The sequence below is a fragment of the Bombina bombina genome, chromosome 6 (genome assembly GCF_027579735.1).
Source record: "Bombina bombina isolate aBomBom1 chromosome 6, aBomBom1.pri, whole genome shotgun sequence".
Lineage (NCBI taxonomy): Eukaryota > Metazoa > Chordata > Amphibia > Anura > Bombinatoridae > Bombina > Bombina bombina.
In genome coordinates this window covers 532542268-532686446 of record NC_069504.1, presented here as the reverse complement: position 1 = coordinate 532686446, position 144179 = coordinate 532542268, and the positions used below count along the sequence as shown (strand labels likewise).

At 39.3% G+C, this 144179-nt stretch overlaps 2 protein-coding genes across 3 annotated transcripts in view; one reads left to right on the top strand and one right to left on the bottom strand.

Annotated features, from left to right (window-relative positions):
- Positions 1–41316: 41316 nt before the first annotated feature.
- COPS2 (COP9 signalosome subunit 2) lies at positions 41317–101153 on the bottom strand. 2 transcript variants are annotated; one of them, XM_053717455.1, is made up of 13 exons: positions 101044–101153; positions 96041–96154; positions 95006–95083; positions 93867–93992; positions 82258–82347; positions 81910–81987; positions 81007–81181; positions 65144–65322; positions 65009–65061; positions 64754–64851; positions 57928–58010; positions 42672–42730; positions 41317–42103 (listed from the first exon to the last, which is right to left on the bottom strand). In XM_053717455.1, exons 1-13 carry the CDS (start codon positions 101095–101097, stop codon positions 41959–41961), a joined length of 1332 nt encoding a protein of 443 aa, XP_053573430.1. In that variant the 5' UTR covers positions 101098–101153; the 3' UTR covers positions 41317–41958. The 2 variants fall into 2 exon arrangements, with proteins under 2 accessions (XP_053573430.1, XP_053573431.1); XM_053717456.1 differs by having other exon boundaries at positions 82258–82332.
- Positions 101154–104627: 3474 nt separating this feature from the next.
- The window catches only part of GALK2 (galactokinase 2), a 672315-nt gene continuing 632763 nt past the window's right edge, over positions 104628–144179 (top strand). Inside the window, 1 exon segment of the mRNA XM_053717454.1 lies at positions 104628–104785. Within this exon segment, the coding sequence (XP_053573429.1) occupies positions 104730–104785 (56 nt within the window). The 5' untranslated portion in view covers positions 104628–104729.

Here is a 144179-nt window from a genome sequence, read left to right as displayed (position 1 = left end):
CCTGTAGTGATGAAAAACTGTCTAAATGCATTCACATAAGAGGCTGCATTCAAGGTTTAAGAAATTAGCATATGAGCCTACCTAGGTTTAGCTTTCAACTAAGAATACCAAGAGAACAAAGCAAAATTGGCGATAAAAGTAAATTGGAAAGTTGTATAAAAGCACATGCCTTATTTGAATCATAAATGTTTATTTTTGGACTTGACTGTCCCTTTAAGGGTTTATTCTTCAACTGTAACGTCTCCTTCAAAACATCATCAAGAAAGCCAACTGCTAAGAAGTTGTGACAGAAATTGAGATATAATAAGAGCGCCAAGAGCCTGAAGTATGATAACAGGCAACAGACAATAATGTAAAAAACATAATTTATGCTTACCTGATAAATTTATTTCTCTTGTAGTGTATCCAGTCCACGGATCATCCATTACTTATGGGATATATTCTCCTTCCCAACATTTAGTTGCAAGAGTCCACCCACAGCAAAGCTGCTATATAGCTCCTCCCCTAACTGCCATTACCAGTCATTCTCTTGCAAGTCTCAACATAGATAGGAGGTCGTGAGAGTCTGTGGTTTTTTATACTTAGTTTATTTCTTCAATCAAAAGTTTGTTATTTTTAAATGGCACCGGAGTGTGCTGTTTATCTCAGGCAGTATTTGGAAGAAGAATCTGCCTGCGTTTTTTTCTATGATCTTAGCAGACGTAACTAAGATCCAGTTGCTGTTCTCGACCGAAAACATGCAGAGAAAGGAAAACCATAGGGTGCAGTGGTGACTGTAGTTTAATGGAAAAATTACCTGCCTTAAAGTGACAGGGCGGGCCGTGGACTGGATACACTACAAGAGAAATAAATTTATCAGGTAAGCATAAATTATGTTTTCTCTTGTTAAGTGTATCCAGTCCACGGATCATCCATTACTTATGGGATACCAATACCAAAGCTAAAGTACACGGATGATGGGAGGGACAAGGCAGGTACTTAAACGGAAGTTACCACTGCCTGTAAAAAACCCTTTCTCCCAAAAATAGCCTCCGAAGAAGCAAGGTATCAAATTTGTTAAATTTGAAAAAGTATGAAACGCAGACCAAGACTCCGTCTTGTAATCTGTTCAACAGAAGCCACATTTAAAAAAAGGCCCAAGTGAAAACCACAGCTCTAGTAGAATGAGCTGTAATCCCTTGAGGAGGCTGCTGTCCAGCAGTCTCATAAGCTAAATGAATTATGCTTTTTAACCAAAAAGACAGAGAGGTTGCTGAAGTCCTTTGACCTCTCCTCTGTCCAGAATAGACAACAAACAAGGTGAATGTTTGATGAAAATCTGTAGTAGCTTGTAAGTAAAACTTTAAAACACGAACCACGTCCAAATTGTGTAATAGACGTTCCTTCTTTGAAGAAGGATTAGGATACAAGAATGGAACAACAATCTCTTGAGTGATATTCTTGTTAGATACCACCTTAGGTAAAAACCCAGGTTGGTACACAGGACTACCTTATCCGTACGGAGAACCAGATAAGGAGAATCACATTGCAACGCAGATAACTCGGAGACTCTATGAGCCGAGGAAATAGCTACCAAAAAGGAACTTTCCAAGATAGAAGTTTGATATCTATGGAATGAAAAGGTTCAAATGGAACTCCTTGACGAACCTTAAGAACCAGCTTTAAGCTCCATGGCGGAGCAACATTTTTAACCACAGGCTTGGTTCTAACCAAAGCCTGACCAAATGCCTGAACGTCTAGAATACCTGCCAGACGCTTGTGCAAAAGAATAGACAGAGTAGAAATCTGTCCTTTTAAAGAACTAGCTGACAACCCTTTTCTCAAAATCATCTTGGAGAAAAGATAATATCCTGGGAATCCAGACTTTACTCCATGAGTAACCCTTGGATTCATAACAATAAGATATTTACACCATATCTTATGTTAAATTTTCCTAGAGACAGGCTTTTATGCCTGTATTAAGGTATCAATTACTGACTCGGAGAAGCCATGCTTTGATAACATCAAGCGTTCTGTCTCCAGGCAGTCCATCTCAGATTAGTTATATTTAGATGGTTGAAAAGACCCTGAGGTAGAGGGTCCTGTCTCAGAAGCAGAGACCGTGGTGGAAAGGATGACATGTCCACCAGATCTGCATACCAGGTCCTGCGTGGCCACGCAGGCGCTGTCAAAAGCACCAAAGCACTCTCCTGCTTGATCTTGTGCAAACCCCTCCGGAGGGAATTTCCACTCCCCCGGATGAAAAGTCTGACGACTTAGAAAATCTGCCTCCCAGTTCTCAACACCTGGGATAGGGATAGCTTTTAGACAAGAGTGAGTCTCTGTCCAGTGAATTATTTTAAGACTTCTAACATTGCTAGGGAACTTCTGTTCCCCCTTGATGGTTGATGTAAGCCACAGTCGTGATATTGTCCGACTGAAATATGATGTACCTCAGAGTTGCTAAATGAGGCCAAGTCTGAAGAGCATGGAATATCGCTCCCAGTTCAAGAATATTCATTAGAAGGAGGGTCTCCTCCTGAGTCCACTATCCCTGATCCTTCAGGGAGTTCCAGACTGTATCCCAACCTAAAAGGCTGGCATCTGTTGTAACAATTGTCCCATCTGACCTGCGGAAGGTCATACCCTTGGACAGATGGACCCGAGATAGTCACCAGAGAAGAGAATCTCTGGTTTCTTGGTCCGGATTTAACAGGAGAACAAATCTGTGTAATCCCCGTTCCTCTGGCTGAGCATGCATAGTTGCAGTGGTCTGAAATGTAGGCGTGCAAACGGTACTATGTCCCTTGCCGCTACCATTAAGCCGATTACATTCATGTACTGAGCCACCAAAGGGCGCGGATGGAATGAAGAACACGGCAGAAATTTAGAAACTTTGACAACCTGGACTCCGTCAGGTAAATTTTAATTTCTACAAAATCTATCAGAATCCCTAGGAGGGAAACCCTTGATATTGGGGATAGAGAACTCTTTCCTTGTTCACTTTCCACCCATGCAATCTCAGAAATGCCAGTACTACGTCCGTATGAGACTTGGCAACTTGGATGTTTGACGCCTGTATCAGGATGTCGTCTAAATAAGGGGCCACTTCAATGCCCCGCGGCCTAAGGACCGCCAAAGTGACCCCAGAACCTCCATAAAGATTCTAGAGGCTGTAGTTAACCCAAAGGAAAGAGCTACAAACTGGTAATGCCTGTCTAGAAAGGCAAACCTGAAAAACCGATGGTGATCTTTATGCATCGTAATGTGAGGATAAGCATCCTTCAAATCCATTGTAGTCCTCTATTGACTCTCCTGGATCATAGTTAAGATGGTACGAATAGTTTCCATCTTAAATGATAGAATTCTAAAGAATTTGTTTAAGATCTTTTAGATCCAAAATAGGTCTGAAGGTTTCCTTTCCTTGGGAACCACAAACCGATTTGAGGAAAACTGTGTCCCTGTTCCTCTATTGGAACTGAATGGGTCACGTACACAATGCAAGAATGTCTCTTTCTTTATCTGGTTTGCAGATAAATGTGAAAGGCAAAAACTCCCCTTTTTTGGGGGGGAAAGCTTTGAAATCCAGAAGATATCTCTGGGGTATAATTTCCAATGCCCAGGGATCCTGGGCATCTCTTGCCCACGCCTGGGCGAAGAATGAAGTCTGCCCCCTATAGGATCCGTTACCAGATAGGGGTCCGTTCCTCATGCTGTTTTAGAGGCAGCAGCAGGCTCCTTGACCTGCTTATCTTTGTTCCAGGTCCGGTTGTCTCCAGACCGCCTTGGACTGAGCAAAAGTTCCCTCTTATTTTGCCTTAGAGGAAGTTGATGCCACACCTGCCTTGAATTTTCGAAAGGCACGAAAATTAGGCCTTTTTTGTCCCTTGATTTGGACCTGTCCTGAGGAAGGGCGTGATCTTTTCCTCCAGTGATATAAGTAATAATCTCCTTCAAACTAGGCCTGAATAGGGTCTGCCCCTTGAAGGGAAGTTAAGTAGCTTATTTATTAAAGTCACGACAGCTGACCATGATATAAGCCATAGCACTCTGCGCGCCAGTATAGTAAAAAACAGAATTCTTAGCCGTTAGTCTAGTCAAAGGAACAAAGGCATCAGAAAACAAAGGAATTGGCTAGCTTAAGTGCTCTAAGCTTGTCAAATATATTCATCCAATGGAGCCTGTAAAGCCTCATCAAGAGACTCAAACCAGAACGCCGCAGCAGCAGTGACAGGAGCAATGCGTGCAAGGGGCTGCAGGATAAAACCTTGTTGAATAAACATTTTTTTATCCATTGGATCTAAAAAAGCACAACAGTCCTCGCCAGAGGTAGTGGTACGCTTAGCTAGAGTAGAAACTCTTCTCTCCACCTTAGGAACTGTCTGCCATAAGTCCCGTGTGGTGGCAACTATTAGAAAACATTCTTCTAAAAAATAGGAGGGGAAGAGAACGGCACACCTGGTCTATCCCATTCCTTATGAAAAATTTTAGTAAACCTCTTTAGGTATTGGAAAAACATAAGTACACACCGACACTGCATATTATTTATCCAGTCTACACAATTTCTCTGGCACTGCGATTGTACACATTCATTCAGAGCAGCTAAAGCCTCCCTGAGCAACAAGTGGAGGATCTCAAGCATAAATTTTAAATGTAGAAATATCAGAATCAGGTTAAATCATCTTCCCTGAGTCACAAATATCACCCACAGACTAAGCATATTGTGAGGTAGTATCAGACATGGTTCTTAAAGCGTCTGTATGCTCTGTATCTACCCCCAGAGCTGTTTTGCTTTCCTTTAATTTCAGGTAGTCTGACTAATACTGCTGCCAGTGTATTATACACAACCTTTGCCATGTCTTGTAAAATAAACGCTATGGGCGCCATTGATATACTTGGCGCCATTTGAGCGTGAGTCCCTGGAGCGGGAGTCAAAGGGTCTGACACGTGGGGAGAGTTAGTCAGCATAACTTCCCCCTCGACAGAATCCTCTGGTAAAATAAACGCTATGGGTGCCCTTGATGTACTTGGCGCCATTTGAGCGTGAGTCCCTAAAGCGGGAGTCAAAGGGTCTGACACGTGGGGAGAGTTAGTCGGCATAACTTCCCCCTCGACAGAATCCTCTGGTGATAATGTTTTTAAATACAAAAAATGATCTTTATTGTTTAACATGAAATCAGTACATCTGGTACACATTCTAAAATGGGGTTCCACCATGGCTTTAAACATAATAAACACAGAGCCTCCTCTATGTTAGACATGTTAGAACTAATAAAGAGACTAGTAAGCTTGGAAAACACTTTAAATCAAGTTAACAAGCAAATATAACAAACGTTACTGTGCCTTTAAGAGAAACAAATTTTGTCAAAATTTGAAAAACAGTGAAAAAAGGCAGTAAATCAAACGAAATTTTTACAGTACATGTAATAAGTTAACAGAGCATTGCACCCACTTGCAAATGGATGATTAACCCCTTAATGCAAAAAACAGATAAAAAAAAAACAAACAAAAAAACGAAATTTTTTTAAACAGACACAACAAAACTGCCACAGCTGAGCTGTGGATTACCTTCCCTATAACTGTTTCTATGCAAAATTTAAGCCAGCCATGTTGAAAAATTAGGCCCCAATAAGTTTTATCACCAAACATATGTTAAAAAACGATTAAACATGCCAGCAAACGTTTTAAAACACATTCTTATAAGAGTATGTATGTCTATTAATAAGCCTGATCCAGTCGCTATCACTGCATTTAAGGCTTTACTTACATTACTTCGGTATCAGCAGTATTTTCTTAGTCAATTCCAGTCCTTAGAAAAATATATTACTGCACATACCTTAGCATATATCTCTATCAATCAGCCTGGTACCAGTCGCTTTCACTGCATTTAAAGGCTGTACTTACATTACTTCGGTATCAGCAGTATTTTCTTAGTCAATTCCATTCCTTAGAAAAATATTTTACTGCACATACCTTATTTGCAGGAAAACCTGCACGCCATTCCCCCTCTGAAGTACCTTACTCCTCAGAATGTGTGAGAACAGCAACTGGATCTTAGTTACGTCTGCTAAGATCATAGAAAAAACGCAGGCAGATTCTTCTTCCAAATACTGCCTGAGATAAACAGCACACTCCGGTGCCATTTAAAAATAACAAACTTTTGATTGAAGAAATAAACTAAGTATAAAAAACCACAGACTCTCACGACCTCCTATCTATGTTGAGACTTGCAAGAGAATGACTGGTAATGGCAGTTAGGGGAGGAGCTATATAGCAGCTTTGCTGTGGGTGGACTCTTGCAACTTCCTGTTGGGAAGGAGAATATATCCCATAAGTAATGGATGATCCGTGGACTGGATACACTTAACAAGAGAAATAAATTGTTACATTCTATAATATTAAAGGCCAAGTGTGTTTGTCCAAAGCGGTCATGCACAGTAGAGTACCCTTCGTCCTATAAAAGACAAAGAAGAGGTGCTCTGGTGCAGAAAATCCTAGGATATGTGAGGGTAATAGAAGAGAACAATGACTCAATACTCACAAGTGTATTTGCACATGCAGTGGTGTGGTCTAATTTTTTTCTGTCATATGCGCAGTAGAGATAGCACAAGGACAAACACACCTGGCCTTAGAGTCTACCTGAACTGCTGCGGCACGGTGACGGTGGGTGGAAGTGGGTGTGGCCGGGCGCGTTCACACGTGAGAGGGGGAGAGAGCAAAAAAAAAAAAAAAAAAGATGGGAAAGAGCTAAAAGGGAGGGTAAGAGAGAGCAAGAGAGGGGAAAGAGCAAAATAGAGGGAAAGAGAGAGAGCAAAATAGAGAGGGAAAGAGAGAGAGCAAAATAGAGAGGGAAAGAGAGAGCAAAAGAGGGATGGAGACAAAGCAAAAGAGAGAGGGGAGAGAGACAAAGCAAAAGAGAGAGGGGAGAGAGACAAAGCAAAAGAGAGAGGGGAGAGAGACAAAGCAAAAGAGAGAGGGGAGAGAGACAAAGCAAAAGAGAGAGGGGAGAGAGACAAAGCAAAAGAGAGAGGGGAGAGAGACAAAGCAAAAGAGAGGGGAGAGAGACAAAGCAAAAGAGAGGGGAGAGAGACAGAGCAAAAGAGGGGAGAGAGACAAAACAAAAGAGAGAGGGGAGAGAGACAAAACAAAAGAGAGAGGGGAGAGAGACAAAACAAAAGAGAGAGGGGAGAGAGACAAAACAAAAGAGAGGGGAGAGAGACAAAGCAAAAGAGAGGGGAGAGAGACAAAGCAAAAGAGAGGGGAGAGAGACAGACGGAGCAAAAGAGAGGGGAGAGAGACAGACGGAGCAAAAGAGAGGGGAGACAGACGGAGCAAAAGAGAGGGGAGACAGACGGAGCAAAAGAGAGGGGAGACAGACGGAGCAAAAGAGAGGGGAGACAGACGGAGCAAAAGAGAGGGGAGACAGACGGAGCAAAAGAGAGGGGAGAGAGCGCAAAAGAGAGGTGGGAGAGAGAGCGCAGCAAAAGAGGGGAAAGAGGAAAAGAGGGGGGAGAGTGAGCAAAAGAGAGGGGGGAGAGAGCAAAAGAGAGGTGGAGTGAGAGAGCGCAAAAGAGAGGGAGAGAGAGAGAGCAAGGGGTGGGACAGATGTACTGCAAAAAATGGCCCGAGTGAACGGGCTTTAGGACTAGTTTGTTATAAATAACTAAAAATTACCTAAAATGATGCTGAGTTAAAACAAATGTCTATAGGAGATAATAAATAAGCCAATAGTCCCAATGTCTAGTGAGTACAAAAATCCAAGTACTAAAAGTGCGAATCCTTGACTGTGAAATCCTAAAGTTTATCCTGGAAGATAATCCTCCATGTGACTCCTAAAGATATCCTGAGAGCGGTGTGAAAGTGTCTCCAAAAACATAAAATAATATGTATCCAAAAACATAAAATATATATGTCCCGGGGGGCGTGTCTAACCATCGGCCAAGATGGCTGCTTTATAGTTTTGGCTGATAGCAAGGGGAGATAAAACCACTGTTTGTCTCTCTTTTTGCCGCAAATTCAGGATTTTTCTAAGGACACATTGTAGGTGAATACTTGTGGAGCCGATTTACACTATTTTTCTACTAGTTCTCAGCCTTGCAGCCTGATATAGATGTGGTGCGCAGTGGAGGCCTGATCACGGTCTGGAGCCATATCTACCCCCCCAGTACTCTGAATAATTCAGAACATCCAGTCATTAGCACTGAAGTAAGAAAACTTAAGGAAAGTTAAAATATTTGATAATCCTGAAAAAATGTGTGTAACGATTACTAAATTGCACAAAGGCAGAAGCAACCTGGGATATTGTGTCACAAAGCCTCCGCTAATGTTAATTTCCAGCATGGCGATAAATGTTGAACTGATTTTGGAAGAGTTAAGACTCACTATGGTGGAGCAGTTCAACGGTTTCATCAGAGATGTAGAAGCATTACTCACTCCGCTGCCAGATACCATTCTAGGCGCTGAGACAATATCGGCTACATCTGAGGGATCTCCAGAACTGTCCGCACTAACGGAAGAGGCTTCTCTGGACTCTGAGATAAGGGAAAAGGCTGCCACATCTGCTAATAACTACGCTTTGGAGCTCATGCTCAAGCTTTATAAAAGGGATTACACCAGGGATGCGACGCTGATATATTCCCCAGAGACAAAGGCAGGACGGATGGAATACTCACTCCGGCCTTTTAACAGCGCTAAGACCTCTACCACATGGGAACTACAACTTTTTATTGAGCATGCCGACCAATGTGTGAATAACCCTAAAGGGCTGGGGTACTTCTTGGAGCCTTCACACTACGTATATTACTGCAAGGAGAAGTCCAATTTAGCTCATCACAACCGACTCCCCAGATTAGGAGTGGGATAAGCCCCGCTGCAGACGAAGCCGGTTCCTGTAGGTACTGTAGGATCGAGCTATTTCCCACAGATATCGAGGGAATTGACCACTTGCCCTGAGTTAGAACATGAGTGCACTGATGGGGTAGCGAGTTCTACTCTTGAAGACATATAACCAGAAAGGCACAGCTCAAGTTAAAACTATTTACGGTACAGAAACACTATGGCCATCTGGGTAACTATTGCTTCTCCCTGGCTAGAATAACTTTTACCCTAAGGTCGTCACCCTGAGCCTGATATTCCGTGGACTAGCTTTTGATATGCCAATTATTTTTCTGTTTTGTTCTTATAATGTATATGGGGTCTGCATATCTTTAATTTAATTGGATTGCCCTTATCTTCACATGCCTAGGTCATTATATAACACCCCTATCATGGTTTAGAATCTAGTTAGGAATGTATGGTTCCATGTTTAATAGGTATTAGTATAAAATGGAAGTTGTCAGATACATTTGTTGTGCGCCCTTTTTCCCCTTCCTTTCAGAATTGCAGGCTAGCATGGTAGATATATCTGATTTTGACGGCCACCTTTTATGTAGTTACTGAGTCATTTTACTTGTTTGTACTATCTCTGCTAAAACATAGGAACACTAACTGACTTTTACCAATTATAACAACATTTCACTATCTTGCCCAGCTTAACTCAGGGCCAACCCTATATTACGATGATATGGTGTGAGGAAGTTTATTAAGGGGGTTTACTTCACTTGCCCTAATGTAAGTAATGGCACATAATTATTTTTATTCAACAGACCTCTGTTTATAAGATAGCTATGCAGCCAAAGGTGTAGGGCTAGGTTGCCAAAGCATGGTAAAGAAAAGTTATAGTATATCCCATTCCTATTTGCCTATAATCAGACTACTTATTAAACTCCATGCTCCTGAGCATCTCACGTTAAATGCCATAGCACCCAAAACATATTTATAAAGATTGCCCTGAGTTAGAGATCCCTCTTCTCATATGTCAATGTCTGTATATTTCTCCGCCAATAACCTGGGCTGACTTATACCATATTATTGTAGTGTAGTTTATAGCAGACCATTATTATGTCCCTCTTGCGCTCTGCTTCTCTTAGTGGATAATTATTTTTGTGTGTTTATAAGATGTGTCTTTTTCAGGCATACTTTACAAATTAGAACTATATACTACTCCTATAATTGATGTTATTAGCACATTAAAGGTCCAAAAGAGGCCTGATATTAATGTTACCCTCCTGCTACCCTTTATAATTTACACGTCAGAGGTCCAATAGCGGCCTCATTTATGTCAAGGAGGTAGAAAACTGAGGATTTTAATTTATTTTACACTTTACCATGCAAGCGGTATTTTTGCATTGTATCTCATTCTTATTTGCATGCTCTGTCTAGGTTTTCGTGCTATTATTGAGAAACATGTTATTGCAGATAATGTAACCTGATTCTGCGCCTGTAAATTTATTTTTTCTTTTTCCTCAATAAAAAGTGTTAAAATAATAAAAAAAAAAATATATATATGTCCAAAAAAAAAGAATTTATGCTTACCTGATAAATTACTTTCTCCAACGGTGTGTCCGGTCCACAGCGTCATCCATTACTTGTGGGAAATATTCTCCCCCACAGGGAAAGGCAAGGAGAGCACACAGCAAGAGCTGTCCATATAGCTCCCCCTCTGGCTCCGCCCCCCAGTCATTCGACCGACGGTTAGGAGAAAAAGGAGAAACTATAGGGTGCCGTGGTGACTGTAGTGTATAAAGAAAAAAATTTTTCAACCCGATTAGGAAACCAGGGCGGGCCGTGGACCGGACATACCGTTGGAGAAAGTAATTTATCAGGTAAGCATAAATTCTGTTTTCTCCAACATTGGTGTGTCCGGTCCACGGCGTCATCCATTACTTGTGGGAACCAATACCAAAGCTTTAGGACACGGATGACGGGAGGGAGCAAATCAGGTTACCTAAATGGAAGGCACCACGGCTTGCAAAACCTTTCTCCCAAAAATAGCCTCCGAAGAAGCATAAGTATCAAATTTGTAGAATTTGGCAAAAGTGTGCAGAGAGGACCAAGTCGCTGCCTTACATATCTGATCAACTGAAGCCTCGTTCTTGTAGGCCCAAGTGGAAGCCACAGCCCTAGTAAAGTGAGCTGTGATTCGGTCAGGAGGTTGCCGTCCGGCAGTCTCATAAGCCAATCGAATAATGCTTTTCAGCCAGAAAGAGAGAGAGGTAGCAGTAGCTTTTTGACCTCTCCTCTTACCAGAGTAAACGACAAACAAAACATAATTTATGCTTACCTGATACATTTATTTATCTTGTAGTGTATCCAGTCCACGGATCATCCATTACATATGGGATATATTCTCCTTCCCAACAGGAAGCTGCAAGAGTCCACCCACAGCAAAGCTGCTATATAGCTCCTCCCCTAACTGCCATTACCAGTCATTCGACCGAAAACATGCAGAGAAAGGAAAACCATAGGGTGCAGTGGTGACTGTAGTTTAATGGAAAAATTACCTGCCTTAAAGTGACAGGGCGGGCCGTGGACTGGATACACTACAAGAGAAATAAATTTATCAGGTAAGCATAAATTATGTTTTCTCTTGTTAAGTGTATCCAGTCCACGGATCATCCATTACTTATGGGATACCAATACCAAAGCTAAAGTACACGGATGATGGGAGGGACAAGGCAGGTACTTAAACGGAAGTTACCACTGCCTGTAAAAAACCCTTTCTCCCAAAAATAGCCTCCGAAGAAGCAAGGTATCAAATTTGTTAAATTTGAAAAAGTATGAAACGCAGACCAAGACTCCGTCTTGTAATCTGTTCAACAGAAGCCACATTTAAAAAAGGCCCAAGTGAAAACCACAGCTCTAGTAGAATGAGCTGTAATCCCTTCAGGAGGCTGCTGTCCAGCAGTCTCATAAGCTAAATGAATTATGCTTTTAACCAAAAAGACAGAGAGGTTGCTGAAGTCCTTTGACCTCTCCTCTGTCCAGAATAGACAACAAACAAGGTGAATGTTTGATGAAAATCTGTAGTAGCTTGTAAGTAAAACTTTAAAACACGAACCACGTCCAAATTGTGTAATAGACGTTCCTTCTTTGAAGAAGGATTAGGATACAAGAATGGAACAACAATCTCTTGAGTGATATTCTTGTTAGATACCACCTTAGGTAAAAACCCAGGTTGGTACACAGGACTACCTTATTCGTACGGAGAACCAGATAAGGAGAATCACATTGCAACGCAGATAACTCGGAGACTCTATGAGCCGAGGAAATAGCTACCAAAAAGGAACTTTCCAAGATAGAAGTTTGATATCTATGGAATGAAAAGGTTCAAATGGAACTCCTTGAAGAACCTTAAGAACCAGCTTTAAGCTCCATGGCGGAGCAACATTTTTAACCACAGGCTTGGTTCTAACCAAAGCCTGACCAAATGCCTGAACGTCTAGAATACCTGCCAGACGCTTGGGCAAAAGAATAGACAGAGTAGAAATCTGTCCTTTTAAAGAACTAGCTGACAACCCTTTTCTCAAAATCATCTTGGAGAAAAGATAATATCCTGGGAATCCAGACTTTACTCCATGAGTAACCCTTGGATTCATAACAATAAGATATTTACACCATATCTTATGTTAAATTTTATGCCTGTATTAAGGTATCAATTACTGACTCGGAGAAGCCATGCTTTGATAACATCAAGCGTTCTGTCTCCAGGCAGTCCATCTCAGATTAGTTATATTTAGATGGTTGAAAAGACCCTGAGGTAGAGGGTCCTGTCTCAGAAGCAGAGACCGTGGTGGAAAGGATGACATGTCCACCAGATCTGCATACCAGGTCCTGCGTGGCCACGCAGGCGCTGTCAAAAGCACCAAAGCACTCTCCTGCTTGATCTTGTGCAAACCCCCTCCGGAGGGAATTCCCACTCCCCCGGATGAAAAGTCTGACGACTTAGAAAATCTGCCTCCCAGTTCTCAACACCTGGGATAGGGATAGCTTTTAGACAAGAGTGAGTCTCTGTCCAGTGAATTATTTTAAGACTTCTAACATTGCTAGGGAACTTCTGTTCCCCCTTGATGGTTGATATAAGCCACAGTCGTGATATTGTCCGACTGAAATATGATGTACCTCAGAGTTGCTAACTGAGGCCAAGTCTGAAAAGCATGGAATATCGCTCCCAGTTCCAGAATATTCATTAGAAGGAGGGTCTCCTCCTGAGTCCACTATCCCTGAGCCTTCAGGGAGTTCCAGACTGTATCCCAACCTAAAAGGCTGGCATCTGTTGTAACAATTGTCCCATCTGACCTGCGAAGGTCATACCCTTGGACAGATGGACCCGAGATAGTCACCAGAGAAGAGAATCTCTGGTTTCTTGGTCCGGATTTAACAGGAGAACAAATCTGTGTAATCCCCGTTCCTCTGGCTGAGCATGCATAGTTGCAGTGGTCTGAAATGTAGGCGTGCAAACGGTACTATGTCCCTTGCCGCTACCATTAAGCCGATTACATTCATGTACTGAGCCACCAAAGGGCGCGGATGGAATGAAGAACACGGCAGAAATTTAGAAACTTTGACAACCTGGACTCCGTCAGGTAAATTTTAATTTCTACAAAATCTATCAGAATCCCTAGGAGGGAAACCCTTGATATTGGGGATAGAGAACTCTTTCCTTGTTCACTTTCCACCCATGCGATCTCAGAAATGCCAGTACTACGTCCGTATGAGACTTGGCAACTTGGATGTTTGACGCCTGTATCAGGATGTCGTCTAAATAAGGGGCCACTTCTATGCCCCGCGGCCTAAGGACCGCCAAAGTGACCCCAGAACCTCCATAAAGATTCTAGAGGCTGTAGTTAACCCAAAGGAAAGAGCTACAAACTGGTAATGCCTGTCTAGAAAGGCAAACCTGAAAAACCGATGGTGATCTTTATGCATCGTAATGTGAGGATAAGCATCCTTCAAATCCATTGTAGTCCTCTATTGACTCTCCTGGATCATAGTTAAGATGGTACGAATAGTTTCCATCTTAAATGATAGAATTCTAAAGAATTTGTTTAAGATCTTTTAGATCCAAAATAGGTCTGAAGGTTTCCTTTCCTTGGGAACCACAAACCGATTTGAGGAAAACTGTGTCCCTGTTCCTCTATTGGAACTGAATGGGTCACGTACACAATGCAAGAATGTCTCTTTCTTTATCTGGTTTGCAGATAAATGTGAAAGGCAAAAACTCCCCTTTTTTGGGGGGAAAGCTTTGAAATCCAGAAGATATCTCTGGGGTATAATTTCCAATGCCCAGGGATCCTGGGCATCTCTTGCCCACGCCTGGGCGAAGAATGAAGTCTGCCCCCTATAGGATCCGTTACCAGATAGGGGTCCGTTCCTCATGCTGTTTTAGAGGCAGCAGCAGGCTCCTTGACCTGCTTATCTTTGTTCCAGGTCCGGTTGTCTCCAGACCGCCTTGGACTGAGCAAATGTTCCCTCTTATTTTGCCTTAGAGGAAGTTGATGCCACACCTGCCTTGAATTTTCGAAAGGCACGAAAATTAGGCCTTTTTTGTCCCTTGATTTGGACCTGTCCTGAGGAAGGGCGTGATCTTTTCCTCCAGTGATATAAGTAATAATCTCCTTCAAACTAGGCCTGAATAGGGTCTGCCCCTTGAAGGGAAGTTAAGTAGCTTATTTATTAAAGTCACGACAGCTGACCATGATATAAGCCATAGCGCTCTGCGCGCCAGTATAGTAAAAAACAGAATTCTTAGCCGTTAGTCTAGTCAAAGGAACAAAGGCATCAGAAAACAAAGGAATTGGCTAGCTTAAGTGCTCTAAGCTTGTCAAATATATTCATCCAATGGAGCCTGTAAAGCCTCATCAAGAGACTCAAACCAGAACGCCGCAGCAGCAGTGACAGGAGCAATGCGTGCAAGGGGCTGCAGGATAAAACCTTGTTGAATAAACATTTTTTATCCATTGGATCTAAAAAAGCACAACAGTCCTCGCCAGAGGTAGTGGTACGCTTAGCTAGAGTAGAAACTCTTCTCTCCACCTTAGGAACTGTCTGCCATAAGTCCCGTGTGGTGGCAACTATTAGAAAACATTCTTCTAAAAAATAGGAGGGGAAGAGAACGGCACACCTGGTCTATCCCATTCCTTATGAAAAATTTTAGTAAACCTCTTTAGGTATTGGAAAAACATAAGTACACACCGACACTGCATATTATTTATCCAGTCTACACAATTTCTCTGGCACTGCGATTGTACACATTCATTCAGAGCAGCTAAAGCCTCCCTGAGCAACAAGTGGAGGTTCTCAAGCATAAATTTTAAATGTAGAAATATCAGAATCAGGTTAAATCATCTTCCCTGAGTCACAAATATCACCCACAGACTAAGCATATTGTGAGGTAGTATCAGACATGGTTCTTAAAGCGTCTGTATGCTCTGTATCTACCCCCAGAGCTGTTTTGCTTTCCTTTAATTTCAGGTAGTCTGACTAATACTGCTGCCAGTGTATTATACACAACCTTTGCCATGTCTTGTAAAATAAACGCTATGGGCGCCATTGATATACTTGGCGCCATTTGAGCGTGAGTCCCTGGAGCGGGAGTCAAAGGGTCTGACACGTGGGGAGAGTTAGTCGGCATAACTTCCCCCTCGACAGAATCCTCAGGTAAAATAAACGCTATGGGTGCCCTTGATGTACTTGGCGCCATTTGAGCGTGAGTCCCTAAAGCGGGAGTCAAAGGGTCTGACACGTGGGGAGAGTTAGTCGGCATAACTTCCCCCTCGACAGAATCCTCTGGTGATAATGTTTTTAAATACAAAAAATGATCTTTATTGTTTAACATGAAATCAGTACATCTGGTACACATTCTAAAATGGGGTTCCACCATGGCTTTAAACATAATAAACACAGAGCCTCCTCTATGTTAGACATGTTAGAACTAATAAAGAGACTAGTAAGCTTGGAAAACACTTTAAATCAAGTTAACAAGCAAATATAACAAACGTTACTGTGCCTTTAAGAGAAACAAATTTTGTCAAAATTTGAAAAACAGTGAAAAAAGGCAGTAAATCAAACGAAATTTTTACAGTACATGTAATAAGTTAACAGAGCATTGCACCCACTTGCAAATGGATGATTAACCCCTTAATGCAAAAAACAGATAAAAAAAAAACAAACAAAAAAACAAACAAAAAAACGACATTTTTTTAAACAGACACAACAAAACTGCCACAGCTGAGCTGTGGATTACCTTCCCTATAACTGTTTCTATGCAAAATTTAAGCCAGCCATGTTGAAAAATTAGGCCCCAATAAGTTTTATCACCAAACATATGTTAAAAAACGATTAAACATGCCAGCAAACGTTTTAAAACACATTCTTATAAGAGTATGTATGTCTATTAATAAGCCTGATCCAGTCGCTATCACTGCATTTAAGGCTTTACTTACATTACTTCGGTATCAGCAGTATTTTCTTAGTCAATTCCATTCCTTAGAAAAATATATTACTGCACATACCTTAGCATATATCTCTATCAATCAGCCTGGTACCAGTCGCTTTCACTGCATTTAAAGGCTGTACTTACATTACTTCGGTATCAGCAGTATTTTCTTAGTCAATTCCATTCCTTAGAAAAATATTTTACTGCACATACCTTATTTGCAGGAAAACCTGCACGCCATTCCCCCTCTGAAGTACCTTACTCCTCAGAATGTGTGAGAACAGCAACTGGATCTTAGTTAAGTCTGCTAAGATCATAGAAAAAACGCAGGCAGATTCTTCTTCCAAATACTGCCTGAGATAAACAGCACACTCCGGTGCCATTTAAAAATAACAAACTTTTGATTGAAGAAATAAACTAAGTATAAAAAACCACAGACTCTCACGACCTCCTATCTATGTTGAGACTTGCAAGAGAATGACTGGTAATGGCAGTTAGGGGAGGAGCTATATAGCAGCTTTGCTGTGGGTGGACTCTTGCAACTTCCTGTTGGGAAGGAGAATATATCCCATAAGTAATGGATGATCCGTGGACTGGATACACTTAACAAGAGAAATAAATTGTTACATTCTATAATATTAAAGGCCAAGTGTGTTTGTCCAAAGCGGTCATGCACAGTAGAGTACCCTTCGTCCTATAAAAGACAAAGAAGAGGTGCTCTGGTGCAGAAAATCCTAGGATATGTGAGGGTAATAGAAGAGAACAATGACTCAATACTCACAAGTGTATTTGCACATGCAGTGGTGTGGTCTAATTTTTTTCTGTCATATGCGCAGTAGAGATAGCACAAGGACAAACACACCTGGCCTTAGAGTCTACCTGAACTGCTGCGGCACGGTGACGGTGGGTGGAAGTGGGTGTGGCCGGGCGCGTTCACACGTGAGAGGGGGAGAGAGCAAAAAAAAAAAAAAAAGAGATGGGAAAGAGCTAAAAGGGAGGGTAAGAGAGAGCAAGAGAGGGGAAAGAGCAAAAGAGAGAGAGCAAAATAGAGAGGGAAAGAGAGAGCAAAAGAGGGATGGAGACAAAGCAAAAGAGAGAGGGGAGAGAGACAAAGCAAAAGAGAGAGGGGAGAGAGACAAAGCAAAAGAGAGAGGGGAGAGAGACAAAGCAAAAGAGAGAGGGGAGAGAGACAAAACAAAAGAGAGAGGGGAGAGAGACAAAGCAAAAGAGAGAGGGGAGAGAGACAAAGCAAAAGAGAGAGGGGAGAGAGACAAAGCAAAAGAGAGAGGGGAGAGAGACAAAGCAAAAGAGAGAGGGGAGAGAGACAAAGCAAAAGAGAGAGGGGAGAGAGACAAAGCAAAAGAGAGGGGAGAGAGACAGAGCAAAAGAGGGGAGAGAGACAAAACAAAAGAGAGGGGGGAGAGAGACAAAACAAAAGAGAGAGGGGAGAGAGACAAAACAAAAGAGAGGGGAGAGAGACAAAGCAAAAGAGAGGGGAGAGAGACAAAGCAAAAGAGAGGGGAGAGAGACAAAGCAAAAGAGAGGGGAGAGAGACAGACGGAGCAAAAGAGAGGGGAGACAGACGGAGCAAAAGAGAGGGGAGACAGACGGAGCAAAAGAGAGGGGAGACAGACGGAGCAAAAGAGAGGGGAGAGAGCGCAAAAGAGAGGTGGGAGAGAGAGCGCAGCAAAAGAGGGGAAAGAGGAAAAGAGGGGGGAGAGTGAGCAAAAGAGAGGGGGGAGAGAGCAAAAGAGAGGTGGAGTGAGAGAGCGCAAAAGAGAGGGAGAGAGAGAGAGCAAGGGGTGGGACAGATGTACTGCAAAAAATGGCCCGAGTGAACGGGCTTTAGGACTAGTTTGTTATAAATAACTAAAAATTACCTAAAATGATGCTGAGTTAAAACAAATGTCTATAGGAGATAATAAATAAGCCAATAGTCCCAATGTCTAGTGAGTACAAAAATCCAAGTACTAAAAGTGCGAATCCTTGACTGTGAAATCCTAAAGTTTATCCTGGAAGATAATCCTCCATGTGACTCCTAAAGATATCCTGAGAGCGGTGTGAAAGTGTCTCCAAAAACATAAAATAATATGTATCCAAAAACATAAAATATATATGTCCCGGGGGGCGTGTCTAACCATCGGCCAAGATGGCTGCTTTATAGTTTTGGCTGATAGCAAGGGGAGATAAAACCACTGTTTGTCTCTCTTTTTGCCGCAAATTCAGGATTTTTCTAAGGACACATTGTAGGTGAATACTTGTGGAGCCGATTTACACTATTTTTCTACTAGTTCTCAGCCTTGCAGCCTGATATAGATGTGGTGCGCAGTGGAGGCCTGATCACGGTCTGGAGCCATATCTACCCCCCCAGTACTCTGAATAATTCAGAACATCCAGTCATTAGCACTGAAGTAAGAAAACTTAAGGAAAGTTAAAATATTTGATAATCCTGAAAAAATGTGTGTAACGATTACTAAATTGCACAAAGGCAGAAGCAACCTGGGATATTGTGTCACAAAGCCTCCGCTAATGTTAATTTCCAGCATGGCGATAAATGTTGAACTGATCAACGGTTCAACGGTTTCATCAGAGATGTAGAAGCATTACTCACTCCGCTGCCAGATACCATTCTAGGCGCTGAGACAATATCGGCTACATCTGAGGGATCTCCAGAACTGTCCGCACTAACGGAAGAGGCTTCTCTGGACTCTGAGATAAGGGAAAAGGCTGCCACATCTGCTAATAACTACGCTTTGGAGCTCATGCTCAAGCTTTATAAAAGGGATTACACCAGGGATGCGACGCTGATATATTCCCCAGAGACAAAGGCAGGACGGATGGAATACTCACTCCGGCCTTTTAACAGCGCTAAGACCTCTACCACATGGGAACTACAACTTTTTATTGAGCATGCCGACCAATGTGTGAATAACCCTAAAGGGCTGGGGTACTTCTTGGAGCCTTCACACTACGTATATTACTGCAAGGAGAAGTCCAATTTAGCTCATCACAACCGACTCCCCAGATTAGGAGTGGGATAAGCCCCGCTGCAGACGAAGCCGGTTCCTGTAGGTACTGTAGGATCGAGCTATTTCCCACAGATATCGAGGGAATTGACCACTTGCCCTGAGTTAGAACATGAGTGCACTGATGGGGTAGCGAGTTCTACTCTTGAAGACATATAACCAGAAAGGCACAGCTCAAGTTAAAACTATTTACGGTACAGAAACACTATGGCCATCTGGGTAACTATTGCTTCTCCCTGGCTAGAATAACTTTTACCCTAAGGTCGTCACCCTGAGCCTGATATTCCGTGGACTAGCTTTTGATATGCCAATTATTTTTCTGTTTTGTTCTTATAATGTATATGGGGTCTGCATATCTTTAATTTAATTGGATTGCCCTTATCTTCACATGCCTAGGTCATTATATAACACCCCTATCATGGTTTAGAATCTAGTTAGGAATGTATGGTTCCATGTTTAATAGGTATTAGTATAAAATGGAAGTTGTCAGATACATTTGTTGTGCGCCCTTTTTCCCCTTCCTTTCAGAATTGCAGGCTAGCATGGTAGATATATCTGATTTTGACGGCCACCTTTTATGTAGTTACTGAGTCATTTTACTTGTTTGTACTATCTCTGCTAAAACATAGGAACACTAACTGACTTTTACCAATTATAACAACATTTCACTATCTTGCCCAGCTTAACTCAGGGCCAACCCTATATTACGATGATATGGTGTGAGGAAGTTTATTAAGGGGGTTTACTTCACTTGCCCTAATGTAAGTAATGGCACATAATTATTTTTATTCAACAGACCTCTGTTTATAAGATAGCTATGCAGCCAAAGGTGTAGGGCTAGGTTGCCAAAGCATGGTAAAGAAAAGTTATAGTATATCCCATTCCTATTTGCCTATAATCAGACTACTTATTAAACTCCATGCTCCTGAGCATCTCACGTTAAATGCCATAGCACCCAAAACATATTTATAAAGATTGCCCTGAGTTAGAGATCCCTCTTCTCATATGTCAATGTCTGTATATTTCTCCGCCAATAACCTGGGCTGACTTATACCATATTATTGTAGTGTAGTTTATAGCAGACCATTATTATGTCCCTCTTGCGCTCTGCTTCTCTTAGTGGATAATTATTTTTGTGTGTTTATAAGATGTGTCTTTTTCAGGCATACTTTACAAATTAGAACTATATACTACTCCTATAATTGATGTTATTAGCACATTAAAGGTCCAAAAGAGGCCTGATATTAATGTTACCCTCCTGCTACCCTTTATAATTTACACGTCAGAGGTCCAATAGCGGCCTCATTTATGTCAAGGAGGTAGAAAACTGAGGATTTTAATTTATTTTACACTTTACCATGCAAGCGGTATTTTTGCATTGTATCTCATTCTTATTTGCATGCTCTGTCTAGGTTTTCGTGCTATTATTGAGAAACATGTTATTGCAGATAATGTAACCTGATTCTGCGCCTGTAAATTTATTTTTTATTTTTCCTCAATAAAAAGTGTTAAAATAATAAAAAAAATATATATATATATGTCCCAAAAAAACAGAATTTATGCTTACCTGATAAATTACTTTCTCCAACGGTGTGTCCGGTCCACAGCGTCATCCATTACTTGTGGGAAATATTCTCCCCCACAGGGAAAGGCAAGGAGAGCACACAGCAAGAGCTGTCCATATAGCTCCCCCTCTGGCTCCGCCCCCCAGTCATTCGACCGACGGTTAGGAGAAAAAGGAGAAACTATAGGGTGCCGTGGTGACTGTAGTGTATAAAGAAAAAAATTTTTCAACCAGATTAGGAAACCAGGGCGGGCCGTGGACCGGACATACCGTTGGAGAAAGTAATTTATCAGGTAAGCATAAATTCTGTTTTCTCCAACATTGGTGTGTCCGGTCCACGGCGTCATCCATTACTTGTGGGAACCAATACCAAAGCTTTAGGACACAGATGAAGGGAGGGAGCAAATCAGGTTACCTAAATGGAAGGCACCACGGCTTGCAAAACCTTTCTCCCAAAAATAGCCTCCGAAGAAGCATAAGTATCAAATTTGTAGAATTTGGCAAAAGTGTGCAGAGAGGACCAAGTCGCTGCCTTACATATCTGATCAACAGAAGCCTCGTTCTTGTAGGCCCAAGTGGAAGCCACAGCCCTAGTAAAGTGAGCTGTGATTCGGTCAGGAGGTTGCCGTCCGGCAGTCTCATAAGCCAATCGAATAATGCTTTTCAGCCAGAAAGAGAGAGAGGTAGCAGTAGCTTTTTGACCTCTCCTCTTACCAGAGTAAACGACAAACAAAACATAATTTATGCTTACCTGATACATTTATTTCTCTTGTAGTGTATCCAGTCCACGGATCATCCATTACATATGGGATATATTCTCCTTCCCAACAGGAAGCTGCAAGAGTCCACCCACAGCAAAGCTGCTATATAGCTCCTCCCCTAACTGCCATTACCAGTCATTCGACCGAAAACATGCAGAGAAAGGAAAACCATAGGGTGCAGTGGTGACTGTAGTTTAATGGAAAAATTACCTGCCTTAAAGTGACAGGGCGGGCCGTGGACTGGATACACTACAAGAGAAATAAATTTATCAGGTAAGCATAAATTATGTTTTCTCTTGTTAAGTGTATCCAGTCCACGGATCATCCATTACTTATGGGATACCAATACCAAAGCTAAAGTACACGGATGATGGGAGGGACAAGGCAGGTACTTAAACGGAAGTTACCACTGCCTGTAAAAAACCCTTTCTCCCAAAAATAGCCTCCGAAGAAGCAAGGTATCAAATTTGTTAAATTTGAAAAAGTATGAAACGCAGACCAAGACTCCGTCTTGTAATCTGTTCAACAGAAGCCACATTTAAAAAAGGCCCAAGTGAAAACCACAGCTCTAGTAGAATGAGCTGTAATCCCTTCAGGAGGCTGCTGTCCAGCAGTCTCATAAGCTAAATGAATTATGCTTTTAACCAAAAAGACAGAGAGGTTGCTGAAGTCCTTTGACCTCTCCTCTGTCCAGAATAGACAACAAACAAGGTGAATGTTTGATGAAAATCTGTAGTAGCTTGTAAGTAAAACTTTAAAACACGAACCACGTCCAAATTGTGTAATAGACGTTCCTTCTTTGAAGAAGGATTAGGATACAAGAATGGAACAACAATCTCTTGAGTGATATTCTTGTTAGATACCACCTTAGGTAAAAACCCAGGTTGGTACACAGGACTACCTTATTCGTACGGAGAACCAGATAAGGAGAATCACATTGCAACGCAGATAACTCAGAGACTCTATGAGCCGAGGAAATAGCTACCAAAAAGGAACTTTCCAAGATAGAAGTTTGATATCTATGGAATGAAAAGGTTCAAATGGAACTCCTTGAAGAACCTTAAGAACCAGCTTTAAGCTCCATGGCGGAGCAACATTTTTAACCACAGGCTTGGTTCTAACCAAAGCCTGACCAAATGCCTGAACGTCTAGAATACCTGCCAGACGCTTGGGCAAAAGAATAGACAGAGTAGAAATCTGTCCTTTTAAAGAACTAGCTGACAACCCTTTTCTCAAAATCATCTTGGAGAAAAGATAATATCCTGGGAATCCAGACTTTACTCCATGAGTAACCCTTGGATTCATAACAATAAGATATTTACACCATATCTTATGTTAAATTTTCCTAGAGACAGGCTTTTATGCCTGTATTAAGGTATCAATTACTGACTCGGAGAAGCCATGCTTTGATAACATCAAGCGTTCTGTCTCCAGGCAGTCCATCTCAGATTAGTTATATTTAGATGGTTGAAAAGACCCTGAGGTAGAGGGTCCTGTCTCAGAAGCAGAGACCGTGGTGGAAAGGATGACATGTCCACCAGATCTGCATACCAGGTCCTGCGTGGCCACGCAGGCGCTGTCAAAAGCACCAAAGCACTCTCCTGCTTGATCTTGTGCAAACCCCCTCCGGAGGGAATTCCCACTCCCCCGGATGAAAAGTCTGACGACTTAGAAAATCTGCCTCCCAGTTCTCAACACCTGGGATAGGGATAGCTTTTAGACAAGAGTGAGTCTCTGTCCAGTGAATTATTTTAAGACTTCTAACATTGCTAGGGAACTTCTGTTCCCCCTTGATGGTTGATGTAAGCCACAGTCGTGATATTGTCCGACTGAAATATGATGTACCTCAGAGTTGCTAACTGAGGCCAAGTCTGAAAAGCATGGAATATCGCTCCCAGTTCCAGAATATTCATTAGAAGGAGGGTCTCCTCCTGAGTCCACTATCCCTGAGCCTTCAGGGAGTTCCAGACTGTATCCCAACCTAAAAGGCTGGAATCTGTTGTAACAATTGTCCCATCTGACCTGCGAAGGTCATACCCTTGGACAGATGGACACGAGATAGTCACCAGAGAAGAGAATCTCTGGTTTCTTGGTCCGGATTTAACAGGAGAACAAATCTGTGTAATCCCCGTTCCTCTGGCTGAGCATGCATAGTTGCAGTGGTCTGAAATGTAGGCGTGCAAACGGTACTATGTCCCTTGCCGCTACCATTAAGCCGATTACATTCATGTACTGAGCCACCAAAGGGCGCGGATGGAATGAAGAACACGGCAGAAATTTAGAAACTTTGACAACCTGGACTCCGTCAGGTAAATTTTAATTTCTACAAAATCTATCAGAATCCCTAGGAGGGAAACCCTTGATATTGGGGATAGAGAACTCTTTCCTTGTTCACTTTCCACCCATGCGATCTCAGAAATGCCAGTACTACGTCCGTATGAGACTTGGCAACTTGGATGTTTGACGCCTGTATCAGGATGTCGTCTAAATAAGGGGCCACTTCTATGCCCCGCGGCCTAAGGACCGCCAAAGTGACCCCAGAACCTCCATAAAGATTCTAGAGGCTGTAGTTAACCCAAAGGAAAGAGCTACAAACTGGTAATGCCTGTCTAGAAAGGCAAACCTGAAAAACCGATGGTGATCTTTATGCATCGTAATGTGAGGATAAGCATCCTTCAAATCCATTGTAGTCCTCTATTGACTCTCCTGGATCATAGTTAAGATGGTACGAATAGTTTCCATCTTAAATGATAGAATTCTAAAGAATTTGTTTAAGATCTTTTAGATCCAAAATAGGTCTGAAGGTTTCCTTTCCTTGGGAACCACAAACCGATTTGAGGAAAACTGTGTCCCTGTTCCTCTATTGGAACTGAATGGGTCACGTACACAATGCAAGAATGTCTCTTTCTTTATCTGGTTTGCAGATAAATGTGAAAGGCAAAAACTCCCCTTTTTTGGGGGGGAAAGCTTTGAAATCCAGAAGATATCTCTGGGGTATAATTTCCAATGCCCAGGGATCCTGGGCATCTCTTGCCCACGCCTGGGCGAAGAATGAAGTCTGCCCCCTATAGGATCCGTTACCAGATAGGGGTCCGTTCCTCATGCTGTTTTAGAGGCAGCAGCAGGCTCCTTGACCTGCTTATCTTTGTTCCAGGTCCAGTTGTCTCCAGACCGCCTTGGACTGAGCAAAAGTTCCCTCTTATTTTGCCTTAGAGGAAGTTGATGCCACACCTGCCTTGAATTTTCGAAAGGCACGAAAATTAGGCCTTTTTTGTCCCTTGATTTGGACCTGTCCTGAGGAAGGGCGTGATCTTTTCCTCCAGTGATATAAGTAATAATCTCCTTCAAACTAGGCCTGAATAGGGTCTGCCCCTTGAAGGGAAGTTAAGTAGCTTATTTATTAAAGTCACGACAGCTGACCATGATATAAGCCATAGCGCTCTGCGCGCCAGTATAGTAAAAAACAGAATTCTTAGCCGTTAGTCTAGTCAAAGGAACAAAGGCATCAGAAAACAAAGGAATTGGCTAGCTTAAGTGCTCTAAGCTTGTCAAATATATTCATCCAATGGAGCCTGTAAAGCCTCATCAAGAGACTCAAACCAGAACGCCGCAGCAGCAGTGACAGGAGCAATGCGTGCAAGGGGCTGCAGGATAAAACCTTGTTGAATAAACATTTTTTATCCATTGGATCTAAAAAAGCACAACAGTCCTCGCCAGAGGTAGTGGTACGCTTCGCTAGAGTAGAAACTCTTCTCTCCACCTTAGGAACTGTCTGCCATAAGTCCCGTGTGGTGGCAACTATTAGAAAACATTCTTCTAAAAAATAGGAGGGGAAGAGAACGGCACACCTGGTCTATCCCATTCCTTATGAAAAATTTTAGTAAACCTCTTTAGGTATTGGAAAAACATAAGTACACACCGACACTGCATATTATTTATCCAGTCTACACAATTTCTCTGGCACTGCGATTGTACACATTCATTCAGAGCAGCTAAAGCCTCCCTGAGCAACAAGTGGAGGTTCTCAAGCATAAATTTTAAATGTAGAAATATCAGAATCAGGTTAAATCATCTTCCCTGAGTCACAAATATCACCCACAGACTAAGCATATTGTGAGGTAGTATCAGACATGGTTCTTAAAGCGTCTGTATGCTCTGTATCTACCCCCAGAGCTGTTTTGCTTTCCTTTAATTTCAGGTAGTCTGACTAATACTGCTGCCAGTGTATTATACACAACCTTTGCCATGTCTTGTAAAATAAACGCTATGGGCGCCATTGATATACTTGGCGCCATTTGAGCGCGAGTCCCTGGAGCGGGATTCAAAGGGTCTGACACGTGGGGAGAGTTAGTCGGCATAACTTCCCCCTCGACAGAATCCTCTGGTAAAATAAACGCTATGGGTGCCCTTGATGTACTTGGCGCCATTTGAGCGTGAGTCCCTAAAGCGGGAGTCAAAGGGTCTGACACGTGGGGAGAGTTAGTCGGCATAACTTCCCCCTCGACAGAATCCTCTGGTGATAATGTTTTTAAATACAAAAAATGATCTTTATTGTTTAACATGAAATCAGTACATCTGGTACACATTCTAAAATGGGGTTCCACCATGGCTTTAAACATAATAAACACAGAGCCTCCTCTATGTTAGACATGTTAGAACTAATAAAGAGACTAGTAAGCTTGGAAAACACTTTAAATCAAGTTAACAAGCAAATATAACAAACGTTACTGTGCCTTTAAGAGAAACAAATTTTGTCAAAATTTGAAAAACAGTGAAAAAAGGCAGAAAATCAAACGAAATTTTTACAGTACATGTAATAAGTTAACAGAGCATTGCACCCACTTGCAAATGGATGATTAACCCCTTAATGCAAAAAACAGATTAAAAAAAAAAAAACGACATTTTTTTAAACAGACACAACAAAACTGCCACAGCTGAGCTGTGGATTACCTTCCCTATAACTGTTTCTATGCAAAATTTAAGCCAGCCATGTGGAAAAATTAGGCCCCAATAAGTTTTATCACCAAACATATGTTAAAAAACGATTAAACATGCCAGCAAACGTTTTAAAACACATTCTTATAAGAGTATGTATGTCTATTAATAAGCCTGATCCAGTCGCTATCACTGCATTTAAGGCTTTACTTACATTACTTCGGTATCAGCAGTATTTTCTTAGTCAATTCCATTCCTTAGAAAAATATATTACTGCACATACCTTAGCATATATCTCTATCAATCAGCCTGGTACCAGTCGCTTTCACTGCATTTAAAGGCTGTACTTACATTACTTCGGTATCAGCAGTATTTTCTTAGTCAATTCCATTCCTTAGAAAAATATTTTACTGCACATACCTTATTTGCAGGAAAACCTGCACGCCATTCCCCCTCTGAAGTACCTTACTCCTCAGAATGTGTGAGAACAGCAACTGGATCTTAGTTACGTCTGCTAAGATCATAGAAAAAAGGCAGGCAGATTCTTCTTCCAAATACTGCCTGAGATAAACAGCACACTCCGGTGCCATTTAAAAATAACAAACTTTTGATTGAAGAAATAAACTAAGTATAAAAAACCACAGACTCTCACGACCTCCTATCTATGTCGAGACTTGCAAGAGAATGACTGGTAATGGCAGTTAGGGGAGGAGCTATATAGCAGCTTTGCTGTGGGTGGACTCTTGCAGCTTCCTGTTGGGAAGGAGAATATATCCCATAAGTAATGGATGATCCGTGGACTGGATACACTTAACAAGAGAAAGATGAGGTTTGTCTAAAATCTTTTGTTGCTTCTAAGTAGAACTTTAAAGCACAAACATCATCTAAATTGTGTAATAAACGTTCCTTCTTTGAAACTGGATTCGGACACAGAGAAGGAACAACTATTTCCTGGTTAATATTCTTGTTGGAAACAACTTTTGGAAGAAAACCAGGCTTAGTATGCAAAACAACCTTATCTGAATGGAAAACCAGATAGGGTGGATTACATTGCAAAGCAGATAATTCAGAAACTCTTCTAGCAGAAGAAATAGCAACCAAAACAGAACTTTCCAAGATAATAACTTAATATCTATGGAATGTAAAGGTTCAAACGGAACCCCTTGAAGAACTGAAAGAACTAAATTTAGACTCCAAGGAGGAGTCATGGGTCTGTAAACAGGCTTGATTCTAACCAAAGCCTGAACAAAAGCTTGTACATCTGGCACAGCTGCCAGTCGTTTGTGTAACAAGACAGATAAAGCAGAAATCTGTCCTTTTAGAGATCTAGCTGACAACCCTTTATCCAAACCTTCTTGGAGAAAGGAGAGAATCTTTGGAATTTTAATCTTACTCCAGGAGAATCCCTTGGATTCCCACCAGCAGATATATTTTTTCCAAATTTTATGGTAAATCTTTCTAGTCACAGGTTTTCTGGCTTGGACCAGAGTATCTATCACAGAATTCGAAAACCCACGCTTGGATAAAATCAAGCGTTCAATTTCCAAGCAGTCAGCTGCAGAGAAACTAGATTTGGATGTTCGAATGGACCTTGTACTAGAAGATCCTGTCTCAAAAGGTAGCTTCCATGTTGGAGCCGATGACATATTCACCAGGTCTGCATACCAAGTCCTGCGTGGCCACGCAGGAGCTATCAGAATCACAGAGGCCTTCTCCTGTTTGATCCTGGCTATGAGCCTGGGAAGGAGAGGAAACGGTGGAAACACATACGCTAGGTTGAACGACCAAGGCGCCACTAATGCATCCACTAGAGTCACCTTGGGATCCCTGGATCTGGACCCGTAGCAAGGAATCTTGAAGTTCTGACGGGACGCCATTAGATCCATGTCTGGAATGCCCCATAATTGGGTTAACTGAGCAAAGAGCTCCAGGTGGAGTTCCCACTCCCCCGGATGGAAAGTCTGACGACTCAAATAGTCCGCCTCCCAGTTGTCTACTCCTGGGATGTGAATAGCAGATAGATGGCAGGAGTGATTCTCTGCCCATTGGATAATCTTGGTTACTTCCTTCATCGCTAGGGAACTCTTTGTTCCCCCCTGATGATTGATGTACGCAACAGTCGTTATGTTGTCCGACTGAAATCTTATGAACCTGGCTTCCGCTAGCTGAGGCCAAGCCAGGAGCGCATAGAATATTGCTCTTAGTTCCAAAATGTTTATCGGGAGAAGCGACTCTTCCCGAGACCATAGGCCCTGAGCTTTCAGGGAGTCCCAGACCGCGCCCCACCCCAAGAGGCTGGCGTCGGTCGTGACGATGACCCACTCCGGTCTGCAGAAACTCATTCCCTGAGACAGGTGATCCTGGGTCAACCACCAGAGAAGTGAGTCCCTGGTTACCTGGTCTACTTGAATTTGGGGAGACAAGTCTGTATAGTCCCCATTCCACTGATTGAGCATGCACAGCTGTAATGGTCTTAGATGAAATCGAGCAAAAGGAACCACGTCCATTGCTGCGACCATTAGTCCTATTACTTCCATGCACTGAGCTATGGAGGGTTGAGGAATAGAATGAAGAACTCGACAAACGTTTAGAAGCTTTAGCTTTCTGACTTCTGTCAGGAAGATCTTCATTTCCACAGAATCTATTATTGTTCCCAGAAAAGGAACCCTTGTGGACGGTGACAGTGAACTCTTTTCTATGTTCACCTTCCACCCATGAGATCTGAGAAAAGCCAACACAATGTCTGCGTGGGCCCTTGCTTTGGAAAGAGACGACGCTTGGATTAGGATGTCGTCTAGATAAGGTGCTACAGCGATGCCCCTCGGCCTTAGGACCGCTAGAAGGGACCCTAGCACCTTTGTGAAAATTCTGGGAGCGGTGGCTAAACCGAATGGAAGAGCCACGAACTGGTAATGTTTGTCCAGAAAGGCGAACCTCAGGAACTGATGATGAGTTTTGTGGATTGGAATATGCAGATACGCATCCTTTAGATCCACGGTAGTCAAATATTCACCCTGCTGGATTGTCGGCAAGATTGTCCGAATGGTTTCCATTTTGAAGGATGGAACTCTGAGGAACTTGTTTAATATCGTTAAAGCCAGAATTGGCCTGAAAGTTCCCTCTTTTTTGGGAACCACAAACAGGTTTGAGTAAAAACCTAGACCTTGTTCCCCGGAGGGGACTGGGTTTATCACTCCCATCTTTGATAGGTCTCTTACACAATGTAAGAATGCCTGTTTCTTTATCTGGTCTGAAGATAAGCGAGACAGGTGGAACCTTCCCCTTGGAGAAGTCCCTTGAACTCTAGCAGGTATCCCTTGGAGACTATCTCTAGTGCCCAGGGATCCGGAACATCTCTTGCCCAAGCCTGAGCGAAGAGAGATAGTCTGCCCCCTACCAGATCCGGTCCCGGATCGGGGCTACCCCTTCATGCTGTCTTAGTAGCAGCAGCAGGTTTCTTGGTCTGTTTACCCTTGTTCCAGCCTTGCATGGGCTTCCAAGCGGGTTTGGGCTGGGCCGCGTTACCTTCTTGTCTAGCGGCAGTGGAGTTATTAGCCGGTCCGTTCCTGAAATTGTGAAAGGAACGAAAATTAGACTTGTTCTTAGCCTTAAAAGGCCTATCCTGTGGGAGGGCATGGCCCTTACCCCCAGTGATGTCTGAAATAATTTCCTTCAATTCCGGCCCAAAAAGGGTCTTACCCTTGAAAGGAATATTAAGTAACTTAGTCTTGGACGACACATCTGCCGACCAGGATTTCAGCCAAAACGCCCTCCGCGCTACTATAGCAAAACCTGAGTTTTTCGCCGCCAATTTCGTTATTTGAAAGGCGGCATCCAATATAAAGGAATTAGCTAATTTTAATGCGTGAATTCTGTCCATGACTTCTTCATAGGAAGTCTCTTTCTGGAGCGACCTTTCTAGTTCCTCGAACCAAAAGGACGCCGCTGAAGTGACAGTAATAACACACGTAGCTGGTTGAAGGATGAACCCTTGCTGAACAAAAATCTTTTTAAGCAATGCTTCCAATTTTTTATCCATAGGATCTTTGAAAGCGCAGCTGTCCTCTATAGGAATAGTGGTGCGCTTTGCTAGTGTTGAAACAGCTCCCTCAACCTTCGGGACCGTCTGCCATGCGTCCCTTCTAGGGTCTACTATGGGAAACATTTTCTTAAATATAGGAGGTGGGGCAAAGGGTACACCTGGCTTCTCCCACTCCTTTTCCACTATGTTCGCTACCCTTTTGGGTATTGGAAAAGCGTTGTCGTGCACTGGGACCTCTAAAAATTTGTCCAATTTGCACAACTTCTCTGGTACTACCATAGAATCACAGTCATCCAGAGTAGCTAATACCTCCTTTAGCAAAGCGCGGAGATGTTCTAGCTTAAACTTAAATGCTACTATATCAGGTTCTGCCTGTTGAGAAATTTTTCCTGAGTCTGAAATTTCACCCTCAGACAGCCCTTCCCTCACAGCCAATTCCGATTGATGTGAGGGTAAAATAGATAAAGCATCGTCAGCGTCTGATTGTTCATCCCTTTTATCTGTATTTAAAGCTGAACAATCACGCTTTCTCTGAAATGCTGGCAGTTTGGATACAAGATTTGCTATAAAATTATCCACTACTGCTGTTAATTGTTGCATAGAAATAAGCACTGGCGCGCTAGGTGTCGCCTGCGTGGGCAAAGCTGGTGTAGACACAGAAGGAGAGGATGTAGAACTATCCCCACTACCTTCATTAGATAAATCATCTTGGGCAACATTATGAAATGTAACAGAGCTGTCCTCATTTTGTTTGGACGCTATGGCACAATTATCACAAACACTCGAAGGGGGAACCACATTTGTCTCTATACACACAGAACATAGGTTATCTGATGGCACAGACATGTTAAACAGATTTAGGCAGGCAAACAATGCAATAAAAACGATTTTAAACAAAAACGTTACTGTCTCTTTAAATAATAAAATGACACTTTATTTCTGAATGTTCAAAAAACTATGAAGGCAATATCCGATTTTTCTGAAATTTGGACCCCTGTGTCTTAATGCTTAGAAAGTATTGCACAGCAAATATGGAGACTCTAGCTAATTGTTGGATTTAACCGTTTTTATACACCACAATCCCTGCTTACAGCATTGCTGCAGCTTTTACCTTTCTTAGGGGTCAATCATCCACAGAAATAAGCCTTCTGGAGTCACTTTCTGAGCCACAGGACCCTCTCACATGGAACTGCATGCACTGCCTTGAAATTAACTGAAGTGCCAAAATGAGGCCTCCTCCCTCAGTACACTAGAGTGAAGGGGCCTTCCTGACTAGATTTAGGTGTCTAAAGCAAGCCAGATCAATAAAAAATGTCCCCAAGTGTATATGAGCTTATAAAACATTTCAATTGCCATCATATTGTAATAAAAAACAATCGATTTGGCCCCTGAAAGTGTCTACCAGCATAAAAATCAAAAAGGGGAAGCCTGTTATCTTTTTTGCTGAGGTGAAAGAAAAATGGCTTACCGTTTTCCCTGAGGGGAATAATGACTGTCATCTAGCATTAGCCTGTGTTGTTAGAAGGAGACTAGTCATACCTGAAGCAGATGAGTCTGCAAACTGTTACCCCCAACTGAAGTTCTCTTGTTTCAACAGTCCTGCGTGGTAACAGAAATGTATTTTAGTTACTTGTGCTAAAATCATAGCCCTCTTAAACAGAATTCTTCATCACTTTTCTGTTGTAGAGTAAATAGTACAAGCCAGCACTATTTTAAAATAACAAACTCTTGATAGAAGAATAAAAAACTACAACTAACACCACAAACTCCTCACCATCCCCGTGGAGATGCTACTTGTTCAGAGCGGCAAGGAGAATGACTGGGGGGCGGAGCCAGAGGGGGAGCTATATGGACAGCTCTTGCTGTGTGCTCTCCTTGCCTTTCCCTGTGGGGGAGAATATTTCCCACAAGTAATGGATGACGCCGTGGACTGGACACACCAATGTTGGAGAAATGAATTTAGCAGATACTGTGCACCAAGATAAAAATTCAAAATATTTATATCTTGGTGCACAGTATCTACTAAATTCATTTTTTTGGAGACATATTTTATGTTTTTGGAGACATATACTTTAACTCCGCTCTCAGGATATCTTTAGGAGTCACGTGGCGGATTATCTTCCAGGATAAAACTTTAGGATTTCAGAGTCAAGGATTCACACATTTCATATATTTTAGTTCTTGAATTTTTGTACTCACTGGACAGTGGGACTATTAGCTTATTTATTTTAGTGTATCTCCTATAGAGATTTGTTTTAACTCAGCATCATTTTAGGTAATTTTAAGTTGTTTTAGTTGGTTTTTAGTCATTTATAATAAATGTAACAATTTGTATTTTTGTCTGTTGCCTGTTAGCGCTCCTATTATATCTCCATTTGTATCCGTCTAAATCAGAGCTTTCCAAACTTTTCATGTTGGCGACACACTTTTTAGACCTACATCATTTCGTGACAGTAATTCAGTTGTACTAGCAAACAGGAGGTTAAACTAACTTGTTGTAAGAGATACGTACACATACATATATAATAACTAAATGTATTTACAAGTAACAGTATGTATGTGCAAGAATTAAAAACAGTTTAATAACACCAATAGCTACATACTATTTTAATGGGCTGCATGAGGTTGATGGGATGAAAACAGTTTCTGAATATCTGGTGGAATATTAGCTAAAGACACTCGCATTTCATCATCAAGCATTTTTAAGCTTCCACTTCCTATCCATATATCAAGAGCATCAGCAGCAATGCACTACTGGGAGCTAGCTGCAAAAAAAACCCCACTGACTTCAGCTCAGCATTTAAGCTGCCACCCTCAGAGCTCTGCGAGTCTGACTGGCTAGTGCCTGCGCTGCAGACACACTGCTGTCCCACTCACTGACTACACGTGCAGTCACGAGCCAATTAAAGAGACACACGTGCAGTCACGAGCCAATGTGCCGCCAAAGCCGCCAATGGGAATAGTTTCAGTTCCCACTGAGCTGCGCCAATAGGTTAAGATGATCTGTGACCCCTAGGTATCAATCACGTGTCAACCAAGTGATATGCATAGCATGCAGGCAGAAAGTCAGAAACCAAAAAAAAAATTAAATTTAGAAAAAAATTTGTGCTGAAGCAGGGACACACCTACACACTGCTGCCGACACACAGTTTGGAAAGCACTGGTCTAAATCATCCAGTGTTTGTTAGGAAACCCTCAATAGTGAGCTTGTATGAGTATATATCTTAGGCGCAACCAGCATTCCTTTTTTGCTAAGAAGTTGTGATTAAGTGGCAAGCTTTTTAAACATCTGGTAATGAGTGCTTGATTTGTGGGACATATTTGCTTACATGGAGGATTAAACAGACATTTTTTTTTTTAAAAAAGAGTCTCAGATCCTTTTAACTGTTTACCAGAAAACCGTCATGTTGTTGCGTTAATCAGACTAATTTAGTTTAGTGCTGGGTAAGAGTTTTTGTTTTAATGTGATACTTTGGTTGTTTGATAAAGACATTATTATAAATATGATAGTAGGAGATGGATGGGTAGTTGACTGGTGTTCAGAAGTAGACCCGAGGTTTGCAGCGATTGGTTGAATAATTTCCTGCCCCTGTGCAATCACTCTCAGAAAGAAATACAGCTAGTGTTTGTAGTAGTTTTGGAGAACGACGACAAAATAAAACTGGAGCCCTGTGAAGTTGCTGAATGAAAGCCTGGAGCTGTACATAGGGCTAGACTGCATACAATGTAAAGTAATGAAATTTCAAGACAGTACAAGCTGTATAGTCCTTGCCTGGGTTCTAGCTGTAAGTTAAAGAGACAGTAAACACCTTTGTAATTACAAGACATTTCTGTAGCTTTACTATAGAAAAACACATCAGCTAAGTCTTCATTTTTTTTGGCGGAGCCAAGCTATTCTTTAGTCCTCAGACAACAAGGCTAGCCCAGGTATAATGTTAGTATAGATTGCATTGTTTAGCAGTTATCTCATAAAATCAATTAAGGACATACATATAGCAGGGTTAGCCTTGAGAAATCAGCGGGATGCACTTTAAGTTCTGGGTTGCAGAAATTGCTCAATTTTCAGAGCAACATGAAAAAGGAGCAAACTAAATATACTGTAATATAGTTTCATTATACGTAGCTAAACATTTTATATACAAATCACAAGGTGTTAAACAGAGTGTAAGTTGCATCCTGTAAAGAAGGGGAGCATGTGAGTTTACTGTGCCTGAAAAACATAATTTATGCTTACCAGATAAATTCCTTTCCTTCCGGATAGGGAGAGTCCACAGTTTCTTTCCTTACTGTTGGGAAATACAACATGGAAAAGAGGTGCAGGGTAGCGCTAATAAAAGCACAGAGCTCAATTTGTATATGGTATATCTATACTAATATGGTGATGTATAAAAAATATATGTCTAAAAGAGATAATAACTATGTGAATCTTTAAAAATTTATTATACAATAATCGTATAATCATATAACAATAGTGCCGGCACTGATTAAAACAGTATAATAAAAGGACACAAACATAAAATACATAAACAATGGGTGTTGATTTCAAGTAATATTGGCAAAAGATAAAAATGGCAAGAGAAAAAAAGTTAGCTTGCTAAGTATTTTGGCAGCCTAAACTTCAAATGTGTCCGTATTGGATAATTCACAAATGTTCTCATATAGGGCACATTAAATTACCGTCTCTGCTATGTGTGGAGTTGTCCGTTGTTTTTATTAAGTCCCGTGACTTTGTGCAGAGTGATTCTCCTGGTGTAAGTTGGGAAATACAACACCTGGCCACCAGGAGGAGGCAGAGACACCCCAGCCAAAGGCTTAAATATCCCTCCCATTTCCTCATTACCCCGGTCATTCTGCCGAGGAAACAAGGAAAAGTAAGAGAAACATTAGGGTATAAATAGTGCCAGAAGAATAAAATAAATAGGGGACCACCCCTAGACAAGAAAAAAATGGGCGGGTCGTGGACTCTCCCTATCCGGAAAGAAAGGAATTTATCTGGTAAGCATAAATTATGTTTTCCTTCCTAAGATGGGGAGAGTCCACAGCTTCATTCCTTACTGTTGGGGAAACTATACCCAAGCTCCAGAGGACACTGAATGAATAACGGGAGGGAACAAAAAGAAAGAGACGGACCCTATTCTGAGGGCACAACAGCCTGCAAAACTTTTCTCCTGAAAGCTGCTACAGCCGAAGCAAAAACATCAAATTAGTAAAAATTAGAAAAAGTATGTAAGGAGGACCAGGTAGCTGCCTTACAAATCTGATCCATAGAGGCCTCGTTCTTAAAGGCCCAAGAGGAAGCCACTGCTCTAGTGGAATGAGCCGTTATCCTCTCAGGAGGATAATGTCCCGCTGTCTCGTAAGCTAAGCGGATGACACTCCTTAACTAAAAAGATAGGGAAGTCAAAGTAGCATTCTGTTCCTTACGCTTCCCCGAATAGACATCAAAGAGGAAGATTGTCTAAACTCCTTAGTAACCTGAAGATACAACATCAAGGCGCAAACTACATCCAAATTGTGAAGCGTTCCTTCGATGAAGAAGGATTAGGACAGAAGGAAGGAACCACAATCTCCTGATTGATGTTGCGATCTGACACACCCTTAGGAAGAAAACCTAATTTAGTACGTAAAACTGCCTTATCTGCATAAAAAAAAAAAAAAAAAAAAAAAAATCATATAAGGGGGCTCACATTGCAAAGCAGAGATCTCAGAAACGCAGAGGCAATAGCCAATAAAAAGAGAACCTTCAAAGATAACAATTTAATGTCAACGGAATGCAGAGGCTCAAATGGAACCTGTTGCAAAACCCAAAGTACAAGATTTAGGTTCCAAGGAGGAGCCCCAGATCTAAACACAGGTCTGATCCTAATCAGAGCCTTAAAGGACTGCAGGTCTGGAAGCTCAGCCAGTCTCTTGTGCAACAAAACCGACAGGGCCGAAATATGTCCCCTCAGGGAACTAGCAGAAAGGCCCTTCTCCAGCCCATCCTGGAGAAAAAATAAGATCCTGGCAACCTTAACTCTGTGCCAGGAAAAACCTCGCTCTTCACACCAGAATTAGTAGGTCCTCCACACTTTGTGGTAGATACGCAGAGTAACTGGTTTACGAGCTTGAAAAAGAGTATCCATGACACTCTCAGAGAAACCTTTCTTGGCTAAGACTAAGCGTTTAATCTCCACGCAGTCAGCCTCAGAATCTAGATTTTGATAAACAAATGGACCTTGTATCAGCAGGTCTCTGCGACAAGGTAACTTCCACAGAGAAGATGAGGATATCCCCACTAGATCCGTGAACCACGTCCTTCGCAGCGACGATGGAGCAATCAGGATTACTGATACCCACTCCTGCTTGATGCGGGCCACCACTCGAGGAAGAAGCGGTAATGGAGGAAAAAGATAGGAGTTTGAACCTCCAGGGCACTGCTAGTGCCCTCCTGAGTCCACAACCCCTGTGCCTTCCTGGCACCCCAAACAGCTCCCCATCTTGCGTCCGTAGTCACAATCTCCCAGGATGGTCTCAAGAAGCATGTCCTTTTGGACAGATGATCTGGACAGAGCCACCAAGAGAGCGATTCTCTTGACCGGCTGCCTAATACAATCTGTTGAAACAGATCTGAATTATCGCCGTTCCATTGCCTCAGCATGCACAGTTGTAAAGATCGGAGACGGAACCTGGCAAAGGAAATGTTCATGCAGGACACCATGAGACCAATCACCTCCATACACTGAGCCACAGAGGGACTCAAGGAGGTCCGGAGGGCAAGACATGCCGAAGTTAGCTTGCAACGGGGATATGGAGTCTATTATAGTACCCAGGAATTCCACCCTGGTACTTGGGATAAGAGAACTCTTTTCCAAGTTTATCTTCCATTTGTAACGTGACGAAAGGTAAAGAATGACTGGGATAATGAAGTGGGAGGGATATTTAAGCCTTGTGGTCAGGTGTATTTCCCAACAGTAAGGAATGAAGCCATGGACTCTCCCTATCTTAGGAAGGAAATGTATTAAACCCCATGCGCCTATATTACTTAGATCTGTGTCATGCGGTACATAGCCCATCGTATCGCATAATGTAGATCTACGTTGCAGCTTCAGGAAGCTCCAGCAGTCTGTGAGAGCCAAGTGCTGATGTTCTTGAGCTGCAGGCATCTGTCTTCATATGGTTACATAACACGATCATTGCTCCATTACCATATGAAGGCATATTGTCAAATCATTACAGGCAGTGACACTCACTGTAAATAACAATCTCGGGGAGGACCATTACACTACAGATAAAATAAAAATGAATAAATATTTTTTTTTTTTACATTTATCAATTAGGTAATGACAGCCAGATGCCAATACCAAAGATGACCACCACTAGTGGGAAGGGGAGAGTTAAAGAGCTGTTTGGGAGGGGATCACTGCAATGCAGAAATATATATATATATATACCTAAAATGGTGGGGGATGAGTGTGGGTGGTGGGATGTTTGGATGGGATTTGTCTACATTACTATTTCCCTTTACCGGCTAGCTTACCGGCTTGATAGGTAAATTAAAAAATATATATATATATATATATATATATATATATATATATATAAAAGTCTGTTTAAATGGAGTGATGGCAAAAATGCTAAAAAATCTCCGGTATTTTGGGCAATTTCGCTGAAATTTCCAGTAGCGAAGGGGTTAAACACTGAGGCTCTTACAGTTTACATAAAAGGAACATCTGATTACCAGTGACAGCCATATGACTTAAAGGGACAGTAAAGTCAAAGTTGAATACTAACTATTCAGATAGACTGTGCAATTTTAAACAACTTTCCAACTTACCTCTTTTCTCAAATTAGCTTTTTTCTCTTGGCATCCTTTTATGAAAAGGTAAACTTAGGTAGGAAATTGTAGCTTAAGGGCATGCATATGTCTTTAGCAGTCCATGACACAGCACATTAATGAACTAATCCAAATTGATACTAGAAGCAAATTGGAAAGTTGTTTAAAATGCAATGCTCGATCCAGTACATTTAAAGGGACATGAAACCCAATTTTTTTTCTTTCATGATTCAGATAGAGAATACAATTTTAAACAACTTTCTAATTTACTTCTATTATCTAATGTATTTAATTCTCTTGGTATCATTTGTTGAAGGAGCAGTAATGCACTAATAGTTTCTAACTGAACACATGGGTGAGCCAATCACAATAGATATATATGCAGCCACCAATCAACAGCTAGAACCTAGGTTCTCTGCTGCTCCTGAGCTTGCCTAAATAAACCTTTCAGCAAAGGATAACAAGAGAAGGAAGCAAATGAAATAGAAGTAAATTGAAAATGTGTAGTACATTATGTACATTACAGTAGTACATTGTTGTTCATTCAATAAAGGATACCAAGGAAATTAAGCAACATTGACAATAGAAGTAAATGGGAAAGTTGTTTAAAAATGTATGTTCCATTTGGCCCTCCTCCAGCTTTTTACATTTCTGCTGATCATCAAGTAGATGGGCTACTATTAAACAAAATGTCTAAAATCCTCTCCTCATTTAGGTGTGATCACAATTGACATTTATATATCATATTTAATGTATCTAAATACATTGACATCATTGATATTAAAAGGGGGATACTAAGCTATGTTTTATACACACCAATCGTAAGCTATAAACACTAATTGTTAGAAAATATGTGAGCTTCCCAACCACACCACATTGCTTCCTAACAACCCATTTTGTTGGTACCAAGAGAAAATGTATTCATATACAGTGTTCTCCCCCAGACCTATTTAGAGGGTGCACCACGCAGCAAAAGTCAATATTAAGCCCAAATTAGCTCATTTTAAATAACTCAATTTATGTAAAATTCTGAAAGCACAAATTAACATTTAAATAACAGAAAATGTTAAAATATTGTCCCCACCCGGCTACTTCATAATACCACCCTGCTATCAAAACTTGGTGAGGAGAATATTGCATATACCATAAAGCAGAACTTAATTATCTTAAATATCTTTAGGAAAAAAAAATGTTTATTTTTTAAGAAGAATAAATAATAATAATAATAAAAAAGGCTCAACAAGTATGCAATCATATTCCAACAATGGAGAAGAGTAGAAATATATTTCTTCAACTACTACTTATTGACTTTCTGCTTCTACACAATCCTTTCTGTTCGCAGCTAAATTATTCTGAAAATCATGGAGCACAATTCCCAAAAATAATCATTCACAATACTTTATTCAGAATTTGATAACTGCTTCTCTAAGACAACTGTACACAATTTGATGGCAATCAAGTGAAATAAGGATATGAAATGCCATAAAAATATAGTACATTAAAATACAGTCTTCAAGTGAATACCAAAGACAGAAACATAAAAATGAAGAATGAAAAAGAAATGTTACTTAATCTTCCTTATTCCAGAATTTTACTTATGAATCTTAAAGAGACATGAAACCCAACATTTTTCATCATGATTCAGATACAGCATTTAATTTTAAACAACTTTCTAATTTACTTCTATTACCAAATTTTCTTTGTTCTCTTGATATCTTGTTTAAAAGCAGAGACGTACGCTCAGGAGCGTGCACCTGTCTGGAGCACTATATAGCAGCACTAGATGGAAGCACTATTTTCTAACACTTAGTCCTCCAGACACCTACCTACGTATCTCTTCAACAAGAAAAAAACATGACAACAAATCAAATTTGATAAAAGAAGTTGGAAACTTTTAAAAATAAAATTGTATTATCTGCCTGAATCCCAAAATAAAAAATGTGGGTTTCATATCCCTTTAATGGTTAGCCTCATAAATACACACAAAATAAGATTGAATAGGTTTTAAAATGGGACAATGGGGTGTAAAGTAAACTAAAATAATGAGTGGATAGACTTTTACTGAACTACACTGACAAACTACAAGTAATAATTTGAAGAGAGTGATAATGTGACAAGTATAAATTACCTTACTGTTCAACCTAAAGATAAAGAAATCTTTAAATGGGGCATTAAAAACATTGAGACTGTAATATAAAATGTTTAATTATATATAATAGCAATATACTTTCATTATTTATTCTACCCCTTTTCCTTAATTTAACTCTGGAGTACGAACGTCTAATTCTCAGACTTCACAAGCCTTACCAGGCTAGATTCTACAGACTGTAGCAGCTCAGTTACACTGGTTAATAATTGGCCTCTTATAAGAGGCTTTCAAAAGGGTACCGCAAACAATTGGAGTTTCGCTAGCCATGTTGACACAAGTAAGAAATCCATATTAGCTCCTCCAAATAGGGTAAATGAAGGGGGAGTCTGACCCTCAAAAAACAATTGCAACAAACTCAAATTTAATCTGAAATTTTTCATACTTAACTGGCATGTTAATTTATTAAAAATATTGGAATTACAAGGTGTTTCATATGTCCCTTTATTCACATACACACCTTGTGTAAAATAAAAGTTTATCCCATCTTTGAGATTCTCACATTGTATAAAAAAAAAATAAAAAAAAAAATCTAATGAATAAATTGAAACATACTTTCCTCATAGCATCTGATTTGAAAACAAAGTCTACAGTACACACCTCAAATGTTTTAGTGGCTGAAATATTATTCCATTACAGAACTGTAGCTTCTTGTAAACTGGTGTCACTAAATGGAAACTCAGTATCAATTTCCCCTGTCTAATCCAATAAAAACACAGAAAAGCAAACAAATACATTTCTGAGCCTCACTGTTTATTTTGCTGCTTGAAACCTAAGTGACAGTATGCCACTGTAATTATAGGTTTTCATCTAAATGTTTACTACACTGCAGGTACAGAAATATATATATATTTATACATACACATTTTCTGGGGTGGAACTGACGTTTTGCAAAAATGCAGCAAACATATCAATTTGTACATGAGAAAAATAGGGAAGTGTTCAAAAGGGCTTTGCATTTCAAGTTATTGCAGGTTATTTTTGTGAGATAGTATCTGCAGGTAAAATTTTTAAATTTAACCAACAGTTACATGTCAGTGTATTTTTATTAAAAATCATAAATCTTCTCTCAGGTCATGGCCGTGGTAAATCGATTGGGATGTTGAGTATTTAGGGTAAGAAGACAGCATAAATCCCGCATTGTTTTGGTTATCTTCTCAAGTTTAAAGCTGTTTTTTTTCTTGGGATAAATGCAGCAGCGAAATACAAACTAGCTGCTAAGAAAGCGGTTCTGCCAGAACTCCATATCTTTTCAGGGCACACCAACCGACAGTAGTTTTGCCATTCCAAGTTCTTTTTTTTTTTTAAGGTTACATCACTGCACTGTTGCTTTAAGTACTTTTTTTAAACTATATTGTAAAAGCTTGTTCTTTGTTAAGCAAGCTTGCTGACTACAGCTTGGTTGAGAGAATTCAGCTGGTTGGTCCATTTATCTAATGCAGTATACCGTGCCCCACCTCTCTTCTGATGATCCAGTTCCAGAAGTTGGTTCACTTGATCAATTCGTCCATGAATAGTGCTAGGGGGAAAAAAAGAAAATGTATTTTTTTGTTATACATAAATACGTGTAGAATAATCTAAGCATATTAACAGCCACAATTAAAACTATTGGGACCATGGTTGTTCTGGTTTGCAAAGCGCAGGTAAAATGGTTGCCAAGTAAGACCTTTATATTAAGTTATATTTGTCATAAATATTGTCTAAAATAAACATATTAAATGGAGAGATGCCAACACGTCTAGTTATAGGAATGAGTGATGCGCAGCAGCTACAACATAAACTTTAACATTTCTATAGTAGCAAAAAAAAACGAAAAAAAAAAAACAAAAAAAACACAGTAATATTGTACTTTCTTCTTGTCCCTGACACATCTGTTAATGGATAATGAAAAGGAATAATCTGACACCACACACCTACAGCTTTGCTACTGCCTCATAATTTGCAGCCAGTGGTTGACAGGAAAAGAGCAATTTAATTTAGAAAAAGAGCATAAATGAATTCAGTAGTGGGGTTAATTATATATGGCAATGATTTGATCTAACACAATAATCTGCTATCACAACCTAACATAGAAATAGATTACATACTTATCCAGTATGCACTGCACCAGCAAACTCTCAACATCACATACGTCTATGTTAAGTTCCTAAAAAAAAAATAAAAAAAAATATATATTGTTAAATGTACATGCTACAGTTTTTTTAAAGTAAAGGATCCCCCTATAACATTAGTTGCAAGAGGCTATTAAAGGGCCATAATACCCAAATGTTGAAACACTTGAAAGTGATGCAGCATAGCTGTAAAAAGCCGACTAGAAAATATCTCCTGAACATCTCTATGTAAAAAAGAAAGATATTTTACCTCAAAAGTTCCTCAGTAGCCACATCCCATTTTAGTTGAAAATATTTTTTATTGACTTTTGAATGCTATTACATACAGCATCTTAAATAACAGTTAGAAACATAAAAACAAAAAATACAATAACATTGCAGCTTTCAAGTGATTGAATATGGGAGTTTTCCACACAAGACAAGAGTAATTTTGGTTTATCGACCTTTCAGCAACATTCCAACATATAATGGTGTGTTAATTCCGCTTTCCATCTAGCCTGACTCAATCTCAATCATGATCAAATCCCTATCTCTTCCCCCCCTCATCTCTACCCGTTCATCTTGCTCCTGAAGACTCAATTATCTCACTCATTGAGGCACTCTAACCGGATTGTTTCCTACTGATCTTGTTTGCTAGGATTCTAGCTCTATTTTCTTTTTCAGTATACATAATATATGGTTCCCACTGTTGTATAAACTTATCCCTGGTATTAAGGAGCTCTGCCGAGGCGCTACTCATTGTAAAGTGATAATCTATTCTCATTTTCATATATTCAAATGAGGGTGGATCCACCTTCCAAAATCTAGCTATGCTTACTCTCACAACCGTGCAAATCAAGGCTATTAGCTTGTGATGTGTTTTTACTTTATTATCTGGAGGAAAATGAAGCAAAGCCTGCTCAGGAGTAAGTGTGATATTAGTTTCTAGAATTAGGCTGCCACATCCCATTTTAAAGGATTTCTAAGCAGCATTTTAGTGTGTCTGTCCTGGGACAGCTGAAAGGATGAGCCTCGTGAACTCTCATATTATTTCACCAATCAGGTAAAGGAAGCTTACTATGAAATCTCATGAGAGTTAAGTCAAATCTCATGAGATCACAGTAAGAGTTCATGACCTCAGCACTGCTGATGCTGATTGGCTGCTATTCATTTCTTCATTTTTTTTTTTACCTGCAGCTGGGAGCAGGTGAAGTATAACTTTTCACACAGAACTTACTCTGCTGAGCAGAGGAGATTGTGAGGTAAAATATCTTCCTTTTTTATATAGACACGCTCAGGTGATATTTTCCTGTCAGCTTTTTACAGTTATACTGCATCAGTTTCAAGCGATTTAGCATATGAGTATTATGTCCCTTTAATATATTAACATAAGCAAATGACTTTCTGCACGCAGGCTTATTCCAATGGTAGACATCGAACCCCGTCAAAGCCTTTTGGGATTAAAAAAAAAAGCTAGGTAACAAAAAATAAATAAATCTCTTTCCAACTCAGGAGGCATAACTATTTTTGTTCTGATGCTCACAAAGCTTGCTGGAGTAAGGTATACTTCTTTAGTATCCATTTAAAGGGATATTGAATTGTAGTAAAGTATTTTGTTTACCTATGCATCAGACATGAATCACTTAAAGGGACAGTCAATTTAAAAAAAAAAAAAAAAAAAAAAAAAAAAAAAAAACTATCATTTTTCAAATAGGGCATGTAATTTTAAACAACTTTCCAATTTACTTTTATCAACAATTTTGCTTTGTTCTCTTGGTATTCTAGTTGAAAGCAAACCTAGGAAGGCTCATATGATAATTTCTAAGCCCTTGAAGGCCGCCTCTTTTTTATTTGCTTTTCACAGCAGGGGAGACCTAGCTCATGTAGGCCATATAGATAACATTGTGATCACGCCCGTGGCTAGTGGCAGACACTCCACTAATTGGCTAAAATGCAAGTCAATAGATAATAACTAAAAGTCATGTGATTAGGGGCAGATAGGGGCAGTCAGAAGATGCTTAGATACAAGTTAGTCACAGAAGTAAAAAGTGTATTAATATAACAGTGTTGGTTATGCAAAACTGGGGAATGGGTAATAAAAGGGATTATCGATATTTTTAAACAAAAAAAAAATCTGGTGTTGACTGTCCCTTTAATTGAAAAAGGATCCACATACAAAAATGTTTTATAAGCTTTTTAATTTGTTAACAACACTTTCACTGAAAATCCTTGAGTGTTGCTTAGCTTATCTCCTTTGCTGTGACCAATTAGGGACACATATAAATGAACTCCTGCACACATCAAACAATCACTATCCATCATAAAGAAGGGGCAGGGTCCTAAATTCCACAAAATGCACTCCAGTCTCTTTGGTGACAATGGAAAAACTGCAGTGTTTTAGATTTAAATAAGAAAAGTGGGCAAACGAAATAATAAATATGGAAAAAATTTCACTAGTCCCGGACAAGCAACAAATCGCAGCTGACGAATATTTCTTTTTACTTTTTCCTATCTTTAAAAATTGAGTACAGTAACCATTTACTTACAGGCTAGTAACTTAACCACTGAATAGTCAACTATAGTGATTATATATATATATATATACACATATATTTTTTGAATTAACAACTACTTTTATGCTGGAACCACGTTTGGATGTCTTTCTTGTGAATATATATATATATATATATATATATATATATATATATATATATATATATATATATATATATATATATATATATATATATATACACACACATATATACATATATATACACATATACACATACATATATATACATATATACTGTATATATATATATATATATATATATATATATATATATATATATATATATATATATATATATATATATATATATATATATATATATATATACACACACACATATACATATATATATACACATACATATATACACACGCGCAAAAGAAAATACATGTAATTTTGTTGCTATGTTGAAAAGGGAAAATGAGTTGTTGTCATTAAAGTGAACTGCACATGTAAACTCTGATACCCAGCCCAGTGATAGCTCTGTCGGTCAAAAGGGCTAGATTAGATAAAGCAGAAATATAAAGCACATGACAGTAGAAAAGGTTAAAAAACTGACCGTGGCATTTTTCAACTTGTACTGTATCTTAGATAAAGTCCTAAAGATTAGGCATACAACTTCCTTTCCTTTCATGTGATAACACACCTACTCTTTTGCAATCAACAGAAACATTTAAATTCTATAAATAGCTACAAGAATAGGTCACGAGTATGAAATACTGAAGCTATTCACCAATATTACATACCTTTTATAAACAAAACACACAGGAAATGCTGCCAGTCCCTAACGATAGACAATTTTGAATACTGACCACATATTTTTAACTTTAACTCACCTAACCATTATACCACATGCTACTAAAGGGCTAATGTGTACATCTGTGCATGTGGAAGAGTTGAGCATTTATTTCACATTTCGTATCCAGCAAGGAGTATTAAAGGGACATTGAAAAGCACAATACAGTCATAACCAATTCACAAAACATGGTGATGCTTTCTCAGTGATTATATTTGTCTGGAGGGGCAGGAATGGCGGGAATTTGGAGATCAGATGAGGCATTTATCAAGATGGCCAATGTGTATAAAAGCAGTGTGCTTTTCCCAATAAAGTCTGTTTGTGTTTCACCTTAATACTGGTCTTGTCTGGTTATTGGGGTGGGCTCCTGCTAAAATCACTTTCTCCACTCTATAGCTACAAGTTCCAGGTACAGGAGGGACCCTTTTGGCGGAGCTACCCAGTCGTGGTAGCCGGAGCCTGTCACAGTACCTTTGAGACTATAAATTGGCCTTTGGATTTTTGGATCCTATATGCATAATTTTTCTCTTAGTAATATTAAATTTCAGATCCCATTTATTTTCCAGTCCTCCGATTTTTTTTATATCCCTGTTCATTTGATCAACCCCTTCTGGAACATCAACTTCGTTACAATTTTTTTGTATCAGCAAACAAGCACACCTTCCCCTGAAGCCCACTTCCAATATCACTTATATGTAGTAAAAAAAAACAAAAAAAAAACAGGCCAAGAACTGACCCATGGGGAACAACACTAGTAACTGACCCCTCTTTTGAATGTACTCCATTAATTGAAACCCTCTGCCTTCTATCCTGAGCCAGCCTCCTATCTACTTAATCTTAGCATCTACTCCAGGGCAATACATTTTGTGAATAAGTTTGTTGTGTGGGACAGTGTCAAATGCTTTGCTTAAAGGGACATAAAACCCATTTCTTTTCTTTCATGATTTAGACATTTTAAACAACTTTCTAATTTACGTCTATTATCAAATTCTTAGTTTTCTTGTTATCCTTTGTGGAAAAGCAGAAATAAGCTCAAGAGTGTATAGCAGCAGTTTTGCAACAATGTTATACATTAGCAAGAGCACTAGATGGAAGCACTATTTCCTGTTGTGTAGTGCTTCAGGCATGTGCATGCTAGCTACCTAGGTATCTCTTCAACAAAGAATAAAAAAAAAATGATAATAGAAGTAAATTGGAAACTTTTTAAAAAACAAAAATTTATGCTTACCTGATAAATTTATTTCTCTTGTGGTGTATCCAGTCCAGGGATCATCCATTACTTGTGGGATATTCTCCTTCCCAACAGGAAGCTGCAAGAGATTCACCCACAGCAGAGCTGTCTATATAGCTCCTCCTCCAACTGCCACTACCAGTCATTCGACCAAAGACAAGCAAGAGAAATGAGAAACCATTGGGTGCAGTGGTGACAGATGTTTAAAAATAAAACACACCTGCCGTAAAATGACCGGGCTGGCCGCGGACTGGATACACCACAAGAGAAATAAATTTATCAGGTAAGCATAAATTATGTTTTCTCTTGAAAGGTGTATCCAGTTCACGGATCATCCATTACTTGTGGGATACCACTACCAAAGCTATAGGACACGGATGAAGGGAGGGACAAGGCAGGTGCTTAAACGGAAGGCACCACTGCCTGCAACACCTCTCCCCCAAAAATAGCCTCCGAAGAAGCAAAAGTATCAAATTTATAGAATTTTGAAAAAGTATGAAGCGAAGACCAAGTCGCCGCCTTACAAATCTGTTCAACAGAAGCCTCATTCTTAAAAGCCCATGTGGAAGCTACCACTCTAGTAGAATGAGCTGTAATCCTTTCAGGAGGCTGCTGGCCAGCAGTCTCATAAGCTAAGCGTATTATTCTCCTTAGCCAAAAAGAAAGAGAAGTTGCCGAAGCCTTTTGGCCTCTCCTCTGTCCAGAGTAGACAACAAACAATGCAGATGTTTGACGAAAATCTTTAGTAGCTTGTAAATAAAACTTTAAAGCACAAACCACGTCATGATTGTGTAAAAGACGTTCCTTCTTTGAAGAAGGATTAGGACACAGTGACGGTACAACAATCTCCTGATTGATATTTTTATTAGATACCACCTTAGGTAGAAAACCAGGTTTGGTACGTAACACTACCTTATCTGAATGAAAAATGAGATAAGGAGAATCACATTGTAAAGCAGATAACTCCGAAACTCTTCGAGCCGAGGAGATAGCTACTAAAAACAAAACTTTCCAAGATAAGAGCTTAATATCTATGGAATGCAAAGTTTCAAACGGAACCCCTTGAAGAACCTTAAGAACTAAATTTAAACTCCAAGGCGGAGCCACAGGTTTAAACACAGGCTTAATTCTGACTAAAGCCTGACAAAACGCCTGCACGTCTGGAACCTCAGCCAGACGTTTGTGCAAAAGAATAGACAGAGCAGAAATCTGTCCCTTTAAGGAACTTGCTGACAAACCCTTATCCAATCCATTTTGGAGAAAAGATAATATCCTAGGAATCCTGACCTTACTCCATGGGTAACCCTTGGATTCACACAAATGAAGATATTTACACCATATCTTATGATAGATTTTCCTGGTGACAGGCTTTTGCGCCTGTATTAAGGTATCAATGACCGACTCGGAGAAACCACGCTTTGATAAAATCAAGCGTTCAATCTCCAAGCAGTCAGCCGCAGAGAGGAAAGGACCCTGAAGTAGAAGGTCCTGTCTCAGAGGCAGAATCCATGGTGGAAAGGATGACATGTCCACCAGATCTGCATACCAAGTCCTGCATGGCCACGCAGGTGCTATCAAAATCACCAATGCTCTCTCCTGCTTGACCTTGGCAATCAGACGAGGGAGCAGAGGAAACGGTGGAAACACATAAGCCAGGTTGAAGGACCAAGGCGCTGCTAGAGCATCTATCAGCGCTGCCTTGGGATCCCTGGACCTGGATCCATAACAAGGAAGCTTGGCGTTCTGGCGAGACGCCATGAGATCCAGTTCTGGTTTGCCCCAACATTGAATCAACTGTGCAAACACCTCCGTATAGAGCTCCCACTCCCCCGGATGAAAAGTCCGTCGACTTAGAAAATCCGCCTACCAGTTCTCTACTCCTGGGATATGGATAGCTGATAGGTGGCAAGAGTGAATCTCTGCCCAACGAATTATCTTTGAAACCTCCAACATCGCTAGGGAACTCCTTGTTCCCCCTTGATGGTTGATGTAAGCTACAGTCGTGATGTTGCCCGACTGAAATCTGATGAACCTCACTGCCGCTAGCTGAGGCCAAGTCTGAAGAGCATTGAATATCGCTCTTAGTTCCAGAATGTTTATCGGAAGGAGAGCCTCCTCCTGAGTTAATGACCCCTGAGCCTTCAGAGAGTTCCAGACTGCCCCCCAGCCTAGAAGGCTGGCATCTGTTGTTACTATTGTCCAATCTGGCCTGCGGAAGGTCATACCTTTGGACAAATGGACTCGAGATAGCCACCAGAGAAGAGAATCCCTGGTCTCTTGATCCAGATTTAGTAAAGGGGACAAATCTGTGTAATCCCCATTCCACTGACTGAGCATACAGAGTTGCAGCGGTCTGAGATGTAGGCGGGCTAACGGATCTATGTCCATTGCCGCTACCATTAAGCCGATTACTTCCATACACTGAGCCACCGAAGGGCGAGAAGTAGAATAAAGAACACGGCAGGAATTTAGAAGTTTTGACAACCTGGCCTCTGTCAGGTAAATCCTCATTTCTACAGAATCTATCAGAGTTCCCAGGAAGGAAACTCTTGTGAGAGGGGATAGACAACTCTTCTTTTCGTTCACTTTCCACCCATGAGACCTCAGGAATGGCAGAACAATGTCCGTATGGGACTTGGCAATTTGGAAATTCGACACCTGTATCAGAATGTCATCTAAGTAAGGGGCTACTGCTATGCCCCGCGGCCTTAGGACCGCCAGAAGTGACCCCAGAACCTTCGTAAAGATTCTTGGTGCCGTAGCTAACCCAAAGGGAAGAGCCACAAACTGGTAATGCCTGTCTAGGAAGGCGAACCTGAGAAACCGATGATGATCTTTGTGTATCGGAATGTGAAGATAAGCATCCTTTAAGTCCACTGTAGTCATGTATTGACCCTCCTGGATCATAGGTAGGATGGTTTTAATAGTCTCCATCTTGAAAGATGGGACCCTGAGAAATTTGTTTAGGATCTTGAGATCTAAGATTGGTCTGAAGGTTCCCTCTTTCTTGGGAACCACAAATAGATTTGAATAGAATCCTTGCCCCTGTTCCTCCTTTGGAACTGGGTGGATCACTCCCATAACTAGGAGGTCTTGAACACAATGTAAGAATGCCTCTCTTTATCTGGTCTGCAGATAATTGTGAAAGGTGAAATCTTCCTTTTGGGGAAGAAACCTTTGAAGTCCAGAAGATATCCCTGGGACACAATTTCCAACGCCCAGGGATCCTGGACGTCTCTTGCCCAAGCCTGGGCGAAGAGAGAAAGTCTGCCCCCTACTAGATCCGTTACTGGATCGGGGGCCAATCTTTCATGCTGTCTTAGAGGCAGCAGCAGGCTTCTTGGCCTGTTTACCTTCATTCCAAGCCTGGTTAGGTCTCCAGACCGGCTTGGACTGGGCAAAATTTCCCTCTTGTTTTGTATTAGAGGAAGATGATGCCGTGCTCGTCTTAAAGTTTCGAAAGACACGAAAATTAGTTTGTTTGGTCCTTAATTTGTTAGACCTATCCTGAGGAAGGGCATGACCTTTTCCTCCAGTAATATCAGAAATGATCTCCTTCAGTCCAAGCCCGAATAGGGTCTGCCCCTTGAAGGGAATATTGAGAAGCTTAGACTTTGAAGTAACGTCAGCTGACCAGGATTTAAGCCATAGCGCCCTATGCGCCTGAAAAGCAAAACCTGAGTTCTTAGCCGTTAGTTTAGTTAAATGAACAACGGCGTCAGAAACAAATGAATTGGCTAGCTTAAGCGATTTAAGCTTGTCAAGTATATCATCCAATGGAGTTTCTACCTGTAAGGCCTCTTCCAGAGACACAAATCAGAAGGCTGCAGCAGCAGTGACTGGGGCAATGCATACAAGAGGCTGGAGAATAAAACCTTGTTGAATAAACATTTTCTTAAGGTAACCCTCTAACATTTTATCCATTGGATCTAGGAAAGCACAACTGTCCTCGACGGGGATATTTGTACGCTTAGCTAGGGTAGAAACTGCTCCCTCCACCTTAGGGACCGTTTGCCATAAGTCCTGTGTAGCGGCATCTATTGGAAACATTTTCTTAAAAATAGGTGGGGGAGAGAACGGTACACCTGGTCTATCCCATTCCTTAGTAATAATTTCTGAAAACCTTTTAGGTATTGGAAAAACATCAGTGTAAACAGGCACTGCATAGTATTTATCCAATCTACACAATTTCTCTGGCACTATAATGGTGTCACAGTCATCCAGAGTAGCTAAAACCTCCCTGAGCAACACGCGGAGGTGTTCAAGCTTAAATTTAAATGTTGACATATCAGAATCCGGTTGAAGCATCTTCCCTGAGTCAGAAAAATCACCCACAGAAAGAAGCTCTCCTGCCTCAGCTTCTGCATATTGTGAGGGGATATCAGACATAGCTACTAAAGCGTCAGAGTGCTCTGTATTTTTTCTAGCCCCAGTGCCGTCTCGCTTTCCTTGTAACCCTGGTAGTTTGGACAATACCGCTGTAAGGGTATGATCCATAACTGCCGCCATGTCTTGTAAAGTAAACGCCATGGGCGTGCTAGATGTACTTGGCGCCTCTTGAGCGGGAGTCCCTTGAGCGGTTGTCAAAGGTTCTGACACGTGGGGCGAGTTAGTCGGCATAACTTCCCCCTTGTCAGTTTCCTCTGGTGATAAATCTTTTAAAGACAGAATATGATCTTTATAACAAAAGTAAAATCAGTACATTTGGTACACATTCTAAGAGGGGGTTCCACAATGGCTTCTAAACATAATGAACAAGGAGTTTCCTCTATGTCAGACATGCTTAAACAGACTAGCAATGAGACCAGCAAGCTTGGAAAACACTTTGATAAATGTAAACAAGCAAAAAATAAAAACGGTACTGTGCCTTTAGTCAGAAATTGAAAAACAGTGATAAAAAGCAGCAAATCTTACAAATTTTTTACAGTGTGTATAATAGACTAACAGAGCATTGCACCCACTTGCAAATGGATGTTTAACCCCTTAGTTTCAAAACCGGATCAAAAAAATGATATAAACTTTTTTTCAACAGTCACAACAAACTGCCCATATAACGACTTTGAAAGGCACAAAAACCCTTTAGAGAGGTCCTAAGTGTTCAGGGGACTCCTTCAGGGAAACTGGATGTCTCAAGCTGCAAAATCTAATGCACATTTAGGCGCGAAAATAGGCCCCTCCCAACCTGTATTCACAGTGAGAGGGCCTTACAAAAACTATCCCTAGGCAAAATCTATTCAGCCATGTGGAAAACTTGGAACCAATATGTATAAAAAAACGTTTAAACACTTCCAGCAAACGTTTTATTTTTCAGTAATGTGAGAAAGTAATAAGAATATTACCTTTTACAGCAAGCATGATACTAGTCGTTATTAAATCACTGTAATCAGGCTTACCTTAAATAAATCCGGTATTAACAGCATTTTCTAGCATATTCATTTCTCTAGAAAAATTTAAACTGCACATACCTCATAGCAGGAGACCCTGCACGCCATTCCCCCAGCTGAAGTTACCTCTCTCTTCAGTTATGTGTGAGAACAGCAATGGATCTTAGTTACAACCTGCTAAGATCATCAAAAACCACAGGCTGACTCTTCTACTTTCTGCCCGAGGCTAAAATAGAACAACTCCGGTACCATTTGAAAATAAACTTTTGAATGAAGATAAACTAAATAAAAACACATCTCTCTAGCTACTTCCTTTCTTGTCGAGAGCTGCAAGAGAATGACTGGGAGCGGCAGTTGGAGGAGGAGCTATATTGACAGCTCTGCTGTGGGTGATTCTCTTGCAGCTTCCTGTTGGGAAGGAGAATATCCCACAAGTAATGGATGATCCGTGGACTGGATACACCTTACAAGAGAAATAGTGACTATCTGAATCGTGAAATACATTTTTGGGGTTTAATGTCCCTTTAAGTCTAGATATGCAACATCTACGACTCATCCCTCGTCTATTCATTTAGTTACATATTCAAAGAAATCAATTAGATTAGTCTGACATGATCTTCCAGCAGTGAAACCATGCTGTCCTTTGTCTTCTAAGTTGTATTTATGAATAAATAAAACATATTCTTCTATGTGAAGAACATTGAAATGTGAAATATTCATATTTTCATGTCGGGTTAGGTCACTTGAGAATATGCTATCGGTTTGCGTGTGAGTAGGGTGTTAGTTTGCCCCCTTGTTTTACTCTGACTTGTATGTTTGTGTGTGGGGGGAAATGTTACTGCGTGTGCAATATTCTAACTTTGGCTTTTTATACGTATCGGGTTAGCGTGCATTCAGAACCCCGTCAGATGACACGCAAGGCTATTGGTTTAGCGGTGGAAACACCACCTCAGAGAAGAGCACTGTGCCGTGGGTGGGCGGAGGCTCTAAATTTAGCGAGCTGCCACAGCACAGAGAGTTTAGCACCCTTTTTTTAATAAATGATCAATTAAACTACAGATAATTTTTATACATGGTAAATCCTAGCGTTTTTTAAACACTTGCATTTAACATCAATTTAATATACTTGAGTTACTATACGTGTGTGTGTGTGTATCATATATATATATATATATATATATATATATAACTGGAACTCCGGACTCAGAAAACTTGTGCAAAAAGTTTTATTCAGCAATGTTGCTTATGATAAGGTGTGTAACCTAGAATGCACCTGACGAGTTTCACGCATGGGCTCCATCAGAGGTAAGGATCTCAAAGCAAAGTCAATGCCTATATGCAAACCATTAACCAATCAGGCAATAGAAAACAGATACAAATCGTAATCTGTTAATTCAACATATCGCATACACCTGTGCATGTTAGTGGTCTGCATAAGGGCATAGTATCTTACACAAATATACATATATATATATATATATATATATATATATATATATATATATATATATATATATATATATATATATATATATATATATATATACACTACTTATTTTGTATATATACACTTTTTTGTATTTATATTTTTTTGTATATATTCTCCAGCTAAAAGATGTTTTTCATACTAAAGTTGATTATTCAAAAGAAGATATGAATATATACTTAAGTAATGTATTAATGTTGTCACTTAGTAAGTAGTATTTAAATATATATATATATATATATATATATATATATATATATATATATATATATATATATATATATATATATACACATATACACACACACATGCACAAGTATATTTGTGTAAGATACTATGCCCTTATGCACACCACTAACATGCTCAGGTGTATTCGATATGTTGAATTAACAGATTACGATTCGTATCCGTTTTCTATTTCCTGATTGGTTAATGGTTTGCATACAGGCATTGACTTTGCTCTGAGATCCTTACCTCTGATGAAGTGCATGTGCGCATGCGCAAAACGCGTCAGGTGCATTCTAGGTTACGCACCTTATCATGAGCAACATTGCTGAATAAAACTTTTTGCACAAGTTTTCTGAGTCCGGAGTTCCAGTTTTTCTTCCTCCTTTGGATGTTGTGTTGTCCTGCATATAGCGATTGGGATTTCACTGATTTGGTTCTCTGAGGACTTGGCCCTTGCCCGCTTATCACAGTAGCCAGGAGGACTTCATTCCAGTACGTGACACATCACGGAGCGCTAATCGAGCGCCGACGCTCTGACGTCAGAGCACATCGACCATCACGAGATAACAGAGAGCAGCGGTCTGTGGACATTTCCCGCCGACGCAACTGGGGTTTGCAGCCTGTTGGTATGTGCCGGTGGATGTTGACTACATCGACTGACTTTACCCACTGCCTGGTTCAGTGGATGGAATACTTTACATGAATGTGTTATGGCTTTCAGTGATCAAGCGGGGTGAAGCTAAGTATTTATTTCCAATACACTATTGGTGACTCTGAAATGATTTGCATAGTTTGGAACTGAAGTCGACTTTGATTTGACTTTCTAAAGTGACTGATGAACTTTCTTTAATTACTTATGCAAAGCATCAATCAGTCACCTACTTCTGAAGTTTGTTTTTGCACTGCAGCATATTTGTATTTGAGAGTTACTTAACTTTTCTTTACTTAGCCACATCATTATTATCACTGTTGGTAATAATGGTTATAACTACCTACTCTCCTATGTGTTATATATATATATATATATATATATATATATATATACACACATATATATACATTATGCAGTCTATGAGTAAGGAGCTGAAACTCGTCAGACATAGCCTACCTTCTGTGCTCCTAACAGCCCTTACTACTCGGCCATGTTACTGTAATTGCCTGCAAATTAATCTTTTATACAGGTTTTTGCAGAGCTGCTGTTTTTAGGCGCTATCTTCTTTACAATAAAGAACCTGTTTTGAGCATCTTGTCCGGACATTCGTCTGATACATATACACACACATATATACACATATATACACACACACACACACACACACTCCAAAAAAATAACTTGCACCCAGTTGTTTTTGGGTGTGAAGTGTACCACAATATGTGAATAAAGTGGTAACATCCTTATTGAAGAAACTGGGTGCAAGTTATTTTTTTGGAGTGTGTTTGGAGACTCTGCACCGGCCAATGTTACCTTACAGGGAGTGCTAAAATATATACAGTTGTGCTCATAACTTTACGCGTACCCTGACAGAATTTATAATTTCTTGGCCATTTTTCAGAGAATATGAATGATAACACAAAAACGTTTCTTTCACTCATGGTTAGTGTTTGGCTGAAGCCATTTATTAGCAATCAACTGCGTTTACTCTTTTTAAATCATAATGACAACAGAAACTACCCAAATGACCCTGATCAAAAGTTTACATACCCCACTTCTTAATACCGTGCTTTGCCCCCTTTAACATCAATGACACCTTGACGTCTTTTGTGGTATTTGTGGATGAGGCTCTTTATCTTCTTAGATGGTAAAGCTGCCCATTCTTCCTGGCAAAAAGCCTCCAGTTCCTGTAAATTCTTGGGCTGTCTTGCATTAACTGCATGTTTGAGATCTCCCCAGAGTGGCTCAATGATATTGAGGTCAGGAGACTGAGATGGCCACTCCAGAACCTTCACTTTATTCTGCTGTAGCCAATGAGCCAATGACAGGTCGACTTGGCCTTGTGTTTAGGATCATTGTCATGTTGGAATGTCCAAGTACGTCCCATGCGCAGCTTCCGGGCTGATGAATGCAAATTTTCCTTCAGTATTTTTTGATAACATACTGCATTCATCTTGCCATCAATTCTGACCAAATTTCCTGTGCCTTTGTAGCTCACACATCCCCAAAACATCAGAGATCCACCTCCGTGTTTCACAGTAGGTATGGTGTACCTTTCATCATAGGCATTGCTGACTCCTCTCCAAAAGGTAGTGTTCATGGTTGTGGCCAAAAAGCTCAATTTTGGTCTCATCACTCCAAATAACTTTGTGCCAGAAGGTTTGAGGCTTGTCTCTGTGCTGTTTGGCGTATTTTAAAGCGGGATACTTTGTGGCATTTGCATAGTAATGGCTTTCTTTTGGCAACTCGAACATGCAGCCCATCTTTCTTCAAGTGCCTCCTTATTGTACATCTTAAAACAGCCACACCACATGTTTTCAGAGAGTCCTGTATTTCACCTGAAGTTATTTGTGGGTTTTTCTTTGCATCCCAAACAATTTTCCTGGCAGTTGTGGCTGAAATTTTAGTTGGTCTACCTGACCGTGGTTTGGTTTCAACAGAACCCATCATTTTCCACTTCTTGATTAGAGTTTGAACACTACTGATTGGCATTCTCAATTCCTTGGATATCTTTTTATATCCCTTTCCTGTTTTATACAGTTCAACTACCTTTTACCACAGATCCTTTGACAATTCTTTTGCTTTCCCCATGACTCAGAATCCAGAAACATAAGTGCAGCACTGGATGAAAGATGCAAGGGTCTGTCAGGAGTCCAGAAACTAAATGACCTTTTATATACACACACATTAATTACAAGCAAACAGATCACCGGTGAGGATGGTCACCTTTAATAGCCATTCAAACCCCTTTGTGTCAACTTGTGTGCATGTTATCAGGCCAAAATCACCAGGGTATGTAAACTTTTGATCAGGGTCATCTGGGAAGTTTCTGTTGTCATTATGATTTAAAAAGAGTAAACACAGTTGATTGATAATAAATGGCTTCAGCCAAACACTAACCATGAGTGAAAGAAAAGTTTTAGTGTTATCATTCATATTCTCTGAAAAATGGCCAAGAAATAATAAATTCTGCCAGGGTATGTAAACTTATGAGCACAAATATATATATATATATATATATATATATATATATATATATATATATATATATATATATATATACATACACACACACACATACATACACACATACACACACATACATACACAGTTTTTGCTTATAGCTTTTGTGAGGATACTTGAATGAACATTGCTTTTCCTTGGAAATAAGCTTCACTTAGCAGCAAATCAAACCTATCTTCTGCCGATTAGAGCTAATGTGCTTGAGATGGCGTTCCAGATATTGTTTTGCCGCATTTACTCCATAAAGACAATTCTGTAGTCAGACACAGTAGGGAAGCACACATGCAAAAAAATAACAAAACACATAGCCTCAAGAAGGAAAAACTATAAATTGCATAACACATTAATCAATGATACCTAGTACTGTAAAATCCTTACCTTAGAAATAAAAGGAATATGTATTCTTGTATAAGGCTTAATTAATTTTATAAGCACTTGTGTCCTGATGTTTCTCAAAAGTTCTAAAATCAAAAGGATAAAATAAACATAAAAAGAACAAACTAGACAAATACTAGATATTAATATTACCATTAAATGCTTTAACCAAAAAAAGTTGCACTTGCACAAGTTCTAAAAAATTAGTTTGAAGACAAAACAGAGTCTCTGTTGTTAATGTTAGAAGTCCTTGTGGCAGATAAAAAAAAAAAAAACAGAATTTATGCTTACCTGATAAATTACTTTCTCCAACGGTGTGTCCGGTCCACGGCGTCATCCTTACTTGTGGGATATTCTCTTCCCCAACAGGAAATGGCAAAGAGTCCCAGCAAAGCTGGTCACATGATCCCTCCTAGGCTCCGCCCACCCCAGTCATTCAACCGACGGACAGGAGGAAATATATATAGGAGAAACCATATGATACCGTGGTGACTGTAGTTAGAGATAATTCATCAGACCTGATTAAAAAACCAGGGCGGGCCGTGGACCGGACACACCGTTGGAGAAAGTAATTTATCAGGTAAGCATAAATTCTGTTTTCTCCAACATTGGTGTGTCCGGTCCACGGCGTCATCCTTACTTGTGGGAACCAATACCAAAGCTTTAGGACACGGATGAAGGGGGGGAGCAAATCAGGTCACCTAAATGGAAGGCACCACGGCTTGCAAAACCTTTCTCCCAAAAATAGCCTCCGAAGAAGCAAAAGTATCAAATTTGTAAAATTTGGCAAAAGTGTGCAGTGAAGACCAAGTCGCTGCCTTACATATCTGGTCAACAGAAGCCTCGTTCTTGAAGGCCCATGTGGAAGCCACAGCCCTAGTGGAGTGAGCTGTGATTCTTTCAGGAGGCTGCCGTCCGGCAGTCTCATAAGCCAATCGGATAATGCTTTTAAGCCAAAAGGAAAGAGAGATAGAATTCGCTTTTTGACCTCTCCTTTTACCAGAATAAACAACAAACAAGGAAGATGTTTGTCTGAAATCTTTAGTAGCCTCTAAACAGAATTTTAGAGCACGGACTACGTCCAAATTGTGTAACAAACGTTCCTTCTTTGAAACTGGATTCGGACACAAAGAAGGTACAACTATCTCCTGGTTAATATTTTTGTTGGAAACAACTTTCGGAAGAAAACCAGGCTTAGTACGCAAAACCACCTTATCTGCATGGAACACCAGATAGGGCGGAGAACACTGCAGAGCAGATAACTCTGAAACTCTTCTAGCAGAAGAAATTGCAACCAAAAACAAAACTTTCCAAGATAATAACTTAATATCTACGGAATGTAAGGGTTCAAACGGAACCCCTTGAAGAACTGAAAGAACTAGATTTAGACTCCAGGGAGGAGTCAAAGGTCTGTAAACAGGCTTGATCCTAACCAGAGCCTGAACAAATGCTTGAACATCTGGTACAGCTGCCAGTCTTTTGTGAAGTAAAACAGATAAAGCAGAGATCTGTCCCTTCAGAGAACTTGCAGATAATCCTTTCTCCAAACCTTCTTGTAGAAAGGATAGAATCTTAGGAATTTTTATCTTGTTCCATGGGAATCCTTTAGATTCACACCAACAGATATATTTTTTCCATATTTTATGGTAAATTTTTCTAGTTACAGGCTTTCTAGCCTGAATCAGAGTATCTATTACAGAATCTGAAAACCCACGCTTTGATAAAATCAAGCGTTCAATCTCCAAGCCGTCAGTTGGAGGGAAACCAGATTCGGATGTTCGAATGGACCCTGAACAAGAAGGTCCTGTCTCAAAGGTAGCTTCCATGGTGGAGCCGATGACATATTCACCAGGTCTGCATACCAAGTCCTGCGTGGCCACGCAGGAGCTATCAAGATCACCGAGGCCCTCTCCTGATTGATCCTGGCTACCAGCCTGGGGATGAGAGGAAACGGTGGGAATACATAAGCTAGGTTGAAGGTCCAAGGTGCTACTAGTGCATCTACTAGGGTCGCCTTGGGATCCCTGGATCTGGACCCGTAGCAAGGAACCTTGAAGTTCTGACGAGACGCCATCAGATCCATGTCTGGAATGCCCCATAATTGAGTTATTTGGGCAAAGATTTCCGGATGGAGTTCCCACTCCCCCGGATGGAATGTCTGACGACTCAGAAAATCCGCTTCCCAATTTTCCACTCCTGGGATGTGGATCGCAGACAAGTGGCAGGAGTGATCCTCCGCCCATTGAATTATCTTGGTCACTTCTTTCATCGCCAGGGAACTCCTTGTTCCCCCCTGATGATTGATATATGCAACGGTCGTCATGTTGTCTGACTGAAACCTTATGAATTTGGCCTTTGCTAGTTGAGGCCAAGCTCTGAGAGCATTGAATATCGCTCTCAGTTCCAGAATGTTTATCGGGAGAAGAGACTCTTCCCGAGACCATAGACCCTGAGCTTTCAGGGATTCCCAGCCCACTAGGCTGGCGTCGGTCGTGACAATGACCCACTCTGGTCTGCGGAAGCTCATTCCCTGTGACAGATTGTCCAGGGTCAGCCACCAACGGAGTGAATCTCTGGTCTTTTGATCTACTTGAATCGTCGGAGACAATTCTGTATAATCCCCATTCCACTGTCTGAGCATGCACAGTTGTAATGGTCTTAGATGAATTCGTGCAAAAGGAACTATGTCCATTGTTGCAACCATCAATCCTATTACTTCCATGCACTGCGCTATGGAAGGACGAGGAACAGAATGAAGTACTTGACAAGAGCTTAGAAGTTTTGATTTTCTGACCTCTGTCAGAAAAATCCTCATTTCTAAGGAATCTATTATTGTTCCCAAGAAGGGAACTCTTGTTGACGGGGACAGAGAACTTTTTTCTTTGTTCACCTTCCATCCGTGAGATCTGAGAAAGGCTAGGACGATGTCCGTATGAGCCTTTGCTTTTGACAGGGACGACGCTTGAATCAGGATGTCGTCCAAGTAAGGTACTACTGCAATGCCCCTTGGTCTTAGAACCGCTAGAAGGGACCCTAGTACCTTTGTGAAAATCCTTGGAGCAGTGGCTAATCCAAATGGAAGTGCCACAAACTGGTAATGCTTGTCCAGAAAAGCAAACCTTAGGAACTGATGATGTTTCTTGTGGATAGGAATATGTAGGTACGCATCCTTTAAATCCACGTAGTCATAAATTGATTTTCCTGGATAGTAGGTAGGATCGTTCGAATAGTTTCCATTTTGAACGATGGTACCCTGAGAAATTTGTTTAGGATCTTTAGATCCAAAATTGGTCTGAATGTTCCCTCTTTTTTGGGAACTATGAACAGATTGGAATAAAATCCCATTCCTTGTTCTCTTATTGGAACTGGATGTATCACTCCCATCTTTAACAGGTCTTCTACACAATGTAAGAATGCCTGTCTCTTTATTTGGTTTGAAGATAATTGAGACCTGTGGAACCTTCCCCTTGGGGGTAGTTCCTTGAATTCCAGGAGATAACCTTGAGAAACTATTTCTAGCGCCCAAGGATCCTGAACATCTCTTGCCCAAGCCTGAGCAAAGAGAGAAAGTCTGCCCCCCACTAGATCCGGTCCCGGATCGGGGGCTATCCCTTCATGCTGTTTTGGTAGCAGTGGTAGGCTTCTTGGCCTGCTTACCCTTGTTCCAGCCTTGCATTGGTTTCCAGGCTGGTTTGGGTTGTGAAGTATTACCCTCTTGCTTAGAGGATACAGAATTAGAGACTGGTCCGTTTCTGCGAAAGGGACGAAAATTAGGCTTATTATTAGCCTTAAAAGACCTATCCTGTGGGAGGGCGTGGCCCTTTCCCCCAGTGATGTCTGAAATAATCTCTTTCAAATCAGGTCCAAATAATGTTTTACCTTTGAAAGGAATGTTAAGCAATTTTGTCTTGGAAGACACATCCGCTGACCAAGACTTTAGCCAAAGCACTCTGCGCACCACGACAGCAAACCCTGAATTTTTCGCCGCTAATCTAGCTAATTGCAAAGCGGCATCTAAAACAAAAGAGTTAGCCAATTTAAGTGCTTGAACTCTGTCCATAACCTCCTCATACGAAGATTCTTTACTGAGCGATTTTTCTAGTTCCTCGAACCAGAAACACGCTGCCGTAGTGACAGGAACAATGCATGAAATTGGTTGTAGAAGGTAACCTTGCTGTACAAAAATCTTTTTAAGCAAACCCTCTAATTTCTTATCCATAGGATCTTTGAAAGCACAACTATCTTCGATAGGAATAGTAGTGCGTTTGTTTAGAGTAGAAACCACCCCCTCGACCTTGGGGACTGTCTGCCATAAGTCCTTTCTGGGGTCGACTATAGGAAATAATTTCTTAAATATAGGGGGGGGAACAAAAGGTATGCCGGGCCTTTCCCACTCTTTATTTACTATGTCCGCCACCCGCTTGGGTATAGGAAAAGCGTCGGGGGGCACCGGAACCTCTAGGAACTTGTCCATCTTACATAATTTCTCTGGAATGACCAAATTGTCACAATCATCCAGAGTAGATAACACCTCCTTAAGCAGTGCGCGGAGATGTTCTCATTTAAATTTAAATGTCACAACATCAGGTTCAGCTTGATGAGAAATTTTTCCTGAATCTGAAATTTCTCCATCAGACAAAACCTCCCTCATGGCCCCTTGAGATTGGTGTGAGGGTATGTCAGAACAGTTATCATCAGCGTCCTCTTGCTCTTCAGTGTTTAAAACAGAGCAATCGCGCTTTCTCTGATAAGTAGGCATTTTGGATAAAAGATTTGCTATGGAGTTATCCATTACAGCCGTTAATTGTTGCATGGTAATAAGTATTGGCGCACTAGATGTACTAGGGGCCTCCTGTGTGGGCATAACTGGTGTAGACACAGTAGGGGATGATGTAGTATCATGTTTACGCCCCTCATTTGAGGAATCATCTTGGGCAATATCATTATCTGTTGCATTACTGTCCTTACTTTGTTTGGACACTATGACACAATTATCACATAAATTTAAATGGGGAGACACATTGGCTTTCATACATATAGAACATAGCTTATCTGATGGTACAGACATGTTTAACAGGCTTAAACTTGTCAACAAAGCACAAAAAACGTTTTAAAATAAAACCGTTACTGTCACTTTAAATTTCAAACTGAAAACACTTTATTACTGAATATGTGAAAAAGTATGAAGGAATTGTTCAAAATTCACCAAAATTTCACCACAGTGTCTTAAAGCATTAAAAGTATTGCACACCAAATTTCAGAGCTTTAACCCTTAAATTAACGGAACCGGAGCCGTTTTTACATTTAACCCCTAAACAGTCCCAGAATGAGGCTCTGTCTCTAACTAGAAAGGCCCCCATCTGAAAAAGGTGTCCAACACAGTGCCTGCCGTTTTTCTAAACATTCCCCAAGATTATAATACCAATAATTAGTTAGAATCTGCATAATATGCCTAGTAAAGCAATTGTTTTAGCCCAGAAAAATGTCTACCAGTTTTTAAGCCCTTTTTGAAGCCCTTTATTCTTTTATGTTTAACTAAGAAAATGGCTTACCGGTCCCCATGAGGGGAAATGACAGCCTTCCAGCATTACATGGTCTTGTTAGAAATATGGATAGTCATACCTTAAGCAGAAAAGTCTGCTAACTGTTTCCCCCAACTGAAGTTACTTCATCTCAACAGTCCTGTGTGGAAACAGCAATCGATTTTAGTTACTGTGCTAAAATCATCTTCCTCTCACAAACAGAAATCTTCATCCTTTTCTGTTTCAGAGTAAATAGTACATACCAGCACTATTTTAAAATAACAAACACTTGATTGAAGAATAAAAACTACATTTAAACACCAAAAAACTCTTAACCATCTCCGTGGAGATGTTGCCTGTGCAACGGCAAAGAGAATGACTGGGGTGGGCGGAGCCTAGGAGGGATCATGTCACCAGCTTTGCTGGGACTCTTTGCCATTTCCTGTTGGGGAAGAGAATATCCCACAAGTAAGGATGACGCCGTGGACCGGACACACCAATGTTGGAGAAACTAACTTGCTTTATTGTTTTCTAATATATTAAAAGTTCTAGATTTCCCTGAATGACAGGAAAGAAAAAATAGCCAGTGACCCAACAGAATTCCTCACACTATTTTCGGAAGTACTTGCCTTTGATGACCAGGATAATTGTATACGTACTTAAAGCTAGTCTCACTTTGACTGTAAATCCACATATTACTAGGGATACAATTTAAAAGAGAAAGCACAGATGTCCATCTACAGCCACTATAACAAGGACTCATTTAGTTGTTCTAAGTCATACTAACTTCATCTGATACACCTTAAAGGAACATTAAAAAAATAGTCTAGTCAAAATTAAAAAACTTTCATGATTCAAACAGAGCAGGCAATATTAAGAAACTTTCTAATTTACTTCCATTAACAAAATGTGCCCAGTCTTTTTATATTTACACTTTTTGAGTCACCAACTCCTACTGAGCATGTGCAAGAATTCACAGCATATACGTATATGCATTTGTGATTGGCTGATGGCTGTCACATGATACAAGGGGAATGGAAAGACACATAACTTTGCAATTTATTTAACAAAAATCTACTACTCATTTGAAGTTCAGACTAAGTGCTATTGCATTGTATTCTTATCATGCATTTGTTGATTATGCAAATCTACTTTACTGACTGGTCCTTTAAACGTTTTATGGTCCTTTTAATATTGTGGACAAACTGATCTTTCATTCATTTTGCATTGTAAAGATGTTCAATAACAATATATGTACTTTGAATAGAAGTGATGTTGTAACATCCTATACAAATCAAAGTATTTACCTTCAATATGCTCCCTTATAAAGGGATCATCCATGATGTTGCTATGGTTCGTTTTCAGAATCTTCTCAAACTCTGTGATGTCATTATTTTGATAGGCACTTTTTAAAAGAAAACATTATTAAAGTTATATAAGCAGCTGTGAATTAACCATTTCATTATATACATGACTTCTACTATATAGGTAGCTATTTTACATGTTGTCATATATTATAGATTTTGTTTATTGTAATGTGAATGAACTTGAACAGTACTTACCTTACTAAATTTGTCATTGCTAAGATCTCTGGATCATTTTTGTAAGGTTTGGCCTACAAATAAAATGAGAAAAATTAAAATATAATTTAAGACGCAACAAATAGGAACGACAGAGGAATTGTTAAACCTCAGTACCTCCTGTGAGTCAAAAGGATTTATGCCAGACTTCATAAGCATGTTTGCTAGAACCAAGTATTTCAAGCACGTTGTCCTTCTGGGACTCCCGGACTCATCATAGTTTTTAAATGCTTCAAAAAAATCAGTATGAGCTTTTTCAAACTCTCCTTCTCTTAAGTGCATCTTTCCTCCACATTCTAAAAAAATATATAAAATAATAACAACAACAATAATAATAATCTGATGGACATTTTTTGTTTTAAAAAAAAAAAAAAGGATTATGCGGACACTGAAGTTCCAGAACCTCATGCAGTTGTTTTAAATAATTTACCCTAATGTAAAAAATGGAGCAGAAGAATTAGTATGGTCAGCGAGAATACATATAAAAGTACAACTATTATACATAGATAAAGGAATAAATCACTGATTTTTATGATAGATGTTTGATAGTTTCGTTTGGAATACATAGTTTGTGTACATTCCATTGCAGAATAGCTAAAAAAATATATATATATATATATATATATATATATATATATATATATATATATATATATATATATATATATATATATATATATACATTTTTCTTTTCTTTTTAATATGCATGACAGCAGGGTAACATTTGTAATCTGGGTAAATTAACATTCTAACCATCTGTTTCAGTGATAGATTTCCAACCACCCTTGTACTTAAAACTGAACAGTAAATTAAATACATACAGTTAAAAGGATTGAATTTGTTTTGCACATTATGTATTAAAAGTATACTACTGAAATGAGTCAACAAATTGTTAACTGCACAATGACGTACCTTCATATCTGAGAATTTTGCAACGAATAATGCAGTTTTATTTTGTCAAATGAGCACATGGTTTTATGTTTTTTTTCACTGATTTCCCTGTCCCCAGAACAAAAGAATCCTTGCTAACCAAATCACAAAGTAATGTGCAGATATAGCACAAACTCTGTTTGCACATGTGCTGTTAAGGAAAGAGACTGGGTAGTCTGACCTCTTAAGGTGGTTTTGCACCGATTCATCTTAGTTACTTAGTAATAATAGGTATTAAGGAAACGGACATATATTTATTTTAATCTCCATAACTATTATGCATAAAGGAATAAATCACTGATTTTTATGATAGATTTTTGATAGTTTAGTTCGGAATACAGAGTTTGTGCACTTTCCATTGCAGAATAGCATCTTCTCTTAAGGTGGTTTTGCACTGATTCATCTTAGTTACTTAGTAATAATATAATATATTTAACAGATATTTAAAGGGACACTGAACCCAATTTCTTTCTTTTGTGATTCAGATAGAGCATGCCATTTTAAGCAACTTTCTAATTTACTCTTATTATGAATTTTTCTTCGTTCCCTTGCTATCTTTATTTGAAAAAGAAGGCATCTAAGCTTTTTTGGTTCAGCACTTTTTTTTTTATTGGTGGATGAATTTATCCACCAATCAGCAAGAATAACCCAGGTTATTCACTAAAAATGGGCCGGCATCTAAACTTACATTCTTGCATTTCAAATAAAGATACCAAGAGAATGAAGAAAATTTCATAATAGGAGTAAATTAAAAAGTTGCTTAAAATTTCATGCTCTGTCTGAATCATGAAATATTTTTTTTAGTTTAGTGTCCCTTTAAGGAAACACATATATTCCTTTTTTAATCGCTATATTTATACACACACACAAACAATAATATTCACATCTACACTTCTAATGCCCACTGATATTGCAAATAATGCTTTTTCTTTCTTGGCTGTTAATGCAAAACTGATAATCCACCTTAAAGTGATGGTAAACTCTCCCCATTATATAATCAGATCCGGAAGGTTAGCAATATTTTAGATGGACTTTTATTCATCAGTTGTAATGAAGATGCGCTATAACTTACTTTTTAATATAGATATGAAATTCAAATACCCCACAATCTGCTGCCCACTTCAAAAGTACATTTTTCTGTGACCCAACAGTCTGAATTGTTCTCAGATTAGTGCTCTTGCTACAACAAAAGTGTCTAAAGGGGAGAGTGATGATTAGAAAACTGTTCAAACCTTTAGCCAACAGAAAAAGAAAATTTATGCTTACCTGATAAATTTGTTTCTTTTTTTTTTTACACGATTAGTCCACGGATCATCTTAATTACTAATGGGATAATCACCTCCTGGTCAGCAGGAGGAGGCAAAGAGCACCACAGCAGAGCTGTTAAATAGCTCCTCCCTTCCCTCCCACTCCAGTCATTCGACCGAAGTTAGGAAGAGAAAGGAAAAGCCAAGGTGCAGAGGTGTCTGAAGATTACAATAACCCTTAAGCTGTCTATAAGAACAGGGCGGGCCGTGGACTCATTGTGTCAAAAAAGAAACAAATTTATCAGGTAAGCATAAGTTTTCTTTTCTTTTTTAAGACACGATGAGTCCACAGATCATCTTAATTACTAATGGGATTCAATACCCAAGCTAGAGTACACAGATGATACAGGAGGGACAAGACAGGGAACCTAAACGGAAGGCACCAATACTTGAAAAACCTTTCTCCCAAAAATAGCCTCAGCCAAGGCAAAAATGTAAAATTTGTAAAACTTTGAAAAAGTGTGAAGAGAGGACCAAGTTGCAGCCTTGCAAATCTGTTCCACAGAAGCTTCATTTATGAATGGCCATGAGGAAGCAACAGCCCTCGTGGAATGAGGCTGCTGTCCAGCAGTCTTATATGCAAAACGTATGATGCTCTCCAGACAAAAAGAAAGAAGTAGCCGTAGCTTTCTGTCCCTTGCGTTTTCCTGACAAAACCACAAACAAAGAAGAAGACTGACGAAAGTCCTTAGTCGTCTGCAGGTAAAACTTTAAAGTACGGACCACGTCCAAATTGTACCAAAGTCTTTCCTTCTTAGAAGAAGGATTAGGACACAAGGAAGGAACAACAATCACCTGATTAATGTTCCGGTCAGAAACAACCTTAGGAAGAAATCCTAATTTAGTACGTAAAACTAACTTATCTGCATGGAAAATAAGATATGGAGACTCATACTGTAATGCAGAGAATTTTGACACTCTCCGAGCAGAAGAAATATCCACAAGAAATAAAACCTCCCAAGATAACAACTTAATATCCAAGTAATGCATAGGCTCAAACGGAGCCCCTAGAAGAACATTGAGAACTAAATTAAGACTCCATGGAGGAGTAACTGGTTTGAACACATGCCTGATCCTGACCAAGGCCTGACAAAAAAAATAAAATTGTACATCTGGGACAACCACCAGACGTTTGTGTAACAAAATAGAGAAGGAAGAGATTTGACCCTTTAGGGAACTCGCTGATAAACCTTTCTCCAAACCTTCTTGGAGAAAAGACAAAATCCTAGGAATCCGGACTCTACTCCATGAGTAGCCCTTGGATTCACACCAGTAAAGATATTTACGCCAAATCTTATGGTAAATCCTTCTAGTTACCGGTTTACAAGCCTGAATCATGGACTCTATGACCGAATCAGAAAACCCCCACTTGGATAAAATTAAGCGTTCAATCTCCAAGCAGTCAGCTTCAGAGAAACTAGATTTGGGTGAAGGAAGGGCCCCTGAATCAGAAGGTCTTTCCGCAACGGAAGTCTCCAAGGTGGTAGAGATGTCATCTCCACCAGATCTGCATACCAAATCCTGCGAGGCCAGGCCGGTGCTATGAGTATCACTGATGCCCTTTCCCGTTTGATTCGAGCAATTACTCGAGGAAGAAGAGCAAACAGAGGAAACAGGTATGCTAGATTGAAGGTCCAAGGGGCCTCCAGAGCATCTATCAGTTCTGCCTGGGGGTCCCTGGATCTCAACCCGTATCTTGAGAGCTTGGCGTTCTGCCGTGATGCCATGAAATCTAACTCCGGCTGACCCCACTTGAGAATCAGACTGGAGAAAACTTCCGGATGGAGTTCCCACTCCCCCGGATGAAAGGTCTGTCTGCTCAGAAAATCCGCCTCCCAGTTATTCCAACCCTGGGATGTGGATCGCAGACAGACAGCAAGAATGGGTCTCCGCACACTGAATTATTCTGGAACTCCTTGTTCCTCCCTGATGATTGATGTAGGCCACTGACGTTATTTTGTCCGACTCAAACCTGATAAACTGAACCGAGGCCAAGCCAGAAGAGCATTGTAGATCGCTCTTAGTTCCAGAATGGGCAAAACGGACTCTGTCTGTGCCCATAATCCTTGAGGCCTTTAGGGAGCCCCAGACTGCTCCCCACCCTAGGAGGCTGGTATCTGTCGTCACACTCACCCAAGATGGTCTGCGAAAGCATGTTCCCTGGGAGAGATGAACCAGGAGATAACCACCATTGAAGAGAGACCCTTGTCTCCTGCTCCAGTAGAAGCCTAGGGGACAAGTCCGAATAATCTCCGTTCCATTGTCTGAGCATGTTCAACTGCAGAGCCCCGAGATGAAAGCGAGCAAACGGAATGATGTCCATAGTCGCCACCATCAGTCCGATTAACTCCATGCACTGAGAGACGAGGAGTGGACTGAAGGGCTAGACAAGTATCGATAATCTTTGATTTCCTGACTTTTGTCAGAAATATCTGCATAGACAGAGAGTCTATTATGGTTCCTAAGAAAGTCACTCGTGTGTGGAAATAAGGAACTCTTTTCTAAATTCACCTTCCAGCCGTGGGATTTTAGGAAGGACAACACGAAGCCTGTGTGGGATCTTGATAGCTGAAAGGATGGCGCCTAAACTAGAATGTTGTCTAGATAAGGCGCCACTGCAATGCCCTTTGAACGAAGCACCACCAACAGATATCCCAGAACCTTTGTAAAGATTCTGGGGGCTGTGGCAAGACCGAAAGGGAGAGCCACAAACTGGTAGTTTTTGTCCAGAAAAGCAAACCTTAAGAACTTGTGATGATCCCTGTGAATGGGAACATACAGATATGCGTCCTTTAAATCCACTGTGGTCATAAACTGACCCTCTTGGATCAATGGTAGGATGGAACGAATAGTTTCCATCTAGAAGGACGGTACCCTGAGAAACTTGTTTAGGCTCTTGAGGTCTAGAATTGGTCTGAAGGTTCCCTCCTTTTTGGGAACCACAAATAGATTGGAATAAAACCCCAGTCCCTGTTCCAGAATTGGAACGGGAACAATCACTCCCAGAGCGGAGAGGTCTCTTACACAATGTAACGCCTCTCTTTTCATCTGGTCTGCAGATAATCTCATAACACATACCCCACTGTGATAAACAGCCCAGTATGAGATCTACCGGTCGCCTTGCTTAAAGGGACACTGTACCCAAAAATTTTCTTTCGTGATTCAGATTGAGCATAAAAATTTAAGCAACTTTATATTTTACTCCTATTATCAAATTTTCTTCATTCTCTTGGTATCTTTATTTGAAATGCAAGAATGTAAGTTTAGATGCCGGCCCATTTTTGGTGAACAACCTGGGTTGTCCTTGCCGATTGGTGGATAAATTCATTCACCAATAAAAAAGTGCTGTCCAGAAACCAAAAAAAAGCTTAGATGCCTTCTTTTTCAAATAATGATAGCAAGAGAACGAAGAAAAATTGATAATAGGAGTAAATTAGAAAGTTGCTTAAAATTGCATGCTCTTTCTGAATTACAAAAGAAAAAATTTGGGTTCAGAGCTCTACACAACACCCTTTAGAGCCTCTGTTATCCATATAAAATCTCCCGGTCAGCTTTAACATAATATGAGATCGCCGGGAGATGAGACACATGTAAGCCCCAGTGTCCTAACTGCCCTAAGTCCCCTAATAGGCTAGGAGAAAACATCCAAGTTCAATGAGGTCTATATAAAAATAATAAAGTGCCCAGACCCTTTCTCTGGCACTACTTTAAAAATAATAAACTCTTGATTGAAGAGTCTAATCTAACACCTCACTTTACCTCTTCCTATCACTAACGTAGGCAAAGAGAATGACTGGGGTGGGAGGGAAGGGAGGAGCTCTTTAAGAGCACTGCTGTGGTGCTCTTTGCCTCCTCCTGCTGACCAGGAGGTGAATATCCCATTAGTAATTAAGTTGATCCGTGGACTCATTGCGTCTTAAAAAAGAAATTTGACTTTTGTATTTGGTGGTGGACTGCGGGGTATTTGAATTTAATCTATATTAAAATTTTGTAAGTTACAGCGCATCTTCATTACAACTGATGAATTAAAGGGAAGGGAAACCTCAACATTTTCTTTTATGATTTGGAAAGAATATACAAATTTCAAACAACTCTCCAATGTACTTAGGAACAGCATTGCACTACTGGCAGCTAGCTAAACACATTACAAGAGATAAACGTGTACAGGCACCAATCAGCAGCTAGCTCCCACTAGTGTAGGCTATGTGCGTATTCTCTCTCAGTAAGGGATGCAGAGAGAACGAAGCACATGTGAAAATAGAAGTGAAATTAAAAAGTCTCAAAATTGCATGCTCTATATGAATCATGCAAGTTTAATTTTGACTTTCATATCCCTTTATACTCCTTCTAAAAAAAGTCTAACATTCCAGATCTGTTTATTAACCATCACTTTAACAGATTAAATGAGTAAAAATAAAGTGAGGAGGAGGAGTAGACTGGCTCACAGAAAATTAGTATTAGCCAAAGCCTCCCTGGAAGAAGGTGGAACAAGTATTAAAGTAATTGTAAACTTTAACTAATTAAAATCCAGTATCAAATAATACTTTACAACAATGCTTTTTTTTTTTTTTTTTTTTTTTTTTTTAAATATTTACCTTTGCGTTAAGGTAAACATAATGCCGATCTTCGGCCCGTATCTGCTGCTTTCATTAGCATATCAATGACTAATTGGAGGAAGCCGGATTCATCATTCATCTGCTGAAGAAAGCAGCAGATGCAGGTGGAGGATCTGCATAATGTTTACCACAATACAAAAGGTAAGTATTTTAAAAAATAAGCATCATTCTAAACATAAATGAATTAAAGTGCCCCTGTTTTTAAGATTATTATTTGTTACTGGGTTTTAATTCGTTAACGTTTACAATCACTTTTAGCAAAAAGAAGCAAACTAAATAATGAATGCATATTGCAATAATGTTTACATTTACTAATAATGAAACATTTTTGGACAGGATTAGGAGTGGAGTGCTTAAGTTTGCGCGCAAGCGATAAGGGAGCATATTGTGGGTGTTTGGGCTAGTCGGGCTAAAATGATTACTGGGTCCTCAGAGCTCTGGTTAACTTTTCGCAAAACAACAAAGTTGCACAAAACACATAAAAAATACATTACAAAGTACACTTACACTCATAAAAACACCATTTAATTATATATATATATATATATATATATATATATATATATATATATATATATATATATATATATATATATATATATATATATATATATACATATATATATCACACACACAAAAAAAAAACAGCCAAATGGCTTTAACATTGAGATACATACATATACAGTTATCATTCAACTGTGTTTTACTCTTTTTAAATCATAATGACAACAGAAACTACCCAAATGACCCTGATCAAAAGTTTACATACCCTGGGGATTTTGGCCTCATAACATGCACACAAGTTGATACAAAGGGGTATGAATGGCTATTAAAAAGGTAACCATCCTCACCTGTGATCTGTTTTCTTGTAATTAGTGTGTGTGTATAAAAGGTCAATGAGTTTCTGGACTCCTGACAGACCCTTGCATCTTTCATCCAGTGCTGCACTGACGTTTCTGGATTCTGACTCATGGGGAAAGAAAAAGAATTGTCAAAGGATCTGTGGGAAAAAGGCAGTTGAACTGTATAAATCAGGAAAGGGATATAAAAAGATATCCAAGGAAGTGAGAATGCAAATCAGCAGTGTTCAAACTCTAATCAAGAAGTGGACAATGAGGGGTTCCGTTTGATAACATACTGCATTCATCTTGCCATGAATTCTGACCAAATTTCCTGTGCCTTTGTAGCTCACACATCCCCAAAACATCAGCGATCCACCTCCGTGTTTCACAGTAGGAATGGTGTACCCTTTCATCATAGGCCTTGTTGACTCCTCTCAAAATGTAGCATTTATGGTTGAGGCCAAAAAGCCCAATTTTGGTCTCATCACTCCAAATGACTTTGTGCCAGGTTTGAGGCTTGTCTCTGTGCTGTTTGGCGTATTGTAAGCGGGATACTTTGTGGCATTTGCGTAGTAATGGCTTTCTTCTGGCGACTCGACCATGCAGCCCATCTTTCTTCAAGTGCCTCCTTATTGTGCATCTTGAAACAGCAACACCACATGTCCTGTATTTCACCTGGTTATTTGTGGGTTTGGCTTTGCATCCCGAACAATTTTCCTGGCAGTTGTGGCTGAAATTTTAGTTGTTCTACCTGACTGTGGTTTGGTTTAAACAGAACCCCTCATTTTCCACTTCTTTATTAGAGTTTGAACACAGCTGATTTGCATTCTCAATTCCTTGGATATCTTTTTATATCCCTTTCTTGTTTTATACAGTTCAACTACCTTTTCCTGCGGATCCTTATACAATTCTTTTTCTTTGCCCATGACTCAGAATCCAGAATCGTCAGTGCAGCACTGGATGAAAGATGCAAGGGTCTGTCAGTAGTCCAGAAACTCATTGACCTTTTATACACACACACCAATTACAAGAAAACAGATCACAGGTGAGGATGGTTACCTTTAACAGCCATTCAAACGCCTTTGTGTCAACTTGTGTGCATGGTATAAGGCCAAAATCACCAGGGTATGTAAACTTTTGATCAGGGTCATTTGGGTATTTTCGGTTGTCATTATGATTTAAAAAGAGTAAACACAGTTGATTGATAATAAAAGGATTCAGCCAAACACTAACCATGAGTGAAAAAAGTTTCCGTGTTATCATTCATATTCTCTGAAAAATGGCCAAGAAATCATAAGTTCTGCCAGGGTATGTAAACTTATGAGCACAACTGTACGCCTGAAGATGGTATGAATGTGTATAAATGTGTAAGATGGTGTGATATATAGGAGATTATATATATATATATATATATATATATATATATATATATATATATATATATATATATATATATATATATATATATATACATACATACACACATATACACACATACACACACACAGTGGATATAAAAAGTCCACCCGTGTTAAAATGTCAGGTTTCTGTGATGTAAAAAAATGAGACAAAGATAAATCATGTCAGAACGTTTTCCACCTTTAATGTGACATAAACTGTACAACTCAATTGAAAAACAAATTGAAATCTTTTAGGTAAAGGGGAATAAAAATAAAAAACTAAAATATGGTTGCATAAGTGTGAACACCCTTTTATAACTGGGGATGTAGCTGTGTTCAGAATTAAGCAATAACATTCAAAATCATGTTAAATAGGAGTCAGTACACACCTGTCATCATTTAAAGTGCCTCTGATTAACCCCAAATAAAGTTCAGCTGTTCCAGTAGGTCTTTCCTGACATTTTGTTAGTCGCATCCTACAGCAAAAGCCATGGTCCGCAGAGAGCTTCTAAAGCATCAGAGGGATCGCATTGTTAAAAGGTATCCGTCAGGAGAAGGGTGCAAAATAATTTCCAAGGCATTAGATATACCATGGAACACAGTGAAGACAGTCATCATCAAGTGAAGAAAATATGGTGCAACAGTGACATTACCAAGAACTGGATGTCCCTCCTAAATTGATGAAAAGACGATAAGAAAACTGGTCTGGGAGGCTGCCAAGAGGCCTACAGCAACATTAAAGGAGCTGCAGGAATATCTGGCAAGTACTGGCTGTGTGATACATGTGACAACAATCGCCCGTATTCTTAATTTGTCTGGGCTATTGGGTAGAGTGGCAAGACAGATGCCTTTTCTTACAAAAAAAAAAACAAAAACAAAAAAAAAAAAAACATGCAGGCCCGGCTAAATTTTGCAAAACCCCATCTGAAGTTTCCCAAAAGCATGTTGCAAAAATTGTTCTGGTCTGATGAAATCAAAGTTGAACTTTTTGGCCATAATTTCAAAAGATATGTTTGGCGCAAAAACAACACTGCATATCACCAAAAGAACACCATACCCACAGTGAAGCATGGTGGTGGCAGCATCATGCTTTGGGGCTGTTTTTCTTCAGCTGGAACTGGGGCCTTAGTCAAGGTAGAGGGAATAATGAACAGTTCCAAATACCAGACAATATTGGCACAAAACCTTCAGGCTTCTGCTAGAAAGTTGAACATGAAGAGGAACTTCATCTTTCAGCATGACAACGACCCAAAGCATACATCCAAATCAACAAAGGAATGGCTTCACCAGAAGATTAATGTTTTGGGATGGCCCAGCCAGAGCCCAGGCCTGAATCCAATTCAAAATCTGTGGGGTGATCTGAAGAGGGCTGTGCACAGGAGATGCCCCCACAGATTCTGACAGATTTAGAGTGTTTTTGCAAAGAAGAGTGGGCAAATCTTGCCAAGTCAAGATGTGTCATGCTGAAAAACTCATACTCCAAAAGACTGAGTGCTGTAATAAAATCAAAAGGTTCTTCAATAAAGTATTAGTTTAAGGGTGTTCACAATTATGCAACCATATTATTTTAGTTTTTTATTTTTATTTCCCTTCACCTAAAAGATTTCAGTTTGTTTTTCAAATTGAGTTGTATAGTTTATAGGTCACATTAAAGGTGGAAAAAGTTCTGAAATGATTTATCTTTGTCTCATTTTTCTACATCACAGATACCTAACATTTTAACAGGGGTGTGTAGACTTTTTATATTGTGTGTGTGTATGTGTATATATATATATAATATATAATATATATATATACATATACATACATACATACACACACACAAATTCATATGTAGACACAAACACACACACACACAGTATCTCACAAGAGTACACCCCTCACATTTTTTAAAATATTTAATTATATCTTTTCGTGTGACAACACTGAAGAAATTACACTTTGCTACAATGTTAATTAGTGAGTGTACAGCCTGTATAACATATAATATAATATATATATATATATATATAATAATTTGCTGTCCCCTGAAAATAACACACAGCCATTAATGGATGTTAGAGAACTTGCGCTCCCCCCACATATGCTTAATAGGGTTTAGGTCTGAAGACATGCTTGGCCAGACCATCACCTTTACCCTCAGCTTCTTTAGCAAGGCAGTGGTCGTTATGTGTTTGGGGTCGTTATGTTGGAATACTGCCCTGAGGCCCAGTCTCCGAAGGGAGGGGATCATGCTCTGCTTCAGTATGTCACAGTACGTTGGCATTCATGGTTCCCTCAATGAACTGTAGCTCCCCAGTGCCGGCACCACCATGCTTGACTGTAGGCAAGACACACTTGTCTGTACTCCTCACCTGGTTGTCGCCACACATGCTTGACACCATCTGAACCAAATAAGATGATCTTGGTCTCATCGGACCACAGGACATGGTTCCAGAAATCCATGTCCTTAGTCTGCTTGTCTTCAGCAAACTGTTTGCAGGCTTTCTTGTGCATCATCTTTAGAAGAGGCTTCCTTCTGGGACAACAGTCATGAAGACCAATTTGATGCAGTGTGCGGCGTATGGTCTGAGCACTGACAGGCTGACCCCCAACCCCTTCAACCTCTGCAGCAATGCTGGCAGCACTCATACGTCTATTTCCCAAGGACAACCCCTGGATATGACACTGAGCACGTGCACTCAACTTCTTTGGTCAACCATGGCGAGGCCTGTTCCGAGTGGAACCTGTCCTGTGAAACCGCTGTATGGTCTTGCCCACCGTGCTATTGCTCAGTTTCAGGGTCTTGGCAATCTTCTTAAAGTTTAGGCCATATTTATGTAGAGCAACAATTCTTTTTTTCAGATACTCAGAGTTCTTTGCCATGAGGTGCCATGTTGAACTTTCAGTGTGAGAGCGATAACACCAAATTTAACACACCTGCTCCCCATTCACACCTGGGACCTTGTAACACTAACCAGTCACATGACACCGGGGAGGGAAAATGGCTAATTGGGCCCAATTTGGACATTTCCACTTAGGGGTGTACTCACTTTTGTTGCCAACGGTTTAGATATTAATGGCTGTGTTTTGAGTTATTTTGAGGGAACAGCAAATTGACACTGTTATACAGGCTGTTCACTCACTACTTTACATTGTAGCAAAGTGTAATTTCTTCAGTGTTGTCACATGAAAAGATATAATAAAATATTTACAAAAATGTGAGGGGTGTACTCACTTTTGTGAGAGATAGAGATGATAGAGGAGATAGAGATATATACACATACATACACACATTCATACATACACATATATAGAACACAAACGCACACATATTTGTTATATATATTTTTACCAAAATATCAGATATGTAGAAATATTTATTTATGAATAAATAAAACCTTCTTTGTAAAGAACATTGGAATGTGAAATATTCATATTTCCATTCCGTGTTAGTGCACAAGAGAATATGCAATCAGGTTTGCGCAAGAGTAGGGCGTTAGTTTCCCCCCCCCCCCCTCCCATTTTTTTCTGCTTTGACTTCTATGAGGGAATATGTGAAGGAGCACGAGATAAATACAAGTGCAACCCAATGAACTCAAAAAGCTTACATCTAGTGCAATTAATGCTTGAGAGGGAGCGTTAATCAGCCATTCACTTGTAATCTGGCCCTTTATGCGTTGCTAAAAAGTCAAATATAATGGTACATTATTTACATTTGAGTGCTTTTTACATTTACAAAATGGAGTATAAGCATTACATTGGTTGATAAACTGCTATTTCATATGCTGTACTAAAATGCTTTTGTTTGTTTTTATATATGTGAATTTTTAGTTAGTTGTGCATTTATGAAACAGGGACCAACAATGAGGAATCAGCTGATAAACTTTAAGATTGCATAAGAGCTCTTTTGTGCAATCCCATCCCATGTTCATGCACAACCTATCACGTTAGCCAAAAGGTTTTCACCCCTTCATCAGACCAAGTGAAAAATTAACAAAACACAAGTGGTTATAACAGGTGTACCCCCAATCAAAGAAGAACAGCCCCAAATTTAAAAGGTAGCGACATATGTGTACACAAAAACATCAGACTAGGATATGTCAAATTATAAGAAATACAATAATATCAGTGATCAAATCGAAAATGGCTCATATAATATGAATGTGTAAATAGGGCTGTATATGTGAACAAACATGGTGTAAATTAGATTAATCATTGTAATCAAATCATAATACATGAATAATGTTAAACGAGTCCTCACTTTGGTGCAAGAGGGAATCACATCATCTTAAGAAAGCTAGTCAAATATACACTTAAACAATACATACTCGGTATTTACAATGTCAGTAATAGATCAGTTAGATCACTCACTAAGCATCAGCACGATAACATAGAACGCTCAAGACGCCACACAAGTGAATCGTGGGCGTGACCAATAGGAATCAATAGACGTCACATACCAGTACATCAAATTCTGAAGAATAAGATATACATCTTGTGTGGTGGGCATTAACCTATATACAGGTCAACCTATCATGAGATGAGACTATATACACACACAACGCCTACACAAGGCGTAGACAGATTGGTCATTTGTTCTTTCTGATGTTATCGTTAACGCCGACCACACACACACACACGATGTGTATCTTATTCTACAGAATTGGATGTACTGGTATGTGACGTCTATTGATTTCTATTAGTCATGCCCATGATTCACTCATGTGGTGTCTTGCGCGTTCTACGTTATCACGCTGATGCTGAGTGAGTGATCTAACTGATCTATTACTAACATTGTAAATACCAAATATGTATTGTTTAAGTGTATATTTGACTTTAGCTTCTTAAGATGATGTGATTCCCTCTTGCACCAAAGTGAGGACTCATTTAACATGATTCATGTATTATGATTTGATTACAATGCTTCATCTAGTTTACACAGTGTTTGTGCACATATACAGCCGTATTTACACATATTCATATTCTATGAGACATTTTTCGATTTGATCACCGATATTGTATTTATTATAATTTGACATATCCTAGTCTGATGTTTTGTATACACGTCACTTCCTTTTAAATTAGGGGCTGTTCTTCTTTAATTGGGGGTGGGGCGTACACCTGTTATAACCACTTGTGTTTTGTTCATTTTTCACTTGGTCTGATAAAGGGGTGATTGATCCCCGAAACGTTACTATTTTTTTTGATGTGCCAATAAAGCACCACTGTCACACAAATCCAGAGTGGGCATGCCTTTTTCGAATATATATATATATATATATATATATATATATATATATATATATATATATATATATATATATATATATATATATATATATATATATATATATATATATATATATATATATATATATATATATATATATATATATATATATATATATATATATATACATATATATATACATACACACACACACACATACATATATATATATATATATATATATATATTTTAATATACACACACATACATATATATATATATATATATATATATATATATATATATATATATATATATATATATATATATTTTACACACACATATACACACAGTGGATATAAAAAGTCTACACAGCCCTCATTTCAGAATGTTTTCCACCTTTAATGTGACCTATAAACTGTACAACTCAATTGAAAAACAAACTGAAATCTTTTAGGTAAAGGGGAATAAAAATAAAAAACTAAAATAATATGGTTGCATAATTGTGAACACCCTTTTATAACTGGGGATGTAGCCATGTTCAGAATTAAGCAATAACAATCAAAATCATGTGAAATAGGAGTCAGTACACACCTGTCATCAATTAAAGTGCCTCTGATTAACCCCAAATAAAGTTCAGCTGTTCTAGTAGGTCTTTCCTGACATTTTGTTAGTCGCATCCTACAGCAAAAGCCATGGTCCGCAGAGAGCTTCTAAAGCATCAGAGGGATCTCATTGTTAAAAAGGTATCAGTCAGGAGAAGGGTACAAAAGAATTTCCAAGGCATTAGATATACCATGGAACACAGTGAAGACAGTCATCATGTGCAACAGTGACATTACCAAGAACGGGATGTCCCTCCAAAATTGATGAAAAGACGAGAAGAAAACTGGTCTGGGAGGCTGCCAAGAGGCCTACAGCAAAATTAAAGGAGCTGCAGGAATATATGGCAAGTACTGGCTGTGTGATACATGTGACAACAATCGCCCGTATTCTTCATATGACTGGGCTATAGGGTAGAGTGACAAGACTGAAGCCTTTTCTTACAAAAAAAAAACAAACCCATCCAAGCCAGGCTAAATTTTGCAAACACACATCTGAAGTTTCCCAAAAGCATATTGCAAAAGGTGTTCTGGTCTGATGAAACCAAAGTTGAACTTTTTGGCCATAATTCCAAGAGATATGTTTGGCGCAAAAACAACACTGCATATCACCAAAAGAACACCATACCCACAGTGAAGCATGGTGGTGGCAGCATCATGCTTTGGGGCTGTTTTCTTCAGCTGGAACTGGGGCCTTGGTCAAGGTAGAGGGAATAATGAACAGTTCCAAATACCAGACAATATTGGCACAAAACCTTCAGGCTTCTGCTAGAAAGCTGAACAAGTCAAGATGTGCCATGCTGAAAAACTCATACCCAAAAAGAAAGTGCTGTAATAAAATTAAAGGGTGCGCACACTTATGCAACCATATTTTTTTTTATAAGTCACATTAACCAGTGTATAGGTCACATTAAAGGTGGAAAAAGTTCTGAAATTATTTATCTTTGTATCATTTTTTTTACATCACAGAAACCTGACATTTTAACAGGGGTGTGTAGACTTTTTATATTGTATGTATATAAGTATGTATACACATACATATATACAAAGTAGCAAAACATACAAATTTACCTCTGATGACTCCCATAATAAGAGGATGAGGGATTGCAGATTTTATGTGCAATGACTGTTCATAGAGTGCTTTAAGCTTTTTGTTGTTTTTCTGCGCTGTGTACATCTGAATTTCTAAAGCATAAATTTCCAGTAGTTGTGTGCCTTTCTTCAAGTCGTCTTCTCCATCATCCGTCTAAGACAGAAGAAGTTATTATGATTATCTGGTTTGATTTCTGGCTGTGTAAAAAATCATTAAATAAAAGGGTTATAGTTCTATGAATTGTGAAAAAATTAAAAGTAAAAAAAAAGAAATAGATAAGACTTTAAAGGCTATACAAGAGGGAAAAAGTAAAAAAAATAGAATAGAACAATTTAAGGCAAAAAAAAAAAGGAACATTTTAATGCAATAATAAACTGCTATTCCCTGGCAACTATGCCTTTAACCCCTGCTAACCAGTTAAACACCTATTAAAAGTCATCATGCTACCCTGAGGGTAAAACAACCAGCAATTCATAAGATAAAATGCTTTAACAAATTAGTGCAATCTAATTTTGCGTTAGAATTCCTATTTAACATCATAGCATATGTACATCAGTCAGCTCTAAGGTGAAATCAATGATTTATTATGATTTGAAGGCGGAAGTGCCTCTGTTGTGACAGATATACATTACCCTTAGTTTCCTTATGGAGTTTAAAGAGGCAATAGTATTTTTAAAAAACAAAAATATTTCAACTTTATCTTTTAATTTACAAGAAACAAAACCACAACATTGAAAATACTTTGGAACAGCCTACTGCGAATTAATCATATTTTCCACTCATATTCCTTGAAGCACTGCCATAGTTTTGGGTTTTCATATTCAATTTTTTTTGAAAACTTGAGGTTCTATATGAAACATGTATAATTAAATATTTTGTACCTGACATGACTGGTGAAGCTGACGCAAAATCTTCTGCAACTTCCCATATTCTTCTCGTTCCAAATACAATTTGCCAAGCTGCAGATGCAAAACACAAGTTGTATTTAGCTTCCCACAATTAAAGAAATTATGTGAAACAAACATTTACTTCTAATAGCTAATACGTAGCACTTAGCATCTGCCAAAACAGGAAATTTCAAACATGCACAAAATGTAATACCTCAAAAAAAACAACTTATGAATCCTAATCAAAATCTGTACAAGATGTATTTTCCTGTCAGCATGTGCTGCCACGAAGATATTAAAGAACTGCTAACGAGTCAAGAAAACCTAAAAACGCAATTTTACCTTTGTGTTTGTTTTAAACCACAACCGATCATTCTTTGCATCTTTAAGTGCTTCAAGTGTTGTTTCATAAAATTCCTGCAGAAGGTCCATCTTGTGGAAAGAAGAACAAAAAAAAAAAAAAAAAAAAAAACCAAAAAAAAAAAAAAAACCACAAGACAAAAGAAAAACACACAAACACACATATTTGTTACATTAAAGCCACGTGTAATTGAAGAGAAAAAAGTCAAATTTGTTACACAAAGAAATAAATCCTGGTTTATCTTTATTTGTTAAAGTTATTTTTATAAACATTATCTAAAACAATTAACAAACCCCTAAACAAAAAATGCTCTATTTCAAAGCCATGTGATGCATAGAATTAAAGATAACATATTAAAGACTAGTCCTAAAGCCTGTTTACACGGGCCATTTTTTGCAGTACAGCGGTCCCACCCCTTGCTCTCTCTCCCCCCTCTCTTTTGCGCTCTCTCCCTCCCTCTCTTTTGCGCTCTCTCCCTCCCCCCCTCTCTTTTGCGCTCTCTCCCTCCCCCCCTCTCTTTTGCTCTCTCTACCCCCTCTCTTTTGCTCTCTCTACCCCCTCTCTTTTGCTCTCTCTACCTCCTCTATTTAGCTCTTTCCTATCTCTCTCTCCCCCTCTTTCGTGCCGACCACGCCTCCCGCTCCCGTCCGACCATGCCCACTTTCGCCCCACTGCCGCAAACAGCATGTCAGGTAAGGCCAGGTGAGTTTGTCCTCGTGCTATCTCTACTGCGCATGACAGCTTCGGACAAACACACTTGGCCTTTTATATTATTGTATGTACGCAGCGCAAGAACAGAAGAACATTTAAAAAAAAAAAAAAAACCCACCTCACTTTAAATTCATTTTAAAACTAGTAGCAAGTTTGTTGGCCTTTAAAAGGACATACTAATGCAAAGAAAATGCTCTAATGTGTAATGTGAAATCAACAGTGAAATAATACAATTCTCTATGTCTAGAACCCCTCTCTTAGACCCTACAAAGGGGTTAAGCACACAGTTAAAGTAAGGTACGATTTTCAACAAAAGATGCCAAAAAGAATAAAAAAGCATTTTTTGATTATACAGGTAAATTGAAAAGTCACTTAAAATAACATGATTTATTTCAAGCAAAATAGTTTAATTCTGACTTTCATGTTACAAACGCTAGGATTGACTTTTGAAACAAATAAATAGGACTTTCATTCATGAAGTATAAGATACTTCTTTCAGAAAGCTCCTTTGTTTTAACTGATCGCAGTTCTTAGTTGCTACAGTAAAAAAACTTCACCTCTTAGGAATTTTTTTTTTTTAGCCGTGTGCTGCTGTATCAGCTAAGAACGGCGATCAGTTAAAACAAATAAAGGAGCTTTCTATATGAAGTATCTTATACTTCATGAATGAAAGTCCCCTTTATTTGTTTCAGTAGTCAATCCTATTGTTTGTAAAACGCTAGAATTTACTTTCACTTTATAGAAAGAACATACGCAGAGCAGACAGGTCTAAATTATGAAAAGCAAAAAAAAGAGGTGACATTTTCATGTGTGTCAACATAAAAGTCCAAGTCTGTCCATTTTTTTTAAAACATACTGTAAACCTGTATATTATGCTTCTGAGCCAGACTTCATGGAAGACATTGACTTACTATTTATTACTTATGATTTGGGGGAGTAGGATGGTAAATAAAAAAAACAAACTGCTCTATAATGAGATCTTTTTGACTAACAAACTCTACCATTATGGTTATACCATCTTTAAAGGGACACTGAACCCAAATTTTTTTCTTTTGCGATTCAGATAAAACATGAAATTTTAAGCAACTTTCTAATTTACTCCTTTTATCAAATTTTCTTCATTCTCTTGGTATCTTTATTTGAAATGCAAAAATGTAAGTTTAGATGCCGGCCCATTTTTGGTGAACAACCTGGGTTGTTCGATAAATTCATCAACCAATAAAAAAAGTGCTGTCCAGAGTTCTGAATCAATAAAAAAAGCTTAGATGCCTTTTTTCAAATAGAGATAGCAAGAGAACGAAGAAAAATTGATAATAGGAGTAAATTATAAAGTTGGTTAAAATTGCATGCTCTATCTAAATCACGAAAGAAAAAAAATTGGGTTCAGTATCCCTTTAAGTACTGAAAATTAAAAAAACAACAACACAATCTTAACCCTGTGCTGCCACTCAATATTGGCTTGTAGTCTGTAAAGGTGGTTATGGAGGCCAGCAAGTGGCAGGTTTTCTATTTTCTCTTTAATGGGACGTTATAATGGTTCTTGAAGAAAGAAACATTCAAAAGATTATACTTTCATTTAAATATTTACAATAAACAATTTTTGTTTTAAGTCGTTTTTATGATATTTACCTTTATAATGTGTCTGCGTTCCACTGCCCACTGAAACTGTTCATTTGCAGCCCAATAAACAGTGGAATATGACGACCTGCCAGTGCCACTGAACATGCGCATATTAGATAAGCGGCCATTTTTCCTACATCTGCAGTGTCCCAGGCTAGGCAGAGCAGAAGAATGTGTGGTCGGAAAGATCAAGAGTTTCCTGCATATTAAACACCAGACAGTTTATATCCGCAAATCCTATCATTGCAGACTTCCCTACACATAACATTCTCTCTTCTGCATGTTGCACCATATTGCTTTGTTTTGAGAAACAGCTTTACAGCAAACCGGTAAGAAACTATCCTTCACGCGACTTCTCAGGTGTCATCTGAACATTTACAACCTTAGTTGATTCACTTCACATGCAGTTCTGAAGTAAATCAAACAAGGCTATCAAAATTTCAAATGATCCCCTGTGCAGACATGTGTGAATGATCATTTCTTCTCGGTGTGGCAGCTGCTGTAAAAGCTGCTTCAAAAAATAAAAAAGTAATACAGTGCTGAATGCAGAAGAGAAAAGGTTATGTGCAGGGAAGTCGGCAATGATATGAGGTTTAGCGAACTTCTTCCTGTACTTTTGAGATGCAAAAATATTATGCTCCCTAAACAGTGAACTTTTCTGCTTTTTGACAGCACCATGTGTAACAGTAGATGCCTAAATATGCGCTTGCGGAAATTCACTGTCATGGCACCAGCAGGGAAAGCCGCCCCTTGAGATTAGGGGGCGGTTTGACATAATGGACTATTTTCATTAAAAAGAGGTAAATAATTTTTTTACTGCCTTATTTCACAAATAAGCTTCATGCTCATACCATATATGCTGAAAAATAAATGTTTGCTTTAAAAAAATATTTAAAGGATCATGGAAGTAAAAATTAACACTTCATGATTTAGACGAAGTAAGAATAACTGATACAAGTAAAATGGAATTTATATTTTTTTTTTACCTCTAGCAAATTTACCTCTCTCGCTTAGGGCCTATTAGAATATCTAGCCTGAGCGGCGAGGTTTTGAATATCAGGCCCTTGTCTTTCTTAAAGGGACAGTCTAGGCCAAAATAAACTTTCATGATTCAGATAGAGCATGTAATTTTAAACAAATTTTCCAATTTACTTTTATCACCAATTTTGCTTTGTTCTCTTGGTATTCTTAGTTGAAAGCTTAACCTAGGAGGTTCATAAACTAATTTCTTAGACCTTGAAGCCCACCTCTTTCAGATTGAATTTTAACAGTTTTTCACCACTAGAGGGTGTTAGTTCACGTATTTCATATAGATAACTTCTCGTGCACGAGAAGTTATCTGGGGGCAGACACTGATTGGCTAGACTGCAAGTCTGTCAAAAGAACTGAAAAAAGGGGCAGTTTGCAGAGGCTTAGATATAAGATAATCACAGAGGTTAAAAGTATATTATTATAAAATGTGTTCGTTATGCAAAACTGGGAAATGGGTAATAAAGGGATGATCTATCTTTTAAAACAATAAAAATTCTGGTGCAGACTGTCCCTTTAAGGTCTATGGTCTGGCGAGATTATCTAAGAAGGCTGGTTAGTACTGCAAGTTTAGAAAGGCAAATTTTGAGAGAAATTTCTCTCACTATGCAGGGCTTTGGATGTAAATAAAAGACATACATTATAAGGCTAAAAAAAAAAAAAAAATAATAATAAAAAAAAATTGTGCGATTTCTCTCGAAGATGGCTATGACTATGGTTGAATAGCCGAAAACATGTCTGCTGTCTATGGCGCGAAACTTTGAAAATAGTAATGATAATGAAATAAAGGAACTGTTTTATTTTACGCTGACTGATGTGAGAAGTTATTACAGAAGTCTCTGGGTTTGCAAGATTCTTTAAGAGATCTTGCTAGAAATATAAAGGGCCTTGTGGAACCATTCAAAAAACAGAATTTATGCTTACCTGATAAATTACTTTCTCCAACGGTGTGTCCGGTCCACGGTGTCATCCTTACTTGTGGGATATTCTCTTCCCCAACAGGAAATGGCAAAGAGTCCCAGCAAAGCTGGTCACATGATCCCTCCTAGGCTCCGCCCACCCCAGTCATTCGACCGACGGACAGGAGGAAATATATATAGGAGAAACCATATGATACCGTGGTGACTGTAGTTAGAGAAAATAATTCATCAGACCTGATTAAAAAACCAGGGCGGGCCGTGGACCGGACACACTGTTGGAGAAAGTAATTTATCAGGTAAGCATAAATTCTGTTTTCTCCAACATTGGTGTGTCCGGTCCACGGCGTCATCCTTACTTGTGGGAACCAATACCAAAGCTTTAGGACACGGATGAAGGGAGGGAGCAAATCAGGTCACCTAAATGGAAGGCACCACGGCTTGCAAAACCTTTCTCCCAAAAATAGCCTCCGAAGAAGCAAAAGTATCAAATTTGTAAAATTTGGCAAAAGTGTGCAGTGAAGACCAAGTCGCTGCCTTACATATCTGGTCAACAGAAGCCTCGTTCTTGAAGGCCCATGTGGAAGCCACAGCCCTAGTGGAGTGAGCTGTGATTCTTTCAGGAGGCTGCCGTCCGGCAGTCTCATAAGCCAATCGGATAATGCTTTTAAGCCAAAAGGAAAGAGAGGTAGAAGTCGCTTTTTGACCTCTCCTTTTACCAGAATAAACAACAAACAAGGAAGATTGTAACAAACGTTCCTTCTTTGAAACTGGATTCGGACACAAAGAAGGTAAAACTATCTCCTGGTTAATATTTTTGTTGGAAACAACTTTCGGAAGAAAACCAGGCTTAGTACGCAAAACCACCTTATCTGCATGGAACACCAGATAGGGCGGAGAACACTGCAGAGCAGATAACTCAGAAACTCTTCTAGCAGAAGAAATTGCAACCAAAAACAAAACTTTCCAAGATAGTAACTTAATATCTACGGAATGTAAGGGTTCAAACGGAACCCCTTGAAGAACTGAAAGAACTAGATTTAGACTCCAGGGAGGAGTCAAAGGTCTGTAAACAGGCTTGATCCTAACCAGAGCCTGAACAAATGCTTGAACATCTGGCACGGCTGCCAGTCTTTTGTGAAGTAAAACAGATAAAGCAGAGATCTGTCCCTTCAGAGAACTTGCAGATAATCCTTTCACCAAACCTTCTTGTAGAAAGGATAGAATCTTAGGAATTCTTATCTTGTTCCATGGGAATCCTTTAGATTCACACCAACAGATATATTTTTTCCATATTTTATGGTAAATTTTTCTAGTTACAGGCTTTCTAGCCTGAATCAGAGTATCTATTACAGAATCTGAAAACCCACGCTTTGATAAAATCAAGCGTTCAATCTCCAAGCCGTCAGTTGGAGGGAAACCAGATTTGGATGTTCGAATGGACCCTGAACAAGAAGGTCCTGTCTCAAAGGTAGCTTCCATGGTGGAGCCGATGACATATTCACCAGGTCTGCATACCAAGTCCTGCGTGGCCACGCAGGAGCTATCAAGATCACCGAGGCCCTCTCCTGATTGATCCTGGCTACCAGCCTGGGGATGAGAGGAAACGGTGGGAATACATAAGCTAGGTTGAAGGTCCAAGGTGCTACTAGTGCATCTACTAGAGTCGCCTTGGGATCCCTGGATCTGGACCCGTAGCAAGGAACCTTGAAGTTCTGACGAGACGCCATCAGATCCATGTCTGGAATGCCCCATAATTGAGTTATTTGGGCAAAGATTTCCGGATGGAGTTCCCACTCCCCCGGATGGAATGTCTGACGACTCAGAAAATCCGCTTCCCAATTTTCCACTCCTGGGATGTGGATCGCAGACAAGTGGCAGGAGTGATCCTCCGCCCATTGAATTATCTTGGTCACTTCTTTCATCGCCAGGGAACTCCTTGTTCCCCCCTGATGATTGATATATGCAACGGTCGTCATGTTGTCTGACTGAAACCTTATGAATTTGGCCTTTGCTAGTTGAGGCCAAGCTCTGAGAGCATTGAATATCGCTCTCAGTTCCAGAATGTTTATCGGGAGAAGAGACTCTTCCCGAGACCATAGACCCTGAGCTTTCAGGGATTCCCAGACCACGCCCCAGCCCACTAGGCTGGCGTCGGTCGTGACAATGACCCACTCTGGTCTGCGGAAGCTCATTCCCTGTGACAGATTGTCCAGGGTCAGCCACCAACGGAGTGAATCTCTGGTCTTTTGATCTACTTGAATCGTCGGAGACAAGTCTGTATAATCCCCATTCCACTGTCTGAGCATGCACAGTTGTAATGGTCTTAGATGAATTCGTGCAAAAGGAACTATGTCCATTGTTGCAACCATCAATCCTATTACTTCCATGCACTGCGCTATGGAAGGACGAGGAACAGAATGAAGTACTTGACAAGAGCTTAGAAGTTTTGATTTTCTGACCTCTGTCAGAAAAATCCTCATTTCTAAGGAATCTATTATTGTTCCCAAGAAGGGAACTCTTGTTGACGGGGACAGAGAACTTTTTTCTTTGTTCACCTTCCATCCGTGAGATCTGAGAAAGGCTAGGACGATGTCCGTATGAGCCTTTGCTTTTGACAGGGACGACGCTTGAATCAGGATGTCGTCCAAGTAAGGTACTACTGCAATGCCCCTTGGTCTTAGAACCGCTAGAAGGGACCCTAGTACCTTTGTGAAAATCCTTGGAGCAGTGGCTAATCCGAATGGAAGTGCCACAAACTGGTAATGCTTGTCCAGAAAAGCGAACCTTAGGAACTGATGATGTTCCTTGTGGATAGGAATATGTAGGTACGCATCCTTTAAATCCACGGTAGTCATAAATTGATTTTCCTGGATAGTAGGTAGGATCGTTCGAATAGTTTCCATTTTGAACGATGGTACCCTGAGAAATTTGTTTAGGATCTTTAGATCCAAAATTGGTCTGAATGTTCCCTCTTTTTTGGGAACTATGAACAGATTGAAATAAAATCCCATTCCTTGTTCTCTTATTGGAACTGGATGTATCACTCCCATCTTTAACAGGTCTTCTACACAATGTAAGAATGCCTGTCTCTTTATTTGGTTTGAAGATAATTGAGACCTGTGGAACCTCCCCCTTGGGGGTAGTTCCTTGAATTCTAGGAGATAACCTTGAGAAACTATTTCTAGCGCCCAAGGATCCTGAACATCTCTTGCCCAAGCCTGAGCAAAGAGAGAAAGTCTGCCCCCCACTAGATCCGGTCCCGGATCGGGGGCTATCCCTTCATGCCGTTTTGGTAGCAGTGGTAGGCTTCTTGGCCTGCTTACCCTTGTTCCAGCCTTGCATTGGTTTCCAGGCTGGTTTGGGTTGTGAAGTATTACCCTCTTGCTTAGAGGATACAGAATTAGAGGCTGGTCCGTTTCTGCGAAATGGACGAAAATTAGGCTTATTTTTAGCCTTAAAAGACCTATCCTGTGGGAGGGCGTGGCCCTTTCCCCCAGTGATGTCTGAAATAATCTCTTTCAAATCAGGTCCAAATAATGTTTTACCTTTGAAAGGAATGTTAAGCAATTTTGTCTTGGAAGACACATCAATGACCAAGACTTTAGCCAAAGCGCTCTGCGCGCCACGATAGCAAACCCTGAATTTTTCGCCGCTAATCTAGCTAATTGCAAAGCGGCATCTAAAACAAAAGAGTTAGCCAATTTAAGTGCTTGAACTCTGTCCATAACCTCCTCATACGAAGATTCTTTACTGAGCGACTTTTCTAGTTCCTCGAACCAGAAACACGATGCCGTAGTGACAGGAACAATACATGAAATTGGTTGTAGAAGGTAACCTTGCTGTACAAAAATCTTTTTAAGCAAACCCTCTAATTTCTTATCCATAGGATCTTTGAAAGCACAACTATCTTCGATAGGAATAGTAGTGCGTTTGTTTAGAGTAGAAACCGCCCCCCCGACCTTGGGGACTGTCTGCCATAAGTCCTTTCTGGGGTCGACTATAGGAAATAATTTCTTAAATATAGGGGGGGGGGCAAAAGGTATGCCGGGCCTTTCCCTTTCTTTATTTACTATGTCCGCCACCCGCTTGGGTATAGGAAAAGCGTCGGGGGGCACCGGAACCTCTAGGAACTTGTCCATCTTACATAATTTCTCTGGAATGACCAAATTGTCACAATCATCCAGAGTAGATAACACCTCCTTAAGCAGTGCGCGGAGATGTTCTAATTTAAATTTAAATGTCACAACATCAGGTTCAGCTTGATGAGAAATTTTTCCTGAATCTGAGATTTCTCCATCAGACAAAACCTCCCTCATGGCCCCTTGAGATTGGTGTGAGGGTATGTCAGAACAGTTATCATCAGCGTCCTCTTGCTCTTCAGTGTTTAAAACAGAGCAATCGCGCTCTCTCTGATAAGTAGGCATTTTGGATAAAAGATCTGCTATGGAATTATCCATTACAGCCGTTAATTGTTGCATGGTAATAAGTATTGGCGCACTAGATGTACTAGGGGCCTCCTGTGTGGGCATAACTGGTGTAGACACAGTAGGGGATGATGTAGTATCATGTTTACGCCCCTCATTTGAGGAATCATCTTGGGCAATATCATTATCTGTGGCATTACTGTCCTTACTTTGTTTGGACACTATGGCACAATTATCACATAAATTTAAATGGGGAGACACATTGGCTTTCATACATATAGAACATAGCTTATCTGATGGTACAGACATGTTAAACAGGCTTAAACTTGTCAACAAAGCACAAAAAACGTTTTAAAATAAAACTGTTACTGTCACTTTAAATTTCAAACTGAAAACACTTTATTACTGAATACGTGAAAAAGTATGAAGGAATTGTTCAAAATTCACCAAAATTTCACCACAGTGTCTTAAAGCATTACAAGTATTGCACACCAAATTTCAGAGCTTTAACCCTTAAATTAACGGAACCGGAGCAGTTTTCAAATTTAACCCCTATGCAGTCCCAGCTATATGCTTTGCTGAGACCCAACCAAGCCCAGAGGGGAATACGATACCAAATGACGCCTTCTAGAAGCTTTTTTAGTGATTCTTAGATCCTCACACATGCATCTGCATGCCTTGCTCTCCAAAAACAACTGCGCAGTAATGGCGCGAAAATGAGGCCGAGTCTATAACTAGAAAGGCCCCCAGACTAAAAAAGGTGTCCAACACAGTGCCTGCCGTTTTTTAAACGTTCCCCAAGATTATAATGCCAATTATAAGCTACAATCTGCATAATATGCCCCAATAAAGCAATCGTTTTAGCCCATAAAAATGTCTACCAGTTTTTAAGCCCTTTATTCTTTTATATTTGACTAAGAAAATGGCTTACCGGTCCCCATGAGGGGAAATGACAGCCTTCCAGCATTACATGGTCTTGTTAGAAATATGGCTAGTCATACCTTAAGCAGAAAGGTCTGCTAACTGTTTCCCCCAACTGAAGTTACTTCATCTCAACAGTCCTGTGTGGAAACAGCAACCGATTTTAGTTACTGTCTGCTAAAATCATCTTCCTCTTACAAACAGAAATCTTCATCCTTTTCTGTTTCAGAGTAAATAGTACATACCAGCACTATTTTAAAATAACAAACACTTGATAGAAGAATAAAAACTACATTTAAACACCAAAAAACTCTTAACCATCTCCGTGGAGATGTTGCCTGTGCAACGGCAAAGAGAATGACTGAGGTGGGCGGAGCCTAGGAGGGATCATGTGACCAGCTTTGCTGGGACTCTGCCATTTCCTGTTGGGGAATAGAATATCCCACAAGTAAGGATGACGCCGTGGACCGGACACACCAATGTTGGAGAAACCAAGTTTTTACCGCTTAGAGTTGTTCATTGCATTTAAATATATCAAGGAGATGCATATATTACAATAGGACTCACAAAAAAAAAATATATAAAATTCAAAATTCTATGAAACAAATTACTTAAAAAAAAAAAAATGAAATTAAAATCTATATTTTTAAATTAGATTGAAAATCATGACAAAATTGTTCAGTATAAAACAATTTTATGGGAACATTTTTTTGAAATGATGCAGAAAAAAAACCCATTTATTGCACACAATAGATCACAATAAAACTACAATGCACACGCAAAAAAAAAAAAAAAAAAAAAGCAAAACAAAACACAAAAAAAAAACCCACAATAGTAAAATTTGTACTTTAAGCAAAATCCAAATTGCATCGTTTTTCTTACTGTAAAAGGAGTGCCTCCTCTGCTAGTGGGCTGAACAGGTGTATTTCATAGATGCAGCTGAAAACTCTCAAGCCAGGTCTCTATATATTTTCTAAACATTTAACCCCTGCAGATTTCTCAACTGAAAGGTAGCCATATTGAGCCCCATTTATCAAGGGGTCGGAGGGCCGAGATTTAAAGGGACAGTTTACTCAAATATTTTCTCCCCTTTAATTTGTTCCCAATGATCCACTTTACCTGCTGGAGTGTATTAAATTGTTTATAAGTATTTCCATTGCCCTTATATTGGCATTTGAAATAGTTTATGTAGCCTGTGGTATCCACACCTATCCTTAAAGTTTTTGGCCTCAAAGCCATGCTGTGTTAACACAGCAAGTAGAAGAAATTACACTCCCAGTGGGCTATAGAAGAGATAAGGTAATACAATGTTAATTTGCACAATGTGATAAAGTAATGAGATCCGATTACACCTAAAAGCTCAACCCATTTTATTATGGCTTCAAAACACAAAATCAGCTAATTCATATACACAAATAAGCCTAAGAAAGCAAATTTATACGCTGCAGCTGGTAAAAAAAAGCAATTGGAAACACATGAAAGAAAAAACTAATTTTATAGTATACTGTCCATTTAAAACACTTTTTCACCTGTTATATGGCGTAAGTCAATGCTTCCTCCCCCCCCAGACTTTTCCGACCGGGGAGATTGACGGCCTTTGCTCACGTGTGATTGGCTGCTCACGTGCAGGGGGCAGCATTGGGATTAATCTAAATTTACATTGTTTGTAATTCTTACCAAATATAAAGTCCTGCAAACAGCACTAATTAGGATAAACAGTAACTATAAGGAAAAATTACTCAAGGTTGACCCCTAGTGGTCTTTTATATTAAGTGTTTGGTCCCAGGTTTTGTTGCTTTTATGGCTACAAATTCCCAACTAGATGGCATGTGAAACAGCATGTCTCCAAGTGTGCATTTTAATGTAAAGCCCTCATAATGACGATAGCTTTTTTTTAGGTTTTTGCACATAAAAAAAAGCTTTCAAGATATAAGACAAACAAATATTAAGCAGTGAATAACTAACCTGCTTGGAAGTAGAAATATAATCAAGAATAGAGTTAATTGATTTTTCAGAGTAATTTCTTGTAACTGCACTCCGAATATATGTTAGCAGTTGCTTGTATCTGTTCATCATTTCAGGGAAGTTAGTCTATGAAGAAAAAAAAAACTATTATAAAAACATTTGCAGTGGAAAGAAAAAAAAACTAAATCAATGTATCTAGTGAGACATTAGATGTTTGTAATTCTTAGAGATTAAAAACCTGTCCACCTGTTTGTTGATCCAAAGTGAAGACATTTAAATTGAAAAGAATCACTTCTTAGGGAAAAAAGGAAAACTGAGCAATCAAGCATTTTCAATTTGGCAGCATTAAAAGGCAAAACGAATAATAATCTACATTTGTTTTTTTAAATCAAAACAAAGTAATTTGCATTTTACTATTCAAGGGACATCGCTTTGCTAAAATGACATGCTCTACTTTTTAACCTCTGCAGAACTTTGTGAAAAGAGGTTAAAAAAAACATAGATAAGATCCAGCTTGGAGAATATAGAGAACTGCTAGTCCCAAGCAGGAAATGGCCTGTGATTCAATCTGCAGTGGCTGTCTAACATCAGCACCAATCACCAGCTGTGTTATGCATCACCTGCAGCTCCCAAGTGGAACCTTGGCATGGGTTAAACACAGAGTTTCACTGCGAGTAGTGCAAAAGTTTTACTCTAACTTATTAAAGCACCTCATTTTTACACTGTCCCTTTAAGAGTCTCTATAAAGCTACAGCCGTTAAATGTTAAAAATCGAATTTACCAAGTGAGCACTGTTTACCTTAGCACAGCAAATCTTACAATTACAAAAAGACCCACCCCCACTAAAACAAATACACACCCCAGTAACTACATAATAATTCAAATAACTTTAACAAGAGATAATAGAAGCAATTGTTGGAATAAACTTGTTGTATATACACACAAAGCATCCAAATGGTCACTGAAACGGGAAAATAAATTGTAAGTATATATTCAAAATTACAGGATAAAAACAGAAACAGTTATATGGGGTGAATATAAAAACAAAATTGTAGAGAACAGAATAATATATATATATTTTTTAAACTAAAAAAAGAAGATCAACAGACTACATGCAGAGATGAAGTACTAATTTGTACCAATTTGAAGTTTATTTTGATCATCTGCTTCAGAGCCTTGAACCCCCATTCTCCTTTTTCACCTTCAAGTTCCAAAACCTATTAAAAATACAAAATATATATATATAAAAAAAAAAAAAAAAAAGGGGATGTACAAATACACAAAAACAGAAATAATTTAGAATATTATGTAATGGTTATCAAATGTGAGGAAAAAAAGAAAAGGGGAATGAACAGAAGTAATAAAAAAGGTACAACTATTTGCATATAGTAAGAAAGATAAAATGACAAATTATGGGCTAGATTACAAGTGGAGTGCACATTAGTGATAGCGCCCGTGCATTAACTTCGCTAAAAGTAAGATTTTTGTGCATGGCCGGGTTACAAGGAACCCAAACTTTGAATATCGCGCCCGCATAAACGTATTACCCCATAGGCTTCAATGGAGTGTGAAAAGTTGAAAGAAAAAAAAAAAGCTTAATACCCATAGTCGCATGCAAACCCGATCGTGTTTAACTAAGTGCACTAATCCAACATGAAATATGAATATATCACATTCCAATGTTCTTCACGTTTTTATTGGTGAAATAGACCTATCAATCTAATCTTTATAGGTATAGATATATACAGGAATAATGAGAAAAGCCCTACCCGATTGGCTGTCCTGAAGCCATAGTTGCTTCCTAAATGGGATCGCAGACTGGAGAGTGTGCCTAGCATCATAGGCACTCCCCTTCACCCATCATTGAAAACACGCAATCGCATGAACTTTTGCTTCATTTCAATTTTTACTTATTTGTAGACAAATAAGTCCCGGCAGGAAGGGGTTAAAAATACTTAGAACATATTCCCCTATGTGAAGAACATTGTGCTCAAATGAACGCGTTTCCTTTCAACTGGTAATACACGCAGACAGCTGAGATAAACCCCTTATAGGTTGCGTGCAACTGTTAGCGCATGACTTGTAGTCTAGCCTTATATTTATAGCCATATGTATAATTTGAAAGAAAATAATGTTCTCTCTATGTCTTTAATAAGTAAGATCCTGTTACCAACCTTCTGAAAGCTGCTGAGTGCTGCTTTTGGGTCATCTTCCTTCAAAGCCTTGGAGTTGTAATACTGATTTTCCAAATCAACATTAGGTTCGGAATTACTGTCTTCAGAGTACTCCTATGATAAAAAAAATAAAAAAATAATGTAAACGGTATGTTAAATGAAATCATGAGTTAAAGCGATACTAAACCCAAATTTGCTATTTTATGTAGCCACCAATCAGCAAGTGCTATCCAGGGTTCTAAACCAAAAAAAATTCCGGCTCACAAGGTTTCATTCCTGCTTTTCAAATAAAGATACCAAGAGAATGAATAACAATTGATAATAGGAGTAAATTAGAAAGTTGCTTAAAATTGTATGCTCTGTCGGAATCATGAAAGAACATCAGGCTCCTAATAAGTTTGATAAAGTATAAACTAGCAATAAAGCTCCATCTCCATTAATTTTTGTCCACCCCTACAAAAAAAAAAAAAAAAAAAAAAAAAAGTTTATAATTATTAATGTGTGTATAAATTACTGTCATCTCTGTATTTTGGCTACCTCCTACATTTCATATAAATTTGTCAACTCTATTATAAAAAATAAACTATTTGATGTATACAACCACATAAAAGAAATGAATGACTATTTATGTTTTACAGCTGAGGTATCAAACAGACTACACACAATTTACCCAGTACTGGTCTGGAGTTATTTTAATTACTTTTATATAGCAAAGGAATAACCTAGCTATTAAAGAGCCTTTATAAAGACCCTGCAATGCTATGTGTTTAACTTGTGCAAATTGATTAAGCACATAGCTAAAGGTACTGCTTGGGAGCTGCAGAGGGCTGCTGGTCCCGAGCTCTAACAAATTAGAGCATGTGTTTTCCCCCCACTATAATCACCCTTCAAACTGAAATAAATACCATATGCAAACAAAAAATAAAATGTCATTACAAACATTGAAATGAAGAAAGGAAACGTTCTCCTTTTTATTTCACATTTGAATTCATGACTTGCCTTCCCATGTACTGTACTAGTATTTGATATTTGCCTTAATATTTAAAAAAAAAAAATAAAAAAAAAAAATATATATATATATATATATATATATATATATATATATATATATATATATATATATATATATATATATATATATTTTTTTATTTATTATTAAAAGAAAACTAAAGAGCAGTTACGTTTGAGAAGAGATTAAGGCCATGATCTCTAAAAGAAACTAACCTCCTACCTGTTAAAAGAAACACATACACACACAAAATGAAGTTACTAAGCAATACATTACAAAATACATCTCAAAAATTAAATGTTGAGTATATTTATATGGTCTGTGCTGTGGTCACTCAAAAAAAAAAAAAATGTAAAAAAAGAGATCATGCATACCTCACATGGCTTATGCTTTGTATGCAAAATAGTGGACAATGCCGTTAAACACATTGAAAACTTAAAGGGACACTGAACCAAAATTTTTCTTTTGTGATTCAGATAGAGCATGCAATTTTAAGCAACTTTCTAATTTACTCCTATTAGCAAATGTTCTTCATTATCTTGGTATCTTTATTTGAAAAGCAAGAATGTAAGTTTAGATGGCGGCCCATTTTGGTGAACATACTGGGTTGTTCTTGTTGATTGGTGGATAAATTAATCCACCAATAAACAAGTGCTGTCCAAGGTTCTGGACTTTTTTTTTCAAATAAAGATAGCAAGAGAACAAAGAAAAATTGATAATAGGAGTAAATTAGAAAGTTCCTTAAAATTGCATGCTCTATCTGAATAACGAAAGAAAACATTTGGGTTGAGTGTCCCTTTAAGATAGTTAATCGGAATAACTAATTGCTCTCCACTTTTTGGAAAATAAACATAAGGTAAGAGACTTTGTATTTATTATTAATAACCTGAATCACTTCTACATAGAGGTGTCCAAGTAAAGAAACTTCTGTCTGTACGCAAGGTGTCGCACTGCGTCGTCCCAAGTACATTGTGGTCCAAGAGACAACCTTACAAGGGGTTATGACAGTAATCCAAAGTGGAATACATATATGGGAATAATCAACAGATGTATTTAAAAATGTATATTAGCGGTTTAAATATTGCAAAAAAAGGTGTAAAGTTAGTGTCTATAAAGCAATGGGTCATATTAAACTGAGGTTCCCTTCTGTGATGTGGCCAATTAGGGACAGTTATAAATGGGTCACTAGAGTCCAGCTAATGACTGTGTGTAATTTCAGTGTTTATAGGGACATGAAACCCAAACATTTTCTTTCATAATTCAGATAGAGATTACAATTTTAAATAACATTGCTATTTACTTATATTATCCAAATTTGCTTCATTCTTTATGTATCCTTTGTTAAAGAACTAGCAATGCACATGGTAGAGCCAATAAAACGAGACATTAATGTGCAGCCACCAATCAGCAGCTACCGAGCCTATTATATATGCTTTTCAATAAATGATATAAAGAGAATGCTGCAAATTAGAGAGTAAAATTAGAAAGTTGTTAAAAATGCCATGTGCTTTCTGAACCATGAAAGAAAAAAAAAATTGTCTTTCATGTCCCTTTAAGTCTGGAGTAACTGTAAGCCAATAATTTTCAGAAATGAATATCAGGGGGAAAAAACCCCAAAATAAATAAAAAGTATATTGCAAGCTTTGTTTTTTTAATACTAGATATAATTGCATATTACCATAATTAAACATTACTATCTCAAAGAACTTATTGCGCCTTCAAATGGTGTTTTACCATCTCTGTTTGAACCTTTAGCATGACTATGGTTGTGGCAATTCTGCAGGAAAGCAACTATGGCAACTTGACGGTGTGACAGCTGGTAGCAAATTGTTCTTGAAGCATTTGTTTTATGTAAATACTAAGGCATTGTTTGTCTTCTATGTTTTTACAGAATATCTGGTTGCTGACACATTAAATGTTCTTACGGTAAAAATGTATATTTGCAACACCATATTACCTGTGATGCTAAGGTAACCCATTATGCTAATTAAACATTCACATTATCATTTATTAAGTATGCAGATTATATAAACACCACTTTATCAATGGATCAGTCCCAACATGTACTTTTATTCGGTAGTATGTGTATATATATATATATATATATATATATATATATATATATATATACACACACACACATACAGTATATAGATAGATGGATAGATAGTGTGTGTGTATTCTCCAACATATTGCACCAACATTTATTTAGTTTAAATAGTATGCCTTATAATTAACTATTCAGATTCAGCACAGAGAAATTAAAATATACAGTTCACAGGTATGAAATTCAATTGATGAGAAACACTGGATTTTTTTTAAAACATGCTAGTCAAAACTGGAGTTTCCATGAGTGGATTTGTTTTCAATATAAGCATTTTTAAACATGTATTAAATGTTTCTAGTAAAATATCACTTTTTAAAAGATCATAAGGGTTCAGGGAGTTTAAGAGACTAGCGTTTAAAGGGACACTGAACCAAAATATTTTATTTTGTGATTCAGATAGAGCATGCAATTTTAAGCAACGTTCTAATTCACTCATATTATGAAATGTTCTTCACTCTTGGCATCTTTATTTGAAAAGCAAGAATGTAAGTTTAGATGCTGGCCCATTTTTGGTGAACAACCTGGGTTGTTCTTGCAGATTGGTGGATAAATTCACCCACCAATAAACAAGTGCTGTCTAGAGTACTAAACAAAAAATTGGCTGGCTCCTTAGCTTAGATGCCTTCTTTTTCAAATAAAGATAGCAAGAGAATGAAGAAAAGTTGATAATAGGAGGAAATTAGAAAGTTGCATGGTCTTTCTGAATCACAAAAGAAAAAATGTGGGTTCAGTGTCCCTTTAATGTAAGGGATGTCATTTAAAAAAATATATGTTCTATATCATTTTTGTGTGTGTTTTAAAACTAATGTTCCTGTACTAAGAAATAAAATATATTGTTTTAGTACTTGTGAGGGTTGTCACTATCCACAAATAAAGCAGTAGGAGTTCAGTTTATAAGCTAGGGTACATCCGGGCCCTACAGTTCAGTTTTACAACATGCACTGGTTGCTTCAAACTTTTTTAATGCAACAAAAAGTGCTCTTCCACATGCAGTATAGTCATTTTAATTAGTTTATGAGTTTACAGTCATTTTATGTAACAACAGACAGTGTAATACAACAGTCACAACTCATTGGGTGCTGGCAAGCACAAAGAGAAGTGGGAGATTTACAGGTGAAGACCATTTATTGAATAGTATTAAAAACATTTTGGAAATGTATTTTAAATTCTAAAACATGGGTAAATAATACATTATTTCAAAAGAGGAAAGTAAATATAAACAAAGATAGCATTTGGCAAAATAGGAGTACTCATATATGGGCTCAAGTAATTTGTATGTATGTTTTTTTCACAAACATAAAAAAACACACTGCACTATTATTTTAGTAACGTTTTTATTATGTATTAAACTATTACTTTAGTAAGCATATTTTATAGCAAACAAATCTCACTGACAAAAGCATCAGTGATTTCCAATAACAAACCAAGTGCATTCTTTACATATGTATCTAAATTACATTTACACGTCAAACGCCTCGTCTATCGGGGAATGCAAGATCACCGGCTACTATAGGAATCCGTGACGAGCAATACACAGGGTACAGGTTCTCGCACAACGTAAACAGATACATCGCATGGACCAACGGGCCTTAACAGGCCACTCAAGAGCCTATACGAAAATGCAAAATAAGTAACTGGTGGGTCAATGCTCATCTTGCAATGACAGGTATCACGTGAATCAATGCTGTCATCTCTCGTTCATCTATCAATGCTCACTGTCACCTCGCTAGTCCCTGTGCTGTCACAAGTCCCATCACAGGTACGGACACATAGGAAGGGGGAAGTAGCTGCTGAGTGTCCCGCCAAGTAACTTCCTCCACCGCAAATAGCGAAGAGGACAATAAAAATGCCTCCTCCCAGAGAAACCCGCATAGCATCACAACCTACCAAGTCATAATCTTCCTCATCATCGCACATGAAGTCATCCTCCATGTCAGACATCTTGGCCGGGAAACTGGAGCCAAGGGCCTCCCAGAATTCTCTGCGTCCGCCGGAATTATTTGCTCTCCCGGAACTGCCTGTTTGCCGCACTCTGTATCCGGGGGAAGCCAAATCATTGTCACAATTAGGTAGGAGGCTGAGTTGGCTGCTAAGTTAGGGATGCCCTTAGCAACCACCATAGCAACAGCGACGTTAGGAGCTGTTAGTTGTTTACTATAAAATTAATTGTGCCCAATCGTTGACAACAAATCAGATAAAATAAAAGGCGTGTTAACATTACAAGCTAAATGATAAAGTAATGCAGTATATTTATATAATTTACTAGTTAACCCTGGGACTTTCTAAACTGCATTTAAAACCGTGGGTTTTAAACCATGCAATGTTCTTATTTAGGTCCATGAAAAGTGAGGAGCAGAGCCCTAATTAACACACATGACACAATGCATTCAGACACAATTTGCCCCCACTATTGTCAGTAGCCACAAGGAGGAATTATCTGCCTTGAAATGAAAGTACACTCATCTAGTGTGTTGATTGTCTGGAATAATGAAACTTGAACTTGAGTGAGTGAAGTGTCAATGAATCAGAAGAAAGTCTTGAGAGATGCCTGCTGAAAAGGAAATTAAACCCAAACATTTTCTTTCATGATTGCGACAGAACATTCAATTTTAAACAACTTTCTAATTTACTTCTATTGTAAATTGTTGTTCGTTCTCTTGGTATCTTTTGTTGAAAAGCAGAAATGTATGCTTAGGAGCTGGTGTTCTGTCAGATTTTTCTACCTAAAAAACAGAGGCAGAGCAATATCCTTTTAAATAATACTTAAAGTGATGGTAAACTCACTATAATGACAATGTTATTTCCTAAAGCTTTTATTACACATATACCTTGTATACTCTTATTTCTTTACTAATCAATGCTTAAGACAGAGTAAATTACTTTTTTTATTTGCAGGATTGCCTGTCCCTGGCCGCCTCCGTGAAAAAATACTGATTGTGAAATTTGATTGACATATGGCGCATCCAATAGCAGATGCACCATACGCCCTATGTATTTGATCTTCAGCACGCTCCCGTGCCGCTGCTTTGAGGGCTCTAAATTAGCGATGCACACTGCGCAAGTGCAGTTATCAGATGAGCCGACAGCAGCCTCATGTAAACAGTCTGTTTACATGAGGCCGCTGTCGGCTCATCTGATAACTGCACTTGCGCAGTGTGCATCGCTAATTCAGAGCCCTCAAAGCAGCGGCACGGGAGCGTGCTGAAGATCAAATACATAGGGCGTATGGTGCATCTGCTATTGGATGCGCCATAGGTCAATCAAATTTCACAATCAGTATTTTTTACACGGAGGCGGCTAGGGACAGGCAATCCTGCAAATAAAAAAAGTAATTTACTCTGTCTTAAACATTGATTAGTAAAGAAATAAGAGTATACAAGGTATATGTGTAATAAAAGCTTTAGGAAATAACATTGTCATTATAGTGAGTTTACCATCACTTTAACGTTTATTATATCCAAATCCACACCACAATAAAAACAAACATCAAAGAACAGCTGTGTGCAGGAGCTTACGCGTTTCAGCTAAAGAGCCGTAGTCATAGCTAGATTTTTCTACCTATCGGGTTTTTCTAAAGCACCTACTGTACATGCACAAACCTACCTGACCGCATTCCAGAGATGATCCTTGACATCTGTGGAATGCAATTACATTGGTTTGCTCATGCGCACATACTTCCACGCGGTAGGAAAATCTGATAGGTAAGAAGATCTGACATTGGCGTCACGATTTTGACAGTGTTCTGTCAGATCTTTCTACTTATTAATCATAACTGTTGACACATGCTCATTTCGCATGCGTAGGACATGACTAAACAATACATAATAGTATAAGCTGTAAAGTTACAACGCTTTTGTGCATATTGAAAATATAATTATTATGTGATAAGGGGTGTTTCAGATGCTACCAAAGAAAATTGATTGGCTGCAAAGGAAAAAAATAAAATGTATATGTATTTAGTCGTGTCCCGCGCATGCACTGTGAGCATGTGCAAACAGTAATGATCAATGCATAGGAAGATCTGACAGAACACTCCATCGACATTTCCTACTGCCACACTGTATATGTGCTCATGATGCCACTGTCAGATCTTCCTACCCATCAGATTTTCCTACCTCGTCTAAGTATGTGCGCATGAGCAAGCCAACGTAATCACATTCCACAGATGTTTTAGGCTCATCTGTGGAAGGCAGTGACGTAGGTTTGCGCATGCTCAGCTGGAAAATCTGATGGGTAGGAAAATCTGACAGAACACCGGCCCAATTATACTATATGGCAGCAGTTTCGCAAGTATGTTATCCATTTGCAGGCGCACTATATGGTAGCACTATTTCCTGCCATTTAGTTTTGCAGATGCCTACCTAGGTATCTCTTCAACACAGAATATCATGGGAACAAAGAAAATGTGATAACAAGTAAAATGGAAAGTTTTTTTTTTTTTTTAAATGGTATGCTCTGAATCACAAAAAAACATTTTGAGGTTTTATAACCTTTGTTAAACTGAACACTAAAGGGACATGAAACCCAACATTTTTCTTTCACAATTCAGATAGATCATACAATTTTAAACAACTTTCCAATTTACTGCTATTATAAATTTTACTTCACTCTTATGATATTCTTTATTGAAGGGGCAGCAATGCACTACTGGGAGCTAGCTGAAAATATTGGTAAGCCAAAGACAAGAGACATATATATGCAGCCACCATACATGCAGCTAGCTCCCAACTCCTGAGCTTACCTAAGTATGCTTTTCAACAATGGATACCAAGAAAATGGATCAAATTACATAATAGAAGTAAATTGGAAAGTTTTTTTAAAATGCTTTGCTGTATCTGAATTGGGGTTTCATATCCCTTTAATGTGGGTAATTATGAATGTATACTGTTTCAAACTGAACCTTATTTAGATATTGATGTGTGAACAGTCACTTGTCATTTAGATAAAAAAGTTAATTTAAAAAGAACACTCATTTGAAGGGAGTACAACATTTTAAATCTAATTTATTTTAACCTGACCGTACAGTGTAATTTGTCAAAAGCGTAAAAAAAACCCCACTAAATAAAAACTGAGGTGAAGGGATCTCACCTCAGTAATATCTCTCAGCTCGCAGCTCGCACATAAAACAATAGCACTAAACTGTACTGCAGGTCTGTCTGATGTTTTATACCAGCTATAATGTATCAAACATTGGCATATGCTGATTAGTTTATCTATTATCCACACGTATCATACTGGGGAAAAAATGTTTTATATATATGTATTGTAACACAAGTAATCTGCAAACGTTTCTGATTCAAGTATGCGCACGTTTGATATATTTATTTTGATTTTTATTTGTTTTAAATAAACATCTAGGGTAGCTTTTTTTCAGAACACCTGAGAGAGCAGTGCTGAATGCATTTAACTCGTTTAACCCTTGAGAGCTGCTTCATGCCCGTGTGCCTGCATTTCTGTCTCTGTGCAATGAACAGGATTTCCGTGAGGTGTCTCCATCCGGAAGGTGCTGTTTTGGAAGAGCTTGCATTTAATACTAACACCAGAACGTTTTGGACTTTACTAACACCAACGTCATGGCATCCCGTGTCCATCCGCCAACAGTGCAAGTCTCAGTTATTGATAATGACAGGTAAGTGTCCGGAAACTCTGCGAGGTATTGATAGATACTTCTGAATCTGAGCAGTCTCTTCTTTTTAACTGGGGGTGTGACTGCTAGGGGGCGTTTCTAATATATATATATATATACATATATATTATTTTCTCACACAATGCTCAATTAATGCCCCCTCTCGTATAGTGCAAAGAGATTGGAGTGGATAGAACAAATAAAAGTTTATTGTACGACTAGCATGGCTTGTGTCTTGGGGGCTGACTGCTGGGCTAGGGGAACACTTTCTTACATGGGTGAAGTTATTTGGGTGCTAATAAATTATTGTTTAAAACAAAATAATGTTTTCCAAAGTTTAGCAATACTGTAATAAAATAATGATTTTGTTTTTAATATGTACTAAAAGTTCAACATTTTTTTTCTGTCATATTTAAATGAAAAATACTAATATCATGCATTATTAACCTTGTTTATGTGAATTGACCATAAAGCTACATAAAGTAAAATATGATGTAGTGTTCAAAGATGGCAGTTGAGTCATTTTTCTTTTTTTCAAATTAGCTGGTACAGACATACTCAATGGCAGCTTTTGATTAAATAAAGAGCTAAAGTCAGCCCAGTTCCACATTTTTATGGCAAATACTGCTGATCTTAGCAACACTGGCTGACTTGTTTTAAAAGTGATTGCATGAAGGGTTGGATAATATCACATGACTGCTGTCTGCAAAGTTGTGTCAGCAAGGAACTACATTACAGTGTCCAATCATTCACTGCCAAACTGTACTTTGCTCATTCTCACCCTGACTTGCTAAGTGAAAGGGACAGAGCATTTTAATTGCAAATAGCAACACATTTGCAATATTCTTGGCTTTGCAATAAATAAATAAAAATAATTAATCTGAGACGCTATCACTACTAGAATAGTCACTGTTGATGTTCAGGTAAACCACTTCTGCTAGAGCTAGTATCCATTATACAGCATAACAGTCCAGTTTTTCAAACAGCTGTCCTGTAAAATAAAAAAACAACAACATATTTGTAGGAATTCTGAATTGTGGCTACATTTTCTAATCCCTCAATCCTTTACAATTTTATTATGGCACAAAAAATTGGTACTGCTCATGTGCTGTATGACATTGATATGAAATATTGAGGCTCCAATGGGGTGTGCGCAGCATTAAAGGGATATGAAACCCCAAATTTTTCTTTCATGATTCAGATAGAGCAGGACATTTTAACCCCTTAATGACCACAGCACTTTTCCATTTTCTGACCGTTTGGGACCAAGGCTATTTTTACATTTCTGCAGTGTTTGTGTTTAGCTGTAATTTTACTCTTACTCATTTACTGTACCCACACATATTATATACCGTTTTTCTCTCCATTAAATGGACTTTCTATAGATACCATTATTTTCATCATATCTTATAATTTACTATAAAAAATATAAAATATGAGGAAAAAATGGAAAAAAACACACTTTTTCTAACTTTGACCCCCAAAATCTGTTACACATCTACAACCACCAAAAAACACCCATGCTAAATAGTTTCTAAATTTTGTCCTGAGTTTAGAAATACCCAATGTTTACATGTTCTTTGCTTTTTTTGCAAGTTATAGGGCCATAAATACAAATAACACTTTGCTATTTCCAAACCACTTTTTTTCAAACTTAGCGCTAGTTACATTGGAACACTGATATCTTTAAAGAATCCCTGAATATCCCTTGACATGTATATATTTTTTTTAGAAGACATCCCAAAGTATTGATCTAGGCCCATTTTGGTATATTTCATGCCACCATTTCACCACCAAATGCGATCAAATAAAAAAATTTGTTCACTTTTTCACACATTTTGTTACAAACTTTAGGTTTCTCACTGAATTTATTTACAAACAGCTTGTGCAATTATGGCACAAATGGTTGTAAATGCTTCTCTGGGATCCCCTTTTTTCATAAATAGCAGACATATATGGATTTGGTGTTGCTTTTTGGTAATTAGAAGGCCGCTAAATGCCACTGCGCACCACACGTGTATTATGCCCAGCAATGAAGGGGTTAATTAGGGAGCATGTAGGGAGCTTGTAGGGTTAATTTTAGCTTTATTGTAGTGTAGTAGACAACCCTAAGTATTGATCTAGGCCCATTTTGGTATATTTCATGCCACCATTTCACCGCCAAATGCGATTAAATAAAAAAAAAAGTAAAATTTTTCACAATTTTAGGTTTCTCACTGAAATCATTTACAAACAGCTTGTGCAATTATGGCACAAATGGTTGTAAATGCTTCTCTGGGATCCCCTTTCTTCAGAAATAGCAGACTTATATGGCTTTGGCGTTGCTTTTTGGTAATTAGAAGGCCACTAAATGCCGCTGCGCATCACACGTGTATTATGGCTAGCAGTGAAGGGGTTAATTAGGTAGCATGTAGGGAGCTTTCAGGGTTAATTTTAGCTTTAGTGTAGAGATCAGCCTCCCACCTGACACATTACACCCCCTGATCCCTCCCAAACAGCTCTCTTCCCTCCCCCACCCCACAATTGCCCCTGCCATGTTAAGTACTGGCAGAAAGTCTGCCAGTACTAAAAAAAAAAGCTATCCTTGATAAAAATGTTTTTTAAAAAAAGGCATATTTACATATGCTGCTCTGGAGGATCCCCCCTTAGCCCCCAACCTCCCTGATACCCCCCAGACAGCTCTTTAACCATCCCCCTCTAATTTATTAGTAGCCATCTTTGGTACTGGCAGCTGTCTGCCAGTACCCAGTTTATAGTAAAACTATTGTTTTTTTTATTTTTTTAAATATTTTTCTGTAGTGTAGCTTGCCCCCCCAAAAGACCAACCCCCCACCCCGCCCAGATCTCTTAGATCGAAAATACTTTCAATCTTTTTGGCCCTCACTGCCACTTTTTTTACATAATTTTTCTGTAGTGTAGCGGTTCCCACCCGCTCCCTACCCGCGCGCGCGCACCCGGCGTTCCCGCCCACGATCCCGCCCCCTCCACATCATACGGCCCATCGATGGCCGCCCACCCGCCTCCCAGACTGGCTCCCACCCACCAACGAAACCGGCCATCGATGTCCGGTGCAGAGAGGGCCACAGAGTGGCTCTCTCTGCATCGGATGGCCAAGGGGGGTTATTGCAGGATGCCTCGATGAGGCATCACTGCAATAACCGGAAAGCAGCTGGAAGCAAGCAGGATCGCTTCCAGCTGCTTTCCAGACCGAGGACGTACGCTATACGTCCTCAGGCGTTAAGTGTATTTTTTTTGAGGACGTATGGTGTACGTCCTTGGTCGTTAAGGGGTTAAGCAACTTTCTAATTTACCCCATTAACAATTTTTCTCCGTTCTCTTGGTATGTTTTGTTGAATGAGCAGCAATGCACTTCTGGTTGCTGACTGAACACATGCGTGAGCCAATGGCAATTGGTGTATATATATGCATCCACCAATCAGCAACTAGAACCTAGGTTCTTTGCTGCTTCTGATCTTTCATAGATAAACCTTTCAGGAAAGGATAACAAGAGAAGAAACCAAATTAAATAATAGAAGTAAATTGGAAAGTTGTTTAAAATTATATTCTCTATCAGAATCATGAAAGAATCATTTTGTGTTTCATGTCCCTTTAAATGTAAATAATTATAATCACTGTGTGTGTTACTGGAAGTCAAAGGATAGATACAATCACTGCTTTGTGCGCATTACTAGTGACCAAGGGGTAAAATACTGCTTTCTTTATTTTTGGCAGCCATTAGGATAAAGTCACTAAACAGGGCTTAGAATATATTTGCTGTGGCACCAAGAGTGGAGGGCAAAATATGATTTTTTTTGGTGGGGTCATTGTAAGAACCTACTTCACTCCCTGCCCTGGTCAGCAGCTGGTTATTATTATTATTATTATGATACTTTATTCATAAAGCACCAACATATTTAGCAGTGCTGTCCATGGGTACAATTCATTTAAATAAAACAATGATATAAAACTTGTAAGAGGGGGCGGAGCCGGCCGCAGAAGAACATGGCCCCAAGATCTTAGAGCTCCGCAGTAAGAATCTCAGATGGGCCGATAACTGGCAGGGAAATCATTCAAACAAGCGTGTTCTGGTCTCCCAACAATCGCCAGTTACACAGAGAGAACACACGCTAAGAGAGAAGCCTGAAATCCGCAATGTAACAGACAAATCCACATCACAGAACTGCTCACTCTCCACAGACCATTGAGACATGCCGCGTGGAGTCACAGGCTCTGGTAATCACTTAGACCGGTAGTAGAAGGAATAAGGAGAACCAGGTTGCCATCCAACAGTTCCGGTCCTTAGACAAAATGCTCATACTGTGGAGAGTGTACACAGGAGAACGGATACTTCGCAGAGGGCCGCATTTCTGCGGTAGGGGTAAGAGGAACATAACAACCGCTATCTCATACACATAAGGGGTTACAGCTCATGGTCCAAATAAGCATAACGGAGAGCTAACATATAACCTCCAGATAAAAGCTGATCCCAATGTGAGTAATGGACGTGTAAATATGAAGCTCACACAAATCAATACACATTGCTTCTGCAGCACAGGTTCTGTAAAAATGCTTACGTTTGGGTATACAATATAACGTGGTACATCAGCCATTTCCACCAAAGCTCTTGTTGATCAATGTCATATATTATACAGGCCACGCAGGTCACAAATATAGCCTAATTAAAAGGCATGTACTCAGATGTCCTGAACATAGGACAGATTAGTTTCCAAAACGAATGCAGTAAATTACCACAAAAGTTGCAGCCTACGCATATGGCAGTTTTATTGTATTAGCTCTGCATAAAAGCACACGCAGGGAGCCCTCCTGACAGCTTCTCATTCCAAGACACTTTTTACCTGGGCATAGCCAAATTTAGTTTATTTCTGTACTAATAAAATAATAAGGGTTTATGTATAATCTATACCCTCTTATTAACAACACACTCTATTGAGCCCTTACAATAACCAACTTGTTAAAGGGGTAGATAGCGTTAGGCTCAGGTCGACAGTCCGGGACAAACCCATTAAGTGATAAAGTAGATGTGACACTCAAGGCCTAAGTGCGTCATCTCATACCCTGCTAATATTCTTCACAGTACTGGGGTCTACTACACCTTACTAAGAGGAGAAGAGGCACTGCTATCAAAGTCTAACATACCCATTTTTGAGGAGCCACGAGGGGTAATAGGCCGCCACTATAAGAACCTGCGGAGAGACTGTGTGTAATAATGGTCAGCAGGTATGTCATTGAAAGCCCCGGGGAGAAGGAGGGCGATGGCAATGTGGTTCAAACTAATGTGGAGAGACTCACAAGACAGGTAGGAATGCATCAGAGACCTATAGACGCCACTATGTATAAAACAGTTTCAGAGGTTACAAGTATAGTTCGTACTGGGATATCAGTTGTCACTTCAAGAAATTGTTACTTCCTCATCACGGAGTGCAGATGGGACGCTCGAGGGGAACAGATTGCTGCCCGGACCTCCTTCACTTATAGACTAGATGCCATATTTGAGCAACACAGGTCTGAGCTTGGCTACACCTTAATGTTGGATGACCCAGCGTTAGAATAAATTGCAGGCTTATTACCAAAAATAGTTTTCACCCAGCTGTAACCTGCCCTAATTTTATGCTGAGATCTGCTGCCATGCTTGCTCTCACAATTGTTGTAGCGCTTGCCTCACCCTAATGATGGCTGATGTGCCGGTCATTTGGGGAGCTTTTGTACTTAACCCATTCTACCATACCTGTGGGAACTGCTCTTGAGGACTACTGCTGTTTGATTGCCCTTCTTTCCCTGCTGCAATGGTCATTTAAGGCTATATGATCATCATGTTTGTATTAACCTACGTTTTTTTCCTTCTTTCAAGTATTTACATTTTGCATAGAATTATTATATGGGTGCACTCTCTTTCTTCAGTAGTCATTAAACTTAGGAATATGCTATGTTCATCTTTAGCACAACATCATAGATTTTGTTTATGGTATTAGAAGATATCTGCCAACTTGACTTTTCCATAATATTTGCTCACACCAATGTGTGCTAGGTACTGTGAGCGTTCGGTTCTATATATGTTAGGCACTGTGTTCTTGGTTCTATATATGTTAGGTGCTGTGTGCTAGGTTCAACGTGGGCTAGGTACAATATGTGCTGGGTACAATGTGTGCTGGGTACAATGTGTGCTGGATACAGCGTGTGCTAGGTACAATGTGTGCTAGGTTCAATGTGTGCTAGGTACTGCGTGTGCTAGGCAAGGGGGGTGTCGGGTACGGCGTGTGCTAGGTACAGTGTGAGCTAGGTACAGTGTGAGCTAGGTACAGTGTGAGCTAGGTACAATGTGTGCTAGGTACAATGTGTGCTAGGTACAATGTGTGCTAGGCAAGGCGGGTGCCGGGTACGGAGTGTACTAGGTACAGTGTGAGCTAGGTACAGTGGGTACTAGGTATCATGTGTGCTAGATACAGCGTGTGCTAGGTACAATGTGTGCTAGGTTCAATGTGTGCTAGGTACTGCGTGTGTTAGGCAAGGCGGGTGCCGGGTACGAAATGTGTTAGGTACAGTGGGTGCTATGTACAATGGGCGCTAGGTATAATGTGTGCTAGGCATAGTGTGTGCTGGATACAGCGTGTGCTAGGTACAATGTGTGCTAGGTACTGCGTGTGCTAGGCAAAGCGGATGCCGGGTACGGCGTGTGCTAGGCACAGTGTGAGCTAAAGTACAGTGGGTGCTAGGTATCATGTGTGCTATGTACAATGTGTGCTAGGCATAGCGTGTGCTGGGCATAGCGTGTGCTAGGTACAATGTGTACTAGGTACAATGTGTGCTAGGTACAGTGTGTGTGTTAGATACAATGAGTGCGATGTACAATGTGTATTAGGTTCAATGTGTGCTAGGTACGGCGTGTGCTAGGCAAGGTGGGTGCCGGGTACGGCGTGTGCTAGGTACAATGTGAGCTAGGTACAATGTGTGCTAGGTAAAATGTGTGCCGGGTACGGCGTGTGCTAGGTACAGTGTGAGCTAGGTACAATGGGCGCTAGGTATAATGTGTGCTAGGCATAGTGTGTGCTGGATACAGCGTGTGCTAGGTACAATGTGTGCTAGGTACCATGTGTGCTAGGCTCAATGTGTGCTAGGTACTGCGTGAGCTAGGCAAGGCGGGTGCCAGGTACGGCGGGTGCTAGGCACAGTGTGAGCTAGGTACAGTGGGTGCTAGGTATCAAGTGTGCTATTTACAATGAGTGCTAGGCATAGCGTGTGCTAGGTACAATGTGTTCTAGGTTCAATGTGTGCTAGGTACTGCGTGTGCTAGGCAAGGCGGGTGCCGGGTACGGCGTGTGCTAGGTACAGTGTGAGCTAGGTACAGCTTGTGCTGGGTACAGCGTGTGCTAGGTACAGCGTGTTCTAGGTATATTGAGTGCTGGGTACAGTGTGTGCTAGGTATATTGAGGGCTGGGTACAGTGTGTGGTAAGTACAGTGTGTGCTAGGTATAATGTGTGCTGGGTACGGCTTGTGCTAAGCACAATGAGGGCTAGGTGCAGGGGGTGTTAGATACAATGAGTGCTAGGTACAGTGTGTGCTAGGTACAATGAGTGCTAGGTTCAGTCTGAGCTGATTACAGTGTGTGTTAGGTACTATGTGTGTTAAGTACAGTGAGTACTAGTTATAATGTGTGCTGGGTACGGCTTGCGTTAAGTACAATGAGGGCTAGGTGCAGTGGGTGCTAGGTACAATGAGTGCTAGGTACAGTGGGTACTACGTACAGTGTGTACTATATACCATGTGCATCTTACGTGACTCTGGAATTTTTTGTTACCTACATTTCAAGATGTTGGCAGAACCTGCTCCTCAATTTATATGGACAAACCCATTCATGCATATTACAACAACTTATCCTGACATGCTATTTGGAGCATTAAATTTAATGTAAAAGTACCACATCCACCCCCCCCCATATTCAGAGCCCACATTAGGGTTCAATCTTGGTGAATTATTTTCACCACAAATCCTTGTAACCTGCGTGTCCGATCCTTTTGTTTGTGTATGTTTGAGCAGGGGTCCTGCGTGTCCCCAAGTGTTACCTTTCATTCTAAAACTGAATAAAAATTAATTTAAAAAAAAAAAAACTTGAGACAAGACAACATTTTACAAAAACATTCAGGAGAAATTAAGGGCCCTATTCCCGTGGGAATTTACAATCTAGAAGGGTAGGAGGTTGAGAAAAACAGGAGGTGAGGACTGCAAGTGTTATGTTACGGTATGCTGAGTAAGTGAGAATATTTTGGAACACAACTGTAGATAAGTGGGTTCAGTAATTATGTATATGTAACACCCCGCTGTTTGGTAACACTATGGTAAAGGAAGTGTAACCAATTCTAGGAAGAGGGATGTGAGTAATATTCGGGGTTTTTAAGCCCTGTGATAGGCTGACTGTTAGCTGGAAAAGTATGGAAGTAACCCTCTATGTCGTATTGGCAAGCAAATAACAGACAGGTTGTTTGTACTGATGAGATATTTAGTGACAGGCAACTTCACTGAGCAGTTGATATAGAGTTAGAGAGTATCTATTACTTTTCAATGGAGAAGAGACAGTACAAGCTTGTAGTGATTGGAAGTTACTGGCTGAGACTCTTGATTAACAATATTACGTCCTGGAGCCTTATGGAGAACTACTTACTCAATCCACAACCTCCCTGTGTTGCGATCTGCAAAGTAAACAGTCCCGATTACAAAGGGAGAAAGTGGGCGGAGTTTTACCGGTGCAGCAAAGGATGAAGTCTCCGGCGTCGGATGAACCGACTTTCAGCTCCGAGATCACAGGATGATATTAAGTAAACCGCAGGCTGCTTCCTGATGCTGATGTAAGGTAAAGCTATTCAGAGTAAAGGGTAAATGTTGCCCCAGGTTGGAAGGAACCTCTTAGTTTGATATTGCCGATGTAGAGTTGGTTAGCTCAGCAAACGCTGTGAAGCACAGTCAGAGGCAGTGAATGGCATTTACAAACTGTAACGGAGACGATGGTTAATTAATCCAGAAGTTGAAGAGAGAATCACTCCAGCTTGTTAAATCCTTTAGATATAGAATAGCAACAACGTCGCAAGTTATACTTCAGATACTTAGATAGCTCAGCAAGAACAGATGCTCATGCAACAAAGTTACAAAATGCTAAGCACCGTTGTTTGTAAGGGAGGTGCACTTATAGGTTCTGTGGGCAGGGCATTGATGAGTCATAGAACTGAAACGTTAAAGGTATACACACCTATGGCAGGACTCTGACAGCAAGATTGAGAAATATGTTAATGCAAAGTTAGATGAGGGAAATATTAGGTAAGTGAAATTAATTTATTATTGAGTTAGGTGGTAGACTTCTCTGAACAAAAAAAGTCTTCAGGCAGCATTTGAAAGAAGAAAGATTAGGGGAAAACCTGACAGGATGATGCAGAGTGTTTCAGAGGGTAGGTGCTGCACGACAGAAGTCCTGCAGTCTAACATGGCAAGAAGTTATAGTCGAAGATGCAAGGAGCAGGTGATTATTATTATTATTAGGTATTTGTAGAGCGCTAACAGATTCCGCAGCGCTAATTATTGGATCTTAGTGGGCGGGGCTGGAGTATACTTGTTGATTAGAGAGGATAAGTAGTGGGGAGCGTTGTTGATGAGAGCGTTGTATTTAAGGGTGAGAATTTTGAATTTAATTCTGCGGTGAATGGGGAGCCAATGAAGGGACTCGCAGAGAGGTGCAGCAGATACAGAGCGTCAAGAAAGGTGGATAAGCCTGGCAGAGGCATTCAGGATGGATTGAAGGGGTGAGAAAGAGGAAGGCCAGTAAGTAGGTTATTGCAGTAGTCAAGTCAGGAAATAACAAGGGAGTGTTTTTTTTTGATTTGTGGTGTTAGTGCTCAGAAAAGGGCGAATCTTGGAAAAATTGCGTAGGTGGTTGTGGCAGGATGAAGAAAGTGATTGGATGTGGGGGACGAAGGATAGGTTTGAGCCAAGTGTAACTCCGAGGCAGCGGACTTGGGGAGATGGTGATGCAGTCAACAGAGATAGAAAAGTCAGGAGTCGGCATTGAACTTGAGGGGGGAATTAGGAGCTCAGTCTTGGACATATTAATCTTTAGGTGGTGAGAGGCCATCCAGGAAGAAATACCAGATAAGCAGTCACTGACATCAGAAAGGGCAGAGGTAGATAGAGCGGGGGCAGAGAGATAGATCTGGGTGTCATCAGAATAGAGGTGATATTTGAAGCCATAACTGTTAATAAGTTTACCCAGTGAAGAAGTATAAATGGAGAAGAGTAGTAGTCGAATAGCTGCAACTCTAGCTACAATAGGATCCAAAAGTCTGAGTCCACTACTGCAAACAGCTTTTATTTCAGCATTTCTTGAAAAAAAGACCCAAAAATAATTTTGATTAACACAATATACAGTATCTCTGAAAGAAGAATATGTTATTTGCACTAATGAAAGTAAAATATATGTATATGTGTGTGTTTTTGTACATATAGGAAATCGCAAATTCTCAATATTCGGTATGACCACCATTATCCTTAATGACTGCTTTAACTCTATCTAGCATTGATTCTGCAAGTTTGTGCAAAATATTGGAATACAAGTTGTGCCAGCACTCATTTACATCATCTATATATGTTGCATTGTGTTTTGCTTTTGCTTTTTTTTAAATGTTCCTAATGATGTTCAGTGGGGTTGAGGTCCAATGATTGTGGAGGGAAAGCTATGCAAATCAGTACTTGCTATTCCTTGAACTTCGGATATGCCTAGCACAGCTTTGATTTGTGTTTATGATTGTTGTACAGCTGGTAAATGAGTCCTATTTCACTAAGCTTTAAACCAGAAGGCTTCTCTTTAGTCAAACAGTTGATATTGTGCAAGTCACCAACTTCAAAAAAGGCAAATTATTCCCACACCTGAATATTTGCTGCATCCTATTGTATGTTTTACAAACTGTGGTCTTAGCCTTCTATGTTGTTGTTGTGACTTCACATAATCTCTACATTTGGTAGAAACCTCATTAAACATTTTGCAATCTTCCACTAGTAAAGTCCTGTATTGTTTGGCCCATACTATTTTTGTTTTTAAAAGGAGTGGTTTACAGAGCACTACTCTCCCATGACGACTACATTTTGCCAGTCATTTTTTGACTATGCTTTTACTGGGTCAGGATGTTCCTGGCTTGAATTGTGAATGCTGTTATATTCCATAATGATATTAGCTTGATATACCGGTTTTCTGATGCGATGGTCTCTTTAGGTCTGCTTGGCCTTTCTTTGGATGAAAATGATTTCATATTAGAAAATCCTACCCCTTTAGAAATATTCAACTTACCTGCAATCTGGCACCAGGAAAGGTTTTTTTTAACACTTAGGAAAAGACCTATTACTAAGCTCCTTTGACATAATTAAAAAAGCTATTTCAGCTATAGGTGGCCCTTGTTTTGCGCCGGTTCAATTTGCGCCGTTTCAGAATAATGCCCTTTTTTTCAGTCATTTGACTGCTATTGAAAAGCACTGAGAAGCAGCACATTGATTAAAGGGACAGTCAACACCCGAAACAACTTTATCCGATACCTTCGATCTGCCAAAGACGATGCGCCTGCACCGCATCCCATTTTCAACACCTCTAGCGTTATACGAATAATCGTCCAGAGCACATACATTTTTCTAATAGAGATATGGCAGCCAAACTCCCCCCACCGTGACGTAGTAGGTTTCAGTTTAATTGAATCAACCAATCAGAATCGAATCCTGCTGGATTCTTAACATGCGTTCACGCTTGCACTTCTGATTTCGGCTTGAAAACTGACAGAACTTGAAATGCGCATGCGTCAACGGTTCATACATAAACGAGCATGGTATTTAGTAAAGAAGGGAACGAAGGAGAAGGGGGAGGAGCTTGGCTGCCATATCTCTATTTGAAAAACGTATGTGATTTGGATGATTACTAGTATAACGTTAGAGGTGTTGAAAATGGGATGCGGTGCAGGCGCATTGAAGGTATGGGATAAAGTTCTTTCGGGTGTTGACTGTCCCTTTAAAATAAGGGCTGGCCAGTAGGTGGAGCTGTCCGATTGTGTTGCATCAAAGATATGCAAGCCAAGCAGGCTGAAATTAATCAGTGTGAACAACAGATCAGACCTGAGGTATCGACCAGCTGTCAAAGCAGCAAGATCTAGCAGCCATGAGGGAAACTTCCCTTTCTTCTTCTACCCCAGCTGCTTTGGGTGAGGGTGCCTATAAATCAGTCCAGACTGGAATGCATAGAATAGCTGTAGACCCGATATTAGCTAAAAGTGTATGCTACTGTTTCAATGCAGAGACCTTTTGTAAAATGTAATAATAATAAATGTTTTTGTTCATTAAACTTAGTTGATAATGCATTCTGTGTTGTGTGATTATTTGATACTGTTTATAATGCTGTTTAACATTTATAGTCTTCATTTCATTTCAAAGCTTTAAAAATAATGAATTATAGGTTACTTATGTCAATTTTGAGAGGGGCCTGGAACCTAACTCCCTACTTCCCATTGACTTACATTGTAAACTGGGTTTCAATTGACAACGGTTTCTATTTACAACCATTCCTTCTGGAACCTAACCCCGGCGTAAATTGAGGGCTACCTGTAGTGTCCTTGAACGGCCTATGCAGGACCAAATACAGAGCCCTAGTAGAAGCACCAGCAGGACCATACTAATGTAATTAATACCAGGTGTTAATCATTAAAAGACAAATACACCCCATATGTGCTAGAATAATACAATTTGAATAAGTATATAACAGTTTTGAAAATTTATACAGTCACAATAAATATCACATAAAGATCTAACTATGGAATAAATTCAGATTTGTCTAAATTTTTGCTGATTCATAAGCTACATGAACAGCTGAATAAATTATTGGACAAAACAGATGAAGAATGAACAATTGCATCACCAACTTAATTTGTTTATTTGTTTGTGCCATTTGCCACCAAGGAAGATGCAGGAACGGGGAGATGGAGCTATATTGTTTAGCTAATCTGCTCCTTTGTTTGTAACGATGTACAAAGAGGTCTGGCTATTCAGGTATTGTCCTTTTGTCCACTCCTGCCATAGCATTATTAATTACTGATCTTAGAACACCTTGTCAGCCATTAAATGTTGATTTTAGTCATACAGGCTTGTCCAATCAAGAGGTGTGAGAGTAGGGGAAACTCAATTTTTTTTAATTACTTTGACTAGAGCCATTGGAATGAGCATTGTATGGCTTCTGTGCCTCTGTGAGTTAGTTATTAACTCAAATGTAATCAGTGAGTAATATGTTGTTTTAATTGTTGAAATGTAATAATACAATCTTTTGTTTAAAATTAGTTGTATATATTTGCTGTTCCAATTGAAAATAATTGTAATTAATCAGAAAAAAAAATATTCCGATAAAACGAATGCCCATGTGAACATAATTCCGCTGAACCCGACACTGGGAAAAATCCCAAACAAATCTTTTGGACGAAAGTAATTTTCTGCTGGTGCACATCTCTATTATTGTGGTTAGGTAATATCCTATTATGGAGCTTATTCTGTGCGTAGAAACATCTTTAATCTTCACCCACCCTAAAAAAGTCTTGAGTTATGTTATTGCACATGTAGGTATAGATATTAGGCAATAAGATATCCTGGTAATGTACATGGGTGTTTGGTACAGGCCTACAAAGATATCCCACCGCTCTGTGGATGACAAATGTATGTTTAAAAAAAAAAAAAAACTGCATCCAGATTGATGAACAATCCATGACCTTAGAGTTTTGGCTTCAAACTTGGACTGAATACCCCATGGCGCACCAGGGTGCAAACCAGATGGGGTGGAACCACAACTGGATTCAGATTTAGCAAAAGGTAAAACACATACTTTATCATATCATAAATTAAATCACTGATATGGAGAGCAATTTCACACACTATTCTCTGACGTGCTTCACGTTATTTCAGGGGCTTCACCATCAGCTTTTTATTATGATATAATAAAGCGTGTATTTAACTTTTGCTAAATCCGAGTGCAGATATATATTCATGCCCTAGTAGAGTTATGGCAGCGCTTCTAACAGAACTCTTTCCCACTTTAGAAATATTGCCCAATGCACACTATGGTCCAGTTTCCATTGCTGTTGTAAACCGGTGGTATCTAGTATCTCCATTAAAATGTATGGAAATGTTTTATGGTAAAACCAATTTACACAGTTTTCAACAGCAATGGAAACTATGTTTATGTCTATAACTGTGATCTCAATGGCTAATACTAATTGGGGGGAAAAGTGTAATATGTCTTCTCCATTTTACCTTCTAGAAGTAAAATGTATCTGTTTTTAATTTTTTCACTTAGTCTAAAATTTCTGGAAAGCAAGAACTACTATAGACAGAACCGTGACATAGATGTTAATGCTACTAAAGTCGTTTTGGGGAACATTGTGCTCAATATCGGTATAATGATATCTATTTTACTTGACCACAAAATTGTAATTACTGTTTTGCAGTATGTTTAGGACATTTGGTAGCCTGGGGTAGTTAAAATAATGTAATTGGATATTTTTTTCTCCAGAAATGCATATTTGCTGATTAGATTATGCTTTGTATTAATTATACACCACAATTAAAGTATAATTTGTACTGTATAGCACCGTAAACATTCAGATTGTCCTGCAGTATTTCTTTGAAAAAAATAAATTCTGATAAATTCCAATTAACCAAAAATGCAATATTTTAGTGTTATGATCCTGCATGCATTTAACTACTAAGTGTTGATGGTCTGATTTTGCTTAAAGTGATAGAAAAGTCAAAATGAAACTTGCATGATTAAGATTGAGCATTTCATTTTAAGACCCTTTTAAATTAATTTCTGTTTTCAAATGTACTTTGTTCTTTTAGTATCTATTGTTGAAAAAGAATATGAACATATCCTATACTAGTAGGATCTAGCTGGTGATTGCACATATTTGTCTCTTGTGATTGGCTGATTAGATTTGTTCAGCTAGCTCTCACTAGTGCACTTCAGCAAAGGATATCAAGGGAATGAAGCAAATTTGGAAACTTGTTTAAAATTGCATGTTCTATCTGAATCTGTAAAGAAAATAATTGGGTTTTATGTCCCTTTAACTTCTTTGTTAACATTAACTCGATACATTTTTTTTTCTTTGCACTCATGCAAAGGAGGTACGAAATATTAAAACATGATACTGTGTTATCAGTCAGTCATAGTTTATCATAATGGTTAAAACCAAGGGATATGTCTTCAATTAATATTTAAAAAACAAAAAAACGCCGGTATTTGGAGTCAGTCAGGAAAGGGTCTAACGCTCACTTTTCAGCCGTGACTTTTCCATACCACAGATCCCCTTACGTCAATTGCGTATCCTATCTTTTCAATGGGATCTTTCTAACTCCGGTATTTAGAGTCGTGTCTGAAGTGAGCGTTAGAAATCTAACGACAAAACTCCAGCCGCAGAAAAAAGTCAGTAGTTAAGAGCTTTCTGGGCTAACGCCGGTTCATAAAGCTCTTAACTACTGTGCTCTAAAGCACACTAACACCCATAAACTACCTATGTACCCCTAAACCGAGGTCCCCCCACATCGCCGCCACTCGATTAAATTTTTTTAACCCCTAATCTGCCGACCGCCACCTACGTTATACTTATGTACCCCTAATCTGCTGCCCCTAACACCGCCGACCCCTATATTATATTTATTAACCCCTAACCTGCCCCCCACAACGTTGCCGCCAGCTGCCTACAATAATTAACCCATAATCTGCCGACCGCCACCTACGTTATACTTATGTACCCCTAATCTGCTGCCCCTAACACCTATCGGAGCCAGGACGGATCAGTGTTATACCCGGTGAGGTGAAGACAAGGTAGGAAGATCTTCAGGGGCTTAGTGTTAGGTTTATTTAAGGGGGGGTTTGGGTTAGATTAGGGGTATGTGGGTGGTGGGTTGTAATGTTGGAGGGGGGTATTGTATGTGTTTTTTTACAGGAAAAAGAGCTGAATTTCTTGGGGCATGCCCCGCAAAGGGCCCTGTGCAGGGCTGGTAAGGTAAAAGAGCTTTGAACTTTTGTAATTTAGAATAGGGTAGGGCATTTTTTATTTTGGGGGGCTTTGTTATTTTATTAGGGGGCTTAGAGTAGGTGTAATTAGTTTAAAATTGTTGTAATATTTTTCTTATGTTTGTAAATATTTTTTTATTTTTTGTAACTTAGTTCTTTTTTATTTTTTGTACTTTAGTTAGTTTATTTAATTGTATTTATTTGTAGATATTGTATTTAATTCATTTATTGATAGTGTAGTGTTAGGTGTAATTGTAGGTATTTTATTTAATTTATTTATTGATAGTGTAGTGTTAGGTTTAATTGTAACTTAGGTTAGGATTTATTTTACAGGTAAATTTGTAATTATTTTAACTATTTTAGCTATTAAATAGTTCTTAACTATTTAATAGCTATTGTACCTGGTTAAAATAAATACAAAGTTACCTGTAAAATAAATATAAATCCTAAAATAGCTATAATATAATTATAATTTATTTTGTAGCTATATTAGGATTTATTTTACAGGTAAGTATTTAGCTTTAAATAGGAATAATTTATTTAATAAGAGTTAATTAATTTTGTTAGATTTAAATTATATTTAATTTAGGGGGGTGTTAGTGTTAGGGTTAGACTTAGCTTTAGGGGTTAATACATTTATTAAAATAGCGGTGAGCTCCAGTCGGCAGATTAGGGGTTAATGTTTGAAGTTAGGTGTCGGCGATGTTAGGGAGGGCAGATTAGGGGTTAATACTATTTATTATAGGGTTAGTGAGGCGGATTAGGGGTTAATAACTTTATTATAATAGCGGTGCGGTCCGCTCGGCAGATTAGGGGTTAATAAGTGGAGGCGACGTTGTGGGGGGCAGATTAGGGGTTAATAAATATAATATAGGGGTCGGCGGTATTAGGGGTACATAGGGATAATGTAAGTAGCGGCGGTTTACGTAGCTGCAGATTAGGGGTTAATAATAATAATATGCAGGGATCAGCGATAGCGGGGGCGGCAGATTAGGGGTTAATAAGTGTAATGCTAGGGGTGTTTAGACTCGGGGTACATGTTAGAGTGTTAGGTGCAGACGTAGGAAGTGTTTCCCCATAGCAAACAATGGGGCTGCGTTAGGAGCTGAACGCGGCTTTTTTGCAGGTGTTAGGTTTTTTTTCAGCTCAAACAGCCCCATTGTTTTCTATGGGGGAATCGTGTATGAGCACGTTTTTGAAGCTGGCCGCTTCCGTAAGCAACTCTGGTATCGAGAGTTGCAGTGGCGTTAAATATGCTCTACGCTCCTTTTTTGGAGCCTAACGCAGCCATTCTGTGGACTCTCAATACCAGAGTTATTTAAAAGGTGCGGCCAGAAAAAAGCCAGCGTTAGCTACGCGGGTCGTTACCGACAAAACTCTAAATCTAGCCGATAGAAAATAAAGCCATTTCCCTTGGTATCCTTTGTTGAATTTAGCTCATTTCCATGACAGAATACAGAGGAACATGTATGTCTTCAGCACTGTACGGCAGCAGTATTTGTGCAGTTGACGTTAACATGCGTTGGGTTAGCACTTCCTCAGAGCTACATTACATGATTATTCTTAGGGTTACTGTCCCTTTAAGCTTACGGGCTTAAGATAGGGAATTCCACAGTATAAACTGCTATACAAGCAAAAACTGGACACTGTTATAACAGTGTTTTCAATAGCAAGTTTTGCAGTTAAAGGGATAGAAAAATCAAAATTGAAATGTGCATTTCATTTTGAAATAGAAGTATTTTTGCAATCTACTTTCATTAGCAAAAATGCTTCTAGTAAAAATGCTTACTGTTTTTCTGCAGCATCCTGTGAGGGGCCGTGCACCAGTATTCCGACACTACACCTTCTCAGAGAGATGGCAGTGGTGTGTGTTGCTTCTGAAGATGTAATTTGTGCCATGCAACCACTGCTGAATTTCTAAGGAGGTGTAGTGTCTGAATACTGGTGCACGTGCTCTCACAGGATATGTGCACATTTTTGCTAATAGAGGTATAATGCAAAAATGCTTATATGTCAAATTGAAGAGCACTCATTCATTTTTGACCTTTCTATACCTTTAAATGAATATCCATGTACTTCCGATGTACGCCAAAGCCAAGGTGTGGTGAAATATACCTCGGAAGTACTGGACATACGTCACCAGGGGGCAGAACTATCCATTTAACTGCAAAACTTGCTGTTGGAAACAACATTATAATGGTGTCCAACTTTTGCTTGTATAGCAGTTTGTACTGTAAAAGTCCCTTAAAGGAACATTAAAGTCAAAATTAAACTTTCATGATTCAGAAAGTGCACACAATTTTAAACAACTTTCCAATTTACATCTATTATCTAAATTTGCACAATCTTTTATATGCCCACTTTCCAGGGGAACCACCTCGTACTGAACATTTGCAGGATTCACAGAATATACTTGTATACATTTTGTGATTAGCTGATACATAATGCAGTGGGAAGGAAAATAAAACTAACTGAAATTAGTCAGAAAAAAATCTACTACTCATGTGACATTCAAACAAAGTGATTTTGCGTTGTCTATTTATTATGCTTTTATTGATTATGCAATTGTACTGTGTTAGTGGTCCTTTAAAAGGACATTAAACACTAAATAAATGTTAGATAGAATGATGCATTCATAGAAAAGATTAGTCTGAGAATAAAATGTAGATGTATTTTTCGGTTTCATTAGTTGTTTAAATACTGACAAAATACTGTAAGTGTAAAGTTTTAGTGTCTATAAATATAAATATGGGAGCTACCATGTTGTAACTTAGGTTACCTTCTCTGCTGTGGCCAATTAGAGACTGTTATAAATGGGTCACTAGAGTGTGCAGCCAATGGCTGTGTTGAAAATAACAGTGTTCTGCACTTCCATTTCTAACAGGAACCGAAAACCTCACAATTTCAGCATGGAATTGCTGGAAATGTGAACAAAATAAATAATCAATAATGCAAAAATTTTTTTTTGAGATATATATATATATCATTGTATATTACCACCTCAAAGTGTTTAATGTCCCTTTAATATCCTGAGTGACTGTTAGTCCTTTTATTTAATACATTATTTTATACTTACCTATGTTCTGGTTTCCTTTGACCCTTCTTTACACTAAGGGGCCGAATTATCATTGTGCGAGCGGACATGATCCGATATTGCGGATCATGTCGGCTGCACATCAATAATTGCAGACAGCATACACTCTCGGCATTTATCGTTGCACCAGCAGTTCTTGTGAACTGCTGGTGCAATACCGCCCCCTGCAGATTTGTGGCCAATCGGCCGCTAGCAGGGGGTTTCAATCAACCTGATCTGGCGATTTCTGTCCGCATCCTCAGAGCAGGTGGACAGGTTATGGAGCAGCGGTCTTTATGCTCGCCAGAAACACGAGGAATCAAGCTCCATACAGAGCTTGATAAATATGCCCCTTAGAGTTGAGCTTTGCTTTTCTTTTTTAAAGCTTTTTTGGCATTAAATAAAACTTTTTCAAGCATTCCAATATTGCCTTTACTGGAAAGGAATTTGGAGACTGTATTTTTTTGTGTACTTTACCACAGTTTTTATTCTGTTTACTATATTCTTGTGTTTTACATAGTGTTACCTTATTTTTTGATAGACAACATTTTTTGGCTGAACTGCTTGTTTCTGATTATAATAAAACAAAGCAGCACATGGGGGGGGGGGGGTCAGTCAGGGGCCTCTTTTGGCGGCACATTTGAAAGTTAATATAAGAGGTGAGGTAGGTAGGTAGGGTTGGAGAGGAACATGTGTCTGTTGTGGAACACAAATTAAAAAAAAAAAAAGTTAATTTAGTTTAGTTAGTGTTTATATTGAGTGACTCTTGCTTCCTAATAATTTTTTTTTATAAAACTGCTAAAGTAAGTCCAAAATAAATACAGTTTAATTAAGAAATTAAAGGGGGAGGGCGGAGCCAACTGTGAAGCCGGACGGTCGCACTTCTCTACAGCTCTCTCCATATGATGTTTAAAACCTAAAATTAGCGACTGTCTGTGCTCAAATATTCAATCATCTAACTACCATTGAGGATCTGAAGCCTTGGCTGCTCTTAACAACCTTTTTGAAAGGGAGCACTGCTACAACTACACATCACTAAAATCCTGATGCGTCTAACTCCGAGCATGCTGTCTACAGTAGCCATTTTGGGGCCTACTCAGTACTTCCAACTGTGAATAACATTTGTCTGCAGACTATTACCTTGGAATCCTTAGGCCGAGGGGCCACTAATCTACCTAAAAATGGAGGAAGCAGATTGCATTATGGCGCAAATACACATCTTCCTGAAGAGGTGCAGTGCTCTATCCGGACGTCACTTTCTAACAGAGCCTAAGCAGACAGTGATCCCGATCATGACTCGCGCTGTTCAAATACCTAACCATGATGATGCAGTGGTCCATCGTGCTTACACGACAGTCGGAGGATTAGGGGCTGCTCCCGACACCTTAGGAGCCTTACCTCAAATCAATATGACCGCACCTGGAGCGCTCAGTCTAGCCTTACCGCATGGACGTACTGGCAGAACCCTTATGATGCATAGCGCACAGCTCCTCATATCAACATCGGACCCGCATGTTTCACATGATGCCTCAGAGCCTCTCTTACCATCTCCGGCGCAAGACCGCGCAGGCTGGAGGGGACATTTCATTCTGCTACTGGAACTTTTCTTGCCCCCGGACTGCCTAACTTGGTATAGCTCAATTGCCACTCTCCAGAGTTTTAGCATGGAGACTCAGAGACTTTGTTCAACTTCCCGGTCCGGTGTGGGATAGGAGAATTCCCATCTTAGACAGCGATTCTCAGAGGCACTGGCTGGAGAGACTCATCGCTACTACTATGGTTAATTCCAAACCCCATTCTCCATAGTCATCTGCCCAGCCTGCCTTTAGTTACAGCCTACAGGCTGAGAGACTCTGGGGACTTATTTGCCATGTTTGTTTTGTTTTCTCACAGTTTACCAGTATGCGTGCTTGTTGCCTGTTTTAGACATTCTATTTTCACAGGGTTTAAAATTTACTGTGGAACTGCATTTTTCTTATTACCGCATAAGCAGCATACCTATGTCATAGACATAGGCACAGTCAAGTTCACAAGCTACGGCCATTCTCTCGCAGTTTGCTTAGGTATTTTTAACAACACAGTATTTGGCAGTTTGTTTATGTGTCTCAACCGCCATTTTGCTTGTTTTTTGATATATCAATAGGTTAAAGTTGTCCTTACATATAAGTTAAAATAGCCAATTCAGAGTCATCTCACCCAAGGACACTGCTCCTTAATAGGGTCACCTGCGTTGACTGGTTGTGACATTACGCCCTGATTTATATGTCCCTATAGACCTTATTTAGAATGAGGGACATTTCATACCTCAGTTCTTCTAGTTAAATTCTTTCTTGCTGATAACTTATTCTTGATGTTATACTGATTGCACGTTTTCAATGCTCTCTGCTCATTTATTCTGGGTTATTTCATGTATAGACAATAAGAGTGAATCTGTATAGTGTATGTATTTCAACGCACCTCTTTCAGTTTTAAGCACCAACTGTTTGTAGTACTCTCCTAATAACTTTAGTTGTTGTCTGCTTTCAAATATCCTTGTGTTTGTGTTAACATGCCGACAGCCTTAAGACCTGGACACTAACAGATCCCTGTCCATATATGTTTATGCTTTACACTCTTAAAGTGAAAGTAAAGTTGGTCCCCTTCGAACACATTAATTTTTTCTACTACCTTAGTATATTATGATCGCTAACTTTATTTTCATAAATGTATCAATAATTAGAAGTTTTATTAAAAATCTAATTTCCTACCGTATTTATTCCAACTCCTCCCATCCTCTACTTCTTATATTTCTGGGTTCTGACGTATAGAGCGGTCCCAACCCGCTCTATACGTAGCTCCAAAGCCCATTCACAGTGGCTATTTGTATTGCGCATTCGCTAATCCGGTACGGCTCCATCTACTGCGCATGCGCTTCTTGATGAAACTGTTTGTGCCCAGAGAAATGGGAGCGCGCTCCTGATATCTTGGTGTATTGCGCATGCGCAAATCCCGTACGGCTCCGTCTACTGTGCATGCGCTTCACGGAAAAACTGTTTGTGCCCAGAGAAACAGGAGCGCGCTCCTGATATATTAGTGTCTGGCCAAACATTTGCGCATGCGTAGATTAATAAGTAGGCGGGTGACGTGTTTCACGGCCGCCTAACGGCCAGATTTCTCTTGTTAAGTGTATCCAGTCCACGGATCATCCATTACTTATGGAATATATTCTCCTTCCCAAAAGGAAGTTGCAAGAGTCCACCCACAGCAAAGCTGCTATATAGCTCCTCCCCTAACTGCCATATTCAGTCATTCTCTTGCAAGCCTCAACATAGATAGGAGGTCGTGAGAGTCTGTGGTGATTTATACTTAGTTTATTCTTCAATCAAAAGTTTGTTATTTTTAAATGACACCGGAGTGTGCTGTTTATCTCAGGCAGTATTTGGAAGAAGAATCTGCCTGCGTTTTTCTATGATCTTAGCAGACGTAACTGAGATCCATTTGCTGTTCTCACACATTCTGAGGAGAGAGGTACTTCAGAGGGGGAATGGCGTGCAGGTTTTCCTGCAGATAAGGTATGTGCAGTAAAATATTTTTCTAGGAATGGAATTGACTAAGAAAATACTGCTGATACCGAAGTAATGTAAGTAAAGCCTTAAATGCAGCGATAGCGACTGGTATCAGGCTTATTAATAGAGATACATACTCTTATAAAAATGTGTTTTAAAACGTTTGCTGGCATGTTTAATCGTTTTTTAACGTACATTGGTGATAACACTGTAATGTTGGTATAGCCTTAAATGCAGTAAAAGCGACTGGTATCAGGCTTATTAATAGAGATACATACTCTTGTAAAAATGTGTTTTAAAACGTTTGCTGGCATGTTTAATCGTTTTTAACATATGTTTGGTGATAAAATGTATTGGGGCCTAAGTTTTTTCCACATGGCTGGCTTAAATTTTGCATAGAAACAGTTAACTGAAGCTTCCCACTGTTGTAATATAAGTGGGAGGGGCCTAATTTAGCGCTTTTTTGCGCAGTTGAAATTACAAAATGAATTATCCAGATTCCCTCAGCAGTCCCATGAATACTACAGGACATTTCTAAAGGGCTAAAAAGACTTCCAAAATCGTTTTTAGGGAAGGTAATCCACAGCTCTGCTGTGGCAGTTTTGTTGTGTCTGTTTTTAAAAAAACGTCTGTCGTTTTTTTTTAATCTCTTTTTTTGCATTAAGGGGTTAATCATCCATTTGCAAGTGGGTGCAATGCTCTGTTACCTTATTACATGTACTGTAAAAATTTTGTTTGTTTTACTGCCTTTTTTCACTGTTTTTCAAATTTTGACAAAATTTGTTTCTCTTAAAGGCACAGTAACGTTTTATATATTTGCTTGTTAACTTGATTTTAAGTGTTTTCCAAGCTTATTTGTATCATTATTAGTCTGTTCTAACATGTCTGACATAGAGGAAGCTCTGTGTTCATTATGTTTTAAGGCCATGGTGGAACCCCATCTTAGAATGTGTACCAGATGTACTGATTTCATGTTAAACAATAAAGATCATTTTTTGTCTTTAAAAACATTATCACTAGAGGATTCTGTCGTGGGGGTAGTTATGCCGACTAACTCTCCCCACGTGTCAGACCTTTTGACTCCCGCTTTAGGGACTCACGCTCAAATGGCGCCAAGTACATCAAGGGCACCCATAGCGTTTATTTTACCAGGGGATTCTGTCGAGGGGAAAGTTATGCCGATTAACTCTCCCCACGTGTCAGACCCTTCGACTCCCACTTCAGGGACTCACGCTCAAATGGCGCCAAGTACATCAAGGGCGTCCATAGCGTTTATTTTACAAGACATGGCAAAGGTGGTGAATAATACTCTGGCAGCAGTATTAGTCAGACTACCTGAAATTAAAGGAAAGCAGATAGCTCTGGGGGTAGATACAGAGCATTCAGACGCTTTAAGAACCATGTATGATACTACCTCACAATATGCTTAGTCTGTGGGTGATTTTTTTTTTGACTCAGGGAAGATGATTTAACCTGATTCTGATATTTCTACATTTAAAATTTATGCTTGAGAACCTCCACTTGTTGCTCAGGGAGGCTTTGGCTGCTCTGAATGAATGTGTGCAATCGCAGGGAAATTGTGTAGACTGGATAAATAATATGCAGTGCCGGTGTGTACTGATGTTTTTCCAATACCTAAAGAGGTTTACTAAATTTTTTTTTAATAAGGAATGGGATAGACCAGGTGTGCCGTTCTCTTCCCCTCCTATTTTTTAGAAGAATGTTTTCTAATAGTTACCACCACGGGACTTCTGGCAGACAGGTCCTTAGGTGGAGAGAAGAGTTTCTACTCTAGCTAAGCGTACCACTACCTCTGGCGAGGACAGTTGTGCTTTTTAGATCCAATGGATAAAAAATGTTTATTCAACAGGGTTTTATCCTGCAGCCCCTTGCATACATTGCTTCTGTCACTGCTGCTGCAGCGTTCTGGGTTGAGTCTCTTGATGAGGCTTTACAGTTAGCGACTCCATTGGATGAATATATTTGACAAGCTTATGCTAGCCAATTCCTTTGTTTTCTGATGCCTTTGTTCATTTGACTAGACTAACGGCTAAGAATTCTGTTTTTTACTATACTGGCGCGCAGAGCGCTATGGCTTATATCATGGTCAGCTGTCGTGACTTTTATAAATAAGCTACTTAACTTCCCTTCAAGGGGCAGACCCTATTTGGGCCTGGTTTGAAGGAGATTATTGCTTATATCACTGGAGGAAAAGGTCATGCCCTTCCTCAGGATAGGAATCAAGGGCCAAAAAAGGTCTAATTTTCGTGCCTTTTAAAACTTCAGGGCAGGTGTGGCATCCACTTCCTCTAAGGCAAAACAAGAGGGAATTTTTGCTCAGTCCAAGGCGGTCTGGAGACAATTGGACCTGGAACAAAGATAAGCAGGCCAAGGAGCCTGCTGCTGCCTCTAAGGCAGCATGAAGGAACGGACCCCTATCCGGTAACGGATCCTATAGGGGGCAGACTTTCATTCTTTGCTCGGGCGTGGGCAAGAGATGCCCAGGATCCCTAGGCATTGGAATTTATATCCCAGAGATATCTTCTGGATTTCAAAGATTCCCCCCCCCCAAAAAAGGGGAGATTTCGCCTTCACAATTATCTGCAAACCAGATAAAGAAGGAGGCATTCTTACATTGTGTACGAGATCCATCCAGTTCCAAGAGAGGAACAGGGACAGAGTTTTTACTCAAATCTGTTTGTGGTTCCCAAGGTGAGGGAACCTTCAGACCTATTTTGGATCTAAAGATCTTAAACAAATTCCTCAGAATTCCGTCATTTAAGATGGAAACTATTCGTACCATCTTAACTATGATCCAGGAGAGTCAATAGAGGACTACAATGGATTTGAAGGATGCTTATCCTCACATTGTGATGCATAAAGATCACCTTCGTTTTTCAGGTTTGCCTTTCTAGACAGGCATTACCAGTTTGTAGCTCTTTCCTTTGGGATATCTACAGCCCCAAGAATCTTTATGGAGGTTCTGGGGTCGCTTTGGCGGTCCTTAGGCCGCGGGGCATAGAAGTGGCCCCTTATTTAGACGACATCCTGATACAGGCGTCAAACATCCAAATTGCCAAGTCTCATACGGACGTAGTACTGGCATTTCTGAGATCACATGGGTGGAAAGTGAACAAGGAAAGAGTTCTCTATCCCCAATCTCAAGGGTTTCCCTCCTAGGGACTCTGATAGATTCTGTAGAAATGAAAATTTACCTGACGGAGTCCAGGTTGTCAAAGTTTCTAAATTTCTGCCGTGTTTTTCATCCCATCCGCGCCCTTCGGTGGCTCAGTACATTAATGAAATTGGCTTAATAGGTAGCGGCAAGGGACATAGTACCGTTTGCACGTCTACATTTCAGACCGCTGCAACTATGCATGCTCAGTCAGAGGAATGGGGATTACACAGATTTGTCCCCCTGTTGATCCTGGACCAAGAGACCAGAGATTCTCTTCTCTGGTGACTATGTCGGGTCCATCTGTCCAAGGGTATGACCTTCCGCAGGTCAGATGGGACAATTGTTTCAATGGATGCCAGCCTTTTAGGTTGGGATGCAGTCTGGAACTCCCTGAAGGCTCAGGGATAGTGGGCTTAGGAGGAGACCCTCCTTCTAATAACTATTCTGGGAGTGATATTCCATGCTCTTCTGTGATATTCCTTTTAGGATTATCCCCTCCCACCTAATTAACTTTCCTTTATAGGGCAGTAACTTTCAACACTCATTGCCTGAATATTGAAGCTCACAGTTACGTTTGCTTCCTTGTGCCATTCCTACTTGCTAATTGTAGATACAGCTGATTCCCTTGAGGATTTTCTACCTGACATCGTCTTCAGATTCATACGCATCCGGATCTACATCCTCAGCGTTCCGGAAACCAAGCCGCGCACACACAGCTTCTCACCGCCATCGGCGGTCACTGCTTAGCTCTGCTCTTATCGGATCTTTGTGGGGTATTGTATGTTGGCTATCTGGATAATACTTACCTTGCTTTGTATCCTCAAATTTACCTCACGTTTGAACTGACTTACTCTGTGCAGCAATGTTATACTTACGTTCCTAATTCAGTATAAGTTGTGCCATATAAAACCGCATCAAACTCTGCTCACTACTATCAGTAAAGTTTGGAACATCCAATTATGATATATTGTTTGTGTGGTTTGGATTGCTTGGAACTGTATATATTTTAGAATGTCTGTGTGTGTGCGTGAAGACAGGTTTTGACTTCAATACCTTTGAATTGCTATCTCAATATTAATTCTACCTGACTAAAAGTTATACCTACTCAGCTGTCTCAAACCTTTATGTTATTTACTAAAAGATTTCAAAAGTAATAATCTCACAGTATCTATTCAGGTAACTTAAACTACCATTACCTGCTTAGTTTACAAAAGAGAAACACATCCTTTATTTATTGAAGGATTTTTGTTATATTTCAAACCCTTAATACAAAAGTGTACCAGTTGCTACATAATATTCAGGCCTAAAAAATAAGGGTTTATTTATATAACAACCTAACATGAATCCTCAGGAAGTAAAGAATGAGTTAACTAATATATATCAAAAACTAGACTATTTAAATAAAGGGTTAACTGAAGTGCAAGCAGAAACTGCTGCATTGAGAGCTTTACTAAAAGACTGTTTGCCTATTAAAAGTGCTGAAAGCCCAGAACCACATGTTCATTATCCCCAACCATTTACTGGTAAAAGGAATGAGTTTAGGGATTTTAAAAATGCCTGCCATCTACTTTTTTCTCTAAGACCACGTACATATCATACAGAGAGAATTAAAGTATGCACAACCATTTCCTTTTTACAAGGGGAACCAAGAACATGGGCTAATAGGTTCTTTGAAAGTAATAATCCTATCCTAGATTCACTACAAGATTTTTTTCGAGCACTCACAAACCTATATGAGGATTCCAACAGTCAAATCACTGCAGATACAAAATTACGTTCCTTAAAGCAAGGAAAAAGAACCATTGAGGAATACACAACTGAATTCCAAATGTGGGCAGAAGACTCTCAATGGAATGAGATTAGTTTGCGTACTCAATTTCGCTTAGGATTGTCAGAAAACTTAAAAGACGAACTCTCCCGCCTGGATGCCCCTGACAGTCTCCTCTCTCTTATAAAACTCAGTACAACTTTAGATAGAAGACTCCGTGAAAGAAAGGCTGAAAAAGCAGGTTATGATGTCATACCAAAACGTCCCTTTAACTATACCTCTACTCAGGAAAGACCTAGTACCAGTACGCCTATGGAAATTGGAGTCATCAAAGGTCCCCTCACACCAGAGGAAAAAGCCAGGAGAAGAATGGAAAATTTGTGTCTCTACTGTGCTCATAAAGAACATACTGTTTCTTCATGTCCTCAACTTCTGAAGCAAAAGAAGGGTAAGCTAACCCACAGCACTCATTTATTTAATCTAACATTGGAAACACAAATGACTTTGTTTTTTTCATTACAGTGGGACCAGAAAAACATTCAATCTAAAGCTTTGGTTGATTCAGGGGCCTCACGGAGTTACATAGATACTACCTTTGTTAAGAATAATAAAATACCTATTGTGTGTAAAGCAAAACCTCTCTTTGTTAAATTAATAGATGGTTCACTAATACAACAAGGTCCAATAACTCATCACACTATACCTTTACTTATAACCACTAAGGAAGGTCATACTGAATATATCTCATTTGATTTAATTCCTATATCATTACACACAATAATTCTGGGGTTTTCCTGGTTGCAGAAACACAACCCGAATATAGACTGGTCTCAAAATAAAATAACACTAAGTTCTTCTTATTGTTTGAAGACCTGTTACCCACACTGTACCATAGCTACTCTAGAGAATGGGATACCCAGACCTTATCAGGATCTGGCAGAGGTTTTTGACCTTAAAGAGGCAGAAAGTCTTCCCCCACACAGGGAGTTCGATTGCCCGATAGATCTAATACCTGGGTCACAAGTTCCACATGGGAAAATATATCCCCTCTCTCAAACCGAACTAGCTTTTGTAAGAGCCTACTTAGACGATAATCTGCGCAAAGGGTTCATTTCACATTCTACTTCCCCTGCAGCAGCAGGTATGTTTTTAGTTAAAAACAAGGATGGGACGATACGTCCTATTATTGACTACAGAGCACTAAATGATATTACCTTAAAGAACAGATACCCACTACCCTTAATTCCTGAGCTTCTTGAACGCTTACATGGCGCCACCATCTATTCTAAACTTGATTTGAAGGGTGCTTATAATCTAATTAGAATCAAACAAGGTGACGAATGGAAAACAGCGTTTAGAACACGTTATGGGCTATATCAATACAATGTGATGCCTTTCGGCCTAAGTAATGCGCCCGCTACATTCCAACATTTTATTAACGAAATCTTTCGAGATTTATTGGATGTATGTGTTATAATTTATTTGGATGACATCCTCATTTATTCTAAAACATTACAAGATCATGAGAAACATGTACGTTGGGTGCTTACTAGGCTAAAAGACCACAAACTATACGCTAAGCTTGAGAAATGTTCTTTTCACGTTCAAGAAATTAAGTTCTTGGGTTATATTATAACACCAAATAAAATCATGATGGATCCAGAAAAGGTTTCTGCAATTGTAAATTGGCCAGTCCCCACAACTGTTAAAGCTCTACAAAGATTCATTGGGTTCTCAAATTTTTATCGTCGTTTTATTAAAGATTTTTCACTAATTGTAAAACCGTTAACACAACTAACAAGTAAGAAACAGAGATTTACTTGGACCAAGGAAGCTCAATTATCTTTTGAGACTCTAAAGAATCAATTCATTAATGCACCAGTTTTAACATTACCCAACTTTGATACACAATTTATTCTTGAAGTAGACGCCTCAAATACTGGTATTGGGGCAATTCTTTCACAAAAGAATAAAGATAAAACAGAAACCCATCCCATAGCCTTCTATTCAAGAATGCTCACTACTGCTGAAAAGAACTATACTATAGGGGATAAAGAATTACTGGCAATAAAATGTTCACTGGAACATTGGAGACATCTCCTTGAAGGTTCAAATCTCCCTTTCATAATTTTTACTGATCACAAGAACTTAGAATACTTAAAGAAAAGTAAAACACTTAATTCACGACAGGTCCGTTGGTCCATCTTTTTAGACCGGTTTAATTTTTTAATTACATATAAACCAGGGAAACTCAATATTAAGGCAGACACCTTATCTAGAATGTATGAAAAAGATCTGTCTGATGACCCTGAGTTTGTAATCCCTGAAGAAAGATTCATAGGAGTTATATCTTCTCTAGAACAAGAAATACTTGAGGTTCTAAATAAAGACCCTAACATACCTAGATCTTGTGATAAAGATCCACAGACGGGACTATATTATTACAAAAGGAAGTTGTTCATTCCTGAATCTTTAAGGAACACTATCCTTAAACAAACCCATGATGGAACTTTAGCTGGTCACCTGGGAATCCAAAAAACCATAGAATTAACTAGAAGAAATTTCTGGTGGCCTGGGATGAACCACACAATTTACCTATACATAACAAACTGTGATGTTTGTGCTAGAAACAAGATCTCCCATAAAAAACCCATAGGCCTCTTAAGACCTCTGCCTATCCCAGATAAACCATGGGAGACCATATCTATGGATTTTATTGTTGATCTCCCTAAATCTCAACATCACACTACCATACTAGTTGTAATAGATCATCTAACGCGTCTGGCTCATTTCATACCTATGAAAGGTTTGCCTTCCGCTCTTGCAACAGCTACAGCCTTTTTGAATCAAATTGTAAGATTACATGGATTACCCACCGTAATAATTACGGACAGGGGTACACAATTCACCTCTTCTTTCTGGAAATCCCTATGTATATTACTAAAAGTTGATAGTAGATACACTACTGCATTCCATCCCCAAACAAATGGACTTACAGAAAGAACGAATCAAACCCTTGAACAATATCTTAGGTGTTTCATTACCTACTTACAAGATGACTGGATTGATTATATCCCCATGGCAGAATTTTCTTACAACAATTCTGTTTCCACTTCTCTTAAAATGTCACCTTTCTTTGCTACTTATGGATTCAATCCCAATACCGTATCTCTTTCTAGAAAAGAAGTAAACTCACCTAGTGCCACAGAATTCACCAATTCTTTACAAGAAAGGTTAGATCAATTGAAGGATTCCCTCTCAAAGGCAAAAGACTATCAAAAACGTAACTATGATAAACATCATAGTCCAAGTCCCTCTTATCAAATTGGTGATCAAGTTCTACTATCCATCAGGAACCTTAAGTTGCAAATACCATGTAAAAAACTTGCCAATCAATTTTTAGGACCTTTTACGATTGATAAGATCATCAACCAGAACGCAGTTAGACTCATTTTGCCTGATTCATATAAAATACATTCCACATTTCATGTGTCTCTCATTAAACCTTATTCTGCTAAAGACCATCACGGTATTAATCTAAGACCCCCACCTATCTTGGTGGAGAATCAGGAAGAATTTGAAGTTGAGTCTATTCTTGATTCCAGAGTAAGACGACATAAGCTGGAATATTTAATAAAGTGGAAAGGTTATGGACCGGAGGAAAATTCTTGGCAAAGGTCTACTGAGATACATGCACCTCGTCTGGTTACTGCTTTTCACCGTCGTTACCCAGAGAAACCTCGGATGGAATCCCCTGAGGTGATTCCTTGACTGGGGGGATCTGTGATATTCCTTTTAGGATTATCCCCTCCCACCTAATTAACTTTCCTTTATAGGGCAGTAACTTTCAACACTCATTGCCTGAATATTGAAGCTCACAGTTACGTTTGCTTCCTTGTGCCATTCCTACTTGCTAATTGTAGATACAGCTGATTCCCTTGAGGATTTTCTACCTGACATCGTCTTCAGATTCATACGCATCCGGATCTACATCCTCAGCGTTCCGGAAACCAAGCCGCGCACACACAGCTTCTCACCGCCATCGGCGGTCACTGCTTAGCTCTGCTCTTATCGGATCTTTGTGGGGTATTGTATGTTGGCTATCTGGATAATACTTACCTTGCTTTGTATCCTCAAATTTACCTCACGTTTGAACTGACTTACTCTGTGCAGCAATGTTATACTTACGTTCCTAATTCAGTATAAGTTGTGCCATATAAAACCGCATCAAACTCTGCTCACTACTATCAGTAAAGTTTGGAACATCCAATTATGATATATTGTTTGTGTGGTTTGGATTGCTTGGAACTGTATATATTTTAGAATGTCTGTGTGTGTGCGTGAAGACAGGTTTTGACTTCAATACCTTTGAATTGCTATCTCAATATTAATTCTACCTGACTAAAAGTTATACCTACTCAGCTGTCTCAAACCTTTATGTTATTTACTAAAAGATTTCAAAAGTAATAATCTCACAGTATCTATTCAGGTAACTTAAACTACCATTACCTGCTTAGTTTACAAAAGAGAAACACATCCTTTATTTATTGAAGGATTTTTGTTATATTTCAAACCCTTAATACAAAAGTGTACCAGTTGCTACATCTTCAGACTTGGCCTCAGTTAGCAACTCTGAGGTACATCATACTCAGTCGGACAATATACATGACTGTGGCTTACATCAGCCATCAAGGGGGAACAGAAGTTCCCTAGTGAGGTTAGAAGTCTTACAATAATTCACTGGACAGAGACTCACTCTTGTCTATCAGCTATCCATATCCCAGGTGTTGAGAACTGGGAGGTGGATTTTCTAAGTCGTCAGACTTTTCTTCCGGGGGAGTGGGATTTCCTCCGGAGGTCAAGACCAAGCAGGAGAGGGCTTTGGTGTTTTTGACAGCGCCAGCGTAGCCACGCAGGACCTGGTATGCAGATCTGGTGGACATGTCATCCTTTCCATCACGGTCTCTGCTTCTGAGACAGGTCCCTCTACCTCAGGGTCCTTTCAACCATCTAAATAGAATCAATCTGAGATGGACTGCCTGGAGACTGAACGCTTGATGTTATCAAAGCATGGCTTCTCCGAGTCAGTCATTGATACCTTAAATACAGACATGAAAGCCTGTCTCTAGGAAAATTGAACATAGATATGGTGTAAATATCTGATTGTTATGAATCCAAGGGTTACTCATGGAGTAAAGCCTGGATTCCCAGGATATTATCTTTTCTCCAAGATGTTTTTTAGAAAAGGGTTGTCAGAGTAAAAATCTGTCCCTTTTAAGGAATTAGCTGTCTATTTTTTTTTTTGCACCAGCGTCTGGCAGGTATTCTAGACGTTCAGGCATTTGGTCAGGCTTTGGTTAGATCCAAGCCTGTGTTTAAAACTGTTGCTCCACCATGGAGCTTAAACCTGGTTCTTAAGGCTCTTCAAGAAGTTCCGTTTGAACCTTTTTTGTTCCATAGATATCAATCTTTATCTTGGAAAGTTCCTTTTGGGTAGCTATTTCCTCGACTCGTAGAGTCTCCAAGTTATCTGTGTTACAATGTGATTCTCCTTATCTGGTCCTTTGTACGGATAAGGTAGTCCTGCGTACCAACCTGGGTTTTTTCCTAAGGTGGTATCTAACAAGAACATCACTCAAGAGATAGTTGTTCCATGCTTGTATCCTAATCCTTCCTCAAAGAAGGAACGTCTATTACACAATATTGGACGTGGTTTGTGCTTTAAAGTTTTACTTACAAGTTACTACAGTTTTCATCAAACGTTCACCTTGTTTGTTGTCTATTCTGGACAGAGGAGAGGTCAAAAGACTTCAGCAACCTCTCTGTCTTTTTGTTAAAAAGCATAATTCATTTAGCTTATGAGACTGCTGGACAGCAGCCTCCTGAAGGGATTGCAGCTCATTCTACTAGAGCTGTGGTTTTCACTTGGGCCTTTTTTAAATGTGGCTTCTGTTGAACAGATTTACAAGACGGAGTCTTGGTCTGCGCTTCATACTTTTCAAATTTAACAAATTTGATACCTTGCTTCTTCGGAGGCTATTTTTGGGAGTAAGGTTGTTTTTTTTACAGGCAGTGGTAACTTCCGTTTAAGTACCTGCCTTGTCCCTCCCATCATCCGTGTACTTTAGCTTTGGTATTGGTATTCCATAAGTAATGAATGATCCGTGGACTGGATACACTTAACAAGAGAAAACATAATTTATGCTTACCTGATAAATTTATTTCTCTTGTAGTGTATCCAGTCCACGGCCCGCCCTGTCACTTTAAGGCAGGTAATTTTTTCATTTGAACTACAGTCACCACTGCACCCTATGGTTTTTCCTTTCTCTGCATGTTTTCGGTCGAATGACTGAATATGGCAGTTAGGGGAGGAGCTATATAGCAGCTTTGCTGTGGGTGGACTCTTGCAACTTCCTGTTGGGAAGGAGAATATATTCCATAAGTAATGGATGATCCGTGGACTGGATACACTACAAGAGAAATAAATTTATCAGGTAAGCATAAATTATGTTTTTCAATTGGCTGTTGACAACACGTGACCCGGAGTGAATTTTTTTTATTTATTTACGGGTTGAATTTGGATAGGTTATAAAGTTTTGTAAATAAGGCGATAACTTTGATTCCAGCTACATTTAAAAAAAAAACGATGAATGAAAGTCATATTATTTATGCCCAAAGACTGCTACTGAGGATCGCAAACCAGGTAACTTTACTTTCACTTGCATTTTAGTCACACACTCTATAAGATAAATAGCATCTTTTATATAATGATATTTTTACTACACCCCCATGTTTGTTTGGGTAAGGCTGGACCTTTGCCCTTCCATGTACTACCCAATCCTGATGAGATCGCTACTGTAGTAGTTACACTTTTGGAGCTATGGTGTTGCCTATAATTAGGACACCCTACTGCTAGCGGCCGGAGCAGCGGGTGCCTATTTTTTGCAAGTATGTGGCTCTATAGGAGAATTTTAGCTCTAGCTACATGTTATCATTAATGCATGGTTCACTGCTATGTAATCTGAGCAAATGCATATGATTTTTAAATTTACCCTTTTCATACTTGACAAGCTGTTACCTACTGAGGTCCCCTATACATATAAACGAACTTGGTTTGTCCCGATAAGTGCCTGCTATATCCCTCTACCATGGACAGTCTCTCCTACCTTATCTTGATATATATCCTTGTAACACTATTTATCCTAGCCCATATTTAGTATCTACAGGTCCTCATTATAAGTGAGGCTATACGTCTCTATTATTATTTGCCCTTACCAGATATTTTAATAATGTGAAGTATATTTTATCATACCCACCTTTTACTCAAATGCCCACCTCCCCCCCCCGTTATAATATACCTCCTAATTCAGGAGAATTAACTCCACGGCTTATCTTTACTATGCCGTTACCATACTAGGTATACTAGTTCTACCACACTATTTCTACCGTTAAGTTATTCCCTTAGGTACAACATACCCACATACTTAATTACAATAACTATATCCATCATATATCCCATTGGATGCAACGTAACTATATTTCTTTCATGTAATTAGCAAGAGTCCATGAGCTAGTGACGTATGGGATATACATTCCTACCAGGAGGGGCAAAGTTTCCCAAACCTCAAGATGCCTATAAATACACCCCTCACCACACCCACAAATCAGTTTTACAAACTTTGCCTCCTATGGAGGTGGTGAAGTAAGTTTGTGCTAGATTCTACGTTGATATGCGCTCCGCAGCAGGTTGGAGCCCGGTTTTCCTCTCAGCGTGCAGTGAATGTCAGAGGTATGTGAGGAGAGTATTGCCTATTTGAATTCAATGATCTCCTTCTACGGGGTCTATTTCATAGGTTCTCTGTTATCGGTCGTAGAGATTCATCTCTTACCTCCCTTTTCAGATCGACGATATACTCTTATATATACCATTACCTCTACTGATTCTCGTTTCAGTACTGGTTTGGCTTTCTACTACATGTAGATGAGTGTCCTGGGGTAAGTAAGTCTTATTTTCTGTGACACTTTAAGCTATGGTTGGGCACTTTTATATAAAGTTCTAAATATATGTGTTCAAACATTTATTTGCCTTGACTCAGGATGTTCAACGTTCCTTATTGCAGACAGTCAGTTTCATATTTGGGATAATGCATATGAATAAATCAATTTTTTTCTTATCTTAAAAATTTGACTTTTTTCCCTGTGGGCTGAAAATGCTTCATTTTATTGCGTCATTCTTGGCGCGGACTTTTTTGGCGCAAAAAATTATTTTCTGTTTCCGGCGTCATACGTGTCGCCGGAAGTTGCGTCATTTTTTGACGTTTTTTTGCGCCAAAAGTGTCGGCGTTCCGGATGTGGCGTCATTTTTTGCGCCAAAAGCATTTAGGCGCCAAATAATGTGGGCGTCTTTTTTGGCGCTAAAAAATATGGGCGTCACTTTTGTCTCCACATTATTTAAGTCTCATTATTTATTGCTTCTGGTTGCTAGAAGCTTGTTCACTGGCATTTTTTCCCATTCCTGAAACTGTCATTTAAGGAATTTGATCAATTTTGCTTTATATGTTGTTTTTTCTATTACATATTGCAAGATGTCCCAGATTGACCCTAAGTTAGAAGATACTTCTGGAAAGTCGCTGCCTGGTGCTGGATCTACCAAAGTTAAGTGTATCTGCTGTAAACTTGTGGTATCTGTTCCTCCAGCTGTTGTTTGTAGTGAATGTCATGACAAACTTGTTAATGCAGATAATATTTCCTTTAGTAATGTTACATTACCTGTTGCTGTTCCATCAACATCTAATACTCAGAGTGTTCCTGTTAACATAAGAGATTTTGTTTCTAAATCCATTAAGAAGGCTATGTCTGTTATTCCTCCTTCTAGTAAACGTAAAAGGTCTTTTAAAACTTCTCATTTTTCAGATGAATTTTTAAATGAACATCATCATTCTGATTCTGATAATGATTCCTCTGGTTCAGAGGATTCTGTTTCAGAGATTGATGCTGATAAATCTTCATATTTATTCAAAATGGAATTTATTCGTTCTTTACTTAAAGAAGTCTTAATTGCATTATAAATAGAGGATTCTGGTCCTCTTGATACTAAATCTAAACGTTTAAATAAGGTTTTTAAATCTCCTGTAGTTATTCCAGAAGTTTTTCCTGTCCCTGATGCTATTTCTGAAGTAATCTCCAGGGAATGGAATAATTTGGGTAATTCATTTACTCCTTCTAAACGTTTTAAGCAATTATATCCTGTGCCATCTGACAGATTAGAGTTTTGGGACAAAATCCCTAAGGTTGATGGGGCTATCTCCACTCTTGCTAAACGTACTACTATTCCTATGGCAGATAGTACTTCCTTTAAGGATCCTTTAGATAGGAAAATTGAATCCTTTCTAAGAAAAGCTTACTTAGGTTCAGGTAATCTTCTTAGACCTGCTATATCTTTAGCGGATGTTGCTGCAGCTTCAACTTTTTGGTTAGAAGCTTTAGCGCAACAAGTAACCGATCATAATTCTCATAGCATTGTTAATCTTCTTCAACATGCTAATAATTTTATTTGTGATGCCATCTTTGATATCATTAGAGTTGATGTCAGGTATATGTCTCTAGCTATTTTAGCTAGAAGAGCTTTATGGCTTAAAACTTGGAATGCTGATATGTCTTCTAAGTCAACTTTGCTTTCCCTTTCTTTCCAGGGTAATAAATTATTTGGTTCTCAGTTGGATTCTATTATTTCAACTGTTACTGGAGGGAAAGGAACTTTTTTACCACAGGATAAAAAATCTAAAGGCAAATTTAGGTCTAATAATCGTTTTCGTTCCTTTCGTCACAACAAGGAACAAAAGCCTGATCCTTCACCCACAGGAGCGGTATCAGTTTGGAAACCATCTCCAGTCTGGAATAAATCCAAGCCTTTTAGAAAACCAAAGCCAGCTCCCAAGTCCACATGAAGGTGCGGCCCTCATTGCAGCCCAGCTGGTAGGGGGCAGATTACGATTTTTCAAAGAAATTTGGATCAATTCAATTCACAATCTTTGGATTCAGAACATTGTTTCAGAAGGGTACAGAATTGGCTTCAAGATAAGGCCTCCTGCAAAGAGATTTTTTCTTTCCCGTGTCCCAGTAAATCCAGCGAAGGCTCAAGCATTTCTGAAATGTGTTTCAGATCTAGAGTTGGCTGGAGTAATTATGCCAGTTCCAGTTCTGGAACAGGGGCTGGGGTTTTATTCAAATCTCTTCATTGTACCAAAGAAGGAGAATTCCTTCAGACCAGTTCTGGATCTAAAAATATTGAATCGTTATGTAAGGATACCAACATTCAAAATGGTAACTATAAGGACTATCCTGCCTTTTGTTCAGCAAGGGCATTATATGTCCACAATAGATTTACAGGATGCATATCTGCATATTCCGATTCATCCAGATCACTATCAGTTTCTGAGATTCTCTTTCCTAGACAAGAATTACCAGTTTGTGGCTCTGCCATTTGGCCTAGCAACAGCTCCAAGAATTTTTACAAAGGTTCTCGGTGCCCTTCTGTCTGTAATCAGAGAACAGGGTATTGTGGTATTTCCTTCACATTTAGCAGAATCTCATACGAATCGACTTGTGTTGTTTCTTCGAGATCATGGTTGGAGGATCAATTTACCAAAAAGTTCATTGATTCCTCAGACAAGGGTAACCTTTTTAGGTTTCCAGATAGATTCAGTGTCCATGACTCTGTCTCTGACAGACAAGAGACGTCTAAAATTAATCTCAGCTTGTCGAAACCTTCAGTCTCAATCATTCCCTTCGGTAGCCTTATGCATGGAAATTCTAGGTCTTATGACTGGTGCATCGGACGCGATCCCCTTTGCTCGTTTTCACATGCGACCTCTTCAGCTCTGTATGCTGAACCAGTGGTGCAGGGATTACACAAAGATATCTCAATTAATATCTTTAAAACCGATTGTACGACACTCTCTGACGTGGTGGACAGATCACCATCGTTTAATTCAGGGGGCTTCTTTTGTTCTTCCGACCTGGACTGTAATTTCAACAGATGCAAGTCTGACAGGTTGGGGAGCTGTTTGGGGGTCTCTGACAGCACAAGGGGTTTGGGAATCTCAGGAGGTGAAATTACCAATCAATATTTTGGAACTCCGTGCAATTTTCAGAGCTCTTCAGTCATGGCCTCTTCTAAAGAGAGAATCGTTCATTTGTTTTCAGACAGACAATGTCACAACTGTGGCATATATCAATCATCAAGGAGGGACTCACAGTCCTCTGGCTATGAAAGAAGTATCTCGAATACTGGTATGGGCGGAATCCAGCTCCTGTCTAATTTCTGCGGTTCATATCCCAGGTATAGACAATTGGGAAGCGGATTATCTCAGTCGCCAAACGTTACATCCGGGAGAATGGTCTCTTCACCCAGAGGTATTTCTTCAGATTGTTCAAATGTGGGGACTTCCAGAAATAGATCTGATGTCTTCTCATCTAAACAAGAAACTTCCCAGGTATCTGTCCAGATCCAGGGATCCTCAGGCGGAAGCAGTGGATGCATTGTCACTTCCTTGGAAGTATCATCCTGCCTATATCTTTCCGCCTCTAGTTCTTCTTCCAAGAGTAATCTCCAAGATTCTGAAGGAATGCTCGTTTGTTCTGCTGGTGGCTCCAGCATGGCCTCACAGGTTTTGGTATGCGGATCTTGTCCGGATGGCCTCTTGCCAACCATGGACTCTTCCGTTAAGACCAGACCTTTTGTCG

Excerpts from the sequence above, each read along its gene's own strand:
- COPS2 (XM_053717455.1), bottom strand. The coding sequence starts at position 101,097 with ATGTCTGACATGGAGGATGACTTCATGTGCGATGATGAGGAAGATTAT. Across the intron at positions 81,988-82,257 it reads GGTTTAAAACAAACACAAAG|CTTGGCAAATTGTATTTGGA; the intron begins GTAAAATTGCGT and ends TTGCATCTGCAG. Across the intron at positions 65,062-65,143 it reads ATCCTTTTGACTCACAGGAG|GCCAAACCTTACAAAAATGA; the intron begins GTACTGAGGTTT and ends TTTTATTTGTAG.